We start from the raw sequence: 141,432 nt of genomic DNA, 5'->3' as shown, positions 1-141,432 counted from the left end.
TTTCATCCTGGAAGTACCTCTTCTCCCAGTAGGGAGCTAGGATCGCACGCTCTACCTCATCGCAGACTGTGGGCACACTCATAGTGGGTTAGCAGTTATAAAAACTTCAACAGGACTGAAGTTGAGGACCTATGTGTGCCAAGCACCGCAATTTACCTTGATGTATTATCTCTTTTAATACACAGAACAAGCTAGAGGCAGATACTAATAAAATAAGACTTTTAAAGTTGGGAAAACTGAGGCTCAGAGAGGTTAAGTGGCTTGTTAATGTCACACAGCTTGTGGGACGCAGAAGCAGGATTTGTATGACTGCCGCCTCCCCCATGTTCATTCTCCCCGATTCTCCTTCTCCTTGGGAGCCATCTCTGGCCCCAGAAAAGAGGGAGCAGCCTGCACCTTGGTGGGGCAGGAGGAACTGGGAGAAGAAGAGATTTCTGACCCCCTTTCCAGAGTACCTGTCCCCATCAATTCCTCTGGACTGGGATCGTAGTCCTTCTCATCTTCTCCGCTGTGAACAGTGGGCTCCCCAGTTCCCCAAACGCTCCCAGCTGGCTGAGGACTCCAGCCCCCCCAACCCCCCAGGCCCCCCCACCCTGCAGGCACTCTGGGTAGAGTGGGGCCCTATCCCAGTTCCCCAGTTGCCATTGTCTTCCCCAGACAACCATTAGCATCTGTGCAATGCAATTACCCTTCAGCTCTCCTGGCCCTGGGCTGACGTGGAGGTCCCATCCCCGGTGATTTGGGGGAAAGGGGGGTTATTACAACTCACAAAACCTTAAATTAAGAATGAATAAAGGGAGCGTCGCATGCCACTTCTGAAAGGCTGCCAGCCCAGGCTAGGCTGGGTGACGGGTGTATTATACTCTGAGTCGATGGATGTGCGGATGGGGGTGAGGCAGGAGTTCGGCTGGCACCCACCCACGGCACAGGCCCAGGGCCTGCCCAGAGTCTCACCTGCTGGGTGTGGATAGTCAGGCCCCAAATAGCCCCTATGGCTGTAGGATCTGCAAAAGGCAGAAGGGGGACTTGATGTACACTGTAGTAGGAAGGAGGGGGAGGGTGTGATCAGAGTCTTCCTGGGGAAGTTGAAGTAGAGCCTGAGAGTTAAACAGAAGTTGGCCAGGTGCAGTGGAAAGGGCAGTGATCCAGGCAGTGGGACTGGCCTGTGCCAAGGTCCTGTGGTAGAGGGGCCATGACACATGCAGATAAAGAGCTAGAAAGATCGTGGAGACTAGAAATGGAGACTAGAATGGAGATGTGGGGTGACCCCAGAGAAGTCAGCAGGGTCCATTCCCTGATGAGCCTTCTTGGCCAGCATATGATTTGGGGTTTGACGGTAGGAGTGAGGAAGAGTGCAATGTAACCACGCTGCGTTTAAACAAGGGCTCTCTGGCCACTGTGCAGAGAACAGACTGGAGTTAGTGGGGGACTTTGGGGACCCTCCAGGGGGCCTATGCCATGCTCCAGGAGAGAGATGGTGGCCAAGTGGACTAGCTGGGTGGGGGCGATGGAGAGACATGGACCTCCTCCAGTGGTATTTGTGGAAGGACAGATTGGTGGTGGTGATGGAGGGGGTGAGGGAAACGTGCTGGATTCGGAGCACGTGCAGCTTGGGAAACCCAGATGGGCAGATGGGGCGGGGGCAGGTTGAAGGGTGGAGGGACAGAAAAGGTTTGGGTCTGGATATAAATGTCACAACTCACTGAGCCTCAGTTTCCTCAATCCATAAAGTACGTGCAAGGCCCGGCTCCCAGGTCGGAAGGTCAGAGCTGAGGGAACTCACTGGGGTGGGAGCCTCGGGGGACGGTGGGGGAACATGAGAAACACAGAAATCACCTCGAAGGTGCAAGTTGTTCTCACTCCACATGTCCAGGTGGGGCTGATGGAGGGGACTCAGGGGTGGGCAGGGGGTGGGCAGCATACAGAGCTTCAGGGCAGAAAGCTGTGACCCCGTCTGTGGGCTTGTCCTCTGCCTGCCATGAGCTTTCATTCCCTCGAGAGGGGTCCCTTGGCTCTGGTGCCCTTGGAAAAGAGAAAGGCCCATGGCCCACTCCTGGGAAAGGGGGTCCTCAGCCCAGGCTCAGCGGGGATCTAGGGAAGGTCGGATCAGACCCGCCCAACCACCAGCTAAGCAGCCAGGATCCAGGCTTTCTCCGTCTCCATCAGAGCCTGGAGTTGAAGCTGGGAGTCCTCAGGCCCCTTCCCTTCCAATCCCACACCCCCTCCTGTACCTCGGGCTGCACCCTGTGCCTCCCACAGCTCTAGGGTCCTTCCTCTTTAACACACATCTCCCAGGCTGGCAACTTGGCCCGGAGCCGGGAGAAGCAGCGACTTCAAGGTCAGTGGGGATGAGCTCATGGGAAGGGGAAAGATGGGGCTGAGATACCCCCACCACCCCCACAGGGACAGGGAGCAGAGAGGGCTCCCTCCTGTGACCCTGGGCTGCAGGCGAGTGGCGGGGAAGGAGAGAGCAGCCCCTTCCCCCAGCCAGGAGCCCTGGGCCTCTGCTCGTATATCTGTCCCTGGATAATGTATATCCAGCTTATGGAAAATATTCATAATGCTCCTTACACACTGGCCCCCTTCCATAGTGCGTGATCTAAAATTAAATCCATTTCAAATATACAGTAGATCGAGTCAAGCTAATATAAATGAAACATGATTAATAGGCAGAACACTGTCCTCCTTCGCAGGGACGAGGAGGCAGGACTGGGGCCACTCTACCTCTCCCTCCCCACAGCCCCTAGGCCCCCCCCACGGCCTCCACACCCCTGTCCTCATCCCCAGCTCCGCTCCTCCTGAAACTGAAATGTGGATTGACCTTAGAACTTGCCCAAACAGCACCAGGCCATTAGAGCAGAGCGGTTAAGAGAGTGGACTTTGGGCATCAGGACAGAGCCAAGACTTTGAGCACGCAACTTTGTCTCTCTGAGCCTCAGTTTTCTCATCTATACAATGGGATGTTAACAACTCCTGCCTTGTAGGGTTGTTGTGAGTGGTCAGTGAGATGATGACGCAGAAGTAGCCAGCACCCCAATAAAGACAACGAGGGTGTTAGGTTGCCCCCAGAGGTCTGCTCCATGGCCCCTACGGGAGTCAGGATCTGTACCCCCCACCAGCCCCCGATCAGCTGGCAGAACAAGGGCCAGCCAGAATTCCTGCCATTGCAGGGATACACTGGGTGGGTTATTTTTAGTTCGTTGGCAAGTGACAGTTACTGACCAAATGTTCCCACCACTGGGGACAGACTCTGCTAAGAGGGCACTTGTGTGCTGAGCACAGGGTGGGGATGTGTTTTTGGCCCGTCCCCAGGGGCTCCATGTGTGTCCCTGTTGCACACACATTTGGACACAGTGTCTGCGGCTGCTGGCGGAGCGGGGAGCAGAAGGGCCTGCATGGAGCGGGGCACATGCACGCCTGGCCTTTCTCTCCTTCCCAGTGGGGCACGTGGGTGCTCTCGCTGAGGACGCCGTTCAGCGTGGAACGATACACAATGTCACCCTTGGAGAGGAGTGTAGCTCTCAGCCCGCTGGCCAGCACTTCATGTTCCTCCCTCCAGGAAAGACCCAGGCTTCCACAGGCTGAGTGTGTCATGTGCGTGCCAGGTCATCGCCTTCCAGGCTGTCCTGCTCCAGGTGGGGGTGCCCCTTCCTACACGCCTGGGCCCCTGACTCTCAGTGTTCCTGAGTCCCCACACCATAACCCCCACTGCGGGTGATCTTCTGAACTTCCTTGTCTCTTTGCCCCAAAGGGGAAACCCCACCTTTTGCACAAGCCCCTGAGTCCCAGGGTATCTTCATTCAGCCATCCAGATAGGTGGGAAGGAGGCGAGCCCCACTGGGTGGGAGGGGGTGCCACTGGCTCTTTCCTTGTCATTGGCCATTTGCTGCCTGCTTCACCAGGCGTGTTTTGAGCATGTTTGCATAAAGTGGATGCAGGCTGCAATTCCGTGATGAATTCTATGAATACTAATCCGCTACTACCCTTGACCTTGGGGTCACTGAAAGATCAAAACCAAACCATTTAATATTTTCCTTTTGCAGATCAATAGAAGCATAAATTCCCCCTCAATGACAAGTATAATTTCAAACAGATCTATAGAAGCATGCGTGCATTTGCAGCCGCAGCAGACACTCGCTGCCTGCCGGCCTTTTGGGGAGCAGACGAGGAGTTTCTTGCCTTTTCTACCATTGAATTTCTTTTTGCCTTTTTTTTTATGGCTCTGAAATGCTATTTTCAGCAGCTGCTGTCATATAAATATCTCTTGTTTTTCTTCTCCTCTTTCCCTCCTGGTGAAAAGGGCAGGGGACCTATTGAAAATTCCGCTTTATCTCTTTCAGTCGGGTTCAAGTACAGGTCGAATAATCGATCCCTCCTCCTTTTCTTTTTTAAGTTTCCTGTCGTTCTTTTGGCCGGATCAGCAGCAGAGAGAAATCAGGAGGGCAGCTCTCTTTATGCAGATCCTCCCAGAGGTCTATATTCGCTGGGTCTGTGTGCGTGTTTGCGTGTGCTCACGCGCAACCTGTGATTGGGTGGGGTGTATGAGAGTGTGTGTGTGTGTGTGTGTGTGTGTGTGTATACCTTGGTGCACACCACCATAAACGCTCATGCTAGTTCAAATTCTCACCCAGAACTTGAGGAGGGAGGAAATAGAAAATTATCAAAGAGAAAAAGTTGAGGGCTGGCGCTGTCATCGTTAACCCCTGCAGCTCCCAGCCAGAGCTGGGGTGAGGCTGGGAATGTCTCCCAGCTGGCTTTCCACGCAGCAGCTTCGCGAAGCACCTCCTCAAGGCTTCTGAGTCTTTTTATGAATACAACTCTGAGAAGGGGGAGAAGATGTAAAAAGAAGAGGGGTGGAGAACAAAACAAAACTGGAGGCGGAGGGGAAAAAAGCAAAAGGAAAAGAAAGAGAATTAAACCATTAATCTGCCCAGATTTTCCACTTCACAGAGTCATCAGTTTGGAAGTGACTGAAATAAAGTGCAAGGCACGAATGCCACCACCTCCTCCTTCCAGTTCACGCTTCTTATTTACAGAAAAACGGGGAGCCGGGGAGGGGTGGCTTCTCTGTCCCCCACCAAGGCCCCCAGTGTCCGCTCCAGAGAAGGACAGGGACCCCAGCCCTCAGCCGCAGCTGCCCGATGCCTTGACACCCGGGCGACTGCCGCCCTGAGCTGGAGGTGCAAAGCCAAGATGATTTAATTTATAGAAAGGACAAGGATGTCGTGTAGCAGATTTAATCATCGGAGAGTTTAAAAAAAAATAAGGACCGGGCTAATGTCGTAATTTACATTTCAGGCTAATAAAGAGAGAAAGACAGAAAAGGAAAGGCCCATAGCCTGCGAGAGGGAGTGAGGAGGGGAGACCGGCCAGGGGGCCAAGGGAGCCCAGTAGATTTGCCTGAAACACCAATAAATTTAAAAACAAACCCAGAAAGCTAAAGACAGCCCCTGGAAAGTGCTGGGAAAATGGACCATCGATTTTAGACTTGATCTGCATTTTGTATTTTAATAATGCTCTCTCTGTCTTTTCTTTTTCTCTCTCTCCCTCTCTCTCTCTTTTGCAAAATATAAAAGCTGATCTGATAAATATTAATTTGAACCATCATAATGTATTTGAAAATTCCAGCTAAAATGTCACCACATGGAACATTAATGTAATATTTCAAGGCCCTGAGAGCAATACTCATATTGATTGCATTTATTTCACTCTAGGGAGGAGAGATAATTCTTCAATGTGGGACACATCTGGGAGCCAAGGAGGCAGGGGCTGAGGGGAGAAATGCGAAATTATATATGGTCATAAAAAATACAAAACAGAAAATCCTCCCCAAAACTCTCCCCTCTCCCGTGGCGCCCCACACCCAAACTTGGCTTTGTAATTTCTCAGCAGGGCGTGGGGCATGGGAGGCAGAAGCTCGTGAGCCTTTGGGCAAAAGGCAAAAGCTCCAGAGTCTGCCTCTGGGGCGGTGGTTGCAGTATTCAGCTGCCTCTCCCTGGGCCCCACTGCGTGGGCCCTGCCTCCGGGTATTCGCTGCCTCCTGGGAAGGCATCGGGGCCCAGCTGGGGATGGACAGACAGAGGGACTGGCCCAGCTGGGGCCCCCCCAGAGCTGCGGGGTGAAAGTTGGTGAATGCACAAGAGCTGTGAGGTCCTGGGAGGGGAGAGAAAAAGAGGAAAAGAGAGGAGGGGGAAGGAGGGGAGGGGAGGGCAGGGAAGGGGGGAGGGGGAGAGGAGTGGAAATAGAAAAAAGAAAGAAAAAGAGGAAAGATGCCAAAACAGAGAAAGAGGAAAGAAGGAAAGAGAGAGACAGAGACAGGCATGAGTGAGAAAGGAGGGAGCGGGGACAAGGAGTAAAGGAGCAAAGTGGGGAGGAAGAGTGAGTGGGGAGGGGGAGGGCAAGGAAAGGTGGAGGGGGGCTCGGGCAGTCTGGAGTCCCAGTTCCTCTCACTGTCATTAAGGGTATTGATGTGCTCAGGCGTCAACGAGTCTTTGCACAAGTGAAAGGAAATCCGATGCTGGTGATGACCCCGAGCCCACGCCCTCCTTGCCCCCTGCCGGCCTGGAGCAGAGATCTGGAGGCCGAGGTGGGGAGGAGGGCAGTGGTGAGACCCCCCCATCCAGAGCTGAGATGGAGGCTCCGTGACTCCAAGCTTCCCCAGCCCAGGGCCCGTGCAGAGATGTGGAGGGGGCCCCTGGAATCTGCTCTTTTCAACACCGGTGCTCAGGGTTGGGCTGGCTGCCTGGCCTCTTACCTCTGCCTTTGGTACCTGCAGCTCAGACGCAGACTGAGCAGGGATGCCCTCTGGACTGAGCCCTCAGCTGGAAATGGAGACTCATCTTCCTCCTTGCTTCTTGGGGTGTAGGGGGTTGACCTTTATAACACCCCTAAGAGGCCAGGGGAGGGGCAAGGAGAGGCCCTAGAGGCCCAGGGACTGGCCAAGGTCAGGCGCATCCTTGCCATTCTTCAGCTCTCTGCACAAATGTCACCTTCTCACAGAATCCCTCCCTGGCCACTTAGCCCCGGACACTCCCTATCACGTCCGCGTGTTTTGTTTCAAGCAGAGCACTTGTCACTAACTGGAATTATCTTCATTATGCATTTACATGCTTTTTCTCTCTCTTCCCCCCACTTGGAGATTAAGTTTTTAAAGACAAGAACCTTGCCTACCGTGTTCAGCATTACATCCCCTACACCTGGAACGGAGCAGATGCTCCTAGGCGTTAGTTGACATGATCCAAGGATGGATGGACGCACGGAAGGACGGACGGATGGACAGACGGACGCTAAAGGCCCTGCCCTTAACGCTAATCACCCTCCTTCCCGGCCTGAGCCCCCTTTGGGCCTTGTGACCCAGCATCGCCCCCACCCCCGGACCCCTCCCAGCCCCAGCTCCCGCTGCCGCCCGCCGCCTGCCGCCAAGGCTGCGCACCCCCGCCTCCCCTGAGCCGTCACTCGCGGAGCTGCCACAATATTGTGAAGGCTCCGCGCTCCCGCTCCTCCGCGCAGCCCGCAGCCCGCGCGGGGAAAGCGAGGGAGGCGGCGGGCGGGCGGCTCGGCGATGAATAATGCATGACCAAGGCGCCCCCTACCGGCGGCCGCGGGCTCCGCGGGGACACGGCCCCGCCGCGCCCCGGGGACCAGATGGACAGGGCAGGCCTGACTTCCCTGCCCAGGGTGTCCCAGGAGGAAACTTCCCGCCCCTGTCCTCCCACCCGCATCCAGCCGCCCAGCCCTTGTCCTCTCCGGGCCACTGTCCCTCCCTTCATATCTGGGGAGCAGCCTCCACCCACCCTAAGACTGAGGACCACGTTTGCTGCGTTTGGGGCGATGGGGGAGGCTACACAGAACCGGGAGCAGGCCTATGTGGCCTCTAGGGATCCGGATCCCCGGTGGGAATGGGATGGGGAAACGCACTCCCTCTCACCCCGGAGCTTCTACGCCAGGGTTTGGGCTGGGCCGGGAGTGCAGCCTCAGGGAAGGACCAGCTGGAAGGCAGGGGAGAAAAGAGAATGCGACCTAATCCGCTTATAAAAATCAGTGCAAATTATTTGGTGACATTTTTGTGTCTATAGCTCATGGTAAATATCTAAATATATAATTATCTGATTAAGTTAACATTATCAAAAAATTAGTGCAAATAATATCATAAGTGTTTCCAAGTTTCTGTAGAACATTTAGAACATTGAGATACTTTTTTTTTTTAGTTAAAATAAAATACAGGAAAGCCTACTCTGTATACGTGGGTGTCTGTCATTTTAGGATAAAGGTTCTGAAAGTGTCTTCTGGTGAGGTGGGGGGTGGGGCTCCCTTCTGGGAGGAATGGACCTTCTTGGCTGCCCTCCACCTGGAGATGCCAGGTGACAGAGGGCAGGGGCAAGGGCGATAGCCAGGAGCAGGCCCCCACCAGTCCTGGAGTGTGCCCAAGATGGCTGTGCTCTTGGGGTCCACTGCCATGACTGCCTGTTCCTCAGCCCACTACGTCCTAACAGGCAGGTGATGAGAAGGGAGCCATAGGTCTCTGCTGAGCTTGAGTGGCTGCTTTATTCCCAATCACGCAGGCTCCTGAGGAGCAAGGCCTCAACAGCCTCTCCTCCTTGAAAACAGACTCTGTTGACACCACCCTACTCCCCCAGGGATTCCTTCTGTCACCTGACCCACTGCCCAGCCTTAATAAGCCAGAAAGGAGGGACGATCATTTCAGAGGCTGGGACCTCGGGCCTCTGGGAAGTGTCTCTGGCCCATCTGTTGAGCACCTGCTACAAGACTGACACGTGTTAGAATATCTAGTCCCAGAAATGCCCTGCGAATGAGGACTGTTAGCCCCATGTTACAGATGTGGAAACTGTGGCTCAGAGAAGTACAGTCATGGGCCCAAGATCACACAGCTCAGATCTGAACTCAGCCTTACACTCTCCAGAGCCTGAGGCACGGATGGGCCAAGAGGCCCTGAACAGGGAGGAGAAACTCCAGCCTCCTGCCCAGACAGTTATCTTGTGTCCTGGACCCCATCCCCAAGAGTTCAGACTTAATCCTGAGCTGGATTGCAAGTCCTCCCTGTGGAACCCACTACAAATGGGTTGCAAACTTAAGTTTCCTGGGGACCAGCTTGCATCACCACACATAGGAAGGAGGCCCATTTTTCCATGGAATGTGTGCTGAGGGAGGGGCGGGTCTCCTGGCCTTTTTAGGAACCCAGAGATGGGTATTCAACTTAGCCTGGAGCCAAGAGAGCTTCCTGGAGGAGGGAACATTTTTTCCAGCAGAACCTCAAGGCAGAGACTCAATTTTCTGCCCTGGGGCCCAGAGGGACATCACCCCCTACTGTCCCCCATTCTCCAAAGCTCCTTCTGGCTGTAATAACTAATATTAAATTGCTGGGCTGGGCCAGCAGCTCTGTCCCCTCCACCATCCTGGACTCCAGGACAACTGTCCTCCCATCCAGACTTGTCCTGCCCCTGGCAGTGCTGGGGTGGGGGTGCAGGTAGTGAGGAGAAAAGGCAGTTCTGGGCCTAGGACCTGAGGGACTGCCTGAGCTTAGCCGGCAAGAAGTTCTCAAAGCTTCCAGAATGGCTGGAGAGCTTGCTTTAAATATAGACACAGGTTTCATTCACACCTCCTGACTCAGAGTACTCAGGCAAGGATTTGAACTTCTGCATTTTCAAGCAAGCACCCCAGGGCCTCCTCATGAGACCAGTGGACTTGGCTGGGGACCCATTCCCTGCTCTGCGCTGAGCTAGTTGTCACCTCTCCCTTCTTCAGGGGAGCCTCCCCCAGAGACTTCCTGTGGCCATGAGCTCCAGGGAGCATCCCTGTTGCCACAGTCTTCCTTGTGTCTCCGTCCTTAATCATCCCTCCCTGCCTGGTTCTGCGACGCCAAGGAAAGGGGTGAAGAAGAGGAGACCGCCTCCCCAGGGATGTCCTCCCTACCTCTGCAAGTTCCACCCTGCAGAAACTCCCCACCTCTGTTCCCTGGAGAGCATGGGGGAGCATGGGGGCTCCTCTGTGACTGAATCTGTGACCTCCCATTCATTCATATGCATGGATCAAATTTTGGAAATGTAATTAATTACCTGTTGTTGTGTCTGCTTTAATTATTGTCATGTTTTCTACGCACTTTGCACAATTTAATAAACAATTGGGGAAACAAGATCTTCATGGCGGCCAGGGCTGGGGAGAAGCTGGGCTCTGCCCCCAGCCCTGGGAAGCCCTTTTCACCTGTCATTCATGATCACATCCATTCATTCTTTCACTTGCTTGTTCATTCATTCGCTAGTCAATCTGTCATTGATTCATTCACTCAGTCCCTCATTCATTCATATATTTATTTACTAATTCATTCATTCATTCATTCATTTATCCAGTGAATATGTATTAGCAAAGCCATGTGTCAGGCTCCAGGAGAGGTGCCAGGAAGCTCATGGTAAATAAAACAAGAAGATCCCTACCTTTCAAGAGCTAAAAATCTGGTGGGAGGAGACAATGAACAAATACATGCAATGAACACAAATAGAGCCAGGATGATCAGGGAGGACTTCTTGGAGGAGGCAACAGTTAAACCCACTCCCTGGTTTATTCATTTGTTTATTCATCCATTTGGGCAGAGCAGGCTCTGTTTCTGGGGAGAGCAAGAGATAGATGGTCCAGGTCTGAGCCAAGATGGAGGGGGAGGGACAACTGGCAGCCAAACTGTTACAACACAGTGGGAAACGTGGTGGTGGAGGTAGGAAGCAAGTGGGCGTACGGAAGCAGGAGAAAGAGCCAGGGAAGGTTTTCTTTGGGAGGAGGCACAGAGTGGGTCTTCCAGGACCCGCAGAAGGTGAGTAATCGGAGCCTCAAGAGGACAGTCTCAGGGACCATGCACAGCGCCTTTGCAGGATGGACCAAGCAAGGTCTGGTGGCAGTGGCAAGGAGGGAGAGGAGGAAGAGGGGGTCTGGTGACTAAGGCCTCCTGGTTCCCAAACCCCAGGCTGACAAATTCTTGCTTGGAGTCAGAGGGGGCTTTGGTAAGGCTGGTGAAAGAGCAGTTTATCAGCCAGAGAAGGGCTTTCTAAGCGAGCCCTGCACAAGCAGAGGTCTGGGGGCAGGAAGGAGCTGGCCTGCTGGTGTGGGGGGCGGGGGGGATGGCAGCGGTTGGAGCCTAGCTTTGTGGCCGAAGCTGGATCCTTAGGCCCAGGAGGTGGGGAACAAGGCGGCTGGATCACAGGGGGCTGCAGAGGGCAGTGCTGAGGAGGATCCTGAGCAAAATCCTGACAGTAATCAGGAGACAAGGATGGTCTTCAAGCTGGGGAGGCATCTGTCAGAGCTGAGTATCCATGTTTGTGTTTGAACACCAGCTGCGGGCCGGGAATATGGCCATAAGTAAGACATGGCTTCAGCCCGTGCTGAGGCAATGACTCCCAGGGGGGCCGATCGGGTAGTAAAAGTGCCATTATGGTGACCATCCTAGGTACCCAGGAGCCCAGAAGAGCGGGTTAGGCTCAGGAAAGAAAAATTAAAAGCTAGTAACACCTGGTATTTATCAAGTCCTTCCTCCACGCCAGGTGCCTCCCATTTGTTACCCCTTTAATAATAATAATCATCGGAGCAGCAGCAGTGGTAGTAAGTAACACTTATTTTGTGCCAGCTTCTTTCTGTTCTAGGTGCTTTTACCCATATTAATTCCTTTAATCTTCACAACAACTCTATGAGGTGGAGAATATTATCATTATCCCCATTTGACAGATAAGGACATGGAGGCTCAGAAGCTGAGTGACTTCCCCCAGGAATAAGTAGCTGAGTTGGGATATGAACGCAGACCCCTCCCAGTTCCCCAGCCCATGCTGGTTTCTTCCTGCCCCCTATTCCATCAAGGCATGAGCTGGGGGCTGAGGGGCCGCAGGCGTGGCTGGCCCTGGGCATCAGTGATGAGCCGATGGCCGGGTCCTCTCCCCTCCGGCAGCCCCGAGCTGCTGCATTCTTCTGCCGAATGAGGCTGGTGTTTTATGAACCCAGAACCGCAGCAAGATTCTCCTATTAATTTATTGGTATTGCTAATTAAACATCATATTCGCAAATGTAAATTTCCTAATGGCCTCCTTTCCATTTCCGAAGTTCCCTAAAAGAGCTCTCTTGTTACGGTTGTCAATTGAAACCAATTAAATCTCACCGGAGGGGTGGGCTGTGGCTGGCTCAGGGTCACTGAGGGGATCTGGGGCCTCTGGACAGGGTCTAGCTGAGGCCCTTGTTGACCACAGAGGAGAACTGGGCTCAGGGAACACTGAGGAGAAGGAGGCAGAGTAGGCCCAGTCCCAAGCTCTTGGGGGTCAGCTACCTTCTCCCTGACCGCCCTAGTCAACGCTGGGTTTTCCTCTCGCCCCTGACGTGGATGCTGGCCTGGGCCTATAGCTTTTTGCAAGGCTGAGTCAGGGAGGCCAGGACTAGGATGAGGAGTGATGGGGGAGGTGGAGGGAAGGGAGAATCTAATGGGAGGATCCAAGAAGGAGCAAATGCCAGGGCTTGGAGGAAACTTGGAGACTTTTCCAGTCAAACCCCTCGTTTGAAAAATGAGGAAACTGAGACACCGAGGAGGAAGTGGCCTGCCCAAGGCCACAGTCAGTAAGTGAAGGAGCTGGGACTTAAACAGAGGTCTGCCTCTAATCCCTTTGGGAATCTGATGAGCTATGTGCCCTCACGCCAGAAAAATGTACGCAGGGATTACATAATTGCTCTGTACCATGGCAACCCCCTACCCCAATTCAGTCACCCAGCATGTTTAAAAGCAACAGCTCTTGGAACCCCACATCCAGCAAGCTCTCTGCCTCTCTGGACCTCAGTCTCCCCATCAGTGAAATGGAGCAGCAGCCTCTCCCTCCCACGGCTGCTGGGAGGGTTATTTGACAATGCACGTGCTCAGTACCAGGATGGACCTCATCATGTCGGAGCCCAGTGGGAAGAGGGCTCTGGCTGGTGCTGGCCTGGGCTGCAAGTGGATCCAGGGAGGTTGGGAGCAGGTGGGGCCACACAGGCCTGAGGCTGAGTCTCCTGTTTGGAATAATGGTCCCCACTCAGTGCAGTGCTGAGACATCACATACATCATCTCTGTAATTCCCCGAGCTGATATGGTAGGTGCTGTCTTTGCTTCCTTTACAGATGGGGACACTGAGGCTGGGGAAGTCCAGGACATGCCTGGACTGGGGTTCCCTAGGGGAAGGGCTCTCTGACTCCAGAGTCTGAGTTCATAACTGCTCTGCCTTGGCTGAGAAGCGGTGTGAAATGTAAGAACCATCAGGGAAACAGCCTCCAGGATTTTTGGTCCCTGTTCTGCAGCTTCTTTGCTGGGAAGTCTTGAGCATGTCCCCTATGCAGTCAGGGACTAAGGACCCATGTGAAATATATCAGAGAGGACTGATGGTCTCTGCAGGCCGGTCAGAGACACCGGAGTGCACGATGCAATCAGCACCGGCCATCCTACTCCAGCAACTGCAGCCCCTAGTATCCCCTCTCGACATCCCTAAGCACAGCCTCTGGAGAGAAGGGCAGAAAAGGGAACCTGCTGGGGAAACTGAGCCAAAGGGCCTAGGCATTGGCAAGGACCTGGAGGATGCAGAAGATGCCTTCTCTTGCCTTTGTCCCTGGTACCTGGGGAGCAGGGCTGGCAAGGAAGGGGATAAGTGAGGGGCGTCTCCCAGATGCCAGGAAGCATCCACCTCGCCCCAGCATCCCGTGGCCTACGCGGCTTTTGTGTGTCAGTATCTTTAGGGGACCAGTGGGTAATCTGAGTGTTTTGGTTGCTGCTTGGGAATCTCCATTAGGGAAAGTTTTAAAAATACACTCTATTGTTGTTTATTATTAATGGTAATGACACAGGGAGCGAGGCTGTTCATCAGCTCCCTGTTGTCCTGGGCTCTAATGTGGAAGTGGGTGGAGCAGCCGGGACCAAGAGCCCTGCACGGAGCATGAGCTGAGCTTAGGGCACGGGACGGCCCCTGAAGTGTCCAGATTATTTTTTTTAATGTTTTAATTGCGGTAAAATACACGGAACATAAAAATTTAACACCATAAGCCTTTTAAAGTGTGCAATTCCATGGCATTAAGTACATTCACAATGTTATACAGCTGTCTAGTTCCAAAAATTTTTTATCACCCCAAAAAGAAACTTCACACCCGTTAAGCAGTCACTCCCCATGTTCCCATCCCCCTGGCAACTGCTAATCTGCCTTCTGTCTCAATGGATTTGCCTTTTCTGGATTTGCCTACTCTGTACTTGTTAAACACCAGCTCCTGATTCCCCCTGCCCCCAACCCCTGGTGACCACTAGTCTACTTCTGTGTCTAAGACTTTGTCTATTCCAGATTCCTCATATAAATGGAAACATGCACCTTCTGGCCTTTTGTGTCTGGCTTCTTTCACTGAGTATCATGTTTTCAGAGTTCATCCATGTTGTGACATGTACCAATGCTTCATTCAGTTTTATGGCCGAATAATATTCCATTGCATGGGTAGACCACATTTGTTTGTTTGTTTGTTTGTTTGGGGGGCAGGTAACTAGGGGTTTATTTATATATTTATTTATTTATTTATTTACTTTTTAATGGAGGTGCTGGGGATTGAACCCAGGACCTCGGGCATGTAAGCATGCACTCTACCACTGAGCTATGCCCCCACCCCTGACCCCATTTCGTTTATCCATCATTCATTGATGGACTTTTGGGTTGTTGCCACCTTTTAGCTACCATGAATAGCGTCCAGATTCTCAGCACACAATTACCTGTGTTCTGAGTAGGAAGAAGTCTTGATTCTGGTATGCAGATGTCCTGAGAGCAGATAAAAGGTTATCCTTTTATAGTGTACATGAGGGTGTCCAGGCTTCAAAACCCCAGCTTAGGGCTCCAAAGGACCACCTAGGTGCTCTCATTAAGTAGGTGAGCTCCACAGGGCCCAGGCCCGAGCCCCAGGGATACAATCTGCAGCTGGAAAGGGTGCAGATTCCCTGAGGTCGGGGAAGACTGGCTGGGGGTACCCCTTAGGCACGTGACCCTGTGGGACAGTAGGGGCCAGATGAAATGACTTTCTGAGAGCCCCTCGGAGGCTAGCACACAGGCAAAGTCTCTGCCCACTTGGCAGCATAGATCATGGAACACAGAATGTCAGAGAGGCACAAGGCCTTGCTGTTGTCCAGTTCAAGTGCCCACCCAGGGCATTTCAGAGCTGCGGAAACTGAAGCCAGAGGAGAAGAGAGCTCTTAATGGTGTCACCAACACCTTCAGCTACCACTGACTGGCACTTCCCAGTATGAGCTCCCTTAAACCACACTCTTAGTGAGGGGTGTTCTGATGTTATTCCCATTTTACAGATGGATACATGAAAGCCCAAAGAAGTGAACCCCTGTCTGAAATATAGGGAAGGGACAGAAGTTCTCAGGTGTCCCCAAAGGAAGCCAGAGGTTTTCCAGCTAAACCCATTCCACTGTGGCCAGAGGCAATTGTCCTCAAGGTTGGCACCAAGTTATCCTCTCCCAGGGTGCTCAGCGCCCTGCACCCTCCTGCTGGCATCTCTGTCCCACAGCCTACCTTCAAGCCAGAAGCTGGACTTCTTGGGAGGTGGCATAAATAATGGCCACCTCATAAGCAGAGCACGGACTTGAGTGCAAATCCCAATTCTACTCCTTGGAAACTTACTTTATCCCACTGAGCCTCAGTGCACCCATCTGTAAAATGGGGAGTCTTTCCGACACCCACTGCAGAGGGCTGCTTTAAGAGTTAACTAAGTTGATGTATCCATGAGGCTTGCACAGAGCATGGCACACTGAGTGCTCCAAAAATGTAGCCCAAACAAACAGACCTGGCTTCCCACCAAGCCCCGCTGGGAAGAGCTGGACAGAAGATCATCCATTGGAAGGGAGATCAGGGAGCCTGGTGCTTCCCCCTGGGATTCGTCACTGAGAAGGAGCAGCACTCACGGTCCCCACGGGATAATCAGAGAGGACACCACCTTAATTCCACCTCCATCAGACCTCTGCCAGAGACATGACCCTTTCACCTCATCAATATTCAAGAGCTTAACAAAAAAAGCTATAACTAGGGAAGTCAGAAATAATGGAATGCAGTATTGATTATTTTATGGTGCGATTAGGGGTAATTACATCTCTCAAATTTTATTTTAATGTTACTTTCTACTACTTTTAGCCTTTTAAAATTATCCCAAACATCCCCATTTAATGGAACACACATGCCTTCAATTTCAATGTGAAATACTTTTTTTCTGCTAAAGTGTGACCTCAATATATTTGAAAACATAAATTACACCATGTATAAACCATAAAAAATGAATGATGAATTTAATTCTGGTGAAGCGTGAGGGATTGAGGAGGCAGGCGGGCGGAGGTGCTGTTTATCCAGTGCAGAGGGGACAGTCGGAGGCAGGAGAGGGCAGTGGGGGCCAGAGAGGGTGCCTGACCTTCAGGGGCACCGGATCAGGACTCAGAGCTCTCAAGGACACAGGCCAGGTAGGGACGTGGAGGCTGTGCCTGCCCCAGTGCCCTCCCTGCCTTCGAGTGAGTGTGTGGCCACTTCCTCTGCCCACCTTCCCTAGGGAGGGAGTTTCCAAAGCACATGCAGTTATATGGTCTGGCTAGAGCCTCCCAGCCTAACTCTGTCCATCATAGGAAGTGTGGGGTGGTCGCTAATGTGCTGTTGCTCCAGCTTATCTGTTCCATTATACAGATGAGCAGACTAAGGCTGAAGGAACTCACCTAAAGTATCTTGGGGAACAAATGCTGGGGTTCTGGGTGCTGGCTGCAAAGCCAGAATTGAGACTCTGCAACCCAAGGGCTTCTGGCTGTCAGGGAAGACCCTGTAGTAACTGCATCCCCGAGGACATCAGGGCAGTGAGCAGAGTGGTTGAGGACACAGGCTTTGGGTTCAGATAGTCCTGGGTCCAAATCCTGGCCCCTGTATAGTGCTATGAGGACTCTCTACCACTGTAAAGCCCCTAGGAGGTTACTTCTGTTCCTCCCTTGCCGGGAGTCTATGGTGGGGTTGGAGTGGGGGGCTTTGGGCCCAGGGATGGGGGTTTTCAAAATGTGGGTAGGGATTTCTCTTGAGCCCTCAGGGCACAGCCTCCAAGCCTTACTTCCGGGTCTTCCGGGTTCCTGAACACTCCCCTTCCCCTGTCCTCCAGGTGACTGGCAGCTCATTATTTGGGGACCCTCCTGCCACCTTCACTACATTGTGAGCCCCCTGGAGGGCAGGGGCCAGCTCTCCTTGTTGGTCATTGTGTCTTCAGCAACAGCACGTTGTGGGACCTCTGCATGAATGAAATGCAGAAAACAGCATGAATGAAATGCTCCGGTCAACTGGCTGATTTCAATGGCCAGTTCTCAGCCTTCCTTAGTCCATCAGTGGCATTCGCCACACTGAGCCCCCTCCTCCCCAGAACGCTCTCTTGCCTTGGCTTCCTGGCTCCCACATTCCCTCCGACCTCCTTGGTTGCTCCTTCTCGAGTCCCGTGGGATTCCTCGCGTCCTCTTCTTCACCTTGGAGGGCTAAGGGCCCATCCTCAGGGCTCGCCTCTCCCACAGTCGCTCCCAGGGTGACCCTATCCTGCGCACACGTTAACGTCCACCTAGACCCGCACTGTCCAATAGGAACAGCACGCAAGCTTCTTAGGCAATTTAAAAAAAAATTTGGTAGCTGCATTTTTGAAAAGTGAAAAGAAAAAAAAGGAAGGTAAATATTGTACTTTATCTAACCAAATATACTCCAAATCTTGTCATTATCATTTCAACTTCTTCTTAATATAAAATATCATTGATCACCTATTTTCCTTTTTTAAAATCCTAAGCCTGTGAAATCCGCTGTGTATTTTACATGTATAGCACATCTCAATTGGACTAGCTGCATTTCAAGTGCACGTGTGGCTCCTGGCTACAGCGTGGAGCAGGAGATGTTTTTATACTAACCATTTCCAATATGCATGTCCAGCCTAAATCTACTTCTCAGTGGTGGACACTGACTCCTGCTCAATGTCTTCGTCTGAACATCTGAGAGGCATCTCAAACTCCAAACGCCCAAAGCTGAGTGCCTGTTCTCCTCCACACCTGCTCTACCCACAGCCTTCCTGCCTCTATTAATGGCAGCTGCAGCCTTCCAAGGCTCAGGTCAAAACCCTTGAAGTGACCCTTGACTCTTCTTCCCTGCCAACCCCTGCTCCACCCATCCACTATCAGCAAATCCTCTCCCTTCTGTCTTCAAAATACACCCAGAATCTGGCTACTTCCCACTTCCTCTACTGCTGCCACCTGGCCCAAACTACCAACACCTCTCACCTGGATAACTGCCTCCCAAGCCCACTCTTGCCCTGGACCCTACAATCTATGTTCCATCCAGATCCCAGAGCAGTCCAGTTAAAACATAAGTAAGTTCCTGTCACCCTTCTGCTCATAACCCTTCAATACCTCCCATCTCCCTCAGGGTGAAAGTTCAAGCCCATAAACCTCGAAACACATAAGCATGTTCCTGCCTCAGGACCTTTGCACTGTCTGTTCCCTTGGCCCATATGGCCCTTCTTATAGATATCTACAAGGCCAATGTTCTCATCTCCTTCAATTTTTTGCTGAAATATCACCTTTTCATTGGAATCTTTCTTGACCTTTCTATTTAAAATTGCCATTTCTTTCTCCATCCTCCCTTTAACCCTCTTTAATTCTCTCCTTTATTTCTCATATGTATAATTCACTCATTTATTTTATTGATTGACTGCCTCTCCCACCAGAATGTCATCTCTACAAAGCCAGGAATTTTTGTCCTTTTGTCTGTTTTGTTTACTACTCCGCCCCAGCGCCGTCCACATGCATGGTGCCTGGTCTGTGTTAGGCATTCATAAATATTTGATGAAGAAATGAATAAACATTTACTACCAAATGGATAGCCATTTGAACCAAGACCATTTATCGAATTCCGTTTATTTGAAATGTCACCATAATCATAAACTAAATTTTCATATAAACATGAATCTGTTTCTTTCTGTTGATTGATTTATCTAATCTCATTCCAATACTACACTGTTTTAATTACTATAACTCTATAAGATATTTTGCCAACTGTTAGGGCTATTCACCTTTGACCTTTTTTTCCAATATTATTCACATTTTATTTATATGAACTCTACAAGTGGACTATCACACTTGGTGAAAATTTGTCAAGAACTTCATTGAGATGGCATTAGATACAGTAATTCATTTAAGAATTAATTTTATTTCAATATTTTCATCACATCCAAAATATATCTCTCCATTTTTTAACTTAAAAATACTAGAGGAAAATATTTTCACAATTTTCAGTAGCAAAAACAAGACATGAAACCCAGGAGACAAAAAGGAAAAGGGTTGCAATCAAAATTTAACATTTCTATGTCACAAAAGATCACCAGCAGGCTGGGAGAAAAATGACCCATATCCAGAATATATAAAAATAGTCCATTAGAAAAATGGACAAAAGATATAAACAGACATTTCACAGGAGATGAAATTAAAATGGCCAATAACCATATTTTTTAAAGTTCACACTCAGTGATCAGGCAAATGAAAATTAAAACAATGGAATTTTTTTTTTTTGTTTTTTGCTTGACAAATTGGCAAAAATTAAGGAGAGTGATAATATCAAGAGTTGATAAAGATGTAATGAGGGCACATTCACACAATGCTGGTGAAGGCGATTGTGAGTCAAATTTTGGGAGAACAATTTGTTAACATCTATTGAAATAAAAAAATGTTTCACCCAGCAATTCCACTTCTAGGGCTTTCTTTACCAAAAAGACTCACCTGGATGCACAAAGATGCGTGTGAGGATGTTTATTACCTTGCTTTGTAACAGAAAACATTTCTGAAAAAAACATGAATGTCCATCAATCAGAGATTGGACAAAAACTGATAGTGCAGCCAAACTGTGAAACCTTGAATAGGTACTTCAAAACAGTGAAGTAGATCTATAAAAATCTACAAAGATCACAGAAAGAGCTCCATAGCACACTGTCAAGTACAAAGAAACAAGTCAGAACAACAAATGTAGTGTGATTTACATAAAAGATAATTAAGATACTTGAAAAATTGGCAAAGGGTTTGAACAGACATTTCTCCAAAGAAGATATACTAATGTCCAAAAAGCACGTGAAAAAGTGCTCAACATCATTAGCCATTAGGGAAATTCAAATCACCATCACAAGATAACCACTTCGCACACACTAAGAAAGCTATAATCAAAAGGACAGACGATAGCAAGTGTTGGTGAAGATGTGGAGAAATTGGAGACTTCATACATTGCTGGGGGGGGAAGGCTATAACAAGGTGCAACCACTTGGGGAAAGAGTCTAGCAGTTCCTCAAAAGGTTAAACACAGAGCTACCATATGACCCAGAAGTTCCACTCTAAGTATATACCCAAGAGAAATGAAAACATAGGTCCACACAAAAACTTGTACACAAATGAATGTAACAGCATTATTCATTATGGCCAAAAAATAGAAACCCAAATGTCCACTAACTGCTGAATGGATAAATAAAATATAGTGTATCCATATAATGGAATACTATTGAGCAATATAAAGGAATGAAATACTACAGATGCATGCCACGGCAAGGATGAACCTTGAACACATTACACTTAAGTGCAAAAGCCGTACACAAGAGACCACCTATTGTATGGCTCCATTTATATGAAATACCCAGAACAGGCAAATCCACAGAGATAGAAAAATTAGCGGTTGTTTCGGGCTGGGGAAATTGAGGGGAATGGAGAGAGGCTGCTAGTAGGTAGAAAGCTTCTTCCAGAGAAGAAAAGTGTTCCAAAATTGGTGCGGTGATGGTTGCACAACTGAATACACTAAAAACCGCTGAATTGGACACTTTAAGTGGGTGAACTGTATGGTATGTAAATTATACCCCAATAAAGCTGTTTTTTTTTTAAAAAAAAATCATTAAGATGCTTGCATTTGGTGCTTTCTCACTATTTAATCATAATCGAGTGCGTGGACTCTTGCCCACAATCCAATCCACAGCCTGTATCAGCCTCCTTTAAAATCATGGTGAACAATCCATGATGAACAAAATACCAACATTTTAAGTAAAACAGGACCTTATTCCTGATTTTTCATCCGCCATAGGCTTCAATAGGGCTCAGTTCAGCAGTTACTGATCTCGTCTTTAAAATGTTGATAGTTTGTCCATCACTGATTTTTTTGCATTAATTTTGCTTTTTTAAAACTATTGTATTAAAGTATTATTTATCTTGGTTTCTGGAAGTTTTTGGTGCTCCTTAAGTTTTGCATCCGAGTGCTTCAGTCGCCCCACCCTAGTCTGGGCCCTGGGTCACAAGACTATTACCCCTGGCCTTGGCCTTGTCCCCAAAGGAGCCACCTGGGACTCCCAGGCTCCAAAGGGCTAGGAAGGGGAACTTGGTGGCGAGAGGCTGCAAAGCCACTGCCCCGGGCTGTGGACAGAGGCCACCGCCTCCCGCCTGGGGCAGTTGACTGGTCGTCCCCAAGACCAGGATAGCAAGAGACAGAGACCACAGAGAGATGCGAGATGTAAGGGGAACCAGAAGGTGGGAGTCCGGGAAGGAGGGAGAGAGGGAGAGACTGGAGAGAGTCAGGGGCTAGCCGGGAGAGACCAAGAGGAGCCAGGTGGGCGCGGGGGCGGAAGTCCCACCGCGAGGCGCCCCTCCCCGCATCCAGCCCGCCCCCTCCACCTCCCGCCGGCAGCGCGGGAGGCCCCGGAACGACCGTCAGAGGCGCCCGGGCGGAGGGGGCGCTCCCGGCCGCCCGCCGCCTGATGCGTATCGATCGGCGCCCGGGGTCGACGCGGGGGCACCAGCTGCCGGCGGGCGGGGCGACCGCACATTAGCGCGGCCGGCGACCACTCCCCGGAACGCGGGCCCGGACGCCCATTAGACGCCCCTAGCGGGCCGCGCGACCACCGCGCGGGCGGGGCGAGGCTGGCTCCGCCGAGGCGGCCCCTGCGGCGGGCGGGCAGGCTGCGGGGGCCGAGAGGGGTTGCAGGAGCCCCCGAAGCCCCACCTTGCCCCATCGCCCGCTTCCAACAGCTGGTTTCCTGAACTTCTGGAGCGTGCTGTGCCCTCTGCAGGGATGTGCGTCCTCGCATCGCTCCTCACACAGCTGAACCTCCCTCATTCTTTGGCTCTTGCTTGAAAGTAGAGTCTTTCAGAAGCCTTCCCTGAACCCCCAGGCGCAGTTGGGCGCCCACTTTTTCACCCACCTCCTGAACAGCCCCCACGAAAGCTGGGGGTTAGTAATTGAAATCAAGGATTGATCTCAAGTTGTCTGGTCCACCTGGGTGCCAGGTGCGCCGTTGGGAGCTCCTCTCCATGTCACACCTTGTGGATCCTGGGACCAGCAGTTGGAGGCACCTGGCACACCTGTAATGAAGGAGTAAACACAAGAGCTAGTCAGGAGGCAAAATCTGCAGGGCCAACAGGGACCTTTGACAAGGACCTCTTGTCCCCTTTACTTACTCTCCAAGGACGGTGTTGGGCAGAATTAGGGTTGAATTCTAGTTTTGCCACTAAACAGCTGCATGACCAAGTTATTTAACCTCTCTGGGCCTCCGTTCCCCCATCGGCAGCTTTATCAAGCTGTATTCTAATTCCTGTTCCTGCAAGAGACCCCCAGAGATCCTACCCAAGCTGGGAAGGGGACTGGAAACCCCATAAGGGGTGGCTTCAAAGGATGCGAAATGTGCCAATGGGATGTGAGCATGCAGGAAAAACAGGCCATCCTGAAATGCTATTGCTGGTTGGGATTGGGGATGGGGAACTTTGTGGCCGCAGTGACTTTCTCTATCTTCAATCTCTTTCTCAACAGCCTCATTTTTCTCCCATGCATCACTTCTTCCTTGACCCCACCTCCCCACCGACTACCACCCTCTTCTCTCTCTGCTCCTTACCCAGTAAGATTCCATGAAAGAGGTGCCTGAGCCCACTGTTCTCCGATTCCTCTGTTCCCAATGTCTCTTGAACCCACCCCACACAGCTGCTCTAGTCCGGGACACCAATGACTCCATGTCACTAAGGCCAACAATGGTCAATTCTCATCTCTCAATTTACTTGCCCCATCAGTGCCCTGGACCAAGGTGGTTACTCCATCCTCCTTGGAACCCTTTCCTTACTCCGCTAGTGCTCTCCCTTCCCCCCAACTGCTCCTTCCAGTCTTCTCTGCAATATCAGAAGCTCAGTCTTCTGACTCTTCTCCGTGTACCCTCTTTCCACCGTGATTCCCCACCCCCCAGTGCCATGGCTCTTTAAACATCAGTATATGCTGACAATTCCCAAATTTATGTCTGTAGCTCAAACCTCTCCCTGGAGCTCCAATCCTGTCTATACATCTGTCAACTCAACATCTTCACTTGGTAATAGGCAGGGCTGCCTCTAGCTCATCACAGTCACTTGCAAGTTAGGAGAAATTATCTTTCTTAAGTTTAAAATTAAAACTTAAAAAAAATTATACTACATACTATTCTATCCAACTGTAGGCAGGCTGGCCAGGAGAAAGCAGAATGCACCTGCCCCCTCCAAGCCCTGCTAGGCAACCCCAGACTGGCCCTTGTATAAAGGATGAGGATGGGAGGAGAGGGAAGAGAGACAGGAGAGGGAGAGGGAGAGGTCGGGGAGCACTGGCTCTGGGGTTTAATCAGTAACATCCAGCTTAAACTCATCTGAGTGGCAGTTCCATAAATCAGACTTCTTGTTACATCTGTGGCCAGAGCATATGCGTCCCGTTAGGAAGTGGTGAAGCTTCTGGAGCATGGCTGTGCTCCCTCACTCATCCCCTCAGCTTGGCCAGGATCTGCCCAGAAGGATTTTCCTGGGGGCGCAGCCCTGGCTGGGGCTCATAGCCACACTGTTGTTCACTTCTACCCAGACGCTAAGACAACAGTCACACAGTGAACACTCCTTCCACCACCCCTGTCCTGTGAGGTGGCTGTAGCAGGTTTAGAGTTGGGTAGGGGGTGCGGGGTGGAAATCAGGCCTCCTGAGAGAGTCTGGTAAATAAGAAGAGCAGCCTCAGGGGATGCCCTGAGCATAATTGCAACTGGACACAGTCCTTCACACATGTGCCAGATCTAGAAGTTAGACAAGTCTGTGATCAGAGTGAAACTTCCTTGGATATACTGCCCTTGGACAGTGTACAACCTGCACAACCTAACATGGCAGTCCTACTAATAGGTGTCTGTATTATTCAGAATAGGATAAATTATGCTGTGATAGCAAACAACATTGAAATCTCAGTGCCTTACGACAACAAGCATTCATTTCTTTGCAATGACATATCCAGGTCATGTGGGCAGAGGGCTCTCTTCCATGAGTCACTCAGGGTCTCAGGCTGATGGAGGTTCCAGCTCAGCACATGCTCCTGTGAAAACTCAGCAGGGGACCAGCAGAGTTGGAAGTGATTAGAGGCCCAGCCCAGAAATTACACATATCACTCCACCCACAACTCTCTGGCCAGAGTTCATCCTGTGGCCACATCTAATTTAGGTGGGCAGGAAGTACCATCTTCCTGTACGTCCAAATAGAGAGCAGGCTATGAGGCTGGCAGTGATGGCTGCCTCAGCGCCCCAAACTTAACATGTTGAAACAGAATTCCTCCCACAGTTTTCTCAGCTGTATTAAATGTGTCTCCCATTCTCCAGGGTTCAAGCACCAGACTTTGGAGACATCCTTGATTCCTCTCTAATATCCCATAGCCAAGGGATTTGTGAATCCTGTCAACTCCATTTTCAAAATATATCCAGAAGGAAACCACTCCTTTCCACTCCACACCACCAGCCTAGTCTGAACCACCATCATTTCCCGTCCTAGCTGTCTCAGGGGCCTCCTTGCTGTCACCTTTGCTGGCTAAAGAGATTCTCCACCCAGGGGCCAGAGGGGTCCTGTTAGATGTAAGCTGGACCACATCACTGCTCTGCTCAGAACCCTCCATGACTCCCACTTCCCTCAGAGGAAAGTCCAAGTCCTTACAGTGGCCCTCAGGGCCTAGAGACCTGTACCCCCTCCATTACCTCTCTGACCTCACTGCTCTTCCTCTAGTCTAGCCCCACTGGCCTCCTTGCTGCTCCTTGGTCAATCAATTCACGCTTGCCTCAGGGCCTTTGCACTTGCAGGTCACTGTCTGGAGTGCTCTCCCCTCAGATCCCAGTTTAGCTCTCTCGTTCACCTCCTTCAAGACTTTGCTCTAATGTCTCCTTCTCAGTGAGGCCTTCCCAGTCCTTCTTATTTTAAATTGCACCCCCACCTCTCCGTTCCCTCTCTAATGCAATTTTTTTTTTTTTGGCCGGGAAACTTACCATCTTCGAAAAATCTAAAGATTTCACTTACTGTGTTTACCATCTGTCTTCCCATCTAGAACATAGGGCAGAGATCTTTATCTGTCTATTTCATTGCTGTATATCTATCATCTGTACTAGTGCCTGGCACACAGTAGCTGCTCAGTAAATATTGTTGAGTAAATGAACAAACCTAAACATGGCATAGTGGTGAAGGGCTCAGGCTCTGGAATCAGGCTGCTGGTGTCCAAAGACCAGCTTTGCCACTAACTATCATGAGATTTGGGGCAATTCCCCTACCTTCCTTGACCCTCAGTTTGCTCATCTGTACAGTGGGGATAAGAGCATTATCTACACATGGAATTGTAAATTTCGATGAGCTAATGCATATGAAGCTGTCTGTACAATGCCTTGCGAAGAAATGCTTGGTGTGGGCTGGCTATTCCTGTTTTAATACATTGACCCTATAATTCTACTTCTATCCACTGAAATGAAGAAATCATCAGAGGTTGTTCGGATTATGGGCAAAGATTTACATGTAACAGTGCTCATCACAGTGTTCTTTTAATAGTAAAAGGTTGGAAACAATCTACATTTCTAAGAAGATAAGATTTATTAAATAAAATATGGTACGCCCTTTGAAGGAATACCAGGCAGCCATTAAAACTCAAGTTCTCAAAGAATATTTCATGGCGTGGGAAAATGTTCAGAGCCTAGTGCTAAGTGAGAAAACAGGATATGACTTTTAAATTGAGTAGGGATATCTGGCTATTTGTTTCATTATTGTTCTTTAAACTGTATATACTCTTCTCTGTGTATTAAGTAAGTCATAAAAATGCAGGAAAAAAGCAGGATGCAAAACTATGTGAATCCCAATTTACATTTACATGTTTTATGCACCTTCCTACACCCCTACACATTCATAGAAAAAAAAAAGTCTGTAAAGAAATGGATAAAATGTTAACAGTGGTTCCTTCTGGTTTATCAGATATTAAAAGATCTAAACAATCTTTCCTAGTCCTTATTACATTTTCTAGATTTCTTACAATGAACATGAAAACTGAAATGCTTTGGTAATTAGGAAAAGGGGGAGTTTAAAGATTCAGGTCAGAGTTTTCCAAACACTAGTTCCACGGATGGTTGAAACAAAGGTTCCAGGGGGTCAGGGAAGGGAGACAGTGGTGGGGACAAGGGAGTACAAGCAGTTTCACTCCTGCAGGGCGTCGCAGAGCCTCTCCTGTGGCACCTGTGAGGACTGTCAGTGAGAGCAGCCGCCTGCTGCTTGTGGCGAATCCCTGGGTATGACGTGGCACTGTGGGCGCCACCCTTACCCACTGCGGGGCCTCTGTGCTGATCTCTCCAGGCTCCCCAGACAGGATCAGAAGCCTGGGCCTGGATCTGCCTCTTCCGGTCCCTTTGCCAAGCCTCTGTCCATCTGGAATGCCCTTCCTCTGCACTAACCCCTGCCCAACCCATCCTCAGGGCTCCTCTCTCCCTGGAAGCCCAAGCCCCTTCAGCTGCAGTGGCACCGACTGAGTCACCAGACTGAGTTGGGGGAGTTATAGACGCCTCCCTCCCCAACCAGTGGTTTCGTGATTGTATTTGGAGGAGGGAATTGATTTGCCGTCCTAGCTGATCTGCAAGACCCTGGAGGTGACGCTCTCTCCGAGGGCTTCCCTGGTCTCACATGACACCCCACACAGCCTGAACAAGTGCCCCACCAGGAAGCCCACCCCACCCTGCTGCCCTCTGCTCGCAGAAGCCGCCTCCATTCCCTCACCCAAGCCAAGACACCCAGCTGCCACCAGCTCCCAAGGGTCCCGTCCCCCAGTTCCTGTTCTTCTCCTTTCTGAAGACCCCCTGCCCATCCCCTCCTCAAAAAGTTCCCCCAATCCTCGGTCCAGGTGGAAGTAATCCCTTTCTCAGGCATTGCTAGAAAGAGCTGCTTCTCCGCACCCACACCCATGCCAGGCCCAGAGGTGCCCAGACAAATGCGGCACACAGAGAGGCATTGGCCTGTTTCTCTGGAGCACCCCGAATCCAGGTAATTTCCTGGGGTTTGCTGCCTGCTGACTCACCCAGAGTCTGAATCATTTCCCTTCCCTAGGTTTCGGGTTGCCCATCTCTCCGATAGGACCAGGAGGAGAAACATCCCGTTTCTCACCATCGAAGACCCTCTGGTCCATGTGCATGCACTCGGACTAATCTGGAGTGGGGCTTTTATTCCTGCGATGTGACTTCTTGGGGTAAACAAATCTGAGTGCAATCCTGGGACAGTGCTCACCCATGTCAAGTGCTCATTTCCGTGGGTGTGATGCCTCGGGGAACTGACTCTGTCCCTATGAATCCTGGTGTGTATGTGTGTGTGTACCTATGAATAGACATGTGTGGAGGTGGGAGTACACGTAAGCCAAAAAGCATGTGAACATTAATGAGGGTCTAGTGTCTGACTGTGTGACCATAAGGGTGTAAACACCGCATGCCTGCAAGCGCAAACCCCAGAGGTGTGTGTGGATTGTGTGTGTCTTTGCGCTCGTGGACCCATGGCTCTCAAATGACTCCTTCTCCCATAAGCCCCTCCTTCCCCAGTAAGCCCCTAGAGATCTCTGCGGGCCTCTGGGCTTGGATCACAGGGCCAGAGTCCCAGCTGGGCTGGGGTCTGCTGCTTGGCATGGGGCAGGACCTCACTCCCCTCACACCTCCATGCCCTGCCCAGGGAGACACTACTAAATTCACACCTGCAAGCAAAGGAGGGCTGACGAGGCCACTTCTCCCTACACACACAGCCCCTGGAGTAACGTGGTCCCTGAGTCCAGCCAGGCATGTGCTCTAAGGGGCAGGCCAGGAGCCCAAGGTGTCAGAGGCCCCTTCAATACTGCTGGGTCCCCCTATGGCCCAGGACTCATTGTGGAGGCTCCATAGAGCCCTCTCTGTCCCCCCACAACTGGGCTGAGCAACTGGGGAACACCTCCTGCCCTGTCTGCAGGGACCTAGCTTTGACTCACAGCCACAAACAAATGGAGTGAGGACCCCTGGCGCCCCAGCGCCGGCCCTGGTGGCCGCTCTTCCCGCAAAATCAATCATCCTGCCACCGCGTTTGCGGGAAGTGAGGCGCAGGCAGGATACGCACAGGGCACCTGCTTCCTCGTGGGGTGGCAGCCCAGCACAGGCGGTGAGCGCGGCTCGTGGGCACTGGCTGGGGGGCCTGCCGCAGACCCCAACCAAACCCCGGCTCCAGGCCCCTTCCCTGCTGGCCCTGAGCTGAGGGGGTAGAGTGGGTGGGAGTGACCCCAGGGGTGCAGCCAAGGGTGCGGCAGACCGGGCGGGGCGCAGAACAGGGCCCCCGGGAGGCTGGGGTGGAGAGAGGTGAGGAAGAGGGTGAGTGTAACTGCTTAAGCCGTGTTAAGTGTCTCCTGAGTGGGAAGTCGGACCTGATTCATTCATTCGTGTGTTCAAGAACCTTCCCCACGCCCTGGCAGCCCCGGAGGTGACCGCCGAGCCCTCTCAGCGCTCCAGGAGCTGGCATGTTATGACGCAGGAGTCTCGACTGTGGGCGTGGGGTGGGTGGGGCTGATGAGGAAGAGCCCCAGGCACCTCCCCCAGGGGTTGGCATCTGCTGCCCGGATTCCACCATTAGAGAGCTGTCTCCCCACCCCTGGGGAGGGTGACCTCCCCTGCTCCTCTTGTTACAAGGATGCCCCATGGTTGGGAAACAGATAAGGAGCTGACTACAGCCTCCACTCCCACCATCACTACTACTAAAAACCACCATTAACACCTAACATTTACACTGGGCTTTAGCAGATAAAAAGTGCCCTGTGAGGGTGGGCAGGGGAGCAGGCACTTATTTTCACACCTATTTTACAGATGAGGAAACTGAGGCTCAGAGAAGTCCATCTGTTTGCATCAATGAGCAAATGGCAATGGATTGGGGCAGCTAGAGGAGCAGAGGAGAGGCCAGAGTGTGCAGGGCATGTGGTGGGAGGTGGGGGCGGTGAAGTGAGGGGGAGGGGGAGGGCAGACAATCTCCCAGGAGATGTGTTCTCCTGGGAAGAGCACTGGACTAGGAGTCCTGCAGCCTGAGTCGAGCCCTGGCTCCTTGCTGAGCAAGCCTTGTCGCCTCCCTGGGCCTCTACTTCTCCGTCTGTAAAATGGAGTTAATAATCCCTGCCCTGCCCTGTGGGATGTTGCAGGGACCAAACCAGTGTTACTGGATGGGAATGGGCTTTAGAAACTGCAGGGAGCTGCCAGCATGCAGGAGTCATTAGCCCACGTCTGCCTGCCAGCATCTCTGTGCCCAGAGGGAGGCAACCCAGCTGGACCCTGGGTTGTGGAACCTGGAAGTCTGCCCAGCTCAGAGTCCCAGAGCCACACCTCGGAGCCCATTCGGCTCAACTACTGCTCTCCTCTCCGGGCTTTGAGGGGCTGAGGTGGGAACAGAATGTGACAGCCCAAGACCCACTGGGAGCTCCCTCTACTCTCCTCAGAATCTGGGTTGGGGAGGAGGGGCGTGGGGAGTCCAGGCTGCCAACGTGAATATTAGCTAGTGTGAACTAATTTGATGGTGCCGATAAAGTCTGGGCTGCCTGGGGCCCCTGAGCCCCACCCAGCACCCCCCCTCCACCCCCGCTGATAACATCGAGGCTGAGCTGTCCCGGCTCCATTCTCGGTGATGAAATCCCAGCTCTGTGGCGCTGGCTAGCGCTGCAGTTACCAAATCGCTGTAATTGAGATTAATTTGGGTGCCTGATTGGGTCAGCCCTCACAGGCACCCATTAATTAGTGGGGGTGGCTCAAAACCCTAACAGCTGGGCCCTGCACCCAGCAGGGGCTGGGGCCATGGGATAGGGGGTGCTGAAAGATGCCCAGGTAGGTATATGGGGGGGACGTGCCACTCCCTCAGCCCACCTCTTCCTGAGCTCTTCCTCCTCTGCCCAGGACGGGAGGGGGCAGCAGGCCTTTGACTCAGACCCAAATATAGCTCTGGGTCTCCAAGGGTTAAAGGGCTCATTATAGTGGTGGGGGGGTGGGGGTGGGAGCTCAGAGGCTTCTTGGACATCAAATAGCTCTTGCAAAACTTCTAGATGAGTTAAGTGCAAATGAATTTGAAACAGACAATGAAGTTCCCTTTAGAGACACCTGGGCAGAAAAATGAAGGGAAAAGCGCCCCAGGGAGAGCTCATTTGGGGATTTTTTTTTCCTGATCCCAAAACACACAGGGAAAAACAAACCCACCAGTCTACCCTGCCTACACTGGGTGCCAGAGGCAGGCTGGCACACCCTGACTTAGGGCTGGGCTGGCAGTGAGCAGGGCACACACGTGAGGCCCGGGCACACGCATGTGAGTGGAGAGCGGCAATGTGAACTCCTGCAGAGCTGGGAGTGCCCGGGACACACATGCGGGGGTGGCACAGCCCCACAATGGGAGCGCAGCCCGGGCTCGCTGGTGAAGGATGAGGGCACGCGTGTGTGGGTAGCTGGAAGGAGGCCAGATGGGGTGGGGGATCTGGTCCTCTGGGGTGAGGGGCAGAGCCCTAGGGCCCCCCAGGGTGGCAGTGGGCAGGGCCCCCCAGTCACGTGTATGCTCCTGGCCCTGGCAGGGTCCTCCTGATTGCCAGCCAGGTGCCCCACCCACCCCACCCTACTCACCTGACTTGCTCCAGTTAATTGCCTGTGTGTTTTATTTTTTTCCTGTGAATCTCGCAGAGGGACAAAAGCAGGTTCTGAGTCACCAGGAACCAGCCCCTGCTTCCGCCCACTCTCGGACTTACCCTTGCTCCCACCCCAAAGACCCGAGGACCTTGAGGTAGCTGGGGCCTGGCCCAGGGTGGCTGCAGGGCGAGGGCGGGGGTGGTGCCGGACCCTGCTGTGTCTGTGAGGTGTCCCCACCGCTGACCAGCAGGGCCCCCCTCCCCGGGCCCCAGGGCGTGTGACCTCCCTGGGGGGCCTAATGAAGCAGCCTCCTCACTGCAGTGCATTTGCAATTCATGGCTCCAGCCGAGATTGCATTAGGGCCCGACTGTCACTCGTGATGAATGTCGCTTGTTTTTCAGAAAAAAACAGGCCCTGGATGCAGAGTGACAGGGCTGAGGGAGGCGCCCGGCCCTTCCCCAGCCTGAGGACCACAGCATGACTGGCATCCTCAGCGGCCTGTCAGTGGTCTTGGAACTTGACCCATCCGCAGGGCTCTCAGGGGCCCACGCAGCCTTTCCTGTTCGCTGAGCCCCGAGACCTTCAAGCCCTTCAAGCCCTTCGCGTTGCCTGTCCCCTGGGGTTCTCCCAGCAGCCCTGCCAGAAGGACTCTGAGCTGTTCCACTTGACAGATGAGCAAACTGAGGTTTGCAGAAAAAGGGAAGTTGACGGAAGTGTGTTGGCTGGAGGTGAATCAGAGAGTGGTCCAGGGGTCTGCAGGCACAGGAGGCTTCCTGAAGAGGAAGGTCTGGGAGACTTTAGGGGGAGGCCGATTGAAGAGGTGGGAGGATGAACCCCGGTAGGCACAGCTCTCCCTACTCCACCCTACCTGCAGGGAGTAGGGCCGCCCCAGGGATGGGAGGTGCTGTCTGCCCACGCTCTACCTGTGCTCTGCCTTCTCTCTCCCTGGCGCCATCCTTCCTGTCCAGAAGAGGGGAGGCCCAGAGGTCTGAGGCTCTGGGCACTGCCTCTCGCTAGATGCTAACTTCTATGAAGGCAGAGGGAGTTCTTTCCTTTCCATCCCACTCCAACCCCAGGCCCACAACCAACTCGGAGAAGCAGGGAACTGGGGTGCAGGAATTAGTTGAAGGTCTCAGCTATGGCTCCTCCAACATGTCCCCACCCCTCGGCTTCGCAAAGAGCCAGCATTTCCCAGGACTTTTGGAACAGAGAAGCCTAGAACGGCCTCCTGGGTGACTGCTGGGGCTCAAGAGCCCAACATGGCTCCCACCTTCCCAAAGTTCCCCACCTCTTATTTTGGTTCACCCTTGCTCTTGGCCTTCCCATCTGGTGGCCCCAGCCTGGCAGGGCAGCAGACATAAAAAGAATTCCATCCATGGGTGTCTTATCAGGCCCATTCATGGTAAAAAGAACAATAGCTCATCTGGGGACAGCTTTTACCACGTGACATTTCACCTTTGTGATTTCACACAATTTAGCCGGAAGTTGGTGAAACGGGCGACCGACCGCTAATCCCCCATCACAGATGAGGAAACACGGGGCAGAGTTTTCATGGCAGAAGGTTGAGGCTCTGTCTTCGCCTGGGAGTGCTGTTCTGTGCACTGATATGTCCCTGTCCCGAGAACAGTGCCTGGGTTAGAGTAGGTATCTGATGAAAGAGTGAATGAATGAATGAATGAATGAGTTCATGGCCTCAGCGAGAGACTGGAAGCTGTGGGCTGTTGGAGAGGCTGAGCCATGGGGCCAGGCACTCAGGCCCTGATGCCCCCACTCCTGACCTCCCTGCGTCCCTGTGCCCTCAGTCTGGGAGTAGGCAACCTGCTGACACAGCCTTAAGGGTTTTCCTTGGGCAAAGCCAGCTGTCAGGGGTGGGAGCCTGGCTCTCACCCAATCAGAGGCCAGGTTTCTTGGCACCCAGCCCCAGAGCCCCAAACCCACCCAAAGGAACCAGAGCAATGCAGACCAGAAGCGGGGAAAATGCATTCTCCGCTGGTCTAGAGCCCAAGTCTGACTCCAGATATGTCATAGTAGCAGCTTCTGTGGCCCCAGGCCGTGCTAAGTGGGCACTTCCTGTGTGTTATTTCCTCTCCAGGACAACCCACCACCTAGGAGGGGCCATCTCTGTCTCTACTGCACAGATGTGAAATGAGACTCAGAGACTAAGAGGTGGGCTGGGACTGCAGCTCGTGGACCTGAAAACATCCCTGGTGATGACTTGGATCCTCCTGCCCATCCTTTCTGGGCTCATGAAGCAGCAAGGCGCTACTCCTCTTGCGGCCCTCCCCTCCCCGGTTCAAGCTCCCATTGTGGCATTTTTGTCCAGCGTGGAAAGCCTCACCTAGAATACCAGGGGTCCACTACCACCTGTCCATCTGTTCCAGGGGGTCTCAGGGACATCACTGTCAGAGGGCATCCCTCACTGTCAGTCCAACACGTGGATTTTCCTTGGCAACGAGGCCAGGTAAAGTCCAGCTCTGGAATCCCTTGAGGGACCCTCCCCTGGCTCCCCAGAGTCCAGGGACCAGACAGGTTTCTAGAATCCCTGTCCTTCCCCATGTGGGCAGATGTCGATCCTGTCTGCCTAGACTGCAAACAGCTGCATGGCAACTCAGGAGCCTGTCAGAGGCTGAGGCTCAGGGCCAACATCCTACCCACCCCACCAAATGCACCTTCCAAGAGAAGCTTGGAGACCATTGGCTCTAGAGCAAGCTGGCTCTGGGTTCAGATCCACCCATTGTCCTAGCTGTGTGACCTCAGACAAATCCTTCACCACTCTGAACTCTGGCTTTCTCATCTATAAAATGGACATGACCATGCTTCATGGTTCACGGTGGATGTGAGGCTCACGTGAGCTATATGTGAAGCACCAGACACGGCAGGTGCTTGCTAAGTGGGGTAGGTAATATAACCCACTCTACAAACCGGATGCGCAGTTCAGTGCTCTGAGCCAGTGGGCACCATTCCCGGGTCCCTGGGTCCCCTCCACTCTTGTCATCAGTCGATGCTGCTGTGTCACTTCTGTGGCCATCTGTCAGCACCAGCTGTTGCCTGCGGCCATCAGGGCACCACTAGAGGCCCCAGATGCCCCTGGGCCCTGCCACGCCCTGTCCTCCCCTTCCCACCCACCCCCCCACCCCACCCCCGCCGACTGCCCCAGCCTGCCTCTGGGCTCTCAGATGCAGGACTCCAGCAGCTTCCCCACATCCCAAGGGCACCCTCTTTATCCTCACCCCAGGGCCTTCTGCATCCCCAGGGGCTCCTCACGAAGGTGTGGGGCCCAGGGACCAGACTGGAAGCCCCTCTGTTCCCACAGCACGGCCCCCGCCCCTCCTGCCCCTCCGCTGGCTCTTACCACATCCTGCCGCAGCCCTGCCTCTATTTCATCAGGCCAAGGATTGCTTTTTAAATAAATCTAAAAAACTCCACTTCCTCCTTGGCAAGTTCATTTTAAGTCATTTTATCTCTTTCCCCCCTATATTTTTCCCAAATAATGTGATTAAGTGACTCAGCGCCGGCTGCCTCTGGCAGGCCTGGCCTCTAATTCAGTTTGAGGACGGCCACCTCTGACCCCACTCCACTCTGGCTAAGAGAACACTTAAGCGATAGTCTACCGCTTCCTACAGAGAGAGGCTTGGGGAGGGGGGCGGCGAGGTGGGGGGGCGGCAGCGGGCGGGGGGAAGCGAAACAAACTTTCACATAAAATTATGGTATATGGATAATTGAGAAGTTTAAAAACATGAATCTAATTGTACAGTCCCCGGAGAAGCCCATATCGAGCCACCCTATAAGAGGCCTGGAATCTCCCGATGATGATTTATTGCTAAATCCTAGTATTTTTCAATACATTATAGTTTTTAAATTGTGTTTAAATTGAGTGTAGAGGAGCAGAGGCCATTAGGAGATGCAGAAATGATGATTATATTTAAATATTCATGCACGCAGTACCTTATTATTGAATCTGAACACTAACAAAATCAATATTAAGTGCGGTTTGACATGAATTTATTTATGAATTTCGACTTTCTAAGTACTGTATTTTTTCACTCAAAAATTGTGAGTATAATGTAGTAATGATATCAAAACACAGTGTCAGAGAGCATTAGCTGGGGAGGTTATAAACCTCGGGATTAGGGGGCCCCAGATTGCCCTCAAAAGTGCTTAGTACACAAAACCCAATTCCATTTTTTTTTTCCTTCCCTGTTTCTGAATCGTGCAAATCCACATCCACTCAGAGAGGGCGGCCAGGCGGGGGTGGGGGTGGGGGGAGGGCGGCTCAGCTGGAGTGGCAGGCGGGGCTGCGGGCACTCAGCTCATCGAGGCTGGGGTGCAGGGGAGCCGGGGTTCTCTGTGCGCTCCTCCCCTGAGCTCCGTGCCTGGGAAACAGCCCCTCTGGCCAGGGGGTCCCGAAGGTCTCAAGGAATCAGGTGCTCTGACTCCCTAGAGGGGGACACTACAGGGGCGGGGGTGGTCTGAGGGTCTCTTTATTTCCCAGACTTTTGATTCTGGGGGCAGAGTGAAGGGTGGTGGGATCTGGCCCAAGGAAACCAAGGTAGAGGAGCTAAAAAGAGAGCCTTTGCCCCACCAGATTCTGCATCGGGCCCCCAGGTGCATACCCAGGGCAGAAAGTTGAGGCCACCTCCTCCTGCTCGGCCCTACTCAGCTCACCAGGACCTGCTGCCCAGACTTGGGCGCTTATGCTGGCAAAGGTGATGAGTGCACAAGTCATCCTCCCTGGGCCCCCTTTCCTTCTGTTCACCCACAGCTTCTCCCTCGTGCAGCCCGGGACCCTTTCCCAGCCTACTGTTCCTATGCCACTCGTCCCAGTAGACCACCTGCAGCTGAAGGGTTGCTCCTCCCAGCCCTTCTGGAGACTTGATGTCTGCCTGTTGGCTTATGCAGCCCCTCCACTCACCCTCACCCAGCAGAGTCACAGCTGGTGGTGGTCCCCATACACGTGGAACCACCTTGCCCTGCCCCATTTATACAACCTGGACCTCACAGAGCTCTGTGTAGACACACACACACACACACACACGCACACACACAGACACACACACACACACTACTAGTGTGAGAAGAGACCAGTGGCCAGCTGGGGTGAGAGCCCATCTTTCAGATGGAAAGTGACTCCTGGATTTGGATTTGCAGTCTTTTGGAAAACAGGCAACATGCATTCCCCATAGGGAAGGAACCAAATACAGAAATACTGCTACTCTCAGCCTGCCCCCAAGTATCACACGATTCTGACTCTGATGGTCTGTGATCCCAGTGTCTTCCAAATAGACTCATGACACCCCATCCATAAACCCACAGACACCCCACAGCCCGGCACTCACCACATCCTGCCCCCAGGACCCCCCAGTAATGTAACACACAAGCACACACACCTCAAAACCCACAACTCCCAGCTCTCCCACGCAGAAACAATCACACAGGCACACACACTAGCACACATCCTGGAACACACAGTCAGACCACAATCATCTTGACACACAGCCCCACACACCTTAATACACGGGCACCTCGACACCCCCATTTCCCAACACCCCAGGTCCTCAGCACACGCACACCCCCATCCCGAAGGTGGCTGGAGGCCAGGTGGGCAGTGCAGTCTGTCCAGCGGTAAGTGGATGCAACCTGGGGTCGAAGGTCAAAAAGCACTTAGAAGCTTTGATTCAGAATATTCATCAGCCTTTGGTGGGGGTGGGGGAAGAAGCCCACATAAGGGGGAGGGGGAGGAAAAAACTCAACCCCGACCCTAAACTCTTTTCCAGTAAATCGATGTATTTTGCTATAATTTTATTAGGAATATAAAAGGAGCCTTTTCAAAAGTGCTTAGGACGCAAAAAAAAGAGGCGGGCGATGGAAACATTAGTCTGTCTGTATTAGCAATCCCATAGTCACATTTTATTGTTACTGTCAGGATGCAAAAGCTGTGCTTAAAACAAAATAATACATAATGTATTACTGAGGCATAAACATCAGCGAGCCGCGAGCGGTCGGCATTTTTATTTTAAAAAGAAGATGCAGGAAAAAAAATACATCGAGGGACAGAGAGTGGGGGATGGGATGCGGGCAGCCTCTAAGAATCACAGTTGAGCTGGGATCCCAGACCCGGAGGATTGGGGAGCCCCGAGCAGGGGTGGGGCTGACCCCCAGACGTGATTTCAACCACAATGTCACCACCTTTTCAGCTCCCTTCAGAACAATCCATTCCCCAAATTAACCCCAGGCTCAGGGAGCTCCCACCTGCTAGCTCACCCTTAGCGCCTTGTGATTTATAGAGCTTTGTCCTTCCCCAACCCTGACCCTTGATGAATCCCCAGGAAAGGAGGCCGGGCAGTTATTCTTGTCCCCATTCTGCAGATAAAGGCATTGGGGCCTAGAGAGGGACAGTTATGGACTCTAAGTCACATAGCCAGTGAGTGATGTGATTAGGACTAGAATCCAGGGCAGAGCACCAGAGTCTCCGTTCAGTGTCCTTTCCACTGTACTCAGCTACCCAGGTGCTTGACAGTCTCCAGACAGGCCCCTGGCTCCCTGGGGTGAGCTCTTTGCCCCACCCTACCCCCCCCTGTAATTCACTCTCCAATGTCAACAAGTATAATCTTCCAAAATGCAAAGCAAATCTTGTCTCTCCTGTGCTAATACCCTCCAGGCACATTCCACCCCACCTAGGAAACAATCTGTGCCTTGGCTGGACCCTCCTCCATCAGGCCTTGCCCTCCTCTGTCACCTCCTCTCCTGCCCCTGCCCAGTGTTCCCTCTGCATCACATTCACAGACCTTCACTCTATTTCTTCAGCCCACTAAGCTCACTCCTGCCTTAGGGCCTGGGCTTCTGCTGTTCCCTCTGCCTGGAGAGTCTTTTCTGACTCTTTCATCAAACACCACCTCCTCTGAAAAGTCCTCCTGGTTTACCCAATCTAAACCTGACCCTCTGTTTTTTATTTACTTGCTTATTGCCTATTTCCCCCAAACTAGAGCATAAGTCCCAAGAAAACAGGGAGCTTATTGGTCTTGTTCACTTTAGTGTCCCCAGGTCCTGGCACGTGCACAATCCTTGTGTCAATGGAAGGATGAATGGATGGACAGCACTGCCACTTGGCTGTCATCCTGGGCTGAGGCTGGAGCACATCTGGCCTGTGGCCTATCCTTCCCCAATTCCCAGAGTTCCCTGGGCAAGCCCAGCCTCCCACGTTTGGGGGCTCTACCACCCTACCAGAGCCAGGGCCTCCAACCTGGGCTGGGCCCACCACAGCCTGCACAGGTGGAAATAGGGCCTCCTGATTTCAGCACCATCTGGACCCAGCACTGTCTCTAGTCCCTGGGACAGCTCCTCCCCCATCCTGTGCCTGCCCCCCAAGTTTCTCCCAGCTGTTCTTGGCCCTTTAGGGGAGCTGGTTCTGCTTCCCCACCCTGGGTTTCCTCTCCAGGCCTCTCCCTGTGTTTTTTTCCTCCATTTCCTGGACCCTCAGTCAGGCAGCTGCTGGGGGATCGGGAGAAAGACTCTTCCATCCTCCCCTCCACCTGGCTTTCAGGCCCTGGCATTTCCCCTCCCAAACCCACTCCAACCCTTCAAGTCCCCCTGCTCTGAAGGCTTTCTCAGAGTGTCTGGCCAGCTAGCTCTAGGACCCACTGGTTCATCCAGGGGACCACTGACCCTTATGAGACAGCTTTAGGGAAGCAATAGTTAAGAACAGAACTGGGAAGATAGGATTTGAGTCCTGGCTCTCCTTCTTATTAGCTATGTGACTTGGATACATTGCTTTAACCTCTCCGTGCCTCAGTTTCCTAATCTGTAAAATGGGGACAAGAATGATGTCTACCTCACTGGGCCTTTGTGAGGTTTGCAGGGAAATGTAATGTATGAAAATCCTTTAGCACAGGGCTCAGCACCTGGGGGCTGCCATGACATTCAAGGGAAGGGCCATGGGGACAGGGGGCCCAGCCAGTGCCAGCATGGAGGATGCTGGGACCAGCCCCTCCACCCATGCCAACCCCTGAGCCCTTCTGGGGCAGCTCCCCACTGTCTCAGGGCTCTTGGTGCCACCTAGTGGTGGGTGGGTGCACCAGGGGGCCCAGCAGGGGCAGGGTGGGGTCGTAGGGCAGGATGGATACGAGAGAGGAAAGAAGTAGCCAGGAACAGGTATCCACCTGTCTCGCTGGGCACTGCCTGGGGCCAGCATGCATCCAAGAGGCCACCCCACCCTTGGCCTGGCAGCCATCCTGGGAGGACAGAACAGGGAGGAGCCACCTCCAGGATGCCCTGTGCCTGGCTTAGGAGCCCCTACCAGCCACAGCTCAGATGCCTGCACTCTGATTGAGGGAGACTGACAGCGAAGCAGGAAGGGGCTGGGAACGTGGTCTGCAGCCCTGAAGTGGCCCCAGCCTCCTGCCCATCACAGCCCCTCCATTCTCAGGGCCTGGGACAGTAGGAGGTCTTTTGTGTCAATGCTGGATGACCCTGTCCATTCAGGCACCAAGTCCTTCCACGCAACACATGTCTGTTGAGTCCCTGCTATGTGCCAAGACACTCAGGACAGAGGGAACACGACAAACGCTTGTTTGAAAGTCAGTGGGGCTCATATAGGGAGTAGGATGCGACGGGTGGGGAAAGGCAGAGGAAGGAGCAGAAAAGCAAACAGCAAAAATTCAGTGTGTTTAGCCAGCACAGATGGTTAAAGTACCCAGAGTCACAAAGCAGGGGAGAGGGTCAGCAGGGGAGGCTGCAGTGGAACAGGGTGCAAGGGCCACCTACAGCCGCAGCATCGCCTGGTGGTTAAGGCCTTGGGCTCTGAGTTGCCAAGCTGCCTGACTCTAATCTAGCTGTGTGGCTTTGGATGAGTGTTTTAACCTCTCTGGGCTTCTGTTTCATCATTGTTGAACTGAGGAATAATAAGAGCTACTATCTTACTACCTGATGGCTGGGTTTGTCCCCAGAACTGAATGAAGCTCAGAACACAGGGAGGATCTGTGGCTTTGATAGTAGCATCACCTCTAGGACCCTCTGCTTCTTAAGACCCTGCTCCAGCTTCTTCATCACACACACACACACACACACACACACACACACACACACACACACGCACACACGCACACACGAGTCTGGGAACACCGGGGGCCATATTCGTGTAGACTTACCCAGGTGGTCTCAGGAATCAGGGCTGAGCCTGTACAAGGCCCTGAATGTGCAAGGCCATGCGTGCCTGTGGATGCCCAGCCCGGGGAGCCCATCTGTGCATCCTCACACACAGTGGGCATGCACGCATGAGCCTGTGAAAACGACTGTGTGTGTACCTGTGTGTCTACAGGGCTGGGGGTCTGCCCCGTGTATGTGTGCACCCTGGTGTGGGGGTCAGGGTTACTGGGAGCAGGGCTGTGCTCATGGGTGCGGAGGACCCTGGCAGGGCTTGTAATTATCATCAATTGCACGGGGAAATCACTGGCGGGGAAATGTCACTCAACCGCTCCTCTCAGCCTGTCCCCAGCCTGGTGGGGTTACCCCTGCTGCAGCCTCTGCCTGTCTAGCAACATCCTGGTGCTTACTCGGGGATCCCCCTGGAGCTGTGGGGGTTCAGCCCTGGGGTTGAGGAGTCTGCCCATGGAGGAAGGCCACACTCCTGTCTTCCACCATCACAAAGCAGAGATTGGCTCTCCCTGCAGCAGTGTCAGATGTCACAGTTCTAGGTTCTGCCTTGATGGAGGTACCCAAGGATGGGTGGCCACAAGATCTCTGTGGTCAGACAGACCTGGGTTCTAATTTTCAGCCTCACCCCTTCATGGCTGTGTGGCCTTGGACAAGTCATCTAACCTCTCTGTGCCTTGTTCCCTCCCCTATAAAACAGCAGGATTTCTGGTGGGAACTGACATCATAAGAGTGTGTGACGCTTGGCCCATGACACTTGGCATGTTCTCATTAATGGCCTCTTCCATTGTATTACCAGCCACGTTTGTGGAGCCCTTTGCCTGCACTATCTCGGTCTTCAGATCCTCCCAGGAGTTCTCCATAGTGGCTCCTTTATTGCCGTCTCCATTCTTCAGATGAGGAAACTGAGGCTTGCTGAAGTGGAATGATTTGCCTCAGTCATCAGTGTATGAGTGGGTGAAGCAGAACTTGCCTGGGAGATTCCAAACCTGCACTCTTGACCCCCTGTAGTCCTGGTCCTGCCCTTGAAGTTCTCCTCATCCCAGCAGTCCCTCCATTGTGCCCCAGTTCAGCCCCCAGGGCTGAATTTTGCTGAGTGTCAGCAGGCTTCAAACAAAGGCTGTGAAAAGGAACCAGGATGGCCAGGCAGAACTTCCTTGCCCCACCCTATACCTCCCCGACTTCCCGTGTCTTATTATTAGATCAGTGGTGGAGAAGTTGCCTCGTCCCTCTCGAAGGATCCCAGAGCAAGTGAGCTGGAGGACCGACCCCTCAGCCCCTGGCCAGTTCCAGTGTTCTCATTGCTCAGGTGGGGAGACTGAGACTTGAACTGGGAAAAGCCCAACCCCGGTTTCACACAACATCCAAGTCAGGCCGCGTGTCCAACAGTGATCCGTGCAACGAGAGCTCAGGGGATGCAGGCAGCGGGTGGAATCAAACTTGAGGGAGGGATCCGCAGGCCCCTGGGAACAGCGCGCATTCACTGTGCCTTCCATCAGTAGAAGAAGCCCTTCCTGTGCACTTCCTCTGGGCAGGAGGCGAGGGTGCCTAGGGAAACAGGACATGCCGCCTGCCCACCAAGAACTCACAGCCTGGTGGGGGAAACCGATCACTAAAGCTGGGACTTCAGCCAGGCTTTTGGCCAGATCACCACGCGTGACCTCTCTATCCAGTCTTTCCACGTGGGTGAGCTTGGGTTTCCTCACAGCATGGTGACTGGGCTCCAAAGGCTAGTGTCCCAAGAAAACAAAGCAGAAGTGCGTGAAACTTAATGATTTAGCCTTGGTGGTCACACAGTGCCACTGCCATCTTGCCCCATTGGCCGAGGTAATCCCAGAGGTCTGCTCAGATTCAAGGGGAGAAGCACAGACCCCACCGCTGGGAGGACTGTTGAGATCACACTGTAAGACCTTGCGGGGTGAGAGGCACTGGCAGCATATTTGGAAAATGCAATTGGCTACAGAGACCATGCACATCTGAATCCTTGGCTAATGGGGCCAACTTCCCTTGGTGTGTGCAGGAGGAAAAGGACACCAGGAAATAGAAAAGAAGACAGAAAACCTTGGGGGTCCAGTGGCCAGTCAGGGGCAGCTGATATCCTGGGTTAGGACTTCCTGGATCGTCCACCAAGGATGCTGCCCAGACCCAGCCTTTCTTGCACACACACAAGAATGGGGCTCCAGGGCCCTTCCACAGCTTTGGAAGGCTCTGAGTTCGGGAAGGGGTGTCCTCCTGGGGCCCCTTTATTCTGAGTGGAGGGTCCTGGCCTCTGGCTGCCTTCTCTCAGGTGCTGGACCACCCCAGGCGCAGGTAAAGGGAGCAGCAGCAAGTCTCAGTCTCCCCCATTCTTGCTCTCACACCCCTGCTTCTGCAGCAGCCCAGGATGCCTCTCAGCAGGTGGGAAACCTCACAAAAGAGCCAGCTGTCCTCTCTGTAGTCGAAGACAGGGATCAATGTACAGGAAGGGACAAAAAAGAGGCTTCTCTCCCAGACCCTACCAGGCTGGGCCTCACATCTCCTCACCACCATGGCCGGACCAGGTGGACAGTCACCTGCAGAGCCCCCACCTTGTCGTCAGGCTCACAAGCCCAGGTGGCAGTGTCAGCAGCCGGCACGGTGTCCCTCCCTCCGCTGGGCAGCCTCCATCAGCAAGGGAACAACGCAGGCAGGGTTTGGCCTTCCAGCCCAATAAACCCAGTGAGTCTGAGTTTATCTGCCTGGACGTCTGTTTTCCCAGCCGCACTGTGAGCCCAGCCTGCTTCGTCTCTGGGACCCAGCACAGCACCTGGCACATAGTAGGGTCTTAGTTAGTATATGTTGAATGGACAAACAAATGAATGAATGAATCTTGCCAATTTCTGTATTCCCAGTGCCTAGCACTGTGCTTGGCACATAATAGGGACCCAATAATCATTTGTTGAATAAATGAGTTTTATTCTTCTCTGGATCCCGAATGCCCAGAACATAGTAGGTATTTAGGATCTACTGAATTGAAAGGACAAAGCAAAACTCCTGAGGGCCTATCTGGTCCAAAGGGGACTTCGGTGATGGGTTACTGCTTAGACTGGTCCATGGGGCTCCAGCCTCAGAATCCTGGGAGGGCCTGGCTTCTGGGCATGCCCCATGCTGTTCCCACATCCCACGAGCTCCCCACCCCCACCCTCCTCCATGTCCAGGGCAGGGGTGAGGGGAGGGAGCTTCCTCTCCCTCGGCACAGAAGCAGATGGAACAGAGGCAGAAGGGAGAGGGGAAAGGCAGACAGCCAAGACAGATGCCACTGCAATGGGCCCTCCCCGCCAACATGACACCAGGGCCCCCGTCAGCATCTCTGGAGGCCCCCTCCTGACAAATCAGATGGTCCCTGTGAGTCCCCCAGTGGAAAAGTCTCCCCGCAGGTCCCACTCCACAGGGCCCTGTTTCCCGCCTCTCAGTGTGCTCAGTAAGTCGGGGATGGAGTGGGGGGGGGCAAGTGGAAGGGGGGATATAAAATTCTTCCTGGCAGTTTAAGGAGTTTTGGCATTTTCACTATGGTACATGTAATATTTAAATTACTTCCCCTCAGCACGCCCTCATGCCTGCCTTGGCTTCCCCAGGTGAATTTGTAGGCGCTGAAATGGTCTAATTTCCCACACAAGCCATGTCAAATATAATTTGGGTGCAAAGTTGGTAATTATACGTAACATCAGTCTGATGTTAAAAACACTGAAAAATTTAGCAAGAAGAGTCTACTAGAGAGACACAAGTCTGAGGCCCAGCCAGAAAAAGGCAGGCCCAGGCCCCGCAGAAGCCAAAGTCTTTAATTAATGATAGCATGTTTTCAGGGACTCAAAGGACGCAGGTCCCCAACTGTCTGAAGCTCCTTTGTCTACCAATTACCAGCATCTGGCGGGAGGCAGGCAGGGAGGAAGTCGCAGGGGGGCACCAGATCCTGGCTGAGAGTTGCCAAGGTTTGGGTGGGGCCACAGCTCACCTGAGGGCCAGGGTCCTGCCGCCAGGTGACCCCACTCTGCTCTTCTGTCCCTGAGACCAACCCCCATGAGCCCAGGGTCAGTGGGAGGAGGAAGTTTGTCTCCCCTTGACTCTGTGGGTGAATTGTGGGGAGGGGGTGAGGTTTGGCTACTAGCCAAGCAGCCCCACAGGCTTCGAGGGTCCAGAAGCAAAGCTTGTTCCCCTTTTGATTTAGGTGGGGCTTTTTTCTTTTCTTTTCAAACCATTTAAAGGACTGTTTCTGTTAGGACTGGGACAACATCTTGTTTGCTCACCTCTGTGTCCCTGGATCTGGCACATAGTAGGTGCTCAGTAAATATTTGTTACCTGGACGTACTGTGTGAAACAAGCTCTAATTACTCCTCACTCTAACCCTGTGTGGACCGAGAGGAAGCCCTCCCTCCTGAGGAACAGCACAGGAGACATCCGAGTGACTAAGGGCCCAGGGGCAGAGCCTGGATTAGGATGGTGATTCCACATTTCCGGTTCCCCAAACTCTGCATCAGTTTCTTCATCTGCAAAATGGGCATAGTAATAGATCGACTTCCCAGGAGGAGATTCTCGGCACAGAGGGCTCTGAACAGTGCCAGACAGGTAGCTCTTGTTTTGCTAAGGGGGAAGGGTGAGGTGTGGCTTTGTAGGACTGCTCTTCAGAGGGGTTTCCAGAGGCTGCGTGAGGATGAGGAGAGGAGGGGCAGCCAGCAGGGCACAGGAACCCAGAGTGACGAAACAGATTTCCAGTGGACAGTTTGGAAAAGTTTCTGCCATGGGGAGCATGACAAAAAATACCTTCTTCCTTGATTCCCTAAGAAATCTTTCATAAACTATTCTGTCTCCTGGTCCGTGTTATGGAGTAATGTCTGTTTGGGATGGATGGCCTCCAGGAGGGCATGGATGTGAGTGGACACCTGTGGGAGATGGCTACATCCAGAGGTGGGTGCTATTATTATTAACATTCTGTCGATGTGAGAGCAAGGCTGAGAGAAGTTAAGTGCTGGGCCCACACATCGCACTTCGGCCTGGTGGGTTTGCTGTCTGACTCTTCACTTACCCTCTGAATGTACCTGAAGATTCTGCCAAACAGTAACAAGAGCCGTAGCTGACACGAAGCCCCTGCTGAGAGCGAGACGTCCTAGTTTAGCCCGCTTCATCGTAACCACTCTGGGAAGTAGGCACTATTAGTATCCTCATCTTATAGACGAGGAGGCTGTGGCTCCGAGGGGTTAATTAACTCGCCCCACGTCACAGGACATGGGACATGGGATGAAGTCCAGGCTGACCCCAGAGGAGCCCTTAATTGGGAAGGGACCACCGCCTCAAACATGGCCCTTTTCCTGCACCCCTGCCGCGGCTACACCTTCTACAAAGTGGTCTCAGCCCTGCACATTGGACTCATTCAGGGATCTTTAAAACCACTGATGTCCAGGTTTGAAGTGACCTGGGTGCTGCCAGGGCAACAGGATTTTTAAAAACTCCCAGGTTGTCCTAACATTGGGGATCACTCACTGCCTCTGCCCTGCTGCAGCTAAGCCCTCATAAGCTTCTCCAACTGTATCGTGGACACGCATCACCCAGATATCCCGATAGAAGGCAGGCTCTGACGTGGGGGGGTCTCTGTGGGCTGGAGCCTGGGATTCTGCATTTCTAACAAGCTCCCCAGATGATGGTGAGGCTGCTTCTCCAAGGCCCGCACACTGAGTACTGAGGGTCCGCACCAACGGCTCTTGGACTTGTCTGCACATTGGGAATCATCTGTGGAGTTTGAAAAAATTCAGATGCCCAGGTCCCAGCCCAGAGATTCTGCTGTCATTGGAAAGGAAAGCTGGCAATTTGGAGGGGCACTTTGGAAAAAATACCAATGCCCAGACCACATCCCAGGACAATTAAATGAGCCTCTGGAGTGGTACCTGGGCACCTGCATTTTTACAGCCCCCAGGTGATTCTGACAAACAGCCAGACTTGAGAACAAGAGCTTTGAGCTGCATATAGTGTTTGCTGTCGCCAAATCCTATCAGACCTAGGCTTTGATTTCCTTCTTTACGATTTCACATTCATTGGGTCTAGGGTGGGACCCAGGATTCAGCATTCTTAACACACTTCCCAGGGGAGGCTGACGCAGGTGGACCCCAGGCCATATGTCAAGAAAGGCTCCTCCATCTTCCTCACCTTCAGCCCCTGCTCAGGCAGCAAGAAGTCACTGGGCTCACAGGGCTCCAGGACCCCAACATGGGGAGATGGGAAGACCACAGAGGGAGACCAGAGGCGAGGCTGAAGAGGGGCTGGCCCAGACTGTAGACTTCCGTCACCACCTCTGTGTCTGACCAGCGCTCAGAGGTCAGCTTCGCCCTGGGACAGCCTCGGAGGCAGGACACCGGGCATCTGAGGACAGCAGAGGTGGGGCCACAACTAGAAAACCAGACAGGAGTCCTGTCTAGCCAGTTCCTCTCCTGGTTCCCTGTGCCACCCACCTGGGCAAGTCAGGGCAACACCCCTGACTCCATGCCTCCATTCCCATATTTCTAAAATAAAGAGTAATCTCACCCCACCTCACCTTGTATGTGTGATTGTTTGCGTGTTTTATTTTTAGATTAAAGTAGTAACAGCTCAAGGCAATGAAATCAAACAGATCAGAAGCATGTGAAGTGAAAGGTCTCTTTTGGAGGTACCATTGATAATAGTTTCTTGTGTGTGTTTCCAGATGTTTTCTTTGCATGTACAAATATACAGCTGTGAACACTTTAAAAAACGGGATCGTATATGTTGTTGCAATTTGATTTTTACACTTAGCAATATATCATCAGTACCTTTCCATGGAAGTCCGTAAGAGCTATCTCATCTGGTTTGAAGGCTGCATAATATTCCACAGTATGGATATACCATTGTTTATTTAGCCATTCTCCTATTGGTGGACATTTAGGTTCTTTTGGGTTTTTTCCCCTACAATAGACAATGATACTATGGACATCATTATACCAGTGCCTCTCAATACTTCTACAAGTATATCCCCACTACCCTCCTGAAAATGGCATTAAGGTTCACCCAATTTCCAGCTCTCCCATTTTATGAGAGACTGACAAACTGGAGGCTGCAATATGCATAGATCTTTAATGAGAAGGGTCAAGTTGGTGACAAACAGTAACTGTCCAGAGTGGACAGGGCTGCCATGGATTTTGTACCACAGTAGGATTTTGCTTAGTAACTGATCAACAACACCTCCCTCATTTCCATTATCACCACCAGCACTAACACTATGGTCAAGTCATAGCTGCCAGCACCACTGTCCCCACGAGTCAGCCCATCAACACCAAAGCCATCACCATAACCACCAACACCATCATTTCCACATCAGCCAGTGTTCTCACTTGCAGACAACAGAACCCTCTTTAATTTAAGTGGAAAAGTATTATAAAAGGGTATTAGGCAAACATCTAAATGTGAAATCTAAAACTGTAAAACTCCCAGGAAAAAGCCATAAGAAAAATCCTCTAAGACCTTGAGTGGAACAAAGATTCCTTAAGACAAAAGAACACACCGTAAAAGAAAAAAACCGATAAAATTAACTTCATCAAAATTAAAAATGTCTGCTTTTTAAGTAGGAAGATAAGAAAATAACAAATCACAGACTGGGAGAAAATATTTGTAAAATGCTTATCTGATAAAAGACTGGTAACCAGATGTATAAAGGACTTTCAAAACTCAAAAATAAGAAAAGAGATGACCCAACAAAAATGTGGGCTAAAGATTTGCATAGGCACTTTACTAAAGAAGATAGATACATTGATGGAAAATAAGCACTTGAAAACATGCTCAACATCAGTAGTCATTAGAAAAATGAAAATCATAATTTTGAATGGTTCAAATTTTTAAAACTGACTCTATGAAATGCTAGTGAGGATGCAGAGCACTTGGAACTCTCATACAATGCTGGTAGGAATGCAGAATGATGCAGCCACTTTGAAAAACTGTTAGGCAGTTTCTCATAAAGTTAAGCACATACTTAACACAGAACCCACCAATCCCCAGATATTTACCAAAGAGAAATCGAGATATATGTCCTTGCCAAAAAAATTGTATGTGAATGTTTATAGAAGCTTTATTCATTACCAAAAATTGGAAACAACCCAAATAGCCATCCACAGGTGAATGGATAAATATATTGTGGTATGTCCATTCGATGGAATACTACTCAAAAATAAAAAGGAACAAAGTACTGGGATATGCAATGACATGGATGACTCTCAAAAGCATTATGCTGAGTTAAGAAAGCTAGACTCAAAAGGCTACATATAGGATAATTCAACTTATATAACATTGCAGAAATATAAGAAATATAATATTATAATATAATATGACATTCTAGAAGAGGCAAAAGTATAGCAACAGAAATCAGATAAATGGTTGTAAGAGCCTGGGAGTAAAGGAAGGGATACAACAGCATCAATGAGGCAATGTCAATGTTTAACGACCAGCTCAGGAGAGGTGGGAGGGATTTCATATATATATAAACGTATGTATATAGATATATGTGTGTGTATATATGTGTGTATACACACACACACACATGATTATTATAAGTCTTACTGATATAAAAGATGTGCAGCATGTATATTTTAAAAAATTTCTTTACTTTTTTTTGGGGGGGTAATTATGTTTATTTATTTACTTATTTTTGGAGGCGGTACTGGGGACTGAACACAGGACCTTCTGCATGCTAAGCATACACTCTACCCCTTGAGCTATACCCTCTCCTGGCACTTATATTTTTTATTGGGTGAAATTTGTATAACATAAAATTAATCATTTTAAAGTATACAGTTCAACGGCATTTGGTGCAGTCACAATGTTGTGCAACCACCATTTCTCTCTAGTTTCAAAACATTTTTGTCCTCCCTGAAGAAAACCCCATACCCATCAAATAATCACTCCCGTTCTCCCCTCCCCCATCTCTGGCAACCACTACTTTGCTGTCTTTATGGATTTGCGTATTCTGGGTATTTCGTATAAAGAGAACCCTACAATATGTGACTTTTCATGTCTGGCTTCTTTTATTGAACATAACATTTGCAAGGTTCATCCAAGTATCAGTACTTCATTCCTGTTTGTGGCTGAAAAATATTCCAGTGTATAGATACACAATAATATGTTTACACACTTTTCCATTGATAGATATTTGGGTTGTTTCTAGCCTTTGACTGTATAAATAATGTTGCTATGAACATCTACATTCAAGTTTCTATTTAGACATATGTTTTCATTTCTTTTGGGTATGTACCTAGGTAGGGAATTGCTGGATCATATGATAATTCTATGTTTAACTTTTTGAGGGACCACCAAAGTGTTTTCCACAGTGGTTGCCCCATTTTATACTCCCACCAGTAAAGTATAAGGGTTCCTATTTCCTTCGGTAAAGTTTTGTAGTTTTCAGTGTACAAGTCTTTCACCTCCTTGAATTTTTTTTCCTAAGTATTTTCATCTTTGGATGCTATTATAAATGAGATTGCTTTATTTCCTTTGCAGATAGTTCATTGCTTTCATAGAAAAACAACTGATTTTTGTGTGTTGATCCTTTATCCTGCAATTTTGTTGAATTTAAAGCACACAATTTATAAATAATAACATTATAAATTTCATATAGTAAATCGACTCTCACAGAACACTTTAGTTAACTTTGCCAAACTCACACATCTATAGCCAAACTGTGGTTGCAACCGACAAACATATGTTGCTCCAACAAGAATGTCAGTTGATAATTTCCCTCTCATTAAAGAGTGAGGATTGAAACCACCAACCACCTACCTTTGCACAGCTTGGACTCTGAAGACTGAAACTCTCTCTCTGCACACAGTCACGAGACTTCATGCTACTCCAGCAGACTCCAGGCCCTGCACTGAAAAACCCTCCTTAAGCCAAACTTCCAATCCTCAATAAATTCTGACTTCTCTCCCCATCTCAAGATACAATAAAGCCCTGTCAATGTGGTGGTCTCCTTACCATGGTGAGCGATAAACTCAACTTTGTTTTATCGATAGAGTGTGTCGGGGTGATACCTGGGGAGCCACCTTTTGAAACAAGTAAGACCAAAACAAAACTAAGATGAATGTCAGAACATCCTTCATCCACCAACGATGTGAGTGACTTATTTGCTTAGATACTGGAAGAATATTTCCTTAATTTTTTTGCACTATTCACAATGTAATGGCTGCAAGCACAGCACATGTTTAAGTTTAATTTGCATTATTTGCATTTTCTTTACCTCTTTCTTATGTCTAGACAATCAACAAAAAAATAAATCAAACATTGATTTGCAGTTACCAATTTCTCTGGTGCAAATACTCCCACCCACATGAGGTCACTGAATTCAGAGTTGAGAAGAGCTGTTTAATAGCACAACATTATAAGGTATTTCTACCAAACAGATAGACTAAACATGATCTCACGAGCATAAACAGTAAAATGTAGCAAAATCATCAGGAAGTGATGAGTTTATGTATTACTTTTGTTATGAATGTAAGTTGTTAGTCAGTTTATATAATTTCATATTTAACAATGGCTAGGTTTAACAGTCAGCTTGTAAATCTCCTGAAAATTCAACGACTGACTGTCACGAAGGGGTACTAGCCAGATCTAGCACACCACCGGGAGGGACTACAAAGTGGCACTCGGGAACTTTTGAGGGAGATGGAAATGTTTTATATCTTGATTGTGGCAGCAACTATAAGACTGTATAAGTTTGTAAAGATATATAGAACTGTGCGTCTAAAAACCGTGCATATAATTTTACTGGATGTCAGTTATACTTCAATAAACCTGAAATAAGGGGATATTTGGTAACTTGCAAGCTTTCCAGAGGCATCATGGAATTAGACTTGGAGGATGGAATAGCACCCAGGGCTAGTGGAAAGACTTCTGCTGCTGTCACTGAACACAGGTATGGCAGTTTACACTACCCAAGATGGGCCAGGATACCCCTGCCAGGACTCCACCCTGCTGCCTCTGGACCCTGGCTGTCTCTCCATCCTGCTCTGGCACACTCATCAGCACTGAGCCTACCGGTGCCTCTTCCCAATCAAAACCCTGTTTCGGCATCTGATTGGTGGAGGAGAGAGGTCACATGGCCACACCCTAGCTGCAAGGGAGGCTGGAAAGTGAATTTCTGGTTTCAGTCTTGAGAAAGCAGGACCCATAGGGTGGGAGATGCCTCAAGTCTAGGAATAGAGTTCACAGGATGCCGATCGGCCACATGAGCACGAAAACTGTCCCCTACAATGACCACAGTTACTGTCACCAGCACATGGCCACTGACACAAGCAACAGGGTCATCCCAGTTATGGTCATAAGTCTGGCCCTGGCCCTTCTGTGTGAAGGCCACACAGTTAGAAATCACTTGGGACAGGTGTTGGACAGGACTTTCTTAGAGAAGCTTACTGTCTGGTTAGAAGGCCCGGTCACCTGCCCTGCAGGGCAAGGTGTGCTCAGCTGCCACAAGGGAGGTTGAGACGTGGAGGACTTTGGGAGTCAGAAGAAGAGGTCCCAGGGACTGGAGAGGCACAGGAAGGCTTCCTGGAGAAGGAGGCATTTGAGCTGAGCTTTGAAGGGTGGGAAAGACTGGACAAGGGCAGCTAGGGAGGAGGGCACCTCACAGAAAGACCCATGTGGGCAAAGACTTGGAGCAGGAACATGCTTGTCATGCGAGGGCGTTTAGCTGGTGCAGAAATGTAGGCAATGCTTCTCAAAATTCTTGACCACCGCTTCAGAGTAAGAAGTACATTTTACATCGTAATACACATACATATAAATGAAATAAAAATTTCACAAAGCAGTACTTACCCTAGTACATGCAGTGCGCTTTGATGTTTTCCATTCTAATCGATTCTGTTTCATTATTTTTTTCAAATGCTTGTCATCACTCATTAGATGGACTTCATGACCCATCTGTGTCTCACAACCTGCTATTTGAAAGTCACAAATGTAGGGGTCATAGATTGGGGGGAAAGAAGCAGGGGCAGGGCTGTAGAGGGCTTTGAACCCCAAGTCATGGCATTTGGACTTCACCCTGCAGACTCTTGAGCCCAGAGGTCACGTGTGAAATGATCACCATACACCATCTATCAATCTTTAAATGCACGTAACATCCGACCCAGCAATCCCACTTCTAGGAGTGCAGCCTGGAGAAATACCCACTGAGGAGCCCAGAGAGGCACAAAAGAGGGTGTTTGCTGCCTCACTGACTCTCGCTGGAAAAATTGAAAGCAACTAAATGTGGACTGCACAGTCCTTCAAAACGATGACGTCAGTCTCCATTGTGGAGAGGTCTCTGGGACATTTTAGGAGGGAGACAAAATCGAGTCACAGAGCCTGACATGTGGGTTGTTTTCAGTTTTGGATAGAACATACTTGTATACGTGAACACACATTTACGCGTGTGGATGGCTTTTTTAAAGATCTAGAAGGAAATGCAGACACATGCTACAACGTGGGTGAACCTTGAGGACATTATGCTGGGTGAAACAAGCCAGTCACAGAAGGGCAAACATTGTCTGATTCTGTTTCTATGAGGTACCGAGAGTAGTCAGATTCCTAGAGACAGAAAGTGGAGGGCGGTTGCTGGTGGCTGGTTGGAGGGAGGGGTGGGGAGTGACGGTTTTATGGGGACAGAGCTTCAGTCTGAGAAGAAGTTCTGGAGATGGGTGGTGGGGACGGTGGCACAGCAGCATGAATGTGCTTAATGCCGCTGACCTGTACCTTTAAAACTGGTTCAAATGGTCAATTTTATGTTACGTATATTTCACCCCGAGCCCCACACTTCCCACACACAGATTTAGAAGGCTCTCCACCAGCCCTAACAGTGGTTGCCATCAGGAGGGGAGTGACCTGGAACTAGTGCAGGTAAAGGGGGTTTTTCACATTTTACTCTCTTTGCTTCTCTGTGGTTTATAATCTTTACAACGAGCACTTATTCTTGAATCACTCACAGGATTTTTTTTAAAACCCAATTAAAAAAAATATACATATATAAAGTTCAAGTGACCCTAGGAGGGCTGGAGGGTGGGTGTGAGGGAGGTGTTAGGGTCCAGAGAGGCCCAAAGGTGCCGGAGGGCATGGCCAAAAGGGTTACCTTATTAGGACCAAAGCTGAGTACAGGGGGGATGTCTAGGTAGCTCACTGGAAGAGGCAGTTATAATCCACTGCAATAAATTGAGAGCTCTGGGAACCCAGAGAAGGTGTTTAAACCAACCAGAGAATCAGGGAGGGCTTCCTGGAGGAAATGGTTGGAGCCAGATCCTGGACTATGAGTAACAAGGCTGAATAGTAGCAGCAGGAGACTAGGAGGATGCACCCTCTGCAGCCTGGAGCCTGGTCCCCCAAGCATCCCCTGGGCTGGAGGCTGAGTGAGGGCTGGGCTGGGGGCTGTTGGTCTCACCACCTCCCCGCCGCCACATGGTTCCTGCCCAGCCCCCTCCCCAGAGACTAGTGGAGGGGCAGTATGGGAGCAGTTCCACAAATCACCTCCTGGGTGTAGCTCTCAATATTCCTCAGTGACTGGTAGCTGCAGAACCTCTCTGGCCTGGGTGGGGGTGGGAACAGATGCCTTGCTCCCTTCTCTTCCCCCAGCCCCTCAGCAAGAGCCCCCAACCCTAATTACATCTGGTTCACATTGGCCCTGTTTGGTTCCAATTGTCTCACTTCCTGCTACCGACTCTGGACACCCCAACCCCCACCACCCCCATTTGTGGGAACAGACCCCACCCCCTCTCCTTCTGTCAGCCTTCAGCCAGCCCTGCACAGTGAGGTCCCCAACAGCCTCGTGGATGTCCCCCTGACCCCAGTCATGAATGTGATGGGCCATCTCACTGCTCCCCAAATGTGCTTCCTGGCCAATTATTCTGGGATGCCCTGGCTCTGGTAACACCTACCCACATCCTTCCAGGTCTGGTCTGGACATCTAAGAGCCCTACTCTGCCCTTCACCTGGTCCCCTTCACCTCCTGGGGAAGGAGGGTCTCCTGTGCCTGGCACTGTGCTGGGCTCCTCCATCCTCACACCCAGCCCTCCCTGGGAGGTCCTTGGTCAAGTGAACCAGAGAAGGTGTTTTACTGGAGGGCATTCATCTCCAAAGAAGATAGTCTTAAAGCCACTTCCAGGGGCTGCTGGGCCTCAGGGACAGAGCTAGGATAGGGCAGGGATGGGAGTATCAGGAAACAAAGAGATGATGGGACAGGAGGGGAGGGGAAATGACTGACCTCAGAGAGTAGGCACTCCAGGCACCTACCCAGGTAGAATCAGAGAAGTGATTTGGAGGAAAGTCACCTCTGCAATAAGCTGGGAATGCAGCTGTCTGTCCAGTGCAGGACTGTGCCCCATTGACATATGCTCTGCAGCATTTGTCCCAAATTATCACTGATCACTGATATGCTGCACTTACGGTGAGCCAAGCCCTGAAAGTGTTTAACTCTTTTAATCCTCATGACAACCCCATGAAGGAGCTATCATCCTCCTCCTCCTCTTCATCATCCCCATTTTGCAGATGAGAAAGCTGAGGCAAGAAGAGGTTAAGTTACTGGCCCAAGGTCACACAACCGGTAAGTAGTGAAGCCAGGATCTGGGCCCAGAAGCCTCTTAATCACAGAGGCTTGGAGTCCCCTGGAGAGCTGGGATCTCTGGTTTTATCACTAACCCCCACACCCCACCGACTGGACTAGACTCTGGACAGGGAGCTCCTGAGGGCAGGAACAGGGGACAGGGTTCTTCCGAGCCTCTCCTGCAGCCAGCACTAGACAATGATTCATTCATTCATTCCATAGAATGTTTACTGACTGCCACCAGGCAGTCATGTGCCAAAACCCCTCGGAGCCTCAGGCCCCTCAGCTGCAAGATGGGAATGTTGTCTGAGCAGAAGGGTCCAAATAAAATACATCGGGCCATGGATATATAATCGTAAGTCTCCTAGTAACCACATTTAAATGAGTAAAAATTAACAAATGGAATTGGTTTTAACAACAGACTTTTTGAACTCAATATCTCCAAAATACTATCATCTCAGCCTGCAATCAATGTAAAAAAGATGAATGAGATATTTTACATGCTTTTGTTCTGATTGGCTCCGAGAAATCCTGTGAATATCCCCCTTCAAGTACGCCTTCCTTTGGGAAGGTATTCTGGGCCCGGTAGCCACATGTGGCTATCGAACTGGACAGCACGGCCCCAGGCTGGAGGGTTCTATGGAGATCAGAGGGCACGGGGTGGGTAAGCCTCCAGCTCCCAGCCCGGCCTGCAGAGGGAACCGTACAGGTGCGAGGGCCCCAGCACCGCCCCCCAACCCGGCCAGGAGTCGAGCCCCTCCGGGGGTGCCCCTGGGAAGGCGGCACCGCCAGGGTTCCCGGAAGGAGCAGGAGGGAGGGAGGAGGGGAAGAGCAGTCTGGGGCCTCGAGGAGGGAGCTGCTGCCTCCTGGCACGGGGACAGAGTTTGTTTTCACCTCTTTGAAGCCGGGAGATGAAAGCGGGGCCCACATGGCTGCCTTTGATTCCCTCCTCCCCGGGCCCTCGCAGCTGCAGCCGGGCCAGGCCCAGCCCTTCGCTGCCCCAGGGGGAGCAGAAGAGGCCCCAGGCAGGGGCGCTTCTCCCCTGGGTGGCTGGGTGGGTAAGCAGAGGAAGCACCCTCCATCCTGGGGATCTCCCCTCCCGTAGACAGACCCACCCAAAAGGGCGAGTGACAGCCTCCCTGGACAAGAAGGAGCAGATGTGATGCGCAGGATGTGGGGGCGCCTGCTCCCCCAAGTCTCTCTCCTGCTGATGCCCGAGTGTCCACCGTTAGTGTCAGGCCTTATGAATACACACAAGGACATGGCCACTGAGATTCGGGGGAGTCACTTTACCTCTCTAAGCCTCTTTAATTCAACAAATATTTATTGAGGGCCTACTATGTGCCAGCGCTGTTCTAGGTGCCCTCCTAGTAGGCATCACAGAGCAGGTGGAATGAAACAATGCATGTAAAGTGCTTTGCATGAAGACAGGCAGGTAGGAGTTGCTCAGTACATGCCATTCAGCGTCATCGGCAGTAGCAGCATCACTGCGAAGTTCTGCAGGGTCCCTTGACCCCTCCTGGCACTGGGGGAAGAGAACCAGCTGCTGGAATAGCACCCACCCCCCGGGCTAATCCCTGGTGCTTTCGCCTGAGCTCTCCTGCCTCGTTTCTCCTAAGTCCCTTGGGGACAGCCCTTGGCCTGGAGGAAACAGGACCACTGACTTTGACCATGACCACTGATGTCTGTGCCCCAAGAATGTAGCATGACAAGCCCTCAGACTTGTCCTCAAGCAGCTGGGGGCCACGGGGCAGTAGCACCACTTCAGAGCAGCAGAGGTTAGGGCATCTGCTGTACCAGGGGTGTGGCTTCTGTGCCAAACCCCATACCGTCCCAGCAGCATGGACCGCTATCCTGGGCCCTAATCCCCATCCAAACAGCTTCTGGAGTCTCCCAGCCACCCCGCCTCAGAGGAAGAGCCACCTATGTCCTCCTCATTTTCCTGGCACAGGGCACTGGCTGCATCATCCTGATCACAGCATCCTTGCACACACACTGCTTGTTCATGCTGCTTAGTACACGGGGGAAGGGGGAGGGTCTATGAGCCCCTTGGGGGCCTGCCCCTCACTCCTGGTCCCCTCCTTCTTGACATCCTGCTCCCTCTCATGGGTCAGGGAGGAGTAGTGTTGGCGCCAGAGCTACAGACAGGAGCAGAGTGGGTAAGACCCAGGTCCTGAGCATTCCTGGATGACCACTGGGTTTGCAGGCGAACCGATGCAGGCCCTTCCAGATGCATCTCTAACCCTCACGTGTAGTTGTCCCCATTTCACAGGTGGGGAGATTGAGGCTCTTCCACATCACAGACTTAGGAGGGAGGGCAGCCCGGATCTGGACCCAGGTCCTATTGATTCCAAAGTTTGTGTTCTTTTCACTCAACCACACCACCAAGGAACTCAGCCCTCTCCTCAGTGAGCTCAGAGCAGCCCCAGGCGGTTCCCCCAAAGCCAGAAACTCCAAGGCCAAGAAGCCTGCCCTATAAACAGATGTGATGCAGCAGGAGGAGCGCTGGCCTTGGCGACGGACCAACTGGCTGGGAATCTCAGCGACCCTGTGACCTGGGGCGGGTCACCTCCCCTCCAGACCTTTGTCTTCTCTTCCGGGGATTTCCTGAAACACCCACGGCTGGCAGGATGGTTTTAGGTGATATGGAGGCTTTTCTTTGTATTTTGGTTGTTAGATTTGTTTTATTGTGCGTTGGACCAGAGAGATGTAACTAACACATCAAACTCACAACTTCATGGATACTTTGCTTAGGTTGTGTCTACATAAGTGAGAAAGGTGCCCTGGCTTAAGGGATGATACTGAGTAAGTGGAAACACGGGTACTTGGAGGATGCGGCGTATTAACACTCCCATGTCTGGGAAGCAGGAGCTGGTACAGTGACCAGCATCAGCCGGAGGGGGACACCAGGTGGCTAAGGGGCTGGAAGCAGTGTGACCTGGCCCCACTGGCTGGGGCGAACTCCACGGAGGCCGGCGGCCGGGACAGGACAGAGGGGAGCAGGCCGGGAGGAGGGAAGACACAGAGAGGCAAGTGGGGCTGCAGGGCTCACCCCGGCCAACTGGCCGTCTGCATCCACCCTGGCCTCGGAGCCTGGAGGCCACATTGCCGCCTCCCCTCCCCGGGCTGCGCAGGCCACAGCTGGCTGATGTAAAACACACATGTTTTGACTGAAGCTGCTCTCCCCCCACCCCTTGAAAAAACGCCAACATTAAAGGGAGCGTAGCTTTGTAAAACTGAAACTGTAAAACGCTTCTGAAACCCAGCCCGGGGGATTAAAGAAACCACATGAAAGGGGATTTGGGACGACCTGGGCCCTGACTTCCTGTTCAGAAGTTCGCTCACCATGTGCCTCCCACCCGGCCGGTGGCATGTAGCGAGGAGGAACAGGAGGGAAGAGGAAGGCCTGGGCCCGTGGGGCCCTCGGAGGGCCTCCAGAAGTCCCGAGCTCCCTAAGGTCCAAGGCCTGACAACCTCAGCTGCGGCCCTCCCAGACCTCCAACCTCTGAGGGCTCAGAGGAGAAGGTGCCGTGTTGCCCTTGGTCTTGCAGTAACAGAGGGGTCGCGTGAGCAAAGGAGACCCCAGCCAGCCACCATCTACCTCCTAGCCTTGCCAGTCTCCCTGCTGCTCCCAACATGGTCCTTACTGGCCCTGGTCCTTGGAGATGCAGGAAGTGTTAGGACCCCAGCTCAGCCTCCTGTCTGACCACAGTTAAGAGCGTCCCCCAGGCACAGGAGCCTACTGAACCGAAATCCCAGCTCTGCACTGACTCACTGTGGGACGTCCAAGAGCCACCATTGCAAGCTCCCCGCCTTTTGCCTCCCTATCACTGAGCAGTGTGAAGGTGGAACAAGGATGCTGTCCATGATGGTGCAAAGGTGGCTCTTCCCTCGCTCTCACAAGACTGGGGTTGGTGATCCCGCATTGGTCTCTGTCTTGCTACATGACCTTGGATAAGTCACATTCCCTCTCTGGGCCCAGGACCCTCATCCTTGGGAAAAAGGGTAAGATGGGCTGGGTCAGAGGAGAAGCCTGGTCTACGGACGGACACACACATGCGCGCACACACACACACACACACATCATATCCACTCCCGCAGGGACACACGTGCATACCCCCATCACACACGACACATACCCAGACACACATCACAGGCCACTTGGTGGCCACTGCCACCCCCAGCTTCATTACAGCCCTCCTTCCGTTATATAAACTCCTCGTGCCCTCCAGTGTCCCCCGCAATCACTTACCTAATATTAGGATATTAAAAAATATGGCAAGATTTTAAGAGACTTATTAAAATGCAATTAGCAGCGTGTACGACTTAAGCAGGGAGATTATTTTTAAAAATGACTTGATTGTGCGGAATACCACGCACCTTCCTGAGGCCGTAAACCTGCCAATCACACGCACTCTCAAATGAGGTTTCCTCGCTTTCTCTTTGTCCTTCAAGGTTTTCTTCTGCCCCCGGTGACCATGAAAGCTGTGGCCCCCACCCACAGAAGCCACCTGCCTACACACGTACACTCTGAGCCCCTCAAGAGGCCCCTTAGAAGGAAGCCAAGAGGTTAATCAGGTCCAGAGCCAAGCCTGAAGAAGTTTCTAGAAACCAGCCAGAGGGTAGCCATGGAAGTGGAGAAGCCCCCACCCCCGACTTACATCCACCCTCATTAAGGTTTGGGTCTGGCAGGGGCTGCAGCCAGATTAAGGGTGACAAACTGTCCTTCGAAGGGCCTGGGGATGGGGAGAGCCCAGGGTGGAGGAAGAGGTCCCAGGGAGTGGGCTGCTGCTGACCTCTTCCAAGGGCTAAGCCTCAGAGACCACCCCCACCCCCACCACGCTGAAGCCCCCCACCCAGCGCCCACTCTCAGGGCTGGAACAGTGGGTTATGCTGCCCCCTGCTGCCCACTCTTCACACTGCAGCCCCACTCCTAGGACTCGCCTGAGCAGAGGAGCTGACCTGGTCCCGGGGCAGCCTTTCTCCAGCTGCAAAGTCCATGATAAGGATCCCAGGATCCTCCAGGCTCTTACCCAGAGAGAGAAACATGTGTCTGGAAACACGGACCTGCTCTCCAGCCACCCGCTCCCGGGCAGCCCCACCCCTGGCTGAAGGAGTTTATCAAATGTGCTCACTACTTCCTGGCATTAGGCTCCCGCTGGCACTTTTATTCCAACCATAAAAAGGCTATTTCATTGAGAAATAAAGTCCCATCTTCCTGACGTGTAACTCCTTTCAGAGCTCTTAGTCAGCCGCCAGGCAAAATTTATGTTTCCTGGATGCTTTCTCCTGGGATTGCAACTGGAAATTGGGGGGAGGGGGCTGGAAGGGAGAATTTCCTTTCTGGCTGGTGGACATGTATTTATTCCTTTGGTCTAAGCATCCCCAGAAACCCAAGGTGCCCAGGAGGGAGCTCTGGCCTTGGAACAAGGTGGTCAGGGTTTAATCCCTGATTCTGCGCTCTTTTAGCTGCATGGCCTTGGGCAAGGCCAAGTTTCCTATCTGTAAAGTGGGGAGAACACGTCCTCTCTTCCTCAGAGCGGTGGTGCTAGATGCAGTGAGCAGAGGGAGGGGGAGAGTACTTGGACGCTGTACAAGTGCAAGTGTTGCTATTCTTAAGGAGGCAGAAGAGTTCTCTGACTTCGGGGGGTGCCCCTGGCACAGAGTCTCCCAGGCAGTGAGTGGTCCTCAACTGCCATGTGCATCGGAATCACCTGGAGGACTTGTTAAAACACAGGATGCTGGGCCCCACCCCCTGAGTTTCTGGATCTGTAGGTCCGGGATGGAGCCCAAGAATTTGCATCTCTAATGAGTTCTCAGGTGATGCCGATGCCGCTGGTGGTCCGGGGACCCCACTATGAGAACCACTGTTCTGAGATCTGGGATGTGGGACGGCTCAGCCTGGGCCTTGGGAGAGGAATGAGGGACAGGTGGGAAGTCACCTGTGGAGCAAGTTGGGGCCGAGCCATTACAACTAAATGGGAAAAGGCATCGGTCCACGTCACCCCATCTTGTCCCCCCACTGGCTTGGCCTGATGTCTCAAGCAGCCTCCACCCCCAGAGACCAGACCTGTGAATAGCAAAAGTGTCGGGAGGTGGGCTGAGCTGGGGAGGATGGACCCTTAGGGGTGAGGGGTTCTCTCGGAGCTGTGTTAGAGACTCTTGAGTTGCTATCTTCATGCGCTGACCCCCAGGTCACCCTAGAAAAGAGGTCCCCTGGCCACCGGCTCCTGTTTCCAAACAGCCCCATGCTGAAGCAGGAGCTCAGAGAAGTGAACTGACTTGCTCAAGGTCACACAGCTTAGGCAGGACACCCAGAAGAAAGCTTGTCCCACCACGCTGCCTCTCTGGTTATGCAGTAATTTGGAGGAATACTAAATTGATGACTCCAATTCCAGTTTAAGTAATATTCAAATACCCAACAGAGACTTGCAGCTAAGGCTGAAGGAGCGCATCGTGAAGGAGGAAATCTGACGTGGGAAGCATCTAAAATCTGGAAATTCGAGACCTTCAACAAGGGAAAAACAATGAGCATGGAGGTTTCCGGGTGTGAAAACTGGCTTTGTGCTTAAGAAAGAAAACCCAAAAGGGAAACTGGACCACTGGCTGTTTCATGCAACAGGAGAGAAAGACAACAGATGTATCAGAGACCCTGGACTTTACACACAGTGTCAGGGGTGCGGGGAATGATGGGGATCCAGACTGCCGAGGGTAGGGAGCCCCCAGTTTCTAACTTTCCCAAATCCCGGGTTGTCTGAGATCCCTCTTGGCAGGGTGCTGATCAGGAGGGGAAGAGCCGCTCTCTGCCAGCAATTCACTGATCACGGACGCATCAGCCATCAGCCATAAACAAATGACTGCAAGACCTGGGAGGTCTCAACAGAAAACTGGAGGTCCCCAGGGTAAGGGAAACATTTGTGCACATGCATGCACGGCTGCGGGTCAGACACAGATGCTACTGGGGCCCTGGTCACAGAGCTGGGGTTGCCCCGTCTTGAAGGAGAACAGGAGACCTCCGGAGAAGCCTGATCACTCTCTAATTAAACACAACCGTCCGGGTTTTGAGCCGATGCAGAGCAACGCGAAGGGAAGCAAGAGAAGTAAAGCGGTTTGTTCCAGCTGAGCTGGGAAGAGTGCCCAGAACAGTTAATGCCCAGACCCTCTCAGCCTTGCAAATCGCCGCCCGCCTGGGGGGTGAAGAGCCATTCATGCCAGGTAAAGGCTGGCGATTTCATTAACTCCTTTCCCTTTGCCTCGTCTCCAAGGGCGCAGGGAGTTAAACATGGGCAGGACTTGGTAAAGGGTCAGCCTGGTTTGCAGGACTCTTCGGGGTGTGTGCACCCCTGGTCTACAAGGTCCCAAAGCTGAGCGGCTCTGCAGAGATGGAGAGGGGACGAGGTGGATGGAGGCAGAGGAGAGACCGACAGACACAGACAGACTGATTCCTGGTAGAAATACTGCCGGCCGGTGTGGTGGGGTAGAAAATATATCGCATCTCAAACAGCACCAGCAGCCACCTCCGCCAAGTCCTCTGGATTCAGGGTGGGAGTGGCACAAGCCCGCAACAAAGAGCCCTTTGAGTCACCTCTCCTCCTAATGGCGCTTCTCCCACCCCCTGCCTTGTCCCTCCGATGTCCCTTGTTCCAGCTGTTTAAAGCCAGAATAAAGGTGGGCGGCTGCCTCAGGCCCACTCCTCCCCTCCACTTCCTCCTGCCAGATGGCCATCTTTCTGTCCCTCCAGCCCTCCTCAGGGCCCTTGCACTTGCTGTCCCTCTGTGGGACATCCCCCCAGCTCCTTCCAGAGTTACTTCCTCAGAGAAACCGCCCCGACCATCCCACCCAAAGCAGCCCGCAACCTGCCCCCACCCATGTTGCGTTTTGGACTCTTGGGAGCACTTGGTGTTATCTGAAATCTTCCATGCGTGGGTTTATTGTCAGTTTCTCTGCCCCTTCACACGCGTGTACTTGAAAATTTCTCTGTCTCATTCACCTTTCCCTTCCGAGCTAGAACGGTGTCTACCCAGAAGATGTGGTCCATAAATGAGTGATGGGGTCCAGAGTAAGCACTATGGGAAGGCAAGTGATCTGGGGAGCCAGCCAACAGTAAGTCCATCACATCAGTACTGGGCTCTAACCGCTTGCCCACCAGCCTCTGAAGACCTTCTAGCCCTGAAGCCATGGACTCCCGGAGCGGATCCAGGCTTGGATCCTCATCAGCCCAGGCCGCCCAGCCAGGTGTCCAGGGCAGAGGCCAGAGGCTTGGTCCTCCTCCCACTGGCTTCCCCTCTAGGTGTCAGGCTTGCCCTGGCATGGGGGCCGCCATCCCTGGGCAGCAGCTGCCCACAGGGGAACCGCCTGGCGGGGCGGGGGACTGGCCTTGGAGTCACGGCTTGGATTCAAGAAGGGAAATCATCTGAGCTTTTAAAAAATTAAATGGAGTCAGTAATTTGATTTCAGAGAGAAGCTGAAAACCTCGTAATGGCAGGAGCAGCTCAATTCCGTGGTGAAAAGGAAAAGCCTTAAATGGGGCTATTAAGCTTTTGCCTGGGATGGATCTGCCCGGAGAAGGAGGAAGGGGGGTGCGGGGGGGGGGGAGAAGTCGTCCTCGAGGTAGAGACCGTTTATCAGCCAAGACAACCCTGATTAGGTATTTATTTATTTATTTCTCGTTCCGGGCGTTGCCGAAGGCCTCCTCTCCTTGGCTGCGTTTCAAATCCCACTTCCAGTGATGGGCCGGCCTGGGGGTGGGGGCGAGGTTGCCACTCTTCCAGGGAAACACAGTGCAGCTCTGGCTCAGGCCACAGATGGGCTTCTGGGCCAGGGAGTCCGGGAACACTAGTGTCCCCAGGGGTCCGCAGGGGTCACGGGGGCTGTCCAAGCCAGCAGGGTACCAGCTGCTGCCATGGGAGCCAGAGGAAGGGAGTGGTGAGTCATGAAAACAAAGCAGTGACACTCCTCGTTCCTCCCATGGGGTACTTTAGAGACCTGGGGTCACGGCCCCCCAGGGCCTGGGGGAGGGGGCCTCTCACACCGTAGGATTTTTCATCACCCACTTCCCTCTGCCAAAGATGTCTGAACTATAACTAAAGGCTTTCCATGCTCTGCTGAAATCAGCGAACACCCCTCTGCCTGGGCCTGGGTGCCCGACTAGTCAGCTTCTCAGATTTGCAGGATTTCTGGGTGACTGCAGTAATAACCTCAAGGATGGTTCTCAGACTCTGAGCTAGAGGCCTGTGTCTGTCCATTTTCTCACCTGCCCCTAAACCCATTCGGGAGGAACTGAATCTCACCCTCTGTTTGACTGATCAGGAAACTGAGGCACAGAGAGGTTAGTGCCTTGCCCAAGGTTACACAGCTAAAGAGTGAAAGGACAGGGACTTGAAACCACAGCAGCCTGGCTACAGAGCCTGCAACCTTTCCCCTCCCCCATGCCAAGTGCAAAAACATTGGGCCGTGCACTCATGAGCAGTCCAAGCAGGGGGGAGGCATGCCCAAACACTGCCCACCTCACTTATTTGCACTTGGCACCCCCTGGGGAGCTCCCAGGACTCACCCCAGCAAGAATGCCTCTCAGAAGCCCCTCCATGACGTTCTGAAGCTCAGGAGGCCTGTGCCTTTCAGGGCTGGCTGCCAGCGTGAGCTCTGTTGGCTCCTGCTTTGTGGGGGGGTCCCCTGGCCAGCATGGAAAGGGTCTCTAGGCTCGGCCAGGCTGGGTGAGGGAATGTCTGTAGGAGCCTGCAGGCTCCGAGTTTGCTGGATGTGCATGTAGCCCCTGCTCAGCCTCTCCACTGCCCAGGCCCGGCCTAACTTGAGGCCTTGGGCTCTGTGTGACTGTCCCACGGATGAGGCGGCAGGCTTCTTGGAGGCGGAGGCCAGAGGGCTCTTGGGAAGAGCTGTCAGGCGGCTGCCCCCTGCTGGCAGCTGCTCAGGGGTAAGAACTGGTGGGGAAGGGATGGGGGTGGGGGGTGGCGGGGGAGTGGGGGTTGCTGCTGGGCCCACCCTGTGCCTCCTGAGGCCCTCAGATGGGCACTGCTGTCTGGCTGCTGCCACCACACCTTGGAAGTGTTCACGGTTGGGGCAGTGACTGGGGCATCTGTCCCAAGCAGGAGGGTGAGTCTTGGCCCCTCCATGTCCTGACTCCGGGATGACAGGTCCAGGTGCCATCTGGCCCCGTCCCGGGTGCCTCCATTCTAGAGGACATTTCCCAAGTCTCCAGGGGAACAGTGGGAACCCAGTACCTCTCAAGCTGGCCGGTCACCTAGAGCCTTGTCCGTGGCTGGACCTCCTTGCTGGCCTGGCCGGGGCCCCCGTGTGGGCTCATAGGCAGCCGCATTCCCCTGTAACAACCCTCCAGCAGGAGGGGCCTTCCTGGTGGCTGGGAAGGGCTCTGCTCAGGCCTAGACTATCAGGGTAACAGACGGCCTTGAGGCCGAGAACACTTTGGACTGCTCGGACCCCCAGAGAGGCAGCTGAAAAGGAGACATCTGAGGACAAACGCGTGGTCCAGGCCTTGGGGCGGGGAAGCCTGGACGGCTACTGTGGACTCTGAGGTCATTGCAGCTGAAGGCGGCGGATCCAGGTAGCACTGCTCTCCCGGGGAAGGCCTAGGGGCCACGCCGATCCTCTGGGAAAGGGGGAAAGGGAGCCAATCGTTTCCCAGCTTCCTCCACAGGTTTAGCCGTGTGCAGGAGGGGTCCAAGCCCCTTCTTCAGCGGGAGAGCAGCAGAGAGAGAGCAAAAGCATCAGAAGTAAGAGGATGTGGCTTCGGTGCTCTGAGGATGGCAGCACAGAGGAGGGCCTGTGGCAGCTGCAATCTCAGGTTAGTTCTCCAGGCCTGGCTCCCAGGCCCTGGCAACAAGGTCCTCTGAGACGTGCCTCAATTTCCCTCCTGTTGGTGTGCACAGCCTCTGACCCTCCCCACCACCTCCTTGAGCCTGGCCCCAAGGCCCTGGGAGGCTGTGAGCCAGGCAGGACAGCGGGGAGTGGGGCTGCCCTCAGGTGGGAGCTCTCAGGGGTCCCCCGCCTTCTCTGGGGAATGGTCTGAATTTGAGGAGGAGGAGACATGGCCAGAGGTCAGAGTGCAGCTCCCTTTGGAAGAATGATGCTGAAAGAGAGGGGCCGCGTGCCTGGCTGAGTTCACCACTGCCTCATGGGGATGGGCCCTTCAGGGGAAACCATGGGTGCAAGACAAGGCAGTGGACGTCCATCGGTCAGTCCATGTGAAGGCTGACAGGCAAGGCTCTGAGAAAGCCCCTCCCGGAGGCCCCTGAAGGCAGCTGATCCTGCAGTATGGACCTGGGAAGAGGCAGCAAATGGCATTTTTGCTGGAGGGGTCTCCGGTCCTGGGGGTAGTGGGGAGGGAGTGGGCCTCAATGTGGCAGTTGAGGCAGACAACTCCCTTCCTGAGCCACCCAGAAGGGAAAGAGGAACCAGTGCTTCTCCTAAGGAAACAGAATCCTCCCGATTCCCTGCTGGAGGGGCCACATGGGTCCCCTTTTTACCGACAGGGAAACAGAGGCTTCAGAGGTCAAGTTCAAGCACTGAGTCAGAAACTGCCTTCGCTTGTTGAATTTCACAGACCTTCGACCTGGAGTCCTTTTTCAAGATGATGTGGGCATCAAAATCTATTCTTGAAACTGAATCACAGAATTTCAGGTTTTCTATAAAGAGCACCCAGCCCCAACTCTCTGCCTCTCTGCTTGATGTCACCAGCTGATTTCATCCCCAGGACATTCCCTATTTTGAGGCCAAATCCATGAGCCCAGCCTCAGGAGCCTCACAGAACCAGACTCTGCCTCAACCCAGCTGACATCCTGGACCAGATTGCTCTTTGTCGTGTGTGGGAAAGGGCTCCTGTGCAGTCAGATGCTCAGCGGCACCCCTGGCCTCTACCCGCCACATGCCAGTAGCATCTCCCCACGTTGTGACAATCAAAGATGTTTCCAGACATCGCTAAATTTCCCCCGGGAGTCCAAAATCCACCCCCAGCTGAGAGGCGCTGGGTTAGAGCTTGCAAATTCTGGCTCACGGGTCAAATATAGCCCTTAGACATGTTTGGTTTGGCCTGCAGAGGGTTTTAAATATTTTTTAAATTAACTGACAAAATTTTATAAACAGCTTCTTCTGGAAAGTCAGAAGGTTTGGCCACACTGGCCTGCCTCCCTACAAGGCAGGAATCAGCTCCAGCTAAGTCAGGCTGCTCTCTTTAAAGGGGTCTGGTCTCCAACACTGAGCTTCGCAGCCTTCATCATCCTACACTTGGGCCGTGGGTTTTCTTACCCTCAGTTGGTTATACCCCTTGCCTGACCCCTAGGGGCATTTTCACCAGTAACTCCTGCTTTAAAATGTAAAACAGCTGCAGCTAAAACCCCTCCTCTGGGTTTCACTTCTCCAGGCTGGACACTCCATTGCCTCCACGGCTCCTGACACCTCTGATCTTAAATAACTAGGATTTCTCCCATAGGTTCTAACCGCTTTTGGGTGGGGAGGAAGGAGATTAAAACAAAAAAAATCATCAATTGCTTAGGCAAGCTTAATATTCCACTATATTAGCCACATGTTACCGCAAAGAAATGCTCTTTGTCTAAAACTTTTCATTTAATTCCTGGTGAAAATTCACTCCAACGAGCATCTGGACATAAGTGCTTACCAAGGGCAAGGCACTACGATCAGAACCGTGAAGAGTAAAACGCTGAACGGGACACGGCCCCTGATGGTAAAAAATTCACAGACTGGAGGGAGAGACAGGAACATGCATTAATAATTGTAATAAGAATAGAAAGACCTAGAAACGAGGTGCAGGGAAGGTGTGCTGGGGACCAGCGAGGGGAGAGATTCATTCTGGCTGCTGATATTAAATTAATAAAACGAGGACGAGAACATTCTTTCCCCCTGTAAATCTTTCCAGAGAGGCCAAAAATCCTTCCTAAAATGTTCTTATTGCTGTTGCCCAGCTATTTTTGTATTTTATTTACTAAGTCTCTATCGAGAACCTACCCATTCTTCAAAGCCCAGGACAAAGGCCACCCGCGCTCCATTACAACTCTCTGAACATTTCTTCTCTCCCCTTCGAGAATGGACAGTACTTGAAAGCGAGGTCCAAATCTGGTGACCTCTGTTCCTTCTGGGGCCTCACATGGGGCCTCACTCATGGCAAATACCTAGTAAATATTTGCTGAATAAAGTTCTGGCCCTCCCTTTCCAAAATCAACGTCATCGCCGCAGGAAACTTGTAAAATAAAAACAGCCGAAATGTGTAAAAACTCTCAGGAAACATTTCCATTTTTAGCAGACTGTTAGAACTCATCTCCACCCCGCCTTTTCCTTTGTTTCTAATTCAGAATTTGGGGCTAGATGGTAGGCAGTCCCCCTTTTAATCTTTAAATATAGTTCTGAATATAATTACATTTTTATGCAGCACCGAAACATCATATCCTGGGAACGGGGCATTCTTGCGCTATTAACATCTGAATTAAATCTCCTTCGCGTCTGTCTTCTATTGAGGATAGTTAGGAAGTCTAAGATGAAAGTGATCGACATCATTTGTGAATTATGTGTATTTCCTTATGCTGTATTTCAGTGGGTTTTGCTCCTGGTGGTTTTGTGAATTCCAGGTTGTCTGGTAGCAGTGCTTTCACCAAAACCCCTTTCAAGATTCAAATCCCAGCATCCTGGCGTGGAAGACGCACAGTACGTTTAGAAGAGGGTTTGTCTTGGGTTAAGAAATAAGTGGCATCGCGTAGTGCTCTTTGCCAAGGAGTCTACTCCATCCGGTAAGTGACCCGAGGAACCAGAGCCCACACAGAGAGCTGGGCGATCGAAACGGAAGTGGCTCATCTTGTGTGGGGAACTCCGCTAAGCTCTTAACTCCCACTGTCTCCAGTTCTCACAACGGGTGCCGCTATTCCCATTTTGCAGAGTCTCAGTAAGGTTAAGCCGCGTACTGAGGTCCTGCAGCTAGCTAGAAAGTTGGTGTGCTCCCCACTCCCTCCCTGGCAGTTTGACTCCAAAGTCAGAGACCACATCACACGTGGCTTCCACAGCACTCCTGTTCCTGTGCCAGTTCCAGCCAGTGTGCCTGACCCCCATTGCTTCCTCGGTTGGGTGTGGGACCTGTCAGGCCCAGGAAAGGAAGCTTTGTCACGGGAGAAGGAACCACAGGGCCAGCTGGCACAACCTCCTGGTGACGCTCACCCACACACTGGAAGAAGCTCTCCACCGTCCAGAGGGTGGGGAAGCCATCTCGGCAAATTCCAGGCTCAGGACCACCCTAGAAAGCCTGTGTTCCCAGGGCTCCTTGGGGCTCCTGGCATTGCAGTGGGGCAACGAGGAGTTGGTTGCACAAAGCAGGGTGCATCCTGTACCATGTGGCAGTCTGCCTATGGGGCCACCCAGGCCGAAGCGCAAGGGCTCAGGTGTATAAGTGGCAAAGGTCCATCTTCTGCTGGCCCCACAGTTCTGGTCTCACATCTCTGACTCCACGTGGCATCAGTGGCCCAAAGGAGAAGGGGCCTGCAAGTGGGACAGGACAGCCAATGCCACCAGCAAGACCCCGACCTGGACCCGGAGCATCCCAGCCGCGGGGATGCTGACCACCACCAAGCCCCTGTTTTCAGTCACCGTGAAGGTACAGGACTGCTGGACTCAGAGGAATTTTCGGCTCAGGCTTTCCTCCCGGTGGGAGCCTCTTTTGACCAGACCCAGTCTCTGCTTTGGGATGTGAACTAAAACCTTCAACTCTGGCTGGGATGACACTGGAATGGGAAAGGACACGTGACACAGAAAAATACACACTTTGCAGGCACATGGACAAAAGGGTGATAGCAGGACCCCAGCCAGGGGCCACACCCATCGCCAGCACAACACATTTTCCAGATCTGTGACGTGAGATGACCTGGTGTTTGGTGTCACCGCCTGGGCCGGAATGTGGCTGCACTGATGAGGAAGAAAAGGAGAGGCCACCCGCAAACATCCCGGATCCTGCCATCTGCAAAGGCCCGTAAGGAAGCAGATGCGAAGAACGTGGCTGCCCCTGGAAAGCTGCAGAAATGTCTCTGCCAAGACTGTCTTCGGCTCGGTGACCCAGCCTGCTGCCCCTTCCATTACCAAAGCTGCTCTTAAGAAATAAAGCTTATATCAGTTGTTTACACTTTAGCAAGAATTTCGTTGTGTCAGCCCTCTCACGGGGACATTTTAAGCCAGCTCTGCAGTGGATAAATGAAAGCATTTGTCTCCAAGTAAAAGGATTTCAAGCATCATGAATAAGGAAAGAGATGTTTGGGGGCCAGGCAAGGCCATCCCCAATGCCCTAAACTCCCCAGAGCCCCATCATGAAACCTGGTCCATGATAAAATTCTCTACAAATGTCAAGTCTTAGTCATCTCTGATAAACCCACTCGGAATGAAGCCTTTGATCCACCTAGCTCTGCATGCAGAGTTCCCTAGAATTTAAATTCCCTGGAGGGAGGAAGTGGTCCTCCAGACTCCGAGCCCCTCTGTATTACACCCCAAGGTGAACGAAATAACGATCACATACAGGGTGTAGCTCAGGGGTCCCAAGCACACTCTACATCCCAGCCACATTCCACACACACTCATATCCCCCACGAAGAGCAAAGTTCTCTTTGTCCCAAGCAACTCAGGAATGCATGGCCAAGACTGGGGCTAAGAAGAGGCGAGGTGGGGTTGGGACCATGGGGATAAGGTGCCCAGGGGAGGGAGGAACACAGAGAGGATAAGAGAGTGATGAAGCAGGAAAGGGTGGACATAGGGCCCCTGAAGAGTAGGCATGGTAGCCGCTCCCCAGCCAGGGAGGCCGGAGCCCCCCGGGGTGGCCAGCACTTGCTGAGGCAGTAAGGCTCCCCGTGGCCTCCAAAACTGCTCCTTCCAGAAGCAAACTCCTTCCACAGGGCCTCCCTCCCACATTCAGACCAGCCTCTTGATTGAACCCCCAAGTGTCACAGAGCTCAGGTTAGGGACTGTTGCTCCAATGCAACCAGGAAATATTATTTAGCCGGGATATTTTTAGCAGGTAGCGGGCTCAGAGCAAATGTCATGTGAGCCATCTTCTCTTACACGGCAACTTTGGGCTATTTAAAGAGCTGGTAATTACGCTCCTGCCACCCTGATCAGGACGAGCTGAACGCGTGATTGCAGGGGCCCCTCATCTGCCGTGTGGAGCACTTGACGCTAATGGGGCCCAATTTTCGAAGCTGCCTGCCTAAATCTGTCCGGTCTCCAGGTGGACATGTGAATTGGCACGGAAATGCCAGCAAACTGCTCTTTGGAGCCTCCGCGAGGGTGCTATGCCTCCAGGCCCCAAGCCTGGCCAGGCTGCTCCCCACCACTGATATCTTGCCTCTGGACAAAGTTTTACCTTGGGCTTTGGACGGTGAGGATGTGGTGGTGATGTCCACGTGATAATCATGGTGTTGATGATCCCATCAGGCTGGCATCTTCTGAAGAAGCCACCAGCTCCCCTCAGAGGGACAGCAGCCACGAGGTCTGGAGAAGCAGGACACATTCATAAACAATCTGGCCAAAACAGGGTCACTAGGGGGTCAAGGAGAAGGCACTTCAGGGGACACTCAGGAAGGTGACAGGGCCAAGAAAAGATGGGCAGGACCATGAGGCTGGGCAGCAGGCCACTCAAGGAGAAACGCAAACTAGACACTTGTTCTCCCCAGGCACCAGCAGAACAGACCCTTTGCAGAAGCACCGGGCACAGAGTAGGTACATTATGTGGCTGAAAGAACGAATGCGCCACTATTCCTACAAGCAAGGCCAACGGGCGACCCACACTCTGCCCAGGTGGAGTCCTGATCTCTGTTCCCTTTGCAACGCTGTAGTGGGACATTGGCAATCGGGGCTTTGAATAAAGGCAGGTGCCTGGAGGGTGGGAGGCGGGCAGAGAGGGGCTCCAGCCCCTATCCTAGGAGGACAGTAGGAGGAATTCAGGAGAAGGCTTGAAGGGAAAGCTCACTGACTTCAAATATCCAAAGGGATGTGAAACAGAGAAGGGATGGGCTTCTCCCCAGAGACTGCAGAGAACAGACTGAGGACCAGAAGGAAAGCTCAGGGAAACCGCTGTGCCATATGGAAACAGGTGGCCTTGCAAAGGATGAGCTCCCCATCACTGGAGACTGTGCAGAGAATCTTAGCATGGGAAGGACCTCAGAGGCCTCCTGCCCAGCATCCCACCCAAAACTGAGGACCCCTCCCGGGCACCAGGGAGAGGCTTCCAGCTTCAGCTGCCAAGACATGGGCCCAGCAGAGTCGGCACTGTCCACTAACCCACTCCAAAGGAAAAGAGAAGTCAAAACCTGCCTTGGAGTGTCCCCAGGCACCAGGTCTGGCAGAACCTTCCAGAAAGTTGTCTGCCTACCTGTCCACTGGTGCATCCCAGGGGTGGGGCGGGGAGACCTGCAGAACAAAGAGGAAGCAACACCTCCAGGCAAGTGGTAAGCAAAAGTGAGAGTAAACAGTTCTGCCAGAGCACAGAAGCGCTGGCAATTACCCCAGCAGGAGGCCGGTGAGAGAGCCGTGCAGCCAGGTTGTTTGCTCATTAAGACAAGAAAATCATTTATGTTCTGAGACTTGAGTGTCAACAGACCCAGGGAAATGTCGTTGCCTCAGCTGCCGCCCTGGGCCTGGCCAAGGGGGCAGCTGGGGTCCCGGGCGCAGCTGGTGATGCTGAGAGCTGGTGCGTGTGGCAGGGACGCCGTCAGGACCCACTTTTCGCCCAGTTATCTTCCAGACTCCCCCACCCCCACCCCCGTCCTTCACCCATTTCTCCCTTGCCCTTTCTCTTTCCTCTTCAGATCCAACAAGTAAGGGTTGGGGAAGTGCTTCCAAGGGCCGGCACGCTCACCAAAGTCACTGTACCGTGAGGTGACCACCCATCCCCGATTCCCAGGGACTGAGCAGGTCCCCCTGTGTGGGACTTAGTGCCAAAACAGCAACAGTCCAATGCAAACTGGGACAGTCGGTCACCACCGTATGGCCTGTGAGCCTTGCAGCCACACCATGGGGGGCACCATTCCCCCACTGCACAGAGGAGGGGAAGGGGATGGTGTGGGCAGGGCACCTTCCCCAGAGCGCCTGCTGCAGCCCACACCCTCCACCCTGCCCCTCTCAGTTTCTTCTACTTGCTCCAAACCCCTCTTTGCGTTTGCTTCAGACCTTGGCAGGGAGGTTTTGGCACAAGGAGGGAGTCTCGGACCAGCAGAAGGCCCCTCGGAGATCATCTGACCCCTGTCCCAGTATAAGGTGGGGAAGTCTGAGGCCAGAGGGGCTGACTCGCCTCGACGATGCCCCCACCGAAGACCACCCCCAACTCCTCCACATGGAGGGACAGAGAGGGGCTCCCAGGAGCAGAAAGAAGCCAGCGGGGTTGGGAGGAGACCCCAGCCAGCTGAGCCTTCTCAGCTCCCCAGCTCTGCTGCCCCTTGGCCAAGAGCCCCTCCTGGCAACAGGTCCACGACAGCCCAGGAGGAGCCCCTTGAATGACCCCCACTGTTTCCTTGTCTTTGGAGGTGCCGCCTTCACTTGGGGAGTGAAGAGGCAGGAATGGGCCCAATGCCTGAGGTTTGGTGAGAGGATGGAGAGGTTTTGGAGTTTGCCTTTGCCACCACCAAAGCATCCCACTCTTCCCACACCTCGTCCTCCGCTGCAGCCTGGAGGAAGACAGAGAAGCCCCTGAAGGCTGGGCTTTGAGAAGGAGGGAAAAGTCCTGCTTAAGGAAGGAAGGGAAGACAGATCAAGAGCGAAGCAAAAACTCACCGTGCCCTTTAAGGCCCCACACGGAGGCTATATTTAGGACCGAGGACATTCCGCAGGACCTCGGGCAGCCTTCTCTGGGAGCAATCGCTAATCACTGCATTGAGTTTACGGGTGCCCCTGGGCACACTTAACCCAGGGCAATGAATAGTTATTGCTGGGCCTCCCGCTCGGGGCCTGTGGGCACACTTAAGCGAGTGCGCAGATCTCTGCGAGCGGGCATGGCTCCGGTACACCCTTGGGCACCCTGCGCCTTCAGTGGGGAGAAGCAGAGTATTAAATATCTATGTGCCCTGTGCCCACAGCTGCATTTAGCCAAGGGCAAGGCCGGCGAAGCTGCTTTAATTAAAACTTAATGCAAGTTCAAGGTGCAGGCATTGAAGCAGTGGCTACAGAAGTCACCAGGAATGAATCAGTCAATTGAATCAGGCTCTCAGGTGGGGGAGGGGGCCAGGGCAACGGGGGACCCGTCTTCTGTCATGTACTTGCCGCCCACTTCTCTGGGTCTGTGATCTGGGACGTGGGGCCACCGCACACTCCCACACCTCGCTTGGTAAATGATGCTGGGATGCGGGCATCCAAGCTTCAAAGACAGGTTGTTGGAGACAAAGCAGGCCCCTGGGCTGGGAGCCAGTCCTGCTTTTCTCAGTAACTCGGCCCAATGTCTTGTGACACAGCAACACCGTCCCCCTGGCGGCAACTCCCAGAATTACAGGTCCAGTGCTGAGGGAGAAGTGACCAGCGTCAGAATTCAAAGGAACACCCTGGTGGCAACACTAGAGGATCCTGAGGTGCAGCTCTGTGATTCTTAGGAGGACCAGCACCAGGCTTGGGGTGGCCACTTGTGCCACTAAAAAGGCAAATAGGCAGAGAAAGCCCAGCCACTCTGCCCCGATCCTTAAGAGTGGGAAGCAAAGGAATCTGAGAGGCCCGCCCATCTTTCCAAGATGGCAGGGAGCCGAGCTCGGAGCCAGAGGAGCACAGGTCCTCTGAGCCATGGGCCGGGGACTCTCTCTGCCAGACACACCTCTTTAAAAATTCAGACCAGAGGAGAGACCCTTCTTGGGGGAAAGCTCTACATCTCTTTCAAATCTGTTCCCTTTGCACCAGCACGGCACCTGGCGTGTAGTAGGTGCTTAATAAGTGCTTGTTGCATGAATGGTGATTGTCATTAGCAGGCTTTTTGAGCCAAACTCCTCCTTTCATTTCTCCTTTCCTCTGTTTCCTGATCTTCAAAATGGAGACATGACACCTGATTGCACCGGAGATACTTTAACGGCTAAAAGTCTATCATTCTTTGATGTTACCCAGGTCAAGAAGGAGCACCCAAGCCAGCAACATTTTTCAATGGAGAGAGAAAGAACAATATTGCAGCTTTGGTGACAACCCCATCCTCCCCCGTCCCCAGGGCCAGCTACGTTGGGAAGTGGAGAACATTAGCTCAGAAATCATTAATACTCCCACCCCTGCTCCAGCCTGCCTCCTCCCAACTTGCTCAGATAACAGCCCAGCAGACCGGGCATCCAGCCAGTGCCCACAAATGTCTTCAGGAGGGCCATGCCACACGGCACCTCCAGCTGCCACCTGCCAGCCCAGCCCCATCTTGAGACTCAGGAGCCATGGCCGCTGGAGAGAAGCCCAGCCTGGGGTCCCCCCACCCCCGGGCCTGCAAACCCATTAGCTGAGTGAATGTGGGCCAGCAGTGGACACACTCTTGGCCCGGCCTGGACGTTATCACTGGACACTTCATTATGCAGCAGTCACTCTGCTCCAACCTTTTCATCCCCCTCTTTGAAATATTCTGATTCCAACCTGTAATTTGCTTTCGAGAAATAGAGCAAATTTCATGAGTGCAAATGAAAGGAAAACACAGTTAATAGGCTGCAATTATAGGTCAGGTAGTCACTGACTGACTCTTCACAGCAAATATGATTAACATCCACCCACTGGAAGCCAGGCAGTTCTTGAGGAAGAGGCTAAGCAGCGAGGCTTCCGGGACTCAACACCTGGGCCTGGTGGCTCAGCCCCGACCAGGGACGCTGTCAGGGCTGGGGAAGAGTTGCGGAGTTCAGGAAGATCAAACCTGGCCGGACAGAACAAGAGCTGGTGCCTGAACATCCCTAGACAGATGTCGAACATCCGCCCTCATCTTGCCTCCCTCGACCCTCATGGGTGTCTCAGCCCCGACCAGGGACGCTGTCAGGGCTGGGGAACAGTTGCGGATTTCAGGAAGATCAAACCTGGCTGGACAGAACAAGAGCTGGTGCCTGAACATCCCTAGACAGATGTCGAACATCCGCCCTCATCTTGCCTCCCTCGACCCTCATGGGTGTCTCAGCCCCGACCAGGGACGCTGTCAGGGCTGGGGAACAGTTGCGGATTTCAGGAAGATCAAACCTGGCTGGACAGAACAAGAGCTGGTGCCTGAACATCCCTAGACGGATGTCGAACATCCGCCCTCATCTTGCCTCCCTCGACCCTCACGGGTGTCTCATAGGATAGGCTTTCTGATTCCCATCTTAACATGAGGCAGTTGAGGCTCAGAAGAGGTAAATAACTAAGCCAAAGGCTTGTGGCCACTCTGGGACTGGATGCACAGTCCAGTCTCATTCATTCCTGCACTTGCTGTGGGCAAGACGGAGCTTCAAAGATGTCAAACCAGTGAGTCCCACAAGAGATGCTGGGGCTGACCTCATTCAGCCACATAGGAAGAAGCAGAATTGAAGCTTTGTGGTGGGGCCTGAGAAGAGTGTGTATTGATGGGGTGGGAGGCTAGGGATGTCAAAGAGGAGGGTGATTGCAGAAAGGAACAGAGAGAGAAGGAAGAGGATGGTTCCCAAAATTTCTCCCCCTACCATGGACCACAGCCGCCTCAGGAGAAACTCTGGGCTGGGTCGAGGAAGGGAGGACAAAGAAATGAAGGCAAGAGGAGATGGAGGTGAGGAGAAAAAGAGAAGAGGAAAACCTGAGGGCCCGTGGGGCCGTTCACACCCTCTCAGGGGCCAGGCGGTGGAATCGATGCAGCGGGACTGCCCAGTGAGCTGCAACCCTCTGGGCCCCAGGCCATCAGCTGCTGCCTAAATCAGGGTGGCTCCTTGTCCTTCTGGCCCCTAGAGACGCATCAGCTCCCCCTCAGACTGGCATGAGCCCACTCCTCCAACCCCAGCCCTGAAACCTGCTTCCCTGAGCCTTCCCTGGGCGGGGCCCAACCTGTGTGGGGCCTGCAGCTCATGCAACTTGGGAGAAGGCCTTCTTTAAGAAAATATACACATAGCTTACTTTTGCGAATTTTACAGAGTCTTGTGGTCTTGTGAGCATGCGAGGGGCTGCGCAAGCGAGGGGCCCTGAGCTTGTGCTTGGTCAGCTCCACAATTGATCAGCATTTGCTCGCTTCATTAAGCACTGACTGAGCACCTACTGTGTGCCCGGCCCTAAGGCGACACTCTGGGGATGACTCCCCTCCCCCAAAGACACTCCAGACCTAGCAGGAGATGCTGCTTTTTTTTTTTTTTTTGCAGGGGTGGGAGTGATTACATTTATGTATTTATTAATGGAGGTACAAGGGATTGAACCCAGGACCTTGTGTATGCTAAGCAGGTGCTCTACCACTGAGCTGTAGCCTCCCCTCTAGATACGTTATTAATGGTGGCAGGTACAATGGTAGAAACAGGTACAATGCACAGAGGAGGAGTGATCAGCTATTAGGAAGACTGCCTGGAGGAGGCAGCATAGGAGATGGGGTAACGCTCCTAGTGGTCTTCTGAGATCTATGCCCATAAACTCTGAGAGGGCAAGCCTGGTCTCTCTGTCTCCCTCGGCTTGGTTTCTAGGGAGGAAAAGGGACAGTATTCCTTTTCTTGACATCCAAACTCAGGCTTAGCTCCTTTTGTGACCCAGGGTGGAAGCTTCCCAAGAGACATCATCAGGTCTGACACTTCCCTACCCCACCTCCTTCTGCACAAAGCAGGCCATGTATCAGGCTTGAAAAACGAAGTTACCGTAGGGATCATGATACAGGAAGTAGCCACACTTAGCAAGAGAAGAATCGCTGGGGACCCTCCAGGTCCCCATAATGAGAAGAGGACAGAAACGTGGGTTGAGCTGCTGAAGCCACTTCTCTGTGAGATCAGAAATCTCAGACACCAGATATAAACCAAAGGGCTGCTGTGCCCAGAAGCCCCTTACCTGTAAGAGATTTTAAAAAACAGCAGTCATAGGAAAAGGCCTGGAAAGGTTTACACCAAAAGGAACTCCCATTGCTTCTACCTTCAAAATATATCTAGGATCCTGCCCCTTCTCCCCACTCTGGTCCCCAGCCCAGGTTTCTGCTGCTACCTCCTCCTTGTCTCCTAGCTTCAATCCCTAGCCCCTAATTGTCTATACTCCACGCAGCAGCCAGCAGGATCCTTTTCAAAAGTAGGTCAGATCATGTCCCTCCTCTGCTCAAACCTCCCCATTTTTCACTCTGAGGAAAAGCCAAAGTCCTCCACAGCCCCAGTGGTTTTGCCCCTCGTCTCCCTGACCTCTTCTCCCTTTGCTCCAGCCACAGTGACCTCCCTGCTATCGCTCAGGCACGCCAGGAACACTCCTGCCTCAGGGCCTTTGCACTGGCTGTGCACGCTGCCTGGTGCGTGCACATACAGCCATACAGATACCTGTATGGCTCACTCCCTCCGCCTCCTTCAAGTCTTTTAAAAAATGTTGCCTTTTCAAGGTGACCCACCCTGACCCTCGTTATCCTGTCCCCTGCTTCTTTTCTCTGTAGCACTTTATGCCTCCTAAACTTAAGGCTCGTCTCCCTCCACCCAAATGTCAGCTCCACGGGGCTGGGGAGTCGGTTTTGTTCATGGCTGCATCCCTGGTGCCTTGAGCAGTCAGGGATATAGAGGGCTCTCAATAAATATTCGCTGAATGAGTGAAACACAAAGAAGGCTCTCTCTGCGTGGGCAGAGATTATGGGTAGTTTTTATTATCTTCTTTAGATTTTCTCTAGTTTCCATAATTATCTCGTATAGCTTTTGTCATTTTTTTGAAGTCATTTTTAAAAGATAGGAGTTTCATTTTCAAATCCTTGACGTAATTGCGTATTTGATAGGAGATGAATACGCTATTCCAAAAAACAGCTCTGGAAGCCTTTCTGGGGGCGATTCGCTGGTGACGCGCTTTCCTTTTAAAAGCGTGCAGTTTCCACCTCTATCTTTAGCAAGCGATCAGGGCTGTGCCTCTGGCAGGGGGAGGCTCTGAAAGGTAGATCACTGGGGAAATAAAGTGTCTTAGCCTGGATGTGCAAATTGACCTGGATCGTTTTAGTTTTGCATTCACGTTTGCACTTTGTAAATATTTGCCTGGCATCCCGCTGCTCACACCTGCTCGCTGTCCCCTCAAGTTTGTGGAAGGCAGCAGGCACCATCATCTCCCCAGCCCCACCTGGCGCTGCTTGTGCTGTTGCTTGAAAAGAAAACTCTCCCACGGAAGCCACAGGTGTCTCTGACAGCGCCTAAAACTAATGGCCTGTGGCTGGCCGCTGTGACTAATTCTCTGATTATTGACTTTATGATTTTACGCTTAAAACTTCTTTATAATAACACACAGAAATGTTTAATGGGCTCTATCCAGAGCCATAAAAATTACTTATTGAACAAACGTTTTAAAACTATTAATCTATTGTTTTCCATTAATAATGGCTCTCCAAAGAATGGGTGACAGCTTAATGTATCCACAGCATTTCTCCTCGAAAAGTGGCCTTTTAATACATAAATACCGCTCCTGAGGCATCGCGGGCTGGCCGGCCATCGAACAGCTGACACTCCCAGGACAGATGGAGGCTCTACTAGTCCCAGAAGGTGCTTCTAGGGATTTCCAGAATGAACAGGGGCCCTGGGAGACTGTCCCTGTCTCTGAAAGAGACCAGAAAGCCCCTGCCCTCGATTTCTCTCTTTTTGTTCAAAAGAGAAGAGGAATTTTGAGGGCCTGTTTCTCAGTGCCTGTGATGGAGAGCACAGAAGGATGCAGGCAATTGACACATCGCTACCCTTGTTCCTTCTAGAAGGTTCCAGGTAACCACCTGGTTGTACCCACCCCCTTCCCACTTCTTCTGTTGGCAAGCTCATGGCTGAAAGGGTTCTGTGATACTGTACCCTTGTTTTTTGCTATTTTAGGGGCATAATTCCCCCACCAAGCATGAGATGGCCTCTCTTCAAGTGTTTAAGAATCATCTCTTTAAAATAAATCGTCCATTTATTTTTCTGGGTAATTCAGATTGTGGAACATATCAGCACCAGATGGGCCCTTCTTCTAGGGCTTCAGGCTGTTTGGTCATTTAACAAATATTTATTGAGCATCTGCTAAGTACGAGGCTGTGTTCTTGGTTCTGGGGACACAGGAATAAACTAGAAACGCATCGGCCTTGCCCTCATGGAGTCCTTCTGTTGGGGAGGAACGCAGTTGGCAGCAGGTGAACATCATAGAAGATCATTTTAAGATCATTTAAGTAATGAGTGCAGAGAAACAGAATGAGATTGGGACAAGGGTGGGTGGGGACTATCTTTGATGGAGAGTCAGGAAGGCTCCTCTGAGACGGTGGCCTTTGAGTAGAGATCTGAGTGACAGGAAGGAACCAGCCATGAGAAATGGGGGAGAAGCATTCCTGGCAGAGGAAAGGCAGTGCAAAGTCCCTGGGGGTGAGGTATCCATACAAGCATCTCTCACGAGGTGAAGGCCCTGCCCAGCCAATGACTGTCCCTTACCTGGCAAGTGCAGATCTGCTCAGCCACTGCCTCAAACCCTCCACATGGCTCCTGGGGATCCACAAGGCATGTAGTTTGAGAAGCACTCAACCTTGTCTGCCAAACAAGAAGATACTTCGGAGAAGGGAGGAAAGACTTCTCCTCCCAGCCCTACTTCAACAGAATGGTTAGAAAGAGGCACATAAGAGTCATCTTGCCACAACTGAGAAGGACCCTTTACTCCATGCAGAGGTCACAGTTCACGGAATGTCAGAGGGGATATGTCTTAGGATGGGACCTCCCGAACGTCAGGGTGCCTACAAATCACCTGGGGGTCTTTTTAAAATATAGATTCTGATTCAGTAGGTCCAAGGTGCGGCCTGAGATTCAGCAATTCTAACAAGCTCCTGGGTGATACCAGTGCTACTGGTCCAGGGACCACACTTTGAGTAGCAAGGTCTTAGAGGTCATTACATCTCCCTGCTGTTTTATACAGGGAGACAGGGAGCAATGTGACTTAATGGTAACAGTAGGGCACGGAGGTCAGAGCACCTGGGTTTGAATCCCACTTCTGTTCTCTGTGTGTGTGTGTGTGTGTGTGTGTGTGTGTGTGTGTATGTGTGTGCCAGTTGCTCAGTTTCAGTTTCTTCCTGTAAATTGATTGTATGATGACAATGGTGGTGATGATAGTCACGATGGTGGTGGAGATACTGGTGATGATGGTGATGATGGAGATGATAGTGGTGATGGTGGTGATGGCTGTGGTGACGGTGATGATGGTGGTGATGGTGGTGACAGGACGTCACAGGGTAGATGTGAGACTTGAATTCATGCACAATGATCTTCACAGGGTGCCCATCACAGAGAGTAGTGCCTAAAGATGACAACTGTTACAATGATAATTACTGTCACCCAGAGATTAAAGGACACGTACACGGTCACAGAGCAGCAAGATAAGGTGCCTAAACATCCCCACCATCATTTTCCAGCTCATAGTCAACAAATGAGAGTGTCAGAGAAATCGAATAATTGTTAGAATGCACATGACCCTGAATCAATACTGACCCCAGTGTGATGTTCCTCTGCTGACACGGGAGGTACATCTGACTCCTGGCAGGCCTCAGGGTCATCATTGTGGACACAGCCTCCCATTGTCCGGGAGAGTCGGTGGAGAAAGGGGGGGCTCGGGGCTGAGTCTGCACAGCACAGATGCGTGATAACCACGTGCAGTTTAAAGGTATGAACAGGCCTCGGATAGGAATCGTTTACGAGTCACTCAACTCATAAAAGAGAAGTAGGGGGAAACCAGGGCATTCTTGGAGCTTTGCAGCTCAGCTGAGGACTCCTGGGCACAGCCCGAGGTGAGAGGCAGTATGCTCACCCCCAATCCAGTCTCCAGACAGCATTCAAGAAGGATCTTAAAACATAAATGAGATGTCAGTCCTTTCTCAGAAGCCTTCAACAGCTCCCCACTGCCCTTGGAATAAAATTCAAACATTTCTACCAACCACACAGCCCTGCCCACCTCTCTGTCCTCTTCCATTACCACGCTCCAGCCAAGCTTGACTTTTGTCCACGTCAGGGCCTCTGCACATACTGTTCCCTCTGCCTGAAGCACCGTTCCCTGTTCTTCACACACCTGGCTCCTCTTCATCCAGCAGGTCTCAGCTTCAATGTCACCTCCTCTGGGAGATTCTCCCTGCCCATTTCCATCTCTTCTCTACCCTCGCCTTGTGTTTGTTTCCTTCCTGGCTCACATCGCTGTTGGAAATTAAGTTATCTAGTGGTTCCCAAGATTACTGCTTATTTCTCCCAGTTGGGTGAAGATCAGTTGGGTGAAGATAAGTGCAGGTAAGCTTGTCTCCCACTCAAGTGAAAACGAGCTCGAGGAGGGCAGTGGCTGTGTCTGTCTTGTTCACAGTCTATTCCCAAGGCCTTCTGTGGACCAGAGCCTGATGCACAGTAGCTGCTTAGTAAATACTTCCTGGGAAATGGTTTCGGCTGCAGCCCTGCGTGATCAGGAGACCAGGAATGACGGACGAAGTAACTACCTGGTGATCTGTCTATTTCCCTTCTCTCTGCATCTACTAAAATATAAGTTCCACGAAAAGGCATAAATTGTGTCTAACTTATTCACTATAGCACCCCAGCCCCTTGCCCCGTGCCTGGCATCCACAGACACCTGATAAATAAGTGTTAGATATGTGTTTTCATTCCAAGTACACTAGAGTTTTCTGTAACCACACAGGAAAAAAAAAAATCAAATGCGATAGTAGAATCTTGTTGGATGCAATGTAGCTCCTTGAATAGAGCCCTGCCCAGGCCTCCCTAATGGCACAGAGTTGATAGAGATCTTAAATTAAATGTACTCTAGACAAGACTGATCTGACAACTGGAGAAATGGGAAGATGGAAAAATCTTATCTCCTGGGTTAATTTCTCTCCCAACAGAGACATTAAAGCTGCCGGGAAGAACACAAGATACATGGGGCCCTGGGGTGGGTTGGACTGTCAGATTTCAGATCCTGGATCTGGCTGTGTGACCTGAGCAAGTTCTTTCAACCTCTCCAAGACTCCACTTCCTCTCCTGAAAAGTGAGCCCAAGCTCAAGAAAGGATTCATCTTGCCCATAGAACGATTTGGTCCTTTGCCCCCAGCTCCTAGGAGGTGAATTCTAAGCCTGTGGAATATTTCACCTGATAAGAGTCTTTGTCTACCTGCAAGCTTGGGCCACACCGGATGCTTTTTGCTGATTATGTGAGATATTGTGGCGGACCTTGGACATTGTGGTATCGGCTCAAGGTATCTGTAGGGGCTGGAGACTAAGGTCAGGTGTCAGCTGTGCCTGTGTGACTGACCCCCAGTAAAAACTCTGGACACCAAGGCTCAGGTGAGCTTTCCTGGCTGGCAATATCCTGATATATGGTCACACATCATTGCTGGGAGGAGTTAGCTCTGCTCTCATGACTCCACTGGGAAAGAATGACTAAAAGCTTGTACCCGGAGCTGTCCTGGATTCTGCTCTGTGCGCCTCTTCCTTCAGCTGAGCTCAGCCTGTGTCCTTTCACTATAATGAACCAGAACCATGACTATAACAGCTTTTCTGAGTTCTATGAGTCCTTCTAACGAACGACCAAACTGCAGGTGGTCTTGGGGGACCCCTGAACTTGAAGTTGGTGCCCTGAGCAAGGCTGGTCTTAGGGACTCCTGAACCAGCACCTCCCTCTTTGGGTTTCAAGAAGGTAAAACGAGATGATGTACGTACAACCACCCAGAAGATGTGTTCGACAGAGATGTGCCATTTTTCTAGTGTCTTCTATCTGGTGGCAGAGCCTTCGGAGTTCACCTGCCTGGGGTGAAATGCTGGCTCTCCCGTTCACGGCTGTGGGACCTGAGACAAGTCATTCCTGCCTCTGGACCTTGATTTCCTCATCTAAAAATCGTGCTGTCATAATGCTGAGTTAATGGACACAAGTCCCTGAAAGCAACCATGGCACACAACACACACACCACGTGCTGGGTTTTCATTAGTGCCAAACTCCAAGTCAGAGGATCCAGGCCCAAACTCCATTCTGGCACCAGCCAGCCACGTGACCACCAGCACTGGGCTCCCCGGAATCCCATTTCCTCCTCAGGAGAATGAGAGATTGAAATGTAGCTTCTGCAGAAGGCTTTCTCACTTCCCAAGTTACCCAGTATTACCAGGTTGCTTCTCAGTCTGCTCCATGGGGAAATGCCTGAATGATGCAAGTCATAAAAACATCATTCATTTCTCTGTTGAAATTTCAAGCCAGGGCTTGGTCTGTCCTTGTTTGACCTGAAGGGGAGGAGCCCTGGGAACACCACAGGTAAACACAGGCAAGACAGACAGCCCGGCAGGAGAGGAGGGGCAGGGAGGGGCTGTTGGCTGGGGTGGGGGGACTGGACACAGGTGCTGCTGGGGCTACCTTCCTTCAGTCAGTCCCTTCTATTTATTTGGAGGTCCTACCCCAGCAAGTGACCAAGACAGGGAAAGACCCACCCAAAACAAGGAAAGAAATCAATGAACAAAGCAATCTCAGAAGACAATCCACCTCTGAAGAAAATAAAACAAAGCAATGAAATACAAAGCATTTGCAGTGCAGAAGGTTGGTGTTAAAAGAGAATTTTCAAAAAAGGTAACATCGTGACTTTCATATGGATTAAAAAATGAACTCATGTGAAAGATGTTATTTAACCTTATTAATGAGGGAATCAGGCAGATGTTACAACCAGTTCAAAGGAGAAATCAAAGAACAGACATATTGATAGATGAAAAATGTTGGAATGAATTTGCAAATAGACCAAAACTGGCTCCTTCCACAGAGGGTGAGGGAAGTCAGTTGAACTGCCTGTGATGCAGTTTATCCGCACGTCCAAAGACAAGGATCATTTGCCTTGTCATAGGCGCTCTACAGCTTCCAACGCTGTAAAACAGCTCAGAGACAATGCAAGACTAGAATCAGATAGCAGAAAGAGTGTCCTGTGAACCCTGGAGGCAGGCAGTTATATTTTTTTACCTTATTTCAAATTTCCTATGTCAGGTAAAATGTTGGTGAGCAGTGACATTTGAGCCAAGATGGTGTGTCAAGGAGTCCCAGGCAAAGATCTGGGGACAGGTATCCCCAGCAGGGGGAACACCAGGTGCAGATTTTTAAAATACAGAATGAGTTGGGTGTGTTTAAGGAACCGAAAGAAGATCAGTGGAGCTGGAGCCAGTGACAAGGTTGCAAGTGTTGGGTACAAGGTGAGACAGGCGGGGACCTGGGTGAAAAAGTGCAGACTGGCGTTGTATCTTAAGAATGAAGATTCTTGCCCTGGAGAACTCCAAGCAAGGAAGGGACAGGAGCTCCCTTACGTTTCAAGAGAATCTTCCTAGCTGGTGAGACTAGCTATTTTAAAATGACTGGAGGCAAGAGCCTAAACTTTTCGGAAAGCAATTTTCCTTAGGGAAGTTCAGAAAACAATCCTGGAGCCAGAAGCTGGAAAGAGGGGCTGACAATAACAGGAAGAGACAACAGGACACAGAGCAGTAGGAAGGTCCTGCCTCCCAGTGGGAATGAGGTTGGTTCAACTACTTTGGGAACCTGGTAGGAGTTACTCAACTGCACATACCTCCACCCTCTGACCTCCAGCAATTCCACTCCCACTGAAGTGTGAGCACGTGGGCACCAGAAGACACAGAGAAGATTGTTCACTGCTGCTCTATTGTTTCCTAAAATTGGAAACTGCTCAAATGCCCATCAATAGTAGAACGGCTATGGTGGTCTGTTCATCCAACGGACAGTGTGATAAAAAAAAGGGATGAATTACTGACGTGCACAAATAAATCTCAGAAACATTTTGCTGAGTGAAAGAAGCCACACACGAAGAGTACATACTCTTTGATTACTTTAATAGAAGTAAAAAAAAAAAATAGATCAAACTAGCCCTTGGGTTTGGAAATCCGGAGAGTGATTAGCTTCAGGGAGGAAGATGAGAGTGAGGAATGAATGAGAAGCCTAAGAAAGGCTACCAAGGTCATGATGGTCTGTTTCTTGTCCTGGGTGGTATTCACAGGAGCGCTTGCTTTGGAACAATGAATGGGGCAATGCACTAGTGCTGCAGGGGAAAACTGTGACATCCTTTGAAATCTATCCCCAGCATTACTAGGTTTCTTTAACGGAAAATCAGATGTGTCTAGTGCACTTTGGGGGATTATTTGATTCTCTGCACCTTTCATCGCCTTTGAGCTACTTTACAACTCTGTACGTTGGTGAATACTAATAAAAATGCAAATGACTCTTGTCCAGAAAAATGCATATTGTGTCCAGTGGAGTCGCGGTTGATTCCTGACTTATGGATCATGACCAATTTTGTATCTAATAACCTCTTTCCGGCATTCCTGACTGCCTATATGTGTGTCTGCTCCTTGGGTTCTCCTTTGAACCGATCATAATGTCGTACTGGTTCCCTCGTTAGTTAATGAATTAAATAAGATCTCTTACATGTGTTCATTCAATATTTGTATGAAAGTCATGATTATACCATTTTTAAAAATTCTTCTTTAACAAGATCTATGTTTTTCTGTATGCGTGTTAAGACTCAATTTGAAAAGTTACATATAAAAGGGCAGGATAGGGTGCTATGATTTCACCTAAGAATGCTGTCCCCAAGCCCGTCGACTCCTGGGTGGGACAGGGCCAGGCCACCTGCCAAGGCTCACAGTCTACACAGAGTGGGCTGGCCAAGAATTCCCTGCAGGGAATCTGAGCTGAGCCCGCAGCCTTAGAGCCAGTGGAACAAGAGGCAGCCAGCTGCCTAACTCCACTCATCGAATTCACCTCGCCGGCAAGTGCGGGTCCCTCTCCGAGGGGGCAGTCTCCTCCCCGCTGGCCAAACCTGCTGCAGCCAGCGTCCTCTGGCTCCCAGACAGGGGGAGCACTATTATTACCTGATTAATTCACAAAACAAAGACCTGGCTGGGGCAACTGGGCTTGGAGTGAGGTTCTCTGAGGGCGAGTAAATCTGGAACTAGAACAGAGAAATAAACCAGGGAAGAAGTGGTTGTCTCTGACATTTAGCACCATCCTCACCGGGACTTTGCCTCTGCTGTTCCGTTGAGGAAAGCTGCACAAAACTGACCTTGCAAGAGACTGGGGCGGTGGGGGGGGTGGACGACCACCCCTCCTTTGGTACCCACTCCAATACTCCTTCTTGAGCTTCGGAACCCCCGAAGATTGACAAATGGTGAGGAAAAAGATGTAGGTTGGGGTTTTGCCTCCTCACTTCTGCAACCCAGCTACAGAGGCCCCTGAACTTGCCCATCCCAGCCTTGGGGTAGAATGACCCTCCATCCCAAAGCTGAGCCCCCTCTCTGGGCATCCGTGAGAAGGAGATAGGTCCTGGGGGCTTTCAGGGGGACAGAGCCGAGGCCTTCTCTTCTCCCACTCCTCTACTCAGCTTCTCAGTCATCTCACTAAACAGGAGCCCTGCCAGGAACGGCCAGCCTCCCACCCGGAAAGTCAGCTATTGTTGACATTCAAGCTGGTCCTTGGAGGCCTCACTTCCCACTCAACAGGAGCTTTTCAAAGTGCTTCTTAAAAGTGGATCTCCCCTGGGGAAGGGAGGCAGCAACCCTGCTGCTAAGGCAAATGAGATTTTTCTCCATAGCCTCGCCAATTCAACAGCTTGTGACTAGGACCCCTGTCATTTGAAAACTCCTTGAGATCAAGCATCTCTTGGTCAACTTGAACCCAGCAGCTGCCTCCTGGCCTGGACAAATGTACCTGGAAGCAGTTCCAAGCACATAAATAAAAGGTCAGCTCCCCTCCTCCCCTCCAGCGCAGGTCTCAAGGGTCACTCAGGTGCCAGAAAGCTCAGGTAGGTGTTAGCATCTCCCAGCTCCTCGAATTGGTGAGATAGCCCTGGGACTCCAAGTAAGAGCAGGGACCAGAAAGATGTCAATAGATCGGTTCCCCCGAAAGGCAAGGCCTCCACCTCAGCTTACAGGAGAAGTCTGTGCAGGGAGGAAAGAAAAGTTTTCCCAGACCCTCTTAGGGTCCCTGGCAGGGGTCTCAAAATGAAGCTGACAAGACAGATTAACAGGAGAAGAACATACATGTTGATTTCATATAAGTTTTACAAGACACAGGAGCCTTCATAAGAAAATGAAGACCCTAAGAAATGGTTCAACCAGAGTGTTTTTATGCTGGGCTTGAGGAAGAGTGGAAAATCATGGAAAGATGAGACGAAGTGTATGAGGTGAGTGTAGGCATCTGGGGAGACTTAGCAAGGCCTGTTCGTTCAGATGCCTCTCAGTGTCCCTCGTCTTGGAGGAAAGGATGCCCCCTTCCCCTGGGTATACGGAGGGCTCCTCTCACCTGAGGGTCTTATGACCTGCTTCAGGGGAGGTCAGAGAGTCCTTCCTGCTTCTGCTGTTTTCCCAAACTCCCTCAGCTTAAAATATCCAATATGCCAAGATGCCATATTATGGGTGGTGTGCCTGAACCCCGTCGACTGTCTCCAGGCCAAAGGAAGGAAGGAAGCTGAGCAGCCGAGTTTAACCTGAAGAACAGTCATGCTCTCTTGACCCGACTTCCCAAAAACCTTCCCTGGGGTCCCACCTGGCAGGGTTCAAAGGGATCTGAGAGCAGCCACTCCCGCCAGCTGAGGCTTGGAGAGATGCTGAAACGATGAATGGAAAATTGCTGAATAAACCAGCCCAGGTGAGAAAAATCATGAACAGAGGAGGGACGGCAGCTGACTTAGGTTTTGCAAGGATCACAACGGGCACTGCATTGAGAATGGCCTGGAAGGGGGTCAGGGAAGGAGTAAGGGGGCTAGCTGAGAGCACAGGACCATCATCCATTCAGGAGACCAGGGTCCCCTGCACACTCCAGCCCTCCTGCCTCCAGGCTGTGCCTTTTCCTAGAGGCTGCAACCTCCACTCTCACTCATTAGGTTACTCTCCTCCAAGTTCTCCAGGACTAGCACCGCTGGCCTGGATCTCCTTGTTAGACATTTTCAAAGCACATAGTGCTTTCGTGCCACAAAGCAAAGCTACGAATAAGAGTGGAAGGAAGAACCAGACCAGAAGTTGGGAGATACATCCTGGCCCCAGTTGTGCCGCTGACCAGCTCGGGCAAATCACCTCCCTTCCCTGTGCTTGCCTTTCCACACCTGCTGTTGGGGGCAGAGTTCTGTGCCCCACAATCTCAAAAAATTCATATATTGAAGTCCTAACCACTAGTACCTCATTACATGACCTTATTTGGAGATAGGGTCTTTACAGAGGTAACTAAGTCCAAATGAGGTCATGGGGGGCCCTAATCTAATCGGATTAGTGTCCTTGTAAGAGGAAGCTAGGACAGACACACAGAGGGGGAAAATCCACGAAGACATGGGAGAAGACAGCCATCCACAAGCCAAGGAGAGAGGCCTCAGAAGCAACCAATCCTGCTGACACCTTGAGCTCCGACTTCTAGGCTCCAGAACTGTAAGAAAATTAATTTCTGTTGTTGAAGTCCCCCAGTCTGTGGCACTTTGTTCTGGCAGCCCCAGCAGACCAATACACCTGCACAATGCGGGCTTGGGACCCTAAGGCTCCTAATGCCCCTTGCCAGTGAAAAATACATGTCTTGACTCTAACTGTTCTAGTCTATCTGTACATATGCCTCCCCCCAACCCCACCCCCAAAGACTTGCCATCATTGAAAGTCAAGGAACTTCAAACTTCAAAATCCCGGCAGAGTCCCGGGCACAGAGCAGCTCTTAACAAACACTTGCTGAGTGAAGAAAGGAACAACAGGGCAGAAGTAATAGGGAGCAGCCTTAGTTCTGCAAAATACAGTGGACAGTCATTCAACCGATGTTCATTGAGCACCTGCCACGTGCCAAGCCCTGTTCCGGATGCAGGGGTCACAGTGGTGAGCGGGAACTCTCTTCCCTGCCCTCCTGGAGGTTTCTTTCTAGTATGAGGGAGAGGGGAACAAACCATAAAGACATACGAAATAAATTATGTGACACTGCCAGTCAGTCCGTCCCAGCTACTCATTGATCAGCTGCTTTGTGCCAGGAGCTGCCCCTCCTGTTTCAGCTGCAGCCCAAAGCAGCCACTCTGTTCCTGAGCAAAGTCCCATATGCCAGGTGACTGACAACCACAGAGACTGATTCTCACAGTTCTGGAGGCCACCAAGGTGTCAGCAAGGCCATGCTCTTTCTGAAGCCTCTAGAGGAGGCTCCTTCCTTCTTCCTAGTCCCTAGTGGTTACAGGTACCCCCTCGGTGCTCCTTGGCTTGTGGGTGCATCACTCCAGTCTGCCTCCATCTTCACACGGCCTTCGCCCTGTCTGTCTCTGGTCCAAATGTCCCTCTTATAAAGATACCAGTCACTGGATTAGAACCCACCTAAATCTGACCTCATTTTTACATTGATTACTTCTTCCAAGACTGTGTTTCCAAATAAGGCCCCATTCACCAGTACGAGGGGTCTGAACACAACTTATTTTTTTTTTTATTTTAATTTTTTTAATTCTTATTTTTTATTGAAGTGTAGTTGATTTACAATGTTACTTTCAGGTGTACAGCAAAGCGATTCAGTTATATATACATCTATTTTTTTCTCAGATTCTTTTCCACTATGAACACATCTTTTTGACGGATACAAGTCAACCTGCAACAGCCACCAACATGCTTTGCCCATTCTGAGCGAGTTAGGTTGCAGCAGAATTTAAAGGTCAGGGATACACTTCTCCACTTCATTCTTGGAATCCAATTAATTCTGTTATTCATTTTTGGATTTTTTTAAACAGCTGGAAGAAAATTATCCCAGCTACATCAACATTTAGGGGTCAAGGGATAACAAGACCTTTTTTTTCCCATTTGGATCTCTCCCCTTACCCAGTATTTTATTATGATAATTTTCAAACACATAGAAAAGTCGGAAGTGTTCAATGAATACTTACGGAGCCACCACCAAGGCTCTACTTGGACTGTTTATCTATTGCTCCGTCTGTTTGGGATGATTTCTTTTTGACTCATCCCTCTGTCGACGAAACTTCCTTAATCCCACGTTACTTTGGATTTATCCTGAGCCTCCAGAGAAGGGATGGGGTTGGAAGCCGGGACCCAGGGTGGTGCTGAAAGGCTGCATGTCACAGGGTCTGTTCATGCACAGGTGGGAGGCCCTCAGGACACCCAACAAAAGCAAACAAGAGCAAAACACACAGAGGGGTGGGTAGAGCCCAGTGGTAAAGCACATGCTTAACATGCATGAGGTCCTGGGTTCAATTTCCAATACTTCCATTAGGGAAAGAAAAATGGTAAAAAATAAAATAAAATAAAATAAAATAAAATAGCAGAACACACAGATGGTTAAACCTTCACAGGGACTTTTTGAGAGTGTCGTGGGGCCTGGATGCCCTGGCCGTCTTCAGAAGGCTTTACCCAGGAATGCCAAGGCCAGGGCAAGTGTCCTGGTACCCAACTCACTCATCTCACTCAAGAGAACCTACAGCCACCACCCACAACCTCCCGTTTAAACCTGAAAAAGATAAGAGGAAACAGGAATCGAAAAGCAGCTTTTCTTCCCTATTTTGACAACCCCAAGTCCATTCCTCCTTCTATACACAGAGCTACACACTCCTCTACAGACCCTTACACATCTGCCCTTCACACACACACACACACACACACACACACACACACACACACACACACACACACGGGGCTCCTGTGTTGGACATTCTTAGGGAAAGCGGTTTCATTGGAATCTTCTCAGTTGCACTCAAATTTCATTTCTCCATTTGGGAAAAATCACATTTTCAAAATTGCTTTTACTCAATATATTGGACACCTTGGGAACTGGCCGAATCACAGCCCCCGCAGTTTCACCACGGTTTTATTTATTAACACCCTCCCTTTCTTGCAAATGAGAAATTGTGAAATTCTTTTTAGACTGAGGGCTCTTCTACCTACTAAGCCAGTTTTTCAAAAACAGAAACCACTAACCCACTCACTGGTTTCTTTTGATACTTAGAGGTCAAAGGTTAATATAATATATTAACTCCAATTGTCAAGCTTCCAGAGCATTTTAAGTTCACCCATCTCAGTGAGGTCTGGCACCATCATGACCACTTTATAGATGAGGAAACTGATGTTTAACCAAACGATTACCAGGCTTCTTGAGAAGCTACCTGATCAGTCAGTTACAAAACACACACAGCATCCTGGGAACCAGGAAATGAATGGACAATGAGTTGTGATAAAGATACCCGACTTTCTTCTTTGCTCTATTAGAAGGAGAGATTTAATCCATTTTAGGGAAGAGTTCCCTCTCCTCTGGGAACAGAAATGCAAATCTTTGATCATCCTTCCCTCCCAGAGGGGAGCCAGTTTTTCTGCTACCAAGATCCACCATTTATCAAGTGATTCCAGAATCAGGCACGGTTCTAAGACATAGAAAATCTAATGTGGGGATTCCTACCCAGAGTCCACCCCAAGGGTATAGGTGTAGAATTTGGGGAGTTCTTGAACTTGGATGAGGGGAAAAATTACATATTTATTTTCACTAACTGCTAACTGGAATTTAGCATTTGTTTCTGTTATGAAAGTAGGCAATAAGCCTCATCATTGTTATGACTCTGTCCCCAGTGGAAATCCCAGATATTTGTATCACGTGAGATGTTACAGAGTGGTTCAGAGATCTTTTATGGGTATCACTGCTTTTGAATTATAGTAGTGAATTGACCTGCTGCCACTTAATTCCTAAGAAAACAGTCCTTATTATATCATACATTAGCTTAATATTTTGATAACTGAGCTTTTTATTTTTTTATTTGTATTTTTTAAAATTGAAGCACAGTCAGTTACAACATGTCACTTTCTGGTGTACAGCACAATGTCCCAGTCATGCATATACATACATATATTTGTTTTCATATTCTTTTTCATTAATGGTTATTATAAAATATTGAACATAGTTCCCTGTGCTATACAGAAGAAACTTTTTTAAAGTCTGTTTTTATATATAGTGGCTAACATTTGTAAATCTCAAACTCCCAAATTTATCCCTTCCCACCCCTTTTCCCCAATAACCATGAGATGTTTACTATGTCTGCGAGTCTGTTTCTGTTTTGGATAACTGAGCTTTGATATAATTTTTCTGTAAAGCACCTCTTTTATTATTTTAACTTGTGGTAAAAACCACGTAGCAACATAAAATTGACCCTCTTAACCATTTTTAAGTATACAGTTGAATGGCATTAAGCACTGTTGTGCAACCATGACCATTATCCATCTCCGGAACTCTCTCTGTCTTACAGAACTGAAACTCTGCACGCAATAAACAATAACTCCCAACCTCCTCTCCCCCAGCCCCTGGCACCCCCATTCTGCTTTCTGTCTCCTTGAATTTCACTAATCTGGGGACCTCATACAGGTGGAATCGCACAGTACTTGTCCTCTCGTGACTGGCTTATTTCACTTAGCATTACATCCTCAAGGTTCATTCATGTGTCGGAATGCCCTTCTTTTTTAAGAGTGAATATTCCATTGTATGTATGCACCACATTTTGTTTACTTATCCATCTGTCGACGGACACTTGGGTTGGACATAACTGTTTCTTTGTAATCCCGTGTATTTTACTACATGCATTTAAAAATGTTATTCTGAGAAGGGGTCCACAGGCTTCACCAAACACCCAAGGGATCCATGTGTAATACACAAAAGGTGAAGAAGCCCAGTGAGACAGACATCAGAAAAAAATGGGCTCAGAGAAGTTAAGACACTTAACAAAGGTCACCCAGCAGGGATTCAAGCCCAGCTCAGTCAGAATCCAGAGCCCACCTGTACGGTATGATTTCTCTTTCACTGAGAATGACTTAGATCCTTGTTTCTACATACATTTGGTGTTTTTCCAGATAGGCCCTCCAGGAGTGCTGTGGAGGGAATAATGATGGCCTGTGTCTCAGCACCGAAGCCCAGGGCGTGGGTCAGCACTTGCAGAAGAAAGTTCAGCCCTCTCTCCACTTCCATTTCTTGGGCAGTGCCCACTATGTCTGGGTCTTCACTCTGCCTCTGTTAGACTCCCTGGTGAGGACCCTAGGACAACTGAGACACTAGAGGACCTCTGGATACCTCCTCATGTACCTGACCCCCCAGATAAGGGACAGTGTTGGGTGTGCACCCCATTATCATTCTCAGCCAACAGCTGGAAGAGAGCAAAGATTCCCAAACCCCTTATGAAGTCATGTTGACAAACAATCACATGCTTTAACTCCCCAATATAAACTTTGCTGGCTCTGTAATTGCTCTAGTCCAGCAAAATTTCCCCCTGAGAAAGCTAAGCACTGAGATTACTCACACTGGTGTCATGGGAGACCCTCGGAAAATGCTAAGCTCTCTGACATCACCACATAATGATTCCTTTCCCCTTTCTTGTGAGCTCTAATGGGATTAAGAATAGTAGCTAATACTGATCGGAACCTTCTGTGTGCCAGGCAAGTAAATTCTGCAGCAATCCTATGCAACAGAGACTATTGCAGCCCCCATTTTACAGAGGAGGAAACAGAGACCCTGAGTAGTTAGTAATTTTCAAGTCACACAGCTAGTGACTGGCTTGAACTTTGACCCCAGGTGGCCTGCATGAAGCACATCATGCCAAGATCTGTGAGTCCCCGTTCTAGAACGCAAGCCTCAAGTTGTAACAAGGGAATAAGGCATGGAAATGTCTGTGAATTTCTTTGTTAAAATGTGTTTTTTTTAGGGGGGAGGGTAGAGATCAGTGGTAGAGCACATGCTTAGCATGCACAAGGTCCTGGGTTCAATCCCCAGTGCTTCTATTAAAAAAAATTAATAAATAAACCTAATTACCTCCCCCCCAAAATAATTTTTTTAAATGTTTTTTTCACCTTGTGTAGAAGATATACTAGTTTGATTTCAAGATGCAAATTAACAGTTAAGAACCCAGACTCTAGAAATATTCAAATTCACTAGATATCAGAGAAGTGCAAATTAAAACCACATGATGAGAGAGCATTTTACACTCATCAGAACAGCAAAAATTAGGAAGGTGGAAATGAGAGAGGTGGAGTGTTGGCAAAACCGTGCAGAGAGGCAGGAGAGCAAAGAGCTCAGAGTCCAGGTGCCACAACCAGTCTGGGGGGAGTGACACCCACCCTGGCATTTCTGCACTGGTTTCCTTATGTGGAAATGGAGGGGATTTTTATCTACTTCATAGAATTGTCATGAGGATTTCAACAGCTATTGACACCAAGTGCTGGGAAGGGTGCCTGTGAATACAGCACAGGCAAGTGTGAGCGCCAAGACAAGGAGTTTTCTCTGTTAGCTGTATCCCCAGTGCCTAGAGTAAGTGGGCACTTAGTAAGTGAAGTGCTTAATTAATGTTTGTTGAATGAATAGATGTATTTACAAATGGTGTGGGGAGAAGGGCACAGACACCTCAGCACCGTTTGATGGACGTCAAATAATGAATAACTGAAAATCTTAGAAATTGTGCCAACACAGAAGGAAGGAAAATGAAGTGTGTGTCCACTCCATGAGCCAGCTGTCTCACTTAGATGCATCTCAGAGACTTTCTCCTCTGGTTTGCAGTGGGTAACAAACCAGGGGACAAACCAGAGACAGTCATCGGGAATAAGCAAGGCAGTATGGGAGAGCCACACGATAGAACATGCTGCAGCAGTCAGAAGTGACCACCCCGAGCAGGGCTTGGCAAGTCCTTCTCTAAAAGGCCAGGTAACAAAGATTGTGGCTTTTCATACCAGAGGGTCTCTGCTTGCCTTAGATGATATGCAAATGATGGGCGTGGCCATTCCAACAAAACTGCTTATGGACACTCAAATTTGAATTTCATATAATTTTTCTCTGTCCCAAAATATTATTCTTCTTTTGGTTCCCCACCCCCAGCCATTTAAAAATCTTTGCTTGCAAGCTGAACAAAACCCACGGTGGCCCAGATTTCACCCATAAGCTGTAATTCGCTGAGCCCTGTTCTAGAGACATTTGCACAACACGGACAAATTCTAAAAGCACAGCCAACAAAGCTGGTGATCTTGGGCAGGATGAGGCTTAAAGAGAAATGGCCATACATCCTAGTTTCCCAGAGACAGACTAGTTTACCCTACATTGTCCCAGTAATGAATAGTTTGTCTTTCAATCTCAAAAGTCCCAGATCGGATGACGTGTCCCCCTCCCCAATTAAACCATCATTCTAGTTATATAAATTAACAATACTACGCTCATTCGTGTATCCACAACATCTAGAGCAGGGGTCAACTTTTTTTTTCCCCATAAAGGGCCAGATAATAAATATTTTAGGCTTTGTGCTAAGTAATCTGTTAATGCAGCATGAAAACAGCCGGAGACAATACAGAAATGAAGGAGTGAGGCTGGGGACCACTACAATCTACAGATGACACTGAAATTTGAATGTCATATATAATTTTCACATGTTACAAGATATTTCCACACTGAAATTTGAATGTCATATATAATTTTCACATGTTACAAGATATTTCCTTCTTTGGATTTTTTTCAACCATTTCACTGTTAAAAAAAAAAAACAAAAAACCCACTTTTAGCCCGTGAGTCATATGAAATCTGGCAGTGGCTGGATTTGGCCCAAAGGCTGAAGTTCGTCGACTACTAGTCTGGAAACACACCTGGCCCTGTGGTAGGAGCTGCATAAATGTCTCGTTTTTGCTGAATACACTCACGGAACAACCGTGCCTGTTTTACAAAGACACAAGCAGATTTCAGGCCAGGTAAACACCTGAGTGAGGGTCTAGGAAGGGGTGGGGGGAGGGAATAGGAATTGGAAATAAATGGAGAAAATTATTAAATAAGAGAGACTTATTCCCAGGCTGAGGAGGACGATAAACTCTGCTCTGCTCCTGAGGTCCAAAAAAAGAAAAAGGAGGAAAAAGAAAAAAAAAAAAAAAAAGTGAGCACTCTGGAGTCAGAGAACCTAGATTTGAAATTCTGAAGCTGCCCTCACAATCTGTTGGCTTTGGGCAAGATTAACCCCTCAAAGGTACTTTGTAAATTGGAACTAAACATAGTACCTACTTCCTAGGGCTGCTCTGAGGATTGAATGAATCCATACAGCAAAGGGCTTGGGCACAGTGTCTGACACTTGGTAAGTGGTCAATGAATGTTATAATGTTGTGGTTGTTTTTCATAAAGAAGAGAGAAACAGGTGCCCCAGGGTTCCAAATAAGGTGATTGATTAGAGGTGATTAAGAGGACAGGCTCTGGAGCCAAGACCCCAGTTTTGCCACATACTGGCTATGTAACCTTGGCTAAGTTTTGTGTCCTTTCTGTGCCTCAGTTTCCTCAGCTGAGCAATGGTAATAATAGGGTGGAGGTAAGAATTAAATTCAAAACAGAGCCTAGCATACGAGTGCTCAAATAAATTAGTATGTTATCACTCTTGATCCACAATTTCTGCCCCAGAGGAAATTAAAAGAGGTGGGGTGAGAACAGCAGCCCCCTGTGAAATACTCAAAAAGGTCCAAGGAGTTGGGCTGTGAACTTTGAGTAAAGATTCCGTTGAGGAAATATCTAACACGAAAGACAAGACCAAAACAAACAGAAAATAATTACCCCAATGGAACAGACATAATGTTGTGTGCAAGAAAATATTGGAGAAACTACCATTAATATCCTCAGAGAGTTAAATAAAAGTCTTACCTCCATGAAGCAAGAACAGTTGCTATAATCAAGGAGAAAATCAGAGAATAAGGAAGATCTTTTGGAAAATAAAAACACAGATGCTAAAGATAAAAACCCAATAGAAAGACTGGAGGTAGTGTCAAAGAAATTTCACATAAAGTATAACCAAAAGAAAAATTTGCACAACAGAAGAAAAAAGGTTTTTTAGTTGATGGGTCATTGTGGGTGATTCTACAGCTAATTAAGGAATTCTAGAAAGGGAAAATCAAGAAAGCAGTGGGGAAGAAGCAATCAAAGTAATTATATAACAAACCCTTCCAGAACTGAAGAACAAGAATATTCAGAATGAAAAGATCACCATAAGCCCAGAACAATGAATGAAAAAAGATCAGGAAGACAAAGTTACCATCTTGAATTTCAGAATACAAGTGATAAGAAGAAGGTTATGAAAGATTCCAGACAGAAGATGCAGATTATGTGAATGACCAAGTATACAACGGACATCTCAAAATCAACAAAAGAAGCTAGAGGATGGTGGGAAAATATCTTCAAAGAGCTGAGAAAAAGCGACTTTTAACCTAAAATTCTGAATACAACCAGACTATCAGTCAAGTGTGAGAGTGGAATAAAGCCAATTTCAGACCTGTAAGGAAGTCCCAGATGATAGCTGATACAAGTCCCAGAAAGCAACCAGGAAAGGAGGTCTAAAGCCTCCAAGAAATTTTAAAATGGAAATGATAATTGTCTGACAGATTTGACTGTAAGGAAAACCTTAAGAGGTTTCTACACTTTTTGGGGGGTGTAGGAAGATTTAGATGTTCAAAGAAAGCAAAACAAACGAAAAAACAAGGCAATTATTAACTGCATGAAAAATAAAAAGTTGTACTAGAAAAGTTACTCCTTAGCTCAGTATTGAACAAAAACTAGGTAGTCATAATAATAAGAAGATTGAATGTGCATTTAACCAAAACTTGTGATACAGGTATATTAAGAGGATGGAAAAAATGATAATGGAGTGTGCATGAGTTAAAAATCCTCACTAATCATAATAGGAAATCATCAGATGTCTAAAATAGATGAAACAAAATGTTGCAGAATAGTTTTATTATTTAAAAATATGTAAGTATATTCAATATTTTGTAGTAACCTATAATGAAAAAGAATATGAGGGGGGAAGTATAGCTCAGTGGTAGAGTTCGTGTCTAGCATGCACAAGGTCCTGGGTTCAATCCCCAGTACTGCCATTAAATAAATAATAATAATAAATAGCAGGGGAGGGTACAGCTCAAGTGGTAGAGCACATACTTAGCAAGCACAAGGTCTTGGGTTTAATCCCCAGTAACTCCTCTAAAAACAAATAAATAGACCTAATTACCTTCCTCTCCCCTCCAATTAATTAATTAATTAAACCTGATTACCTCCTCCTATCAAAAAGAAATTCTAAAGAATATGAAAAGGAATATATGTATGCGTATATATGACTGAAACATGCTGCTGCACACCGGAAATTGACACCTTTGTAAACTGACTATATTTCAATCAAAAAAAGGGAGAAAAATATATAAGTAAATCCATAAGAAACAACTAAAAGAATGGTCACCTCTGAAAGGGATAGGAGGGGGTTGGGGAGAACAGGGGGCTTCAGTTTTCTATTATTGGTGTTTTTGCACTGATTGACTTTTTACAAAAATAATTTTAAAAATCTAAGTCATATGCCAAATAGGGGAGGCATATCTTAATGTTGGCAGGTTCTAAAGACATTTAAATTAAAATGAAAGTAAGTCATGATGAAATGAAAATAGCTTGCCTTGGTATTAGACTATTTCACCTTTCAGAAATGCTTGTGACTATCAGAGCAGTAATTAGCACACCTAATGCCCAGATTCTAGTTTCCAAATGTCTTTTCTGACTAAAAGGAACCAGCCCTCTTCAGAGGAATGGCTGATTCCAGGGCTGGCGTAGGGAAAGCATGACGAGCCTGGGACATCTTATTGTGCCAGAAAGCAAGAATGTACTCAAAGACAACGGGAACACATCAAAAGGACCCAAAGCCAGTTTAAAGGGTTTCCCCAGGCCATAATTAGGACAATTTGATCATTAAGAACACTAATGACTGTAACCTGTTGCGAAACATTGAATAAATAAGATTCGAGTTCATAGTGACCACCAAAAAGGGGGGGGGTGGATAAAATTAATTTGTTACCATTGGAGATGACTATTATTGGCAACCTATGCTGAAAATTGATAAAAAGCATTTAGGGGAAACTGGAGTTCCTCCCTAGTTAATGAAGGAAAACTATTCCTTATGAAAGAATGTAGCAGAAATAATACATCTAAAATTTTGCCATTTTGCAACTCCCAGTGAAGTAACTGAGTCAGGCAAGGATCATCAGTGGATGCTAAAACCATTAAGTGAAAGGTTGTAGGGAAACGGGATATTTGCCTTGTGCCAAAGTATCATCCAGAGATTACTTTGCAAATTGCGAAGAGGGACAATACACCTTTTCTGTGGAGGCATCCAGTGGTCACAATCTTAACCAAGAGACCAAATTTAGCATCACTGAAAGGGAGACAACCAGGTATTGTGCCCCTAATGGGGTGCACTGGAACATACATGGCTTTGCCCACAGAGTGTTCTGGCCATTGTGTCTAACCTGAATGTGATTGTGTTTTTATTTTATTTTATTTTATTTTTATTATTATTATTGTACGGAGGTATTGGGGATTGAACAGAGGACCTTGTGCATACTAAGCATGCACTCCACCACTGAGCTACACCCCCCCCCCGATCATGTTTTTAGACCTAACTTCTACTACGCAGGAAAAATAGGGCAGAAAGGAATGAGTTGAATAATGCTATGAGGAACCAATCAGATGAATCCAAAATCTACAGCTGACCCTTGAACAACACAGGGGTTAGGGGTGCTGACCCTCCCAAAGATCGAAAATCCAAGTACAATTTATAATCTGTATCCATGGTTCCTTTGTATTCTTGGTTCCCCATCCTCGAATTTAACCAAAGATCGTATATAACTGTAATATTTACTATTGAAAAAACTCCATGTATAAGTGGACCCGTGCAGTTCAAGAGTCAACTGTATAATATTACACAAACTATCTGGCTGAATCTTTTTAAAAAGTCAGTATCTTAGATGGGGAGATTATTCTAGACTTAAAAAGACCAAAAGATGTAATAACTAAATGTAATGTTTGAAAGTTAGTTGGTTCCTGGGTCAATAAAGCAGCTGTAAAAGACATTTGGGGGAACAGCTGTGAAAATTTGAATATGGACTAAATATTAGATGATACAAGGAAATAACTGCTAATTTTTTGGGGTGTGACAATGGTATTGTGGTCATGTAGGATAATGTCCTTGTTCTTAGGAGATAAAGGTTGAAGCATCTCCTGACTGCAGTGTATCTTGAAATGATTCAGCAAAAAGGTAGAGAAACAGTATAGACAAACAGATAAAACAAATAGGGCAAAATAGTTGCATCTAGGCAGTGGCTATGGACTGTTGCTTCAATTTTCCATGCTTTGAAATTTTTCAAAATGAAAAGTTTAAAAATTAATTATTGAAGGAAAAAATGGAACTAGGAAATCACCATTTTGCAACCATTCTAATAATAACTAATTAGGCAAAAGTCATCAATGGATCCTAAAACGAGCAGGTGAAAATTTGAAAACAGACAGGATATTTGGGATCATCTCAGTGTGTCTACCCATAGACTATTTATTAGTTACAAAAGGGGGAAATGGTAATTTTACAGTGGAGAATAGCACCACAAAAAGGACACAACACTGCTTCTGTGGTATTCTTGCCAAAGATTTATATAATATAATATTATGTTATATTATATTACTGTTAAAATTCCTGAATATGATAATAGTCCAGGACAGAGTTACACACTTTATCATTATTTTACATATCTTTATATAGAGAGAGGGAATGATAAAGCAACTGTGACAAAATGTTATCAGTTGGCAAATCTGGATAAAGTGTGCACGGGAGCTCTTTCTACTGTTCTTGCAACTCTATCATAAGCTTTAAATTATCTCAGAGTAAAAAATGTTTTAGAAAAATCTAAATTAGACCTAGACGAGCTCCTAAAAACATAGGGATTAAGAGAAAATTAAATCTTGATGAAATAAAGTTACTTTAATTTAAATACCTTTATTACCTTGGCATGTCTTCTTGGTTTCAGGAACACCTGTGGACTGCATGGAGCTGGCAGAGCTGGGCCTCCAAGCGAGGCATGCACGTCCAAGTGACCGGGTTGCAAACTGAAGTCTGTACCCTGACACTCTGGTCCTCCTGCCAGTACCCTTTCTTTCCAGTTGAGACTCCCTATGCTTATGCTGAAAGCCAGCCCCGCAAAGAGTTGTCGGAGAACCACGCGGCCCCTCAGCATCTGCCCAGCACAGGCACCCACATGTTTTATGCCCATTGGGATTGTTTTCCAATTATTCTGTCCCCACCGGCACCTGAATTAGACCACTCCATCCGGGCTTCCATTTTTCTTGTGTATCTTTTCACCATAGTTTCAGCACAGCACTGGATAAGGCATAGAGCTCAGTAAATCCTTTCTGATCCATTATCTTCGGAAAGCATTTAGCAAAGGCTCAGAAGGGAGGAGATAGGGAAAAACAGGTCCTTCCTGTGGCCCTCTCACAAGCTTTGGGCTTAATGTGTGAGGGATATGAACAAACAAGCAAGCAAACCAAGATAATTTATGAAACACATTTCAAACAAGTAGAACTTTTCACAATGAGCACTGTCAAGCTGAAACCCAGAGACCAACTCGGCAAAGACCAGGAGGACTCCACTGTCCAGCCTTCCTCTGTTCTTATCAATTATCTTCCTGAAGGAGTTATTTGCCTTCTTCAAGACGGTGTTTGCTGATCTTTTCAATTTGCCTGAAAACTTCTGGGGGAAGGGACAAATTTTATGGCTTTGTCCCTGTGTGGTTTCTGCTTATCCAGCTCTACCCACTTGCAGCAAGGATCCTAGGTCCCTTGAAGCCGCCCACACTAAATGCCTCGGCTTCAAACTTGTCACAGAGTGGCCCAGGGAGGCAGAAGGAGCACAGCTACAGCCTGACAAATGCTGGCCAACAGTTTATGGGCTGGGTGACGTTCTCGGGCAAGTGTGTGACCTCAGGCAAGTCACATGGCTTCCAAGCCTCAGTTTCTTCTTCTGCAAAATGGGGGCAGTAAAACTGACTTCTCCCCCAAAATGACTGGGTGAATTGTGATGATGAGGCCTCTCTGCTTCCTCCAGTGTTTGGAAATGTTAGTGAACATTAGATCAGGCCAGCTGTCCAGCTTCGTTCCCTGTGTGTAGGGCTACCCCTGGGGGCAGGCAAAGGTCACTCATTATGACCACTGCCACTCCCCTCTCCCCACCTCTCCAAATTGGTTCAGATATAACCTGATTAATATGAACTGCAGGCGTCAGGGATGAATGAGCAGGACTTAATATTTATTCCCTAGGAGGCTCTAAGAAGCAGAAGGCACCCACTCCAGAGCCAGACTGTCTGGGTTCAAAGCCTGGCTCCACTATCTGCTAGCCCTGTGAGCTTGGGCAAGGCTACTTACCTCTGTGCCTCAGTTTCCTCATCTATAAAACAGGAATAACAATGGCACCTACCTCATAGGATTGTTGTGAGGGTTAAACATTCATGCATAACTTTAGAGCACTTTGCTATTACTGCATTTCATTGAATCTGATATGCTGGTACACTAAAAAACTAAAATTGTTGCCAATTAAACCAGGACATATCATCAGTGGAACTGGAACTGAAATCACATATTGATTTCAGAAATGTGAAACAAAATGTATGTCTTAAAATAGATGAAGTACACTTTTTTTCTTAAAGTATATTCAGTTACAATGTGTCAATTTCTGGTGTACAGCAATGTTTCAGTCACATATACATAAATACTCATTTTCATATTCTTTTTCATTATAGGTTACTACAAGATATTAAAAATAGTTCACTGTGCTATAGAGAAGAAATCTGTTTTATCTTTTTATATATAGTAGTTAATATTTGCAAATACAGAACTCCCAATTTATCCCTTCCCATCCCCTTCCCCCCAACCATAAGATTGTTTACTATGTCTGTGAGTCTGTTTTGTAGATGAGTTCATTAGTGTCCTCTTTTTTTTTTTTTTTAGATTCCACATAGGAGTGATATTATATGGTATTTTTCTTTCTCTTTCTAGCTTACTTCACTTAGAATGATGATCTCCAGGTTAACAGTGCACTTAGCTTAAGTATGTTAGCATTAGGATTAGGGGTCAAATCCCAGGCCCACCACTTACTACCTGGGTGACTTCATTTTTCAAGGTTCTGAACCTCCCCATGCCTCAGTTTCCTCCTTACCTGTACGTGCGGATAAAATACCAATAGCACCTGTCACACAAGACTGTTGGAACAATTAAATATTTGAGGACCTACGAAGTACCTGGTACGCAGTAGGTGCTATTATTGCTGTTATTTAGAATAAAGTTATTCTCTCCCGGTGTGGAGGCTGGCTAATGCAGAAAAGAGAGGACGCATCTGCCTAGCTTTTGAGGTTACGAGGTCTTGGCTTCCGCTGCCCTCCCCAGTCTCGCGAGGGTCAGGCGTGCCCAGGACCACCCCCAACGCCCCGCCCCGTCCCGCCCAGCATCTGCGCTAGTCTCGCGCACTTTTAAAATACGCGAGCTCCGGCCGAGACCCAGGGCCGGCGGTTGGTCGGGCGAAGCCATCTATTACGCTACGTGGGGGGAGCTAAAAGCCTTCGCACCCAAATTTTTTCAATTTTTAGCTTTTCAGGCCAAGGTTCTGGTCTTACTCTAGCTCTCAGCATGTTCCATGTGCTCAGACTCGAGGAGGGGGTTCTGACTCTCTGAGGAGAGGGTTGTTATGTCTCTGTGCGGCGACCTCCCCCTCTTGACGGGGAGCCAGTAGGAGAGGACGACGGCCGGAGGGGGGAGGAGGCGGCCGTAGCGCCATTTTGTGGAAGCGAAGTGGGTAGCTAGGCTGCTCCTGGATCCCTTGCTGCTTCAGCTTCCCCGTCGGACTTCCTAGCAGCGGCCTAGCGGGTGAGTGGCGGACGCTTCTCACGGAGGGCGCCCTGCGTGCTTCGGCTCCCGGAGGGGTGGGGGCGGCCGCTGCCTCGGGAGGGGAGCCGTGGGGCCGGGCCTGCCTTGTCCTGCCCGAGCGGACTCGCGCGGGAGCGACGTTAGGGCCTGGCGCGGGGTGGCAGCGGTGCCGAAGCAGGGGCGCTGGGCCCGCGGAGCTGTGTACCCCGAGGCGGAGGTTTGGCCTGGCTTCCGGACGCGGGCACTGCTTTGTGCCTTCGTACTTTGCACTCTGGAGGACAGCGTTTAGGCCTAGTTCCCCGGCGGTCCCACCACGGGCCGCGCTTAAGAACTCCTCCCTCGGCCGTCACGTACTGGCTTCTGGGAGGCGGTGGCCTGCGTCGTGGAGGACCTGTCGCCGCTATCCTGGCGGCTCAAGTTTGGAGAGCCCCCGGAAGTCTCGAAATGAGGAACATGGAGGAACTTTATTCTCTTCACCTGGCTCACTGCTCCTAGTCGGTCCTCAAGATTCAGCTTGTGCTCTTCAGTCCTCAAGACTTAGCTTCTGCATCCCTTAATTGGGGAAACCTACTTCTACGTATACGTCTCGGCGAGCTTGGGTTCCCCGCAGTCTTTTAAGACTATTCACCTTATGTTACGATTGTAATAGAGTAATTATTTGTTTGCTGTTTTGCTTACCCTACCCCGCCCCCAGCCAGCATGCCCCCGGGACTGTGGTTTCACAGGTAGTAGTTGCAGCACCTGATGCAGAGTAAGCACTGACCAAGTACTTAATGGAGTGAAATAGCAGGGCATTACATTTTAATAGGAAGAACTATCCCTGCCTTTGCTGCCTCATCTTTCGGGGGAAACTGACAAATCTAAGAACCCAAACAGCGAGACTTTTTCTGGGAGTCAGAACAGTGACATGGTAGTGATACTAATCAGCTGATACAAGGAAACGATTAGTTTAACACAAGTGTTGGTCACTCATATTTCTTTTCCTTTTAAGAAAATTACGATGTCTGAATATATTCGGGTAACCGAAGATGAGAATGATGAGCCTATTGAAATACCGTCAGAAGACGATGGGACAGTGCTGCTGTCCACAGTTACAGCCCAGTTTCCAGGGGCATGTGGGCTGCGCTACAGGAACCCAGTGTCTCAGTGTATGAGAGGTGTTCGTCTGGTAGAAGGAATTCTTCATGCCCCCGATGCTGGCTGGGGAAATCTGGTATATGTTGTCAACTATCCCAAAGGTTTGTTACCATTTGTTCTTGCAGTGATGCTAAAGTATAGTCTCAAGTATAGATTTGTGTCTCCTTCTGTCATAGATCATTGACTCTTAATGGTGAAACGTTTCCTGTAACCCGTGTATTTCTTTAAAAGTTACCATTAGACAAGTCTGGAAGACCACTAGTCTAATAAATTAGTGAAAATTGACAATTACAAAACTTTTTTTAAAACTATTTTAATTATCTGAACTAATGTTGCCAAGTTAATGCCAAATTTAAGGAACTATTAATATTAATGCTTTGCAATTTTATCAGTCTGTTGTAAACAGAGTCTTTTAAAGTGCCCCAGTATTTTAATTTGGTGTTTGTCCTTGCAGGCTTACATCATTCAGCTAATCTTTTTCTTTTTTCCCCCTTAAATGAACATTGATTACAGTAGCCCAAATCTTCAATTCGTGCAATCCTAATTAAAATTTGGGGTTCTGGACTTATTCTCACTACCTCTTGTCTATGATGTTCTTAATCTAAGAAAAGGAAGCATGAAGATATAGAAGTGTGCCAAGGAAATAGGTACATTTTAGCAGTAGGAATGTGTGCTAGTTGATATAACTGTGTGGTGCTTTTATTGTAACCTGATACCGCAACAAAGTCATATTATTTGGTCAGTGTTTCAGACGTTGCATCAAGAATTTTTTTCATATATAAGAACGTTTTTAATAGCATCAACTTGGTTTTTTTTTAGCATGCAGTTTCTTGGTCCATTGGCTATAGATTAATATCCAAACTTAAAGTGTCATTTAGATAGTGATGTATCAGTGTAAGTCCACCAATTGTAACCAATTTATGGGGTATGTTGACAGGGGGGTGGGTGTGTGCATGTGTGAAAGTAGAGAGTAAATCCCTCAACTTTGCTGTGAACCTAAAACTGCTCCAAAAAATAGTCTATTTGTCTTTTCTCTAAATGTTATTTAGTCTTCTCTGCCCTTCCAAATATTGGGTTTTTTTGAATAACCTAAAGTTTTCTTTTTTATTACAAAATTAACCCGAGTTTATTGTTGAAAGCTTAGAAATGAAATAAAAGGAAAATTGAAATCACCCTTAAATCCAAAACTGGAGATAAATGTTGCTTATTTTTTTAGTAGCCGTCAGGTTGTAGACATTCAAATAATCAAGCAGATGTACTTAATAGGCACAAAGATAGTATCACGCTGTTATTTAACCTGCTTTTTTTTCTTAATGTATTTTAAAGTCAAAGTGAAGTAACTTCTGTTTTAATAAACCTTTTGAGAGGGGAGAACATAAAATTGTAATCTTGAGATACTACAAAACTAGAAGTGGGAATCCCTGGATTTGCTCTAGAAAAGCACCTCTGCCACTTAGACAATCCCTTACTCTGTCCTTGAGAGCGAACAGCTCTCTTTGCCAAAAGCTTCCAGTATCTTATTGTTCTTAAGATATTTTTGCTTCTCATTTCTAGATAAAGGAAATAGTGCATTTTAAGAAGTGTTAAATGAGAGTTCTAAAAGGTTTCTGCTCATTTTATTTAGATAACAAAAGAAAAATGGATGAGACAGATGCTTCATCAGCAGTGAAAGTGAAAAGAGCAGTCCAGAAAACATCTGACTTAATAGTGTTGGGTCTCCCTTGGAAAACGACTGAACAGGATCTAAAAGAATATTTTAGTACCTTTGGAGAAGTTCTTATGGTTCAGGTAAACTTTGATTTCATTTAACAGTCTTTCTTTTTCAGTGAATGAGCACCCAGAATTCCTGTTGTTTCAGTGGCACTGCCCTTCATGTTCAGGAGGTGATACTCTTAGTGTCTGTTTTATGTGTACATAACGGATGCTGAGAAGAAATTTGACTTATACTGTCTCCCTTTATGCATGTATCATATTTTTGCTTTTGATACTGCATAAAGGCCTAAGGGAATGAGGTGATAATTAGCTTTTTTTCTTTATAATTTATATTGATATGAGATTAAAAACATTTATTTTTCTGTCTTTGGCATTTAAGTAAGATTTATAAACATTAGGTCTAATTTTATCTTTGCATTCTAAAACATTTTGTTAAAATTGAACTATGTAAATGATTTTTACACTATTAACATTTAGATTCAACATGTACTCTCCTGTTGCTTTTACTTCAAGAGTAACTTGGTTTAAGTGTTTTTTCATATTTTTATATAATTTTTTTATTGAAGTAGTCAGTTTACAATGTTGTGTCAATTTCTGGTGTGCAGTATAATGCTTCAGTCATACATGAACATACATATATTCATTTTCATATTCTTTTTCACCATAAGTTACTACAAGATACTGAATGTAGTACCCTGTGCTATGCAGTATGAACCTGTTGTTAATCTATTTTACGTATATTAGTATCTGCAAATCTCAGACTCCCGATTTATTCCTTTCCACCCTCATCCTCCACTCCCGTAACCATAAGTTTGTTTTCTGTCTGTGACTCTGTTTCTGTTTTGTTAATAAGTTAGTTTTTTGTTTTTTGGAGTTTTTTTGGATTCCACATGTAAGTGACATCATAGGGTATTTTTCTTTCTCTTTCTGGCTTACTTCACTTAGAATGACAATCTCCAGGTGTGTCCATGTTGCTGCAAATGGCATTATTACATTTTTTTATGGCTGAGTGTTATTCCATTGTATAAATATACCACAACTTCTTTATCCAGTCATCTGTTGATGGACATTTAGGTTTCTTCCATGTCTTGGCTATTGTTTATAGTGCTGCTATGAACATTGGGGTGCATTTACCTTTTTGAATTAAGCCACTGCATCCAGTTGAAGCCAAATTGTCAAGGAATTCTGATTTGGTTGTGTGTATAGATTTAGTAAGTTTAAATGATTTTTTTCTAGGTCAAGAAAGATATTAAAACTGGTCATTCAAAAGGGTTTGGCTTTGTTCGTTTTACGGAGTATGAAACCCAGGTGAAAGTAATGTCACAGCGACATATGATAGATGGACGGTGGTGTGATTGTAAACTCCCAAACTCTAAGGTACTTTGCTCTTTTTTTCCTGTTTTGACAATTTTGCTGACAAACTTCCTTAGAAGGTGCTATAAAATAAAACATAATGGTTGGAAAATGTGGCAGGGTATGTTCTTAAAATCTTTTGCCTTGTTAAAGTCTTAGGACATTAATGCATACTGAATATTTTATATGTTTATTTGAAATATCTAGTTTATTACCTCCCCAAAATAAGACATTGTTCATTCTATTCTTTTTTTTTTGTTATTTTTAGTGAGTTAACAATTTCTTGCACAGCTACATCTTAAAACATAAAGGCAGTTAGAGTACATTAATCTTGTCACAAAAGCCTAACTTGTTCCAAGCAAGCAAGACTTGCTTATTTGGGAACATAATCATCTTTGCGAGGACATTTCTCAATCACTGACTTTCTTTAATTCAAATATACTTTTATGAACTTTAAACTTTAAAATTTTATTCTTCATCTAAGTCTTACAGGAAAGAGAAGTGCTAGTGCAAAAAAATAAGACTGTACCTACTTTTCTTAATGCTTCACCTAATGTAAAAGGCAGATAGGTTTTGTTACACCCTCTATAGTAATGCCCTTTTCATTGCTCAGGTGAAATATTTCTGATTTTTTTTTTCCTTCTGATTTTTTTTTTCCTTCTGATTTGACCAGCAAAGCCCAGATGAGCCTTTGAGAAGCAGAAAGGTGTTTGTTGGGCGTTGCACAGAGGACATGACTGCTGACGAGTTACGGCAGTTCTTCTGCCAGTACGGAGAAGTGGTGGATGTCTTCATTCCCAAACCGTTTAGGGCATTTGCCTTTGTTACGTTTGCAGATGATCAGGTATTTTTCTCTTAATAATTTTGTTCTAGCTTATTAGATAGTTTCTGTTGAACTTTGCCCTTCCAGCTAATTGCCATCTTTAGCTAAGCTCTCTGATCTTGCAAGCTGTGTGGTATATGGGCCTAGATAGTTGTGATAGCCCCTTAGATTTTTTTTTAGTGTGTGACCTTTAAGTGGGAGTGTTACATATCCTTTGAAAATAAGAACTCCTTGCTGCCATTACTAAAGCTAAATGCTATCTTACGGGCTTAAATTAAGTAAATGTTCATTGCTTATTTTTCGTCCAGTTTAAATAATGGCTGGAAGTCTAAGTTTTATTGCTACTTTGACGTATGAGCCAATGGTTCAATCTCCTTTATTTACATTCTTTATTTCTTATAGGTTGCCCAGTCTCTTTGTGGAGAGGACTTGATCATTAAAGGAATCAGCGTACATATATCCAATGCTGAACCTAAGCACAATAGCAATAGACAGTTAGAAAGAAGTGGAAGATTTGGTGGTAATCCAGGTGGCTTTGGGAATCAGGGTGGATTTGGTAACAGTAGAGGGGGTGGAGCTGGTTTGGGAAACAATCAAGGTAGTAATATGGGCGGAGGGATGAACTTTGGTGCTTTTAGCATTAATCCAGCAATGATGGCTGCAGCCCAGGCAGCTCTGCAGAGCAGTTGGGGTATGATGGGCATGTTAGCCAGTCAGCAGAATCAGTCAGGCCCATCAGGTAATAACCAAAGCCAAGGCAACATGCAGAGGGAGCCAAATCAGGCCTTTGGTTCCGGAAATAACTCTTATAGTGGTTCTAATTCAGGTGCAGCAATTGGTTGGGGATCAGCATCAAATGCAGGGTCAGGCAGTGGTTTTAATGGAGGCTTTGGCTCAAGCATGGATTCTAAATCTTCTGGCTGGGGAATGTAGACCTTGGGTTATAGCTGGTCAGTATAGACTGGTGGGAATTCAAATTTTTCTAAACTCATGGTAAGTATATTGTAAAATACGTATGTACTAAGAATTTTCAAAATCGGTTTGTTCAGTGTGGAGTATATTCAGCAGTATTTTTGACATTTTTCTTTAGAAAAAGAGGAAGAGCTAAAGGAATTTTATAAGTTTTGTTACATAAAGGGTTGAAATATTGAGTGTTTGAAAGTGAACTGCTCTTTGCCTGATTGGTAAATCAACACACTACAATTTATCAAAAGGTTTCTCCTGTAATATTTTATCCCTGGACTTGTCAAGTGAATTCTTTGCATGTTCAAAATGGAAACCATTGATTAGAACTACATCCTTTTCTCCTTGTTTTTAATTTGAACCCCACCATATGGATTTTTTTCCTTAGGAAAATCTCCTTTTTGGAGATCGTGGTGTCACAGTGTTTGGTTCTTTTGTTTTTGTTTTTGTTTTTTAACACTTGTCTCCCTTCATATACAAAAGTACAATATGAAGCCTTCATTTAATCTCTGCAGTTCATCTCATTTCAAATGTTTATGGAAGAAGCACTTCATTGAAAGTAGTGCTGTAAATACTCTGCCATAGGAATACTTCTGTCTACATGCTTTCTCATTCAAGAATTCGTCATCACACTGCACAGGCTGCGTCTTTGACGGTGGGTGTCCCATTTTTATCCGCTACTCTTTATTTCATGGAGTCGTATCAACGCTATGAACGCAAGGCTGTGATATGGAACCAGAAGGCTGTTTGAACTTTTGAAACCTTGTGTGGGATTGATGGTGGTGCCGAGGCATGAAAGGCTAGTATGAGCGAGAAAAGGAGAGAGCGCGTGCAGAGACTTGGTGGTGCAAAATGGATATTTTTTAACTTGGCGAGATGTGTCTCTCAATCCTGTGGCTTTGGTGAGAGCGTGTGCAGAGAGCAATGATAGCAAATAATGTACGAATGTTTTTTGCATTCAAAGGACATCCACATCTGTTGGAAGACTTTAAGTGAGTTTTGTTCTTAGGTAACCCACGTTAGCTGAATGTGTTAAGTGAAACGATACTTGTATTTTCCCTACCCCTTTGTCAACTGCTGTGAATGCTGTATGGTGTGTGGTCTCTTCTGTTACTGATCTGTAAGCGTGGTAATGTGAACTGAAGCTGATGGGTTGAGAACATGGACTGAGCTTGTGGTGTGCTTTGCAGGAGTATTTGGAAGCAGAGTTCACCAGTGAGCTCAGGGTGTCTCAAAGAAGGGTGGAAGTTCTAATGTCTGTTAGCTACCCATAAGAATGCTGTTTGCTGCAGTTCTGTGTCCTGTGCTTGGATGCTTTTTATAAGAGTTGTCAATGTTGGAAATTCTTAAATAAAACTGATTTAAATAATATGTGTCTTTGTTTTGCAGCCCTGAATGCAAAGAATTCATAGCAGTTAATTCCCCTTTTTTGACCCTTTTGAGATGGAACTTTCATAAAGTTTCTTGGCAATAGTTTATTTTGCTTCAAATAAACTTATTTGAAAAGTTGTCTCAAGTCAAATGGATTCATCACCTGTCATGCATTGACACCTGATACCCAGACTTAATTGCTATTTGTTCTTGCATTGTCCAAAGTGAAAAGTTTTTTTTTTTTTTAATCTAGTTTTTAATAAGTCTGGGTGACCGCACCTAAAATGGTAAGCAGTACCCTCCAGCTTTTTCTTAGTGCCTCTGTGCATTTGGGTGATGTATTATTTACATGGCCTGTATAAATCTCCATCGGGAAATCATGCCGTCTAAACATATTATTTGGGGGAGTGGGCAGAACAATGTTAATTATTTTAAAATGCTTTGTAGCAAAGCCTATCAATTGAAATGAAGGGAATATCAGCGCCTTTCTAGTCTGGGATTTGAAAAGTGGAATTAATTGCAATAGGGATAAAGTAGAAGAAACCACAAATTATCTTGTGCCTAAAATCCATTAAGAAGCCTGATAGCTTTAAGAACTAGCAGGGTGGGTTGTCTGTCTGGGAGCGTTAAGTGAAATGGGCTTTGTCTTCCAAAGGTGGGAAAATAGAGTAATGTTGAATAAAATTGCTTACGGAACTCAGATTAGACTCTCACGCTGCGTTGTTAAGTATGTAAAAGCAATAATACATTGATGATTGTGCTTTTTATGTAAATAATTTCTGTGAGAGTCGAGCTCGTTTTCTAATGGAAGAATGTAACAGTTTCTGTGTTGATAGTTTATCTAATGCCCTTCTCTAATTAGATTATGATAAATAGGTTTGTCATTTTGCAAGTTACGTGTTTTAAATTTTTATAAATGAAGTTGTCCTTTAGATTTGTGGTTGCCACATTGTTTATTCAGTTTCCTCTGTAAAAGGATCTTGCGTTGTTTTAATTTTTTTTTTTTCTGCATCTAAATTGCATGATTTCCAAACCCTGTACCATCTGAATTTTGCATTTTAGCACTTGCACTGTTACTCAGCAGCAGTAACATGGTAACACTTAAAATGGTATTCGGGGACCTCCAAAGACTAAACTGACAAGCCTTCAAGGAGCCCAGGGGTAAGTTAACTTGTCAATGGCATGGTTTTAATCCCTTATTTACACTTGTATAAATCTAGTTACCAGTCTTAGAAGGCGTTCAGTGTTGAGTAGCCTTCTGTTTAACATGTTTGTGGTAATACATAGCTATGGGTATTTAATTCTACCCTTAAAAAAAATTGAAGTTTAGAAGTAAACTATTTGGCAAAGATTTGTTTTTAAAGTATTTGGTCATCTAAATGCATTCATCTAAAAACTTTTGAACCAGTTGAATAAAAATTTTTGTTGTCACCACAGTTTAGTGTCTGGAGTCTTACTGGAAAAACAAGTTTTTTTTGTTTTTGTTTTTTTATGTGTGACAAAGATGCTGGAAAGTTTCCTTTAAAAAGTGAGTCTCAAGAAGTTGCACTTTATATGCACGAGTTAGTCAAAACTCAGTGAATTTTTACGTATAATGGTAACTGGCCAGAATGAAAAATTTTGTTAAATGCTAGCTATTAAACCTTTTTAGGGAGGAGTGGCCAACTAAAATGAAATGAGATTTTTAAGGTTAAGTGTGAGCTTAAATTTTGGCGTTAGGAAAAAGATGTTAAGTACTTAGTAATTCAGAAGATATATGTGATAATTAGAATAATTTTTTTGTTGAATATTAGAGTAACTCTTAATTGTGTATTTGAGTTCTATTTTCAGCTATTGTATGATCTGTAATCTGTTGTTTGATTAAATGTGCCCACATACTTCATGTTCATTGTAAGAAGGAAAACACTGCAGATTTATCTATAATACCACCACTTATTTTTAATGTTGTATTTCATCTTTTGGAAATGCCACATTTGATTCAACTGTCTTCTGAATCTGAACATCATTTAGGTTATCTCTAAGTGCTAAGAACATCCTTACAGCTAAATTAAAATCATAGCATTGGAATTACCAGGTCAAAGACTATGCATACTTTTAAGACTGTTGAAATATATTGCCAAATTGTCCTTTAGAAAATTTGTTGTCTTTGACAATGTGAAATAGTGCTGTTCCATGTTCTTTTTGTCTTGTCAGTTTGATAAGTGAAAAATTATATCTCACCATTTTGTGGTATTGGTTTTAACATGGAAATCAGTCAGTATCTAGGCTATAAAGTATTGATATTTCCAATTTATCTATCAAAAATCCCTATGATTCAAGGTAATTCCTGAACCACTACTGCTATAATATATAATGCTCTCAGAGATCAGTAAGAAAGAACAACTTTGTAAGTCAATGCAGATTTAATCAGTGAGTTTCTGTTGGATTGGCAAAGACGAAAATTGCTACAATGGTTTATGTTCCCTTGAATCAGAGAGTAAGTGGTGGAAAACTGGCAAGTGGAGACCACGTGCTTGAAAGGCAATCTCCCCTGTCGTTTGGTTTGGTTTGGGGGTGAAACGGCAGCTGTGATGTAAATGTTTCTTAGGTCAATTTGCTAAGATCTTTGCTAAGGTATTTTTAAAGATAGGGAATCATTTACTGATGGAAAACATACAAATTAAAAATTATTAATTATGTTCTTGATCCAGGGAATGTAGTTAATGACTTTTGTGTAGACCCCATACTGATCTGCTTCCCCACAATGAATGGAACCCCAAGACACTATTCCTCCCACGAACCACCTCTGTGTCTCATTATCGAGAAACACTAATGCCCCTCCACTGTCACCTTTACAGCTATCCTTGCCCCCCGCTTCTAAACCAGCACAAAGCATGTTACCAGTTACCTTTCCCCCTGGATAGGACTTCTTTTCATACGCAGCGGTACATTTTTGATGGTCAACAATTGGTATGTCAACAAACATTAGATTTCTGGCGAGAAAACCCCTTTGGGTTAATCCCCATCCAGATACAGTTCCAATGTCATTTGTCATCATGAAGGATTCAGCTTCTTTTCTTGGCAAACAGATAGGCATGATGTTGCTATTGATTACAGCCCTGTTCTTCAATTTAATCAATGCTATGTCATTATCATAACCAGCATTGTGAGTGTAACCTTCATGTATAAAAATGGCCTCGGCCCAGGCTTGTGTATAATGAGTTGACAGTCTCTTCAGGGCAGCCATTCTAATGTCCAGGGAGGAGGCATCTTCTTTTTGCCCATATACATTGTGAGCAGCTGTTAGGATCCAGTTGTCATATAGAAGTGCACCTGCTGCTATGGTTTCACCTAATAATAGGACTTGCCAAGGAAAATCACCAAGCTTTGCAGGTTGTCCTCCGTATATACGGCCTCCTGTGGTACGGGTTGATATTCCACAAACTGGGGAAAAAAGCAGATGTATAGAACCTTTATAGAAACCTAGTGGTGTTTTTCTCCAGTTATTACCTCTTTGGAGTTTTGTATATTTAACGTTGACCAAAAACTGCATCAAATGAATTGGTGGGTGTCCACCTATACAGGCAAGTGAGGCTGCTTAGAACCATGTTAAAAGACCTGATAAAAAACTGTTTGGTATGTCGCAACCCCTCAGAAAATGAGGTGAGTGAAAATTAACTTTTAGAAATAAATTTGTTTTGTTAAAATAATTTGGTCTCACAATTGGGAAAATTATTTAATAGGGCAAACAGGAATTGTCTGAGCTGATGTGCATAGGAAATGAAAGGAAATAAGCTTTTCATTGCTTGTTTTCCTACTTGTAAAGTAGGGGTATTTACCACGTTCTAGGAAAGGGGAAACTAGGGTCACTGTCAGGGTTCGCAAAATTACTTTCCCCTTTGAACGTTTGAATTTTTTTTTAATTTTACTTTTGGTGGGGGAGGTAATTTGGTTTATTTTTAGGGGAGGTACTAGGGATTGAACCCAGGACCTTGTGCATGCTAAGCATGCGCTCTACCACTTGAACTATACCCTCCTCCAGAAATGTTTTAAAAATTAGAATGTTGCAGTTGTAGCCAGGAACCTTCAGGTTCAGAAATTATTTTTGGTCTAGTTGATTCCTAAACACTAGCCTTTACTACATATATATATTGCTAACTAAATACTTATGTAATTAATGTAGCAAATGTTTCCTGTTGTGGCAGAATACTGTTACTAAAACTTGGAAACATTGTGTCAGCTAAGAGGGTTTTTTGGGGGTTTTTTTGTTTGTTTTAAAACTAAGCCAAATAACATAGGGGTAATAAATATATTATTTTGTGATTTTTTTAAAATCACTCAACTGTATCTTCAGAGCCAATTCTGGTAAAACATTTTTTAAAGTACCATTAAAAGGCAAATTGCATTAATGTTTAAAAACTAGATGTCATTGAAAACAATTACTTAGGGAAATAATGAAGTTATTGGCTTTGGGTTTTAATAGCATTTTTACAGAGAAGTAGCAGAATTCCTGTTTATAAATGTATAAATGGTTCAAGATAACTTTTTAAATTGTTTAAATTTTTATGCTTGCCTAGTAAGGTCAGAAATAATCAAATGACTGATGCAGTCAGCACCTAACAACCTCTCCGTATGGAAAAGGGGATAATGAGAACGTATTACTTAGAAATAATAAGTTGGTCTAAGCCAATTGCTGAAGTTACATTTCTGCCTACACAGCTAAAGCTCTACTTACTGTCTCCTACCCAGTTCTACTTCCCATCAATTACGAATCTCTTGTATAAATGTATCCATTACCAGGCTCACAGACTGGGAGTGATTTTTCTCCTTTGGAGCTCGTCCAGAATCCATCAGCCTCACACACATATTTACCTGCAAATCATTGAAAAAGCAAAAATGTTTAACTGCATGTAGAAGGTGGTTGTCATTTGCTTGAATACCCCCCTTGAAAAATGTTGATTCTTGAGCATCAGTGGGAAATAGAGGTGTCTGAATAACCATTTTACATGATTTCATAAGTAGGAGGTCTCTGCATTACCATGTTTGCTTGCAAAGTGGAAACCTTTTAGATGTGTAACTTGAATATGTATCAAGATCTCAAGTGCTTAATGATAAGGTTTTGACTTGTTAAATTAAACCATTTGGAATATATTGTGTGTTTGTAGTAGTCATTTACTAGATAAGATCTGTTTTCAGATTCTTGCAAATTGACATTAAAGTCACTTGAACTGCAGTAGCTCACTTAGCAGGTGGAAGAAAGTGCCTTTTAATCTTTTGTCTAGTCTTAGCCAAAAAAATGTTGGTAAGTTTATTTTCCGATCATGAGGGCTTAGGTTCCAATAACACCCACCCCCAGCTTCGAGCAGTTTGCTTACCGTCGTCTTTTCTCATTACGTAGAACTCGTTACAGCGGTATTGAGTCACGGCTTTGTATGTGGTCACTTCGGGACCTGTGATGTACTCTACTTGGCCATTGGGTAGATCATCAGGAGGACCACAGTCAACGACTGATAAATGAGGGAGAGGGAAGATTCCGTCTGTACTTTGAATACTAACATCAAAAAGACATGGAGCCTGATAGGTGGTTGTGCTGTGTGGTGCTGTAGCTTGAAGTGTTTGTTTTCCCCTGTGTGGTGGACATCTGTTTAATCTCTGAAAATGGAGAGAATCGCCCTAGTGTCGTTTTAAAGCATCACTCACTCCCATTCCTGACTAAACGGCTGGGTTGAAGTGAAAGCCCCTGGGCAAGGAGTGGCATGATGCCTTCCCTAAAGGAAGCGAATTTGAAACCACCTTAGCACTCACTCAACATGTGAAAGGTGGTTGTCATTTGCTGAATACACCCTTGTGCAGCAGAACACAGCACCACGGAAGGAAGGAAACAGCACAGCCTATGCAGCCGGATTGGATGTAAAATGGCAAAAATTTGGTTGCCCTTAAAAGATAGAAAAGGATACAACAGTACAAAGATGACCGAAGGACTCAGCTTTTTCTCACGGTCCTTCTCCTAAGTTGAACTTTTCAGAAGGCCTGGTTTGGGGTTAGAATTCACACCTGTTAGGACTTAAGAATGTGAAGTAACCAATTTGTGAGACACTGATACCAGTCTGAGAGTCATAATTTTCTACACAGTAAACATTAAAAATTGTTGATGGATTTCTGTGGATATTTAAAGACTGCACTTAGATTTCAGCAACTTAATAGCAGTGTGTCTGGCTCTGCCGATACGTTGTCTGATTCTCTACAGATAAGATGCCTGTAACTACCCAGTGAAAAGTGGCAGAATCGGGGCTCAAACCCATACCTCTTACTCCAACACTCCCTTCAGTGCCAACTCTACTGTTTTTTGAACTAAACGAATTGGTAGTCTCATGGGAATGTAAATTTTTGAAATGAATAAATTCTCCTGGGAATTTTGTAGAAACTTGTGCACAAAATGTGAAAATCTATGTACAGGTATTAACTACAGCAGTGTATGTGATAGTAAAACACTGGAAATAATAGAAATCATGAGGTAAAAGCATAGGAGTTCTGGTGGAATACTATGCAGTCATTAAAAGGACAGGTAGCTGTATTAATACTTGGATTGATGTGGAAAGATATCCTAACATTATGGAGGGAAAGAGTACACTGCAATCAGATAATAGTATCTCATTTTGGTTAAAAAGTATGTAATAGTGAAATACGTTAGTATAAATAGCATAGGAGATAAAAGAATGTGAAAGAATGGACCCGTGTCTTAGAGATACTTTGGGGCTTTCACTATAAATTTTTGTATGTTTTTTGTTTTTCCAGTTCATATGTATGTTATAATTTAAAAACTTAGAAATAAGATACATGATTCTTAGTTCACAAAATAGTAATGAACACCCTCATCCCAGTTTGGTGTGTGTGTGTGTACACATACCACAGTTACCCCTATCCCTACAGACGGTAGCCTGTACGTGTTTACGTGTGTGAGACATGTAACTGGAAGGAAATACACCGAAATAGCAATGGTGATTATGCTCTCGTACAGCAGGATTCTGAATATTACAATGTAATTTTCTCTGTCCCGTCTATGAGTATTTTATACTTAGAAAAATATTTTAAAATAGACCATTCTAAAGCAAATAACCTCTCCTAGTAGCTTGGTCCCATTTTAACCTCCAAGAGTGCAAGAGACTCAGGAAGAGAAGCAAATTCAGAGTTCAAGCCCTGGTAAATAAAACCATTTTTTAAAAAGACCAGAAAAAGCGATAGAAGCAATAATAGCAGAAAACAGCTGTGGGCATTGTGGTCACACGTACGTACTGCTGCACTCGGGCATCGGTCGGTCCCAAGATCCATCTTTCTGACAGACTGCAGCAAATGATTTCAGGGGCAAATTACCCTAAAGGAGAATTGAGAAAATATTAATGTCCTTGTTTACATCGTGAAACCACTGCCCAAAGCTCTGCTCCCACAGTTCCTCTTCTAGTGTTTCAGGAGATGCTCCCAAGGGGGTGCTGTACCCACATGACGACACGCAGCCCAACTGCCTTGATACATGTGCAGATTTGGTATGTCACCTATGTGTATATCTCACTTTTCAAGATGTATTGGCATTTTAGGAATCAAATGTTGACCTCTGCAGCAACTTATATTTTCTGCTTTCCACTTTAATCCAAGAATATATCAGATCTCACAAATTGATCAACAATGCTGATGTTCCACCATCTCTTAAAAGTGCCAAAGGGTGATGGTCAAAAGTTTGGGGAGGGGGATGGAAATAGCTCAGTGGTAGAGTGTGTACTTAGCATGCGCAAGGTCCTAGGCTCAATCCCCAGTACCTCCATTTTAATTAATTAACCTGATTACCTCCCACTCACAAAAATTTGGGGAAGGCCATGTCAGCATTTTGTGAAAAACCAGAATTTATCAGATGAAAGCAGTAATTGAATCAAATATACTTCAATATGCACAAACAAGTATTCTTAAACTGGAAATAAATTATAAATTTATAAATTATAATAAATTATATCTGTTAGAAACAATGCAGCCAAAAGATGTGAATCTGAATAAATTTTGTTGCCAATACTTTATAGCAAGTACATGAACCAAAGTGATTTGAGTTTGTAAAAATGTAAAATAGTATGGGGGGAGGGTACAGCTCAGTGGTAGAGTGCATGCTTAGCATGCAGGAGGCCCTGGGTTCAATCCCCAGTACCTCTATTAAAATAAATAAATACATAAACCTCCTTACCTTCCCCCCAAAACAGACTTCAAAAAAAACAAAACAAAACAAAAAGGTGAAATAGTATGAACAAAATTTGCACTATACCAGATTTGAACATCTAGTGAAATTCACCTTCCTACTAAGTTTTCAGCATTGTATTCTTTTGCATTCATCTTTTAACTTTTATTAAAGGTTCAAAACCAAAAAAAAAAAAAAAAAGTTTGGGGAAGGCCAAGCTGATCAGACAGAGTGAATGCGAATGGATTTTTCTAGCCTGTGGCTATTAGCTGGAAGAAAGTCATTAAAAATACTTCCATAAGCTTCACACGTGTGCTCAGTTTCCAGTGCTAATACTTAGAGTAAAAGATTTTCACTTATTGAAACATAAGTAAAGCTTTGGAGACGCTTTATGCTCCAAAGGAAAACAGGATGATTTTTTTTTCATCAGAAACTGAACAAGTTTGCAGCCAAAGATGATGTGGAAAGAGCCTGCCCAGAAGTTTGCAAGGTGAGAAAAGTGCCTTTTTTTTTTTTTTTTTTTTTTTGGTTTTGCCCCTCCACAGGACTGGATTGCATAGCTAGCTAGCATTTCAATGTTATTACTTTTTACCACTGGGATTCAGTGACAATTTTGAAGAACATAAAGAGGACATGTTAATCTCTTACCTGTGCCCCTAAAGCAACACACTAAGCATTTTTTTGAAATTACTCTCTCTCCCCTTTAACGGTGGTCACTGTTTATAACTTTGCAGAATATACTATTTGCAGGAGCTAATTTTTTATGGGGCCAGGATTTGTTTCATGTAAAGGTCATTTGACCAGGAGGAGGAGCTTGATTTAATGCAAGGTGATACCACAGCGCGTGTGGAACGTGGATGGCAGGCTCGTTTCAGCCATTTTACTGAGAGCTGCTGTAATGTGTGAACAGAGAAGAGGTGTTCATTTTAATCATCAGCTTTCCAAGAAAAGCTTTTTCAAAAAGCAGAATTCCTAAGAATAAAAAATTCTCTATAGCCATTTCTCTTAGCAAATGTATCGTTTCTTTGAATTTTATTGTTTAACCATAGGGAAAAGATGACCATGACAACACTATTTTCCCATTTTCCTTTCACACATTTGTTGATATAAATATGAATGCACTTTTAAACTATCATGGTTATGGCGCACTTACAGTTTTGTATTAACTTACTTGCAGAAGTTCGTAGCCTGTCTCGCAAAAGACGAAGAAGCGGTCTTTCAGGATATATTTGGCTTGCACGGGGGAGATGTGGCCATTAGGTGGCGCCGTCGGATCAGGGCAAGGCTGAGCTAAGTAAGGAAACCAGGCGTGTGGGTTTGGATGTGGGCTATAGCAGGCAAGTCTGAGTTTAGCAATTAGAAGTTCTTCATTTATAAATGAAACATCCAACGTGTAAAGAGAGCTTGCCACAAGTTGGGTAGGGTTCTTAAGATTCAAAACCAAAGGGAAGATTAAACTCTCGGTGTTGCATATTGTACAAATTAGGATTTGTTGCCTGGACTGGGCTTTAGCCAAAAGTGATGGAAAGAAAGCCAGGCCCGCGGTAAGGAAGCACAGCCACGGCAAAGGGAGCATCTGCCCCTTGCCAGGAGCCTCGCACTCATGGCTGAGAACGGGGGAGTGTGACTTGGAGGGAGCAAGCTGGACTGCATGGGTTTGCCTCACAGGAAAGCCTGTTTCCTCGTCTGTAAGCTGAGAGTGACGAGAATGGCTGCTCACCTTCAACGGCTGTTGTGAGGACTGGATGTGAAGCACGGACGGAAGCGCTTTGCTGATGTCCAGGGATGTCCTGGGTGGCCCTGCAGAGGCCCAGGGCTTCCCGAGGCCGCTTCATACCCAAGCCAAGGCCCTGCTCATGCCTTCCTTTGCCAGAACATCTAGGCTCTGTCCCTGCCCCTTCTCACCCACCAGCCTGGCACACCTGACTCTTCCTCTGACTTGCTCTGAAACTAGCACCCCTGTTTTGGAAGTGTCATAATTTTGACCTACAGGGAAACAAAAGGCTTTCAAAAAACAAACGGGAGGAGGGTATATAGCTCAGTGGTTCGATCCCCAGTACCTCCATTAAATTGATAATAATAATAATAAATAAATAAACCTAATAATCTCCACCCCCCCAAAAATAAAATGAACAGGAAGCACATGAAATGTTCCCAAACTGCTGGTCTCTTCCCTCCTGACCAGTCTCTCACCCTTTCCCACACTTCCAGCAGAGATGGCCCAAGGGTTAATCTTTTCTAATCCAGTTTCCTCATTTTTTAAATTACTCCAGTGCCTATAATCTGATGACCACCTCCTCCACGCACACCATGTGCCCGTGCCTTCTGCCTTAACCCACAAATCCCCACCTTTCCAAGTCCTTCATTGGATAATTGGGACACCAAGGCTCAGACAAGTTATGTAAGAGGTTCAATGTCATCTGGCCAAGAGGCAGTAGAGCCAGGACACAAAACGGGGCAGTCTGACACCCAGCCTGTGCTCTGAGCATGCCTTGGGTCCTTGGGTTTTTTGCTTTGGAGCTGTCTCCAGTTCCTGCCTCCTCAGCTCAGTTACTCTGTTTTTCCAAAAACATCCTGAAAGACCTGTTGGCTGAAAGTGGTGAGAGGGGCAGACGGGTCCAGAGGTCAGTGCTGGGAAGGTGGGGGGACTTGGACTATGTCTAAGGAGGTGCCTCCAGTGGACTACCTTCTAGCGCTGGAGGGTCTGTCACAAGGAAGAGGTGGCAGAAGGCCCGGGAGTTCCCCAGCGTGGAGGCAGGGCCAGTGGAGGCAGTTCAGGGAGGTGGAGTGCACAGCTCCAGCTGCAGACTCTGCCTGTAGCTCCAGTCTAGACCCCCCCCATCTCTGCCCACCCCATCACACCCTCTACAGCTCCATGCCAAGAAGGCGGAGCCTCTGGGCTTTTGCACATACTCTTCCCTTCCACTTGGAACACCCTTCCACCTTCCTCTAATACCTACTTACTCTTTAAATCCAATCTCGCATTTTTTCTGTCCCAGGATGCTTTCCTTAGGTTCCAGCCCCTGCCTGGGCCAGGTCCCTCCCCTGGACTCTTATCCTGCTTGGTGCTTGTCTGTGCTTGTCCCTGGGCTGTGGTCACCTTGCTGTGACTAGACTGGACTGAGGGCAGAGGCATTACGTATTCCCCACACAGGGCCTGGTGCACAGCCATACGACGGATGGATGAATGGAAGCACGGGAGGGAGGGAAGGCTGGACAGGTGGATGTATGTGATGGGTGGCAGGATATTGCCCTCCAAAATATGCCTCTTTGGCATAAGGATTACAGTTGTCCCTTGGTGTCTGTGGGGGACTGGTTCCTGGACCCCAGTGGATACCAAAATCTGCAGATGCTCAAGTCCTTCAGATAAAATGGTAGAGTGTCAGCCGTCTGTATCGCTGTATATGTGGGGGGCCAACTGCATTTTGAGCTGATTATTTTGTGAAACAGTGAACACAGGAGAAACTCTGAAAATGGAATAGAAATTACCCTTTTCTAAGGGAAATTTACATTTACAAAGGAAATCTCTATTTGTAAGAGTGTCTCCCACTCTGTATCAGGAGAAAGATGACAAAATCACTAGAAACTCTTATCAAAGGAGAGGGCAGGGTCTTAAATCTGCATAACCAACCTTCCTCCTGCTTACATGCTTTTCCTGGTCACCTCTCCATAACTGGCCTCTGCTATTCCCTTTCTCTTTTTTGTCTTTAGCTGGAGATGGTATTTGAGCCTGAATTCTAAGCCACCTTTGAGACTTAACTCATTTTCCTCTGGGTTATCGCCCATGTATACATGAGACATACATGTTCACAAACTTCTGTTTTTCTCTTGTTGGTCTGTCTTTTGTTCCCAGCCAAGAATTTAGAAGGGCAGAGGGAAAGCTGATTTTTCCTCCCCTACAGATGGAAGAAGGGATGGTTGGCTGGCTGGGTGGATGGATGAAAGGAGAGATGGTTGGATGGGGGGAGGGTGGGTGTGTGGGTGGGTGGGAGTGACAGTTGTTTGAGGGGATGGATGGGTGGGTGGAAGGAGGGATGGTCGGTTGGAGGTGTGGGGGGCTGGACAGAGGGAAGGTCGGTTGAGGGGGTGGGTGGGTGGAAGGAGGGATGGTCGGTTGGGGGCATGGTGAATGGGTGCATGGGTGAGTGGGTGGGTGGGTGGATGGCATTTCCCTCATGGGGACCACTGCCTCACAAACCACCCACATTCAAATCTAGTCTGTCTTCTGATGGAGTGCAGGACACACTACCCCAAAATACAGCTCCTTGGCAAGTTGAATATTTTAAGCTGAGAGGGTTTGAGAAAATGGCAGAAGCAGGAAGGTCATTCTGACTCCCCTACACCCTTCTCCCCTGAAGCAGGTCACAAGACCCTCATGTGACAGTGTCTTCCCTATACCCAGATGGAAGCCTTATCACTGAAGACAAAAACGTGCCAAGAGGAATCCTCACAAACGGGCCTTGCTAAGTTACCCTGGTTTACTCCCCTGTGTCATACTCGTTAACCTGCCACACCTCAGCGAGCCTGGCACAGAAGCGCACAGGTCTAGCTGTCTCTTTGGGTCTTCGTTTTTTTATGAAGGCTCCTGTGCCGCATACAACTTACATGAAATAAATGTATACGCTTTTTTCCTGTTAACCTGTCTTTGTCAGTTTGCTTTTCAGACCCAGCCAGGGACACTAAAAGGATTAAGGAAAACTTTTCCTCGCCTACGCTCCCAGGTCTGGCCGAGAAGAGCTCCATCCTGTGTGGCTCCTTGACATTTCTGGAAGAGCTTCCTGCTGGAATCCAAGGCCCCCCTGCCCTCACCTGTGCTGGTGTAGTGGATTTTCCAGCCTGCGTGGTCCCCCGACTGATCGGTGACAAAGGTGATGGTCACAGTGTTGCTCTTGGTTTCAATCCTGCGGGGCGACGTCTTCCCACAAAACGGGCCATATTCCTCTTTATCTGTTTGAATCTGAAAGCGTAGAGGCCCTGTCACCTCAGGACCTGCTGAGCCAGGGTGAGGCGGGGGCCCGGGAACCAGACCTTGAGGGAGTCATAGGGGCAGTGGCTCTCGGGGTGCGTCTCCACGTCGAAGGACTCCACGAAGTCCAGGATGACACTGAACCCCTCCTCCAGGTGGATGCTGTAGGCGCAGCTGGAGAGTTTGGGGTATGGCTTCGGGTATTCAGGGCTGCTGAGCACCCCAGACCGGGCGGTGAAAACCTGGCCTGAACACTGGGCTTGGGAGAATGGGGAGGGCAGGCAGGGTGAGCTGGGTGCAGGCAGCGTGGCTCAGGCCCACCTGTCCACCCTCACACGCCAGCCCCAGAAGGACCTCCCAAAACTGAATGCCTCACCCCAGTGTCTGAGGGACAGTTTAGTGGGAGGTTTTCCTGGCTTCCAGGCTTGAGCTGAAACAGGCGACACTTGGATATACATTCTCCAGAGGCCACACTCACAACCCCAGGGATGATGGGGGCCCTAAGTTGAGGCTCGTGGTGTGGGGAACCCAGGGCCAGAGTCACAACTCCAGGGGTGAGGGGAGTGTGGGAGGGATGTCATGGTCCGCCTAGGGTCTGCACCAAGAGAAGGGAAAGGGACTTTCCTTGTTCCCAAAGGAATCGAGGGAGAGAGGGGGGAGGAGGGGACTGTCCTTAGACTGAGGACCCCTCACCCGGCGCTGACTCCAGCAACTTCCAAGTTCATCCACCATGAGGGTCCCCACCCACCAGTACCCAGGCCTGGCCAGTCCAGCCCAGCTTCCCCTGGGCCCCCTTCGGGAACGGTCAGGGCAACCTATTACCCTTGCCCACCTTCCCTGAGTCTGGGCTCTGCCCTGGGCAGGCAGGTGAAGGAAGTTCAAGTTCATATGGATCATAAACGAGTCTAGTGCCTGCTTTCCCCATTGGAACAGCTGATTCTGCCATTGCAGAGGGAGTGTCACTCATGGGAGGGTCTGCCCCCGACTCCCCATGGACAAAGCAGGGGACACAGGCATTTGAGCTAGAGGCTTTCAGAGGGGTCCTGGTACTGCCTTTCTTCTTCCACATGGCTGCCCCTCATGGGGCAGAGGGAGCTGTCCCTGGATATGGGGGACCAGCCTGCCCATCGATAAATCCATGATATTTCCCTGGGCCTCCCTGCTCTGGATCAGGCTCCCCCCGCCCAGCACACATGAGACCTGAGTTGCCCTCTGAACAGGAGGCAGACCCAAGGATGGTCTGCGCTCAGCACTTGGATTCTCAGTGGGGGAGTAGTCAGCTTGCTCCCCTGTGTGAACTCAGGCCAGCCCCGGCCCCTTCTGGGCCTCAGCGCCCTGTTTTCAAAATGAGGTTTGGGGAGCAGAGCAAGCCCTTCTGATGAAGGAGCCTGTGGCCCTGTGGAGGGGGCTCCCATCGACTAGAGTTCCTCAGGCCAAGATGAGGGTAGGAGGAGAGGGGCCAGCATGCAGACCGCTGCCCCCCTGCCCCCCCGCCCCTCCAGAGACACGCAGCAAGTGGAGGTGGAGCCAGGTTTATTGTTAGGTCCGAGGTGGGGGTCAATGGGGGCTTCGGGCAGCAGCACTCTCACCCAGCCCAGACTGGAGCTGGAGGGGAGGCTAGGGGCTCTGCTCTGGAAGAGAGAACAGAGAGACAGAAATACAGGGGAGGGACGCTGAGTCAGGGGGGAGGCAGGGTCAGCACCGAGGGTTGGGGCTGCTCGCTCCCCAGGGCACCAGCTGGTTTCCCGTCCAGGCCCTGGCAGAGGTGCAGAGCAGGGTCTGTGCAGTGGAGGCCAAAGAGTTTGGCCTGCTGGGGGCCGAACCAGCAGCTTAGAGCAGGCCCTGCCCCCACGCTGAAGATTCACGGAGGGTGAGCCCTGGCTGGCCAAGTACATAGTGAGGGCTCAGCACATGTTCACCAAGTGAATGAGCTGAAAAGGAGTGAGAATGAGCCAAGGATGGGGCAGAGGCGGGCAAGGAATTGGAGAACATGAGTGGATGGATGGGTGGATGGTTGGGAGAGAGGACAGACGATCACAGGAGGGGCCGCCACCCAGAAGTGTCCAGTGGGCCAAGGCCAGTAGTCCCTTCAGTTGCCTGGGCAGAGCAGCTATGGCCTTAAGGAGCCAGCTGTATCCTGAGGAGGGTCAGGGCTGGGCCAGGCACAGGGTCCTCCCCGCAGCCCCGTTCCCCTCTGTGCAGCCCCAGCTCACCTGAGCAGGTGCGCTTGTTCTGGTGGAGAGCATAGCCTGCACGGCAGGAGCAGTAGAAGCCGCCCAGGTAATTGTGGCAGTGGTGGTCGCAGGTGGGGGCCTCTCCTGGGGGCGCCTGGCACTCATCGATGTCTGGGGGAGGGGCGGGCCAGGCAAGCAGTCAGCAGGGAAGGAGATAGGACAGCGCTGAGGCCTGGGCCTCATGGCTGACCTGAGAGGAGCCTCCTTGTGTCTGAAGGTGGCCCATGCCCGGCCAAGCACTGGAGGCCTAGGGTCACGGCCACCTCCCTGCAACACTTGGAGGTGACATAAACACCACTTTTTAAAACCAGGTTAAGTGTCCTGCTCAAAGTGGCCAGGCTAGTGAAGGCAGCAGCAAGGGAACCAGTGGGCGGGCCTCTACGCAGATTTCACTGAACCCTTGTAGCAGCCTGGGAGGAGCATAGAGAGGTTGAGCCACTTGCCCAAGGTCACACAGCAAGTCCCTGTAGGAACCAGAATCTGAAATCAAGTGTCAGACTAGAAGCCCACATGCAGATGCTGGGCTCAGGCTAGCAGAGCTTTACTTCCCCGCCTGTAAATGGGCTCACTCGGCCATTGCACCGCAGATGCCCGTGAGGCTGTCCCTGGCTCAGCACCTGGCGCGGGACGGGACTCAGTCTAGAGCAGAGGTCATGTCTGTTACTGGTGTTCGCAACACAGTGACGTCAGAGCAGGTGTGGACGCCTCTCCTGCTGGTATGGCATGAATCCAGCCTCACGGAGGGAGGGAGGGAGACTGGAGGGAGGACAGGCCTGGCCTGAGACAGAGTTACTCCCCAGCTGCAGTTGGTCATCTTAGTCCCTCCTGCACCCGGCCTCCTCTCAGCTCACCCTCTGCTGAGTAGAAGGCCTCAAAGCCCGTGAAAGGCTTCTCGTTGGAGTAGTCAGAGCAGAAGGTGACGTCCAGGCTGGAGCCGCGTGAGTAGAAGGTGGTGTTGCCGGGCGCCTGCTCTGTGTCCGTGCTCTCCCACCCGCACAGGGTGGCCAGCACCTTGGTCCCGGAGCTCAGCTGTGGGGTCATGGACACAGGGAGGGAAGAGAAGACCCAAGGCCTGCCCTCCCTTCTTCCCAGGCCAGACCCTGATCCCAGTAGGCCCTGTCCCCTAGCCCTGGTCGGTCTTTGGGGACAACCCCCAGCCCGAGTGTGTCCAGGCCATCCAGCCCTGTGGCACCTTGACGAAGTCGTACTCGCAGAGGTAGGAGGGCTCCAGGTGGAAGTGGGTGAAGTAGAGGCGCAGGCGGTAGCCGGGGGGTGCAGTCAGGGTCCAGCGCTGCTCCTCGTTGTTGCCATACGTGCCTGGGAAGCCGGGAGATGCCAGGCGCCCAAACATGGGCTTGGGCCACTGCGGGCCCGAGGATGTGGCTGCCGCGCCCCACAGCAGGCCCAGGAAGAGCAGCAGCCTGCAGGCAGCACGGTGGGGGTGGGGTGGTGAGGCCTGTTCTCACCCCTCACCCCTGCCAGGGAGGCTCGGGGGGCTTCTGCCCACCTCATGGCACTCGTCGTCCAGCTGGCCAGGCCTGATCTGGAGTCCCAGCCTCTGATCTGTTTGATCTGGAGTGCCTCACCTTTGATCTGTTTGTCCAACGCCTGGCCCTGCCCCCAGCCTCCCTGACCCTGGGATTCTGGGAATATACCCCATGACTCCTGCCTGCCCAGACTTCCAGGCAGGGAGGACAGGATGCTCCAGGAGCCAGGGGCTGAACCTGGATGACAGCCAGCCCTGGGAACAAAACCTGGCTCTGTCCCGCACCCTTAACCTCTCTGGCTCCCCTGAAGTGTGTGACATCTGAGGTCAGCCAGGGTCTCCGTGACAATGATCTTGACAATGATGGCTTCTAGGTAGAGATGGGGGAGTGCACACATGCATCGACCTTTCCCTCCTGAACGTACTTTAAGACAGAAAAGGGAAGTTTTAAAAACACGAGTCCACAGCCACGGGGAATATGGGAGAGGAGGCAGCATCAACATTTCGGAAACTGGAAAAACAGATGGACAGGTGGAAACAATGCTCCAGGAAGCAACTCTAAGCTGGCAGTGGAATCAGGAATTGGCAGTACCAAGTCCTTCTGGCCACGTTTAAGAATCCTGCCAATCCCTACTTCCCATCCCCCGGCCCCAGCAGGAACTCGGAGGCTTATTCTTGGAGGGAGTATACGGAGAGCCCTAGGCCCGGCTGAGCATGGGAGGGGCACACAGAAAACAGGGGCCTTCAGCAGCCAGGCTGGCCTTCCTCTGACTCAGCTCCTAGAATCTGGCAGCCACCAGGCTTGTCCCTTTTTCCTGGGAAGTGTGACCAGTTCAGGAGAAAAGACCTAAAGATACTGATGTTAAGGTTCTATAAGCAAATGACTCAGCCACATCACCCACTGTGAAACTCAGCTGACAAACCTGTCAGAGCTCAGAGCTTCCAATTAGCTTTTTAGTCCCTAGTCTTACATATGAGCAGAACATTCAAAAGGATTACTGAGGGAAACCTCACGTGTGAGAAAGACCTAAACAATTCACCACCACCACCACCAATAACAAAAATACAGAAAAAGGCAGTGAGAAGAAAATGTCCAAAACTAAAATGAAGCAGCCATGAACATCTTCCAAGGAAAAAGGCCAGGACAAGCAGCAGGAACAGAATGCTATTTAACAAGAGTGTTCAGAGAACAAGAAATAGTTTGGGGAAACAAAAACATGATAGAAATGAAAAACTCAATGTTTGGAAGACAAGATTGAGGAAATCTTCCAGAAGATAGAGTAAAAAAGAAAAATAGTAAAGAAACAAAGTAAAAATAGAAATAGTAAAGAAGTCCTATACAGTATGTCAAAAATTGAATAACAGGAATTCCAGAAAAAGACAAGACAGAGGAGAGGAAATTATAAACAAAATTATGCAAGGAAATTTCTCAGAACTGAAAAGAACACAAGTTTACCAACTCAAAGTGTCCTCCAAGTGCCAGAACAACAGAGAAAAATAGAAATTGACACATGATATTTCAAGACACTGGAGAGGACAGTTATGTTCTACAAACTGAGAGACAGAGAGAGGAAAGGAGAGAGAAAACAGAGCAGATCACAAAGGATCAGGAAGAGAATGATGTTGGAGTTCTCAAAGTAACACCGGAAACTAGAAGCCAGCCTCCAAGACAGCCTCCCATGAGTCTCATGTTAGGGTATTCATGCTCTCATGTGTAGTCCTCTCCCACACTGAAAAGGGCTTATGGATAGGAAGGATATGGCTAAAATGATGGTGTGTTATGTGTGGCTAGGCCATACAAGACACTGCAGCATCCACCTGGCTTTCTCTTGGGTCACTTGCTCTGGGGGAAGCCAGCCGCCATGTCATGAGGACACATGATGTCTCTATGGGGAGGTCCACTCGGGAAGGAACTGAGGCCTCCTAACATATGCCAGTGTCATTTGCTTGTCATGTGACTGAGCCATCTTGGAAGCTGACCCTCCAGTTCCAGTTAAGGCTGCAGGTGACTGCAGCCTCATGAATGAACCAACCAGCGAAGTCACTCCCAAATTCCTGACCCACAGGAAAGACATGTTTATTTCAGTCTGCTATATTTGGGACTAATTTTAAACACAGCAATAGATAACTAATAACAATGGAAAAGAGCAAATCTCAAAATGTTGAAAGATCATTTCCAACATGTATACTCATCCAAATTCTATGCCCATCCATTAAGAAGGTGGAATAGACATTTCCATGCATGTCAGATTTTTTAAAACCTTCATCCCTTGTGCTGTTTCTTAGAAAGCTCCTCTAGGATATGCTCCACCAAAACAAGGGAGTAGGGGGAGGGTACAGCTCAGGGGTGGAGTGCATGCCTAGCATGCATGAGGTCCCGGGTTCAATCCCCAGTACCTCTACCAAAAGTAATAAATAAATAGGTAAACCTAATTACCTCCCCCACCAAAAAAGATTTTAAATAAAAAAATTAAAAGTAAAAAACAAAAAGGTGGGGGGTAGTAAACCAGAAACAGGAAGACATGGGATCAAGAGACAAGAGTCCAACAAGAAGTTCCATTTGGGGTAGTGAGGAAGATGAAAATGAGGACACCTATGGAGTCCAAATATTCTTTAAAAAAATGTTTAGTTATTTTTCCTAAATGATGTTATATACATTATGGTACAACTCACAGTAAAGAAGTAAAGTACATAGTATGTACATTAATATTTCTTATTACTGAACATTCCATTAAATATAATCATGAATTAATTATAAACTCTAATGAGACTAAGTAAAATACAAATCTCACAATTTAAAAAAATCAATTAGCATATTGACCAGAACCTCAAGAAGCGTGTTGAGTCCAAAGATCTTAAGAGCTTTAGAGACTTGGTAAAAGTTTGGGGCTAAGTTAGTGATGAATGTATTGAAAACTAAGCGAATGAGAAAAGCCTCCAGGGAAAACAAGAAGCTGCGCCAGAGCTAAAAGTTAGTTTTCTCCTGGTCTCATCTGCGAATGGCTTGTGCATGGCTGTGCTGGTGCAAACATGGGCTGCTGTGCCAGCCGAGATCAGCGTTTCGTTGCTGAGAGCATGTTGGGAGCAGGTGAGCGAAGAGCTAAATCCTCATCTTCCCGAGCGGGAAATCAACAGATTATGACAAAACTGACTAGGTGAGAAGTAGTAATACAAGCATGTTATTTAGAGACAGGAAGGTAAATACCAAAGCAATCAGCTGGAGGAGGTGACGCGCTGCCTCCGAGGAGAAGCGGGCAGAGGATGACTGCTAGTTTTCACCTAACAACCCATGTGGGAGCTGTATGAATCTTTCAACTGGGGGCAGGGCTGATTTTAATAACTGAGCTTCAAAACTCTAGATTTTATGGAGGAGTGATTTTATTCTCTGTGCTACAGACATGGCCTGTTCACTGCCCTCTTCCAGTTTTCTGGGACTTTGGAGGACTCAGGTTACATCCCCACCAAACGCCTGCTTCTGCTTCAGTGGATCAGTCCATGTCTACATCATGTCCACCCAATTGTAGGGTTCAGTGCTAGTTCTTAACGTCCATGCCTGCACATATGTGCAGATTTCACTAGAAGTTGGGAAAGTGGAGGGGTTTACACTGCAGACAACTTCTACTTTCTGGTTAGGCATTTTTGTTTCCCGAATGGCCCTAGCTCTCTGCAACCTGGGCCCGCTCCCCTCCTTCTCTGGCCCAAGAAATCCTGATTTTCACCAGCTCAGTGAGCACTGAATGACACATACTCCTTAATGAAGCCTTGTAACAGGTGCAGACCATTGCTCCCATTTTACAGACGGGGTACCCGAGTCAGGAGTTGTGAGCAGCTCAAGTCAGAGTTAATGTAACCCATGTCCAGTACCCCTAGAGCTGGAACCCCTCCTTCCCTGCCCACCTTCACTCCCTGGGTCGTCCTCATGGATTGTCCTGGAGCTTGGCCAGTAAGATGGGCTGTGGGGAGGGCTGCTGAGTGGAGGTCCAGGTGGGTGCCCCTGCTGGGATCCCCAGGGTGCTCGGGCAGAGCTGCAGAGGCTGACTGAGTTGGGTGGCCCCTGGGAGGCCAGTTGCCTGGTATGGCCTTAGGCATGTCACCTAGTCTTGAGGGGACCTAATAAGACCTTCCCCGTGGGCAGACAGTCAAGTTTAAAGGAATTAGAGCAGGTGATGAAGCAGCACTAGCCATGCTGGTCTTCCTTCTGCTCCTGGTCCAGTGGCTTCCTGAGGGTGAAGCACAGGAAGCCCAGAGAAGGCTGGGTGACTGGCCGAGGCCATGCAAGGAGTTGGTGGCAAAGCTGGACCCTTGTTCCCCATGCTCATTATGACTGCAGTCTTAGCCCCTGCTGAGTGGGGGTTCCGAAGTGGCTGCCCAGGGTAGGGGTGGGGTTGGGGGTGTTATCAAACCACCACCAGGTTGGGGCCACTCCCTTGTCCCCTTCCCTACCCCCAAGTCCCCCATGTTAACACATCATCTGGCCATGCCCTGTTAAGGGCAGACGTGGGGTGGAGGTTGGTGACATCCTTTTGCAAGGAGCAGGGACCTTCCCTGCCAATCCCCTTGAAGTAGGAGTAAGCTAGAAGCTCCCTCCCCCAATCTGCACCCAGTTGTGGTGGCTCCTGTCCCACCACCAGAGCCTCAGTCCCAGCAAGTCAGGAGGGCTGGGGTGCCTGGAGGTTCAGCACCTTGGAGAGGGGACAGTCATGTGCCCACAGTCCTGGTGTGGCAACCCACACCTCCCTTCTCAACCTCTCAGCACTTGAGAAGCTTCTAGGAATTTACCAGAGGCCACACTCATGAGGAGGGGCAGGCAGGATTTGAACCCAGGTCTGAAATCTGAGCCAAGTCAAGGCACCTGATGTGCAGGCCCAAGTAGCTGGACCCCAGCCAGCTGCAGTCACCTCCAGCATCTACCCTAGGGTGAGACCTGGCCCAAATTCTCCTGAGAACCCTGTCAGGTAGCCCAAAGGAAAAGCAAAGCCTTTGACTTAACAAGCTCCCAGCCCTGGCCCCACAGGTGTCACCACCAATCTTGTGTGGGGCTTGGGGAAGGAATGACTAAGCCTGCTTCTCAGGACAGATCTGGGTCGTTTGATGACCAGTTGTGTCCCTAGGTACTACAGAGGTCAAAGGACCGGTGCAAGCTTATACAGGGAGGCAGGCCTGCCTATGCACACAGCAGCTGCTTAGAGGCCAGACGGCAGGGCCAGGAGAGTCTGGCACACCGGGGAACCCATGAATAGCTGATGCAGCCCCTGCCTGGGACCATTTGAGGTCCAGGGACACACAATTCAGAATTTTGTTATAAATACACGTGTTTGGTGAGTGAGGAGTGACAGAAGGTGGAGATGGCACTGTACACAGCTGGTATAAGCTTGGCGGCTGAACGCCACAGAGAAAGACAGACAGTCCACCCGGCGGGGCCGGCCGGGCAGCATTCTGGGGCCTGTAACACTTGGCTGGTGGGTGAGCCAGCAGGGGTCTTGTCCAGGGCTGGGGGGCCCAGGTGCCCTGGAGGCTCCCTGGCCGAGGTCCTGGGTGGCGTCAGCAGCGGCACCTGGGCTCAGCTCGTATCATTCAGAGCCTGGTGGAACATGAGGCCTTGTCAGGAGGATGCTGGGTTGCGTGGAGGCCAAGGCGGCCCCTCAGGGAGCCCTGGGTCCCCCTGCCCCACAGGCGGCTCACCTTACGGGCAAACTCGGGCAGGACGAAGGCTGCCTGGTGCACGTCGGAGTTGTAGTATTTCAGCTGCATCTGTTCCACCTGCTTCTGCGTCAGCTGCTGCACAGGCTCCCGAAAGTTGGTGCTCTGGGGACCGGGGGGGGGGGGTGGCGGGGGGGAGGGTCTCAGGCGAGTGCTGTCCGAGCCCATCAGCCCGCTCCCACCCCCAGGACAGCCCTGCAGCTCACTGGGTTTTTGCTGCACAGCATGAAGCCGATCTGGCCACTGGGGTACGTGGGGATGGTGCAGTAGGCGTAGTCCACCACGGGGAAAAGCGACTTGCAGAACTGCCGCATCTCCTTGATGAGGTCCAGGTGCAGCCACTGACACTCGCCTGGGGGTCAGGCAGGCGGCGGCAGCATCAGCATCTCGTCATTGGCATCGGGCAGGCTGCTCCGCCTTGTCCCACCCCAGCCAACCCTTTCCTGAGGGAAGGCCTGCTCACCCTGGCAGCAGAGGATGCCATCCTCCTTGAGGGCGGTCTTCATGAGCTGGTAATAGGACTCCTTGAAGAGACTCTCAGCAGGGCCTGCGGGGAGGAAGGGGTAAGGGTCTGGCCACTGTCACCCCACTGCACAGACCCAGGCAGCTGCCAAGAGGCAGAGCTGGGAATTGAAGCCAGGTCTTTGGAATTCAGAAACCAACCACAAATAGGATGCTTTTGAGGGATGCAGGGTTCCACTACCCCAGTATGGGGGGAGCTCCACATTTTAACCCCATTCCTGGGGGATCCTCATCAGCACTGCATCAGGGGAATCTCTGCCCTGGGCCTTGGTCTAAGACTAGATCCCTGCACACACCTGGATGCTGGTCTGTCAAGAGCAGAGAGGAGGCTGAAGAGGAAACTGAGGCCTCAGCGGACCAAGGCCAGAGCCCCACTCTCCTCCAGGTCCCCAACCAACTTGTGGACTTTGGACAGTAGCCCAGGCCCCCTACTCTGCTGAGCCATGTTTGAGGGGGTAGAAGACAACTCAGAAGGGAAAAGTACCACACTAGGTCTGGTGGCTCCTCTGTCCTCTCCTCCAACTCAGACCTGGGACACAGATTGGGAGGCTGCCCCACCCCCCCACTGGTGGCTGCCGGAGGCCCCAGGCCCAACCCTTGCTTACCCATGGGGTCTGAGGAATCAGTGATGATGATGTCAAAGGCGTCCTGGTTCTGTTTCATGAACTCAAAACCGTCGCCTACATGTAGGGTCAGTTTTGAGCTAGAGTAGCCAACGGCCATGCCCGGCAGGAACTTCTTAGAGACCTGAATGACATCCTTGGGAGGGGATAGGAAGGAACAGGCTGGGCCACGGGGGTTGGGGGCCCTGGAGCCAAACAAAGTCAAGTAGGACTCCCTCTCATAGCCCAGTCACCTTGGACAAGCCATTCCCTTTGTGGAACCCCAGTTTGCACAACTGTAAAACAGGGAGCAGTCTGGTACCTCCCCATAACTTCTCAGAGGGCCTGATCCTGTTCCCTCTCCCTAGACTCAACCACCCCAACCGAGTGGCTTTCTTGCTATTTATTTCAGAGGCGGCAATTCCAGCCTCCACCGGGAGGGCCTGTCCCTGCCTCCACATGGCCAGCTGCTTCCCATTCAGGCCTCAGCTCCAATCCACGCCCTAGGGGCCTGCTTCGCCTTGCACATCTTTATCAGATAACCCTTCCTCCTCCTAACCCTAACATCAGCTCCAAGGAGGCAGGGCGTGGACCTGCTACGCAGGTGCTCACGAAAACATGCTGCTGTAAAGGGGGGATGCCCTAGTGGCTGGAGTCCCCTGGGACTTCTGTGACAAATCACCTCTTAGTCTTACTAAGAACTAGCCTTGGTGGCACACCTATGTGTCAGGTGCTTTACTGTCTGATTTTTCTCCTGAATCCTCCCAACATGTTCTTGAGACCATGAAACAGTCCTAGAAATGTTAAGCAACTTGCCCAAGGGTAAACAGCCAATTCAGGGCGAATTGGGACTTGAAGCCAGACCCCGCCCAGCAGCTCTGGGCACTCACCTCATCAATCTCGCACTGGACCACGGACTCCACAGAGGAATGCTTGACCACTTCCCGCAGGACACCCCCATCCCCGCCCCCGATGATCAGCACCTGGCAGGGGGAGGAAGAATCAGCCATGAGCAGGGCTCTGGGCACCAGCCCTACCAAGCAGGCTCCAGCCCTACCAAGCAGGCTCCAGCCCTACCAAGCAGGCTCCAGCAGGGCTCAGTGGCCTACCTGCCTGCCCCTCAAACTGCACTGAGCAGACAGAACCATCTGGAACAATTTCTCAGCTCCTCTGATCCACAGACCTCAGTACTTCACTTTCTACTTTTAGAAAAGCTTTCCTGCCCCAGGAACCTGGCAGGAGGTGTCCCCTTTTCCTGGAAACTCCTACCAAGGCTGCTCCTTCTCAAGCTTCAGGCCTCAGTCAGGCTGTGTCTGCCCCCAACCCTTGTGAAATGGGAGTGCTCCTCCATTAGGCCCCTTGTCCTTACCAGCACTTTCTCTGACAAGCATTTGGGAAGCACCTGGGCTGAGCACTAGGCACATCTGGAGCCCCCCAAACTGTTCTATGGGACCTATCACTGGGTTCAGGGCTGGGTCTGGGTGGGAGGGAGACTACCTTGCGTGGGTTGGGGTGGCTGCAGAGGGGCAGGTTGGCTATCATCTCCTGGTAGGAGAACTCATCCCTCTCTGTGCACTGGATGACGCCGTCCAACACCAGCACATTGCCGTAGCTCTTACTGTGGGCAGGAGTGACAGTCAGGGACCTGGGTTCCCTGGGAGGGGGCAACATGCCCCTGCTCGCCCTGGGTGAGAAGAATCTCCCCCAACCTGCCAAGGGGCTCCAGGGGTGAGTCCTGGGGATGACACGTGGCGAAGATCGGCAGCAGGCCCGCTAGGTGGAGGCTGGACTCGGGGTCCCAGCTCTGACGTGTCTGGGACTGACACGTGGAGCTCGGCGCGTCGGGTCGGCGCAGACTCTGGCTCCCTCCCCGCCGAAGAGGACCGCGCGAAACGCCGGTTCCCAGCCCAGGGAGAGGGGAGGCAGGGTGGAGAGGGGACTTCGGGATGAGAGGGGCCTAGTTCACGAGAACTTCTGACAGTTCTGCAGGGGAGGAGCGGGCAGAGACGGCCGGGGCGTCCGGAGGTAAAGGGCGCAAGACCCGGGGTCCGGTAGGAAGAGGGGCAGGCTGGGCCGAGACCAGGGCAGGAGTTCCAGCGGGCTCGCGTCGGGGTGGGCAGCCGGCAGCCGGCGGTCTGGGCTGAGAACGTCGCGGGAGCTCGGGGGCGCGGGCCCGGGCCGGCAGGGATACCTGCGGAAGACGAGGATATCCTGATACCGCGAGCGTTGATGGTGTAGCAGCTGCTCCACCTGCAGAGACAGGGCCTGGCCGGGCCACAGGCTGCACGTCTCGCGGAACCAGCCCTCGCGGATGGCAGTGGGGCCGGAGGCGGCGGGGCCGTCGGGGCCAGGCTCCATGGCGGGCTGGCAGGCGGGCAGCGCGGGGCGCGGGCCCGGGACTGCAGGCCGAGCGGAGCCGCAGCACAACGGGACCAACTCAGCCCCGCCGCCCGCGCCGCAACCTAACCTGGCTGACGGGGCGGGGCCTGTTGCCAGGGGCGGGCCCCAAGCCCTCCAGTGGCCGCGCGAGTGCGCGGCGGCTCGGCGGCCCCGCCCCCGTCGGCGCTCCGCTCGTGCTCATTGGCCGCCGGTCCGCAGCGCGGCCCCGAGTGGCTGGGGCGGGCCGTCTGTCGGCTGCAGCAGGGTAGTGCGGCCCGCTTCCAGGGGCCACGTGGGGCCGGGGTCAGGGAGGCACTGACGGGCTTGGAGAAGGAGCGAGGGGGTGCCCGACTTGGGAGGGGAAACTTGAGCTGACGTTTCTGGCTCAGCGCGGAGTTTCCGAGCGCCAGGATGTGCGGACCGCCGGCTTGAACCCTCGGGCTGGAGACACCGCAGCCGGCGGCTACATTGTCGGGCTAAGAGTTACGTTGTTGCGCTGGAGCGATAGAGTAGAATGTATCTCTCACAGCGTCCTCAAATTTGGCTCCCTGTTGGACTTGAATAGTGTGTGTGGTTTGTCGGGGGGCACAACGAGGGTTTTATTGACTTGAGAAGGGTCAACACAGCTCCACGACTTAAACTAGATTTCCTAGCCATTTCCCATTAGATTCCCTGATCCACGAGCGGATGGCTGCTGAATGAGAAAGAGTTCTTTTCTAAACGAGTTTCTAAATTTACCAACCGTGTCCCGGAAGAGGCCAACACATGCATATTCAGCACCAAAAAAGACTGGCACTGTTTTTTTTTTTTTTTTTTTTTTTTTTTGACAAACTGGGCCTCGCTCCCTGAAGGGTGGGCGGGAATGTGCTTTCTGTTTTTACGAAAATGTCAAGGAACTTCTCTGAATCACATTAAGCATGCTAATTACCAAATATTAAATGCTAATTGCTCTGCACGCCTAGTTCTTCGCATGCCAAGGAAGGGAGAGGAAACTGGTATAAGCTACTGGTGACATTATGACAGGGATGCTTTTTGACTGACATTTTGCAACCTCCACTTGGAGGTGGGAAGCCTGCGTCCCCTGTCTTAACCTCAGATGAAAACCACGGTAGTGTTTATTATTCAGTGCAAGCCTCAAGCCTACAGCAACAAGGGAACTTGATTGAGTTTAAGCTCCTTTTAAAGGGGAGGTGAGCCAAGGCAGTAAAAGGATTTCTAGGAGATGGCGCCCATGCAGTTGTTACTTGCTCGAGGTCAGGATCACACAGCAGATAAGACAGTCAACTGGTATGTCCAGTTACTACAGACCTGTTTGGATTCAGCCCTGTGCTTGGGTCATAGGGTTCACACCACAGCCTGCACATCAAGGTATTTATGCCTTCGAGCTCTGATAGCCTGTTCACTTCTCTGTACCCTGAGCCAGCCGGTAAGTTCCATGAGATTAGGGATGGTGTCTGTAGTGGACAGCACTGGCTAACAGGCTGAGTGAACAGGGGAGGCCAGGATGCTGGTCCAGGCACCCATGCAGTCAGCTGTCTTGGCTTTCTTCCAGGAGCTGCATAGCTGAGCCCAGATGGGGGCCCTGGCATTCCTGGGGCACTGCATGGAGTGGGGGTGGGGGGACAGTGGAAGAACACTTCTATTCCCTTCCTCCTGCAAGCTGAGCAGAACTGCTTCAGCATGTGCATCCTCTGACGAGGACAATAAATGACACCCTTTGCCCTCCTGTAGAGGAAGTAAAGCCATGGTCTTGGCCTCAAGCACCAACAGCAAATGGGACTTCTAGGCTAGTGTGTATAGCAGTAGCTCAAACCTTCCAAGTTCAAAGAAAACGAAGGCCCTGAATACATTTGAGGCAAAAAAGTTCCCAGATGTTCAGGACCATGAGCTCAGAAACGTGATCCAACTTCAGATCCCAAGGAGGAAAACCAGCAGTGGCCATCATTACACAGCCCAGTTAAATGTGCAGCTGATGTGGAAAATCAGAATGGAGAAGACCAAGGTAAAGTATGAAACGTTTCCCCAAATTCAGACCAATGTGCATTTAAAATTCCATTGTAAAGCATTACTGATCAGCAGGTCAACTGTCCCAACCTCCTAAAGGGTAGATGTTTTATAAAAGGACAAGAGGTGGGAGAATGGCCACTGTCCAAAGCAATGGATTAAATAGGGCTGCTACAGGGTAAGAATGTGTATCTGTCATTGGTTGGCACTTGGAATCATTTTTTAAGCATTGTGTTTAGCCAGGTAGACAGCTGTGGCTGAGTGGGAATGAAGTTGGCTGGTACGTGGTGTTACTTGGTTGAAAATGCTTATGGCAAGCTTTCTAAGGACCACAAACAGCAGTGTACCTCCTCGAGCAAAGAGCCCCTTCTGCTCATAAATTCTCTACCTCCAACCCCACTGGCCCTGCCAGACCATTCTCCCAGAGCACAGGCCCCACGGTTCAGAATCACCGAGCAGCTCCTGGCTGACATGCGTCCCTTCACACACCACACACCACACACACACACACACACACACACAACACACACACACACAAAACCTCTCTGGCCCTTGGGGATCCAAGCGATCTCCCCATGACCTGAAGCTTCAGTGAAATGGAGCTACAGCTGTTCTCCAGCCTCCCCTCCTTCAAGCTCTTGGCTCCACCCCATGGCTCAGTGGTCTGGGACAAGGGTCCCATGGACAAGTAGAACTTCAAAAACACGTTTGGGAACTGACATCGGGTTGCCAACTTTGTTTTTTGCAAGACAAATTGATCTCTACTCCTATGGTCTGTGGTCTCCATCTTATTAAAAAACAAAAACAAAGATGAAACGAGCAAGGATAACTTTCAAATATAAGGCAAGGAATCATTCTACCTCTAGGAAAACCTTAATACATTGTCCCCATTATTCATTTCGCCCCTGACCAGTGGTAAGCCCACTTAGCAAGGTCTGGGGCCCACTGCCTTGCTTACAGCAGGTGGTTCTCAAACATAAGCACACATAAGAATCACCTGGAGAGTTAATACCAGGCATCCAGGCCCAACCTTCCATCCTGATAGGTGTGGTCTGGGGTGGAGCCTAGGGTTCTGGTTTTCTAACAAGCTCGCATCTGGTCTCTATCAAAGGCTCACTCTTTGAGTAGCACTAGCTACAAGGTTCTTGGAACTTCCCTTACTCTTCAAGGTGCAACCCAGACGCACCTTTCATGAAGCCTCCTCAGGCCATACTCAGTAGAAAATAATTTTCCACTTAAAAAAAATTCTCATCTATCCATTTTTTTATAGCTGAGACTCTGCCAGTTTTTGGCAGACTGGTCACTCTGCCTCAATGTCTTTTCTTTGCAAGTTCTAATTATAGAATTACAGAACCCTGGATTTTCAGCTGGGCACTGAAATAATGACTTTCCCAGTATCCTTTGGTGTGGATGTGTGACCGAGTTCTGGCCAAGGGGAAGTGAAACGGGCAGAATCCTTTTGAAGGGAGGTTGGGTGCTGGTCTCCAGCTGAACAGAGTGAGGGGGTAAGAGGTGGCACTA

At 49.3% G+C, this 141,432-nt stretch overlaps 4 protein-coding genes and 1 long non-coding RNA gene across 15 annotated transcripts; 1 reads left to right on the top strand and 4 right to left on the bottom strand.

Moving 5' to 3' along the window:
* Positions 1–37,545: 37,545 nt before the first annotated feature.
* LOC141579645 (uncharacterized) lies at positions 37,546–52,048 on the bottom strand. Its single transcript, XR_012511457.1, has 3 exons — positions 51,928–52,048; positions 42,681–42,898; positions 37,546–41,843 (listed from the first exon to the last, which is right to left on the bottom strand). It is a non-coding gene; the product is annotated as an uncharacterized LOC141579645 (long non-coding RNA).
* Positions 52,049–63,348: 11,300 nt separating this feature from the next.
* CIROZ (ciliated left-right organizer protein containing ZP-N domains) lies at positions 63,349–103,978 on the bottom strand. The gene is given in 11 exon segments (XM_074375972.1): positions 63,349–64,334; positions 64,337–64,654; positions 64,657–64,869; positions 65,217–65,301; positions 65,820–66,081; positions 68,867–68,908; positions 68,911–68,951; positions 68,953–68,994; positions 69,237–69,789; positions 71,116–71,212; positions 75,009–103,978. Coding segments are annotated over 11 exon segments (2,028 nt in total). The 5' UTR covers positions 75,240–103,978; the 3' UTR covers positions 63,349–64,190.
* Positions 103,979–104,306: 328 nt separating this feature from the next.
* Positions 104,307–111,975, top strand: TARDBP (TAR DNA binding protein). Of its 2 annotated transcripts, XR_012511456.1 has the most exons (7): positions 104,307–104,464; positions 105,456–105,702; positions 107,226–107,389; positions 108,551–108,691; positions 109,341–109,511; positions 109,893–111,108; positions 111,843–111,975. XR_012511456.1 is itself a non-coding variant. In XM_074377440.1 (6 exons), the coding sequence occupies exons 2-6, from the start codon at positions 105,465–105,467 to the stop codon at positions 110,421–110,423; spliced, it is 1,245 nt and encodes a 414-aa protein (XP_074233541.1). In that variant the 5' UTR covers positions 104,307–104,464; positions 105,456–105,464; the 3' UTR covers positions 110,424–111,822. The 2 variants fall into 2 exon arrangements, 1 of the variants encoding a protein (XP_074233541.1); XM_074377440.1 differs by lacking the exon at positions 111,843–111,975 and having other exon boundaries at positions 109,893–111,822.
* Positions 111,976–112,809: 834 nt separating this feature from the next.
* MASP2 (MBL associated serine protease 2) lies at positions 112,810–128,876 on the bottom strand. Of its 10 annotated transcripts, XM_045518544.2 has the most exons (11): positions 128,726–128,876; positions 128,411–128,639; positions 128,070–128,247; positions 127,198–127,329; positions 125,047–125,243; positions 124,828–124,975; positions 121,190–121,308; positions 119,097–119,175; positions 117,179–117,310; positions 116,601–116,675; positions 112,810–115,247 (listed from the first exon to the last, which is right to left on the bottom strand). In XM_045518544.2, exons 1-11 carry the CDS (start codon positions 128,728–128,730, stop codon positions 114,484–114,486), a joined length of 2,058 nt encoding a protein of 685 aa, XP_045374500.1. In that variant the 5' UTR covers positions 128,731–128,876; the 3' UTR covers positions 112,810–114,483. The 10 variants fall into 10 exon arrangements, with proteins under 10 accessions (XP_045374500.1, XP_074233538.1, XP_074233537.1 ...); XM_010957550.3 differs by having other exon boundaries at positions 115,124–116,675; XM_045518545.2 differs by lacking the exons at positions 112,810–115,247; positions 116,601–116,675 and having other exon boundaries at positions 117,175–117,310; positions 119,093–119,175.
* A 2,435-nt stretch (positions 128,877–131,311) lies between these two features.
* Positions 131,312–138,012, bottom strand: SRM (spermidine synthase). The gene is made up of 8 exons (XM_074377441.1): positions 137,720–138,012; positions 137,026–137,146; positions 136,419–136,511; positions 135,532–135,685; positions 134,868–134,951; positions 134,611–134,756; positions 134,387–134,509; positions 131,312–134,285 (listed from the first exon to the last, which is right to left on the bottom strand). The coding sequence occupies exons 1-8, from the start codon at positions 137,884–137,886 to the stop codon at positions 134,265–134,267; spliced, it is 909 nt and encodes a 302-aa protein (XP_074233542.1). The 5' UTR covers positions 137,887–138,012; the 3' UTR covers positions 131,312–134,264.
* Positions 138,013–141,432: the final 3,420 nt, after the last annotated feature.

This window comes from Camelus bactrianus, chromosome 13 (genome assembly GCF_048773025.1).
Source record: "Camelus bactrianus isolate YW-2024 breed Bactrian camel chromosome 13, ASM4877302v1, whole genome shotgun sequence".
Lineage (NCBI taxonomy): Eukaryota > Metazoa > Chordata > Mammalia > Artiodactyla > Camelidae > Camelus > Camelus bactrianus.
The sequence above is the reverse complement of the archived record's forward strand: the minus strand, read 5'-3'. Positions and strand labels throughout refer to the sequence as shown.

Excerpts from the sequence above, each read along its gene's own strand:
- MASP2 (XM_045518544.2), bottom strand. Across the intron at positions 124,976-125,046 it reads GCCCCTATGACTCCCTCAAG|ATTCAAACAGATAAAGAGGA; the intron begins GTCTGGTTCCCG and ends CTACGCTTTCAG. Across the intron at positions 116,676-117,178 it reads CGTAATGAGAAAAGACGACG|GTAAATATGTGTGTGAGGCT; the intron begins GTAAGCAAACTG and ends AATGATTTGCAG.
- TARDBP (XM_074377440.1), top strand. The coding sequence starts at position 105,465 with ATGTCTGAATATATTCGGGTAACCGAAGATGAGAATGATGAGCCTATT. Across the intron at positions 105,703-107,225 it reads TGTTGTCAACTATCCCAAAG|ATAACAAAAGAAAAATGGAT; the intron begins GTTTGTTACCAT and ends CATTTTATTTAG. Across the intron at positions 107,390-108,550 it reads GAGAAGTTCTTATGGTTCAG|GTCAAGAAAGATATTAAAAC; the intron begins GTAAACTTTGAT and ends ATTTTTTTCTAG.
- SRM (XM_074377441.1), bottom strand. The coding sequence starts at position 137,886 with ATGGAGCCTGGCCCCGACGGCCCCGCCGCCTCCGGCCCCACTGCCATC. Across the intron at positions 137,147-137,719 it reads GATATCCTCGTCTTCCGCAG|TAAGAGCTACGGCAATGTGC; the intron begins GTATCCCTGCCG and ends TCCTGCCCACAG. Across the intron at positions 135,686-136,418 it reads TCCAGTGCGAGATTGATGAG|GATGTCATTCAGGTCTCTAA; the intron begins GTGAGTGCCCAG and ends TCCCCTCCCAAG.